This window comes from Ranitomeya variabilis, chromosome 4 (genome assembly GCF_051348905.1).
Source record: "Ranitomeya variabilis isolate aRanVar5 chromosome 4, aRanVar5.hap1, whole genome shotgun sequence".
Classification (NCBI taxonomy): domain Eukaryota; kingdom Metazoa; phylum Chordata; class Amphibia; order Anura; family Dendrobatidae; genus Ranitomeya; species Ranitomeya variabilis.
The window spans coordinates 473216148-473360326 of record NC_135235.1 but is presented as its reverse complement, the minus strand read 5'-3'; the positions used below and the strand labels follow the sequence as shown (position 1 = coordinate 473360326).

The 144179-nt window shown below is 42.9% G+C and overlaps 3 protein-coding genes across 6 annotated transcripts; 2 read left to right on the top strand and 1 right to left on the bottom strand.

The window, feature by feature from the left end:
- Positions 1-37488: 37488 nt before the first annotated feature.
- EVPL (envoplakin) lies at positions 37489-82594 on the top strand. The gene is made up of 21 exons (XM_077251799.1): positions 37489-37643; positions 49857-49956; positions 50360-50514; positions 52824-52947; positions 54553-54675; positions 55370-55408; positions 57763-57924; positions 60865-60972; positions 62177-62272; positions 64361-64633; positions 65195-65352; positions 65633-65730; positions 65889-66094; positions 66321-66499; positions 67114-67252; positions 68055-68248; positions 70550-70700; positions 74435-74518; positions 76191-76301; positions 76379-76471; positions 78980-82594. The coding sequence occupies exons 1-21, from the start codon at positions 37567-37569 to the stop codon at positions 82436-82438; spliced, it is 6129 nt and encodes a 2042-aa protein (XP_077107914.1). The 5' UTR covers positions 37489-37566; the 3' UTR covers positions 82439-82594.
- A 1232-nt stretch (positions 82595-83826) lies between these two features.
- On the bottom strand, positions 83827-122154 carry TEN1 (TEN1 subunit of CST complex). 3 transcript variants are annotated; one of them, XM_077251803.1, is made up of 4 exons: positions 122065-122154; positions 99439-99548; positions 90201-90358; positions 83827-84400 (listed from the first exon to the last, which is right to left on the bottom strand). In XM_077251803.1, exons 1-4 carry the CDS (start codon positions 122137-122139, stop codon positions 84270-84272), a joined length of 474 nt encoding a protein of 157 aa, XP_077107918.1. In that variant the 5' UTR covers positions 122140-122154; the 3' UTR covers positions 83827-84269. The 3 variants fall into 3 exon arrangements, with proteins under 3 accessions (XP_077107918.1, XP_077107919.1, XP_077107917.1); XM_077251804.1 differs by lacking the exon at positions 122065-122154 and adding an exon at positions 103527-103545; XM_077251802.1 differs by lacking the exon at positions 122065-122154 and adding an exon at positions 101924-102022.
- ACOX1 (acyl-CoA oxidase 1) lies at positions 111064-134144 on the top strand. 2 transcript variants are annotated; one of them, XM_077251800.1, is made up of 14 exons: positions 111064-111553; positions 112050-112209; positions 125969-126129; positions 126342-126449; positions 126805-126924; positions 127016-127131; positions 127216-127385; positions 127536-127698; positions 127805-127995; positions 128070-128249; positions 131499-131604; positions 131696-131839; positions 132949-133155; positions 133557-134144. In XM_077251800.1, exons 1-14 carry the CDS (start codon positions 111445-111447, stop codon positions 133605-133607), a joined length of 1986 nt encoding a protein of 661 aa, XP_077107915.1. In that variant the 5' UTR covers positions 111064-111444; the 3' UTR covers positions 133608-134144. The 2 variants fall into 2 exon arrangements, with proteins under 2 accessions (XP_077107915.1, XP_077107916.1); XM_077251801.1 differs by lacking the exon at positions 125969-126129 and adding an exon at positions 116812-116972 and having other exon boundaries at positions 111374-111553.
- Positions 134145-144179: the final 10035 nt, after the last annotated feature.

Below are 144179 nucleotides of genomic sequence, written 5' to 3'. Positions count from 1 at the left end.
GCGTAGGCTGAGTTGGTCCTTACCGCGATCCGTACCGAACGTTGTAGTCACGTGGGGCGGTCACCTGATACACTGCGTCACGCAGGTCCTAGACGCGCCGCTCATACCACTCGCACTGTGCGGCGCTGCCGGCCCTCAACGGAGTGTTCCCGCCCCTGGCTCAAGTTCGGTGCACGGAGTAGCTGCCACCGGCCGGGGCAGCTCTCCGGTACAGTACTCCACCAAGACTTCACCAACATTTCCCAGGAATCTTGATGATCCACATGAACGGATAAATGACGGGACTTTACTCTTAAGGTACTGACTCTTCACCCGGTGTGTGTGATCTAGCTGCAAGTGTGCAGCGTCTTAACTGTTCCTTTTTTATACAAAGTCTGTTATTTTAATATAGAATTTGGTATTACTATTGGATATTTTGGTGTGGATTCCTGCAGAAAACAGAAGGATAAAAAGCAGCAGAAAAGTCACAGCATTTACGCTTAGTCTGAATACAGAACGAGGCAAAAACATTCAAAAACACTTTGATGGTGTGTTATGTGGCCTATTAAGCCTCCCTTTGAGTTCAATTATAGATAATTGAGTAGTTTCATAGTAGAAAATGCCTGAAGAACGGTTAGGAAACTTATTTTAAACTCTTAGGGTATGTGCACACGTTGCGGATTTGTCTGCAGATCCGCATTGGATTGGACGCTGCGGATTCGCAGCAGTTTTCCATGCGTTGTACAGTACCATGTTAACCTATGGAAAACCAAATCCGCTGTGCACATGCGTCAGAAAATACCGCGTGGAAACGCTGCGGTTTATTTTCCGCAGCATGTCAATTCTTTGTGCGGATTCCGCAGCGTTTTACACCTGCTCCATAATTGGAATCCACAGGTGTAAAAATGCATGTGAAAACAGCACAAAAACCATGGTAAATCTGCGGTTTTCAGAATCTGCGTGGAAAAATATGCACATGTATCCGCAACGTGTGCACATAGTATATGTCCACGTTCAGGATTGCATCAGGATTTGGTCAGGATTTTTCATCAGTATTTGTAAGCCAAAACCAGGAGTGGGTGATAAATACAGAAGTGGTGCATATGTTTCTATTATACTTTTCCTCTAATTGTTCCACTCCTGGTTTTGGCTTACAAATACTGATGAAAAATCCTGACCAAATCCTGATGCAATCCTGAACGTGAACACATACCCTTAGGGTATGTTTCCACGTTCAGGAAACGCTGCGTTTTTGACGTTGCGTTTTTCTGCTGCGTCAAAAACGCAGCGTCCAGATGTTACAGCATAGTGGATGGGATTTTATGAAATCCAGACTCCACTATGCGTTTAAAAACGCATGCGTTTTTGCCGTGAAAACGCATGCGTTGTGCGTTTTTTCAAAACGCTGCATGTTGCTACTATGAGCAAAACACGCAGGTACACCACAGGTGACCTGCCAGTGACCTCAGGTGCAGTTTTGGTCAGGATTTTACTTGCATAAAATCCTGACCAAAGACTGATGCAATCCTGAACGTGGAGACTTACCCTAAGTGTTGTTAAAAAACCTGAAGCTAATTAACCATTATTAAAAAAATGAACATTGAAAGACCAAGTTGTTTCTCAATAGAAATTAATAGAAAGAGTCTTTCAAGCATTTTTTCAAGTGTCGTGTGCTGTTTAGTGGACCTGCTCCAAGAGACTCCCCAAAAAGATCCTTCTGTACATAACCTTAGTAACTGTCTATTCCCGTAGAGTGAACAATATGAGTGTTAAAAGAATGATAATTTCTCAAGCCTTTATGCCCCCACGAATCCTCTTCCAGTTGAAGGATGAAGGTGGCCATGCACTCGCTATGCCTTCCTGCTCCACTTTCTTAGGGCTCGTGCACACAACTGATTTACTCGTAAGAATGCTACATGTGGCTTTCACGACTAGCACTAGTACTTATGATATCCTGTGATGCTGTGCACAAGTCTGATTTTTTTTTTCCTCGTACCTAGTGGTCCACGGGAAAAGTCAGACATGTCCCATTTAGATCAAAATTGGAAATGCAAGTCTACGGATCCGTGTCATATGATAATATGATATCCGAGTGCAGTCTAATTTTTCATGGATTGACAGAATGGAGAGAGTGGAGAAAAACTGATTCTACTTTGACAAAACTCTGATCAAAGTGTGATCAGAATAATCGAACCCTACATCTTTTAAAGGTGTGAGTAGTCTAAGGCCCAAAATTCAGCAAATATTCTATCCAGAATTCTGGCATAAAACTATTTTTATGCCAGTTTCAGACATCTTCACCAATTTTTTGAAAAGCGGGCAGAAATGTATAAGGAGGGGCTGAATCTGATAATGGCATACATTACGATAGAAATATACTCTATTTACTGACTCTAGTAAGATTTCTTACAGTGGCACATGAAAATTCAGACAAAATCACGTGAAAATTTGGACAAATTCATTAAGCGGTGAACACCATTTAAGGCCAGTCTCACACATCCAGATAATTCCTTTACCGGAAAAATCGTCCAGATAATTCCTGTAGTGGAGTTTTCTGTGTCTGTGTGCTCACGTGGCACATCAGTGTGGCACACGTGCGGCAGCCGTGGGCCGCCCGTGTGCCGACTGAGGACCACATGGACCGTGCAGGAGACAGCGCTAGAGTTAAGCGCTGTCCCCTGCTTTTGGTGCTGAAGCCGGCATTCATTCCTTCTCCCCAGCAGCATTCGCTGGAGAGAAGGAATGAAAAATCAAGTTGTTTTTTTTGTGTTTAAAATAAAGTTCGTGGTCACCTCCCGCCTCCCACCCCCTGTGCGCCCGCCCGCTTGCATTAAAATACTCACCCAGCTCCCGCCGTGCCGGCTTCAGCATCAAAGGCAGGGGACAGCGCTTAACTGTAGCACTGTTTCTCCTGCGGCGGTATGTGCATATGGAGGAGAGTGCACACTGTTCTCCGTGTGCACCTATGTGGGACGTTTTGTGGACCGTGCTGCCGGAGACACGTGGACATGTCTCCGTGTTTTGCACATGGACACACAGTCCGCGAAAAATCACTGACATCTGTAGAGACACATTGATTTTAATGTGTCTACGTGTGTCAGTGTCTCCAGTATGTGAGGAAACTGTCACCACACGTACCGGAGCCACTGACGTGTGAAACAGGCCTAATGAATTTGGGGTTTTTACTCCAGCAAGCTCTTTATCAAGAGTGGCATACAAAACTAGACCTGATCAATCTGCACCAAAGTGTTTGGTCACACAGGTCATATAGGCAGCAGCTTGTCTGTCTTTATTACAAGAATAGCAGGGTAAGATTTTCCAAAATTTGAGTGGCCTGTATTCTGCAGCCTAAATTAGCAGCATTTTCTCAGTGAAATTCACACAATTTAGAAATGGCATATGTGAACATACTCTCAGACTGCAGCTCTCCCCCCACCCCTGAGCATACAAATATTATTTAGCTTTCACATCGTATGCTGGAAAGTAATGGTATACCACTGTGTGATGAAATTTCTCCTATTTGTTTTACATTTCTTCTTATTGCCAGGGAATAAGAACATTTTTCATTTTTATCCAGAATGTTAAAATTCCAGACAGACCTAGAAACATCTAAGGCTACGTTCACATTTGCGGTCGGCGCCGCAGCGTCGGGCGCCGCAGCGTCGCCGCATGCGTCAAGCGCCCCTATATTTAACATGGGGGCGCATGGACATGCGTCGCACTTACGTTTTGCGCCGCATGCGTCCCTGCGGCGCCCGCGTCCGGGCGCAGATGACGCAGCAATTTGCATTTTTGCTGCGTCCAAAATCAATGAAAAAAAGGACGCATGCGGCGCAAAACGCAGCGTTGTGCATGCGTTTTGCTGCGTTTTTGTTTGCGTTGTGCGTTGCGGCGCCGACGCTGCGGCACACAACGCAAATGTGAACGTAGCCTAATACATAATTAAAACACAAATAAGACCCCTCCATGTTGACAGTGCACTGAACGCAACTGCTTTTCTCTCACTTTACTGCATTCAGATTTATTTACGTCCCTCTGTAAATTAAAATACTATCAGGCAGACATAGGTAAAGGTATTTGAATATCTGAACATTGCTTTCACATGTGTCTGTCGAACACACCTTTCCGAAAAAAAAACACAGCCACCACTCTTCTAATGCTTTTCAAAAGATTTCGGAATGTGGCTGCAAGGACCCGCATCAATTCATCCAGAGCACTAGTGAGGTCAGGCACTTATGGTAGGTAGTAAGGCTGGGCACACAGTCAGCATTCCAGTTCATCAAGTATTTGATGAGATTGATGTGAGGGTGTTGTGCAAGTGGGTGAAGTTGGTCCACACCAGAGTTTGCAACTCTACTTCATTGTGTGCATACAGGGTTTAATCCTGTTGAATAAAACAGTAGTCTAGAATATTATTGTACACTTACTTGAGCATTAGGTTACATTATCATAGGCATTTTCTGCATTGGAAAAAACTCTGCAAAATCCAAAAACCTGCCATGCATTGCACAGGGTGAAATCTGCAGTAATATTAACTAATAACCTGTGATATATATATATATACACTGTGATATATATATACACTCACCGGCCACTTTATTAGGTACACCATGCTAGTAACGGGTTGGACCCCCTTTTGCCTTCAGAACTGCCTCAATTCTTCGTGGCATAGATTCAACAAGGTGCTGGAAGCATTCCTCAGAGATTTTGGTCCATATTGACATGATGGCATCACACAGTTGCCGCAGATTTGTCGGCTGCACATCCCAAAGATGCTCCATACAAGGCAGGATGGATCCATGCTTTCATGTTGTTTACGCCAAATTCTGACCCTACCATCCGAATGTTGCAGCAGAAATCGAGACTCATCAGACCAAGCAACGTTTTTCCAATCTTCTACTGTCCAATTTCGATGAGCTTGTACAAATTGTAGCCTCAGTTTCCTGTTCTTAGCTGAAAGGAGTGGTACCCGGTGTGGTCTTCTGCTGCTGTAGCCCATCTGCCTCAAAGTTCGACGCACTGTGCGTTCAGAGATGCTCTTAGGCCTACCTTGGTTGTAACGGGTGGCGATTTGAGTCACTGTTGCCTTTCTATCAGCTCGAACCAGTCTGCCCATTCTCCTCTGACCTCTGGCATCAACAAGGCATTTCCGCCCACAGAACTGCCGCTCACTGGATTTTTTTTCTTTTTCGGACCATTCTCAGTAAACCCTAGAGATGGTTGTGCGTGAAAATCCCAGTAGATCAGCAGTTTCTGAAATACTCAGACCAGCCCTTCTGGCACCAACAACCATGCCACGTTCAAAGGCACTCAAATCACCTTTCTTCCCCATACTGATGCTCGGTTTGAACTGCAGGAGATTGTCTTGACCATGTCTACATGCCTAAATGCACTGAGTTGCCGCCATGTGATTGGCTGATTAGAAATTAAGTGTTAACAAGAAGTTGGACAGGTGTACCTAATAAAGTGGCCAGTGAGTGTATATATATATATATATATATATATATATATATATATATATATATACAATACAGACCAAAAGTTTGGACACACCTTCTCATTTAAAGATTTTTCTGCATTTTCATGACTATGAAAATTGTACATTCACAATGAAGGCATCAAAACTATGAATTAACGCATGAGGAATTATATACTTAACAAAAAAGTGTGAATCAACTGAAAATATGTCTTATATTCTGGGTTCTTCAAAGTAGCCACCTTTTGCTTTGATGACTGCTTTGCACGCTCTTGGCATTCTCTTGATGAGCTTCAAGAGGTAGTCACAGGAAATGGTCTTCCAACAATCTTGAAGGAGTTCCCAGAGATGCTTAGCAATTGTTGGCCCTTTTGCCTTCACTCTGCGGTCCAGCTCACCCCAAACCATCTCGATTGGATTCAGGTCTGGTGACTGTGGAGGCCAGGTCATCTGGCGTAGCACCCCATCACTCTCCTTCTTGGTCAGATAGCCCTTACACAGCTTGGAGGTGTGTTTGGGGTCATTAACCTGTTGAAAAATAAATGATGGTCCAACTAAACGCAAACCGGATGGAATAGCATGCCGCTGCAAGATGCTGTGGTAGCCATGCTGGTTCAGTATTCCTTCAATTTTGAATAAATCCCCAACAGTGTCACTAGCAAAGCACCCCCACACCATCACACCTCCTCCTCCATGCTTCACGGTGGGAACCAGGCATGTAGAGTCCATCCATTCACCTTTTCTGCGTTGCACAAAGACACGGTGGTTGGAACCAAAGATCTCAAATTTGGACTCATCAGACCAAAGCGCAGATTTCCACTGGTCTAATGTCCATTCCTTGTGTTCTTTAGCCCAAACAAGTCTCCTCTGCTTGTTGCCTGTCCTTAGCAGTGGTTTCCTAGCAGCTATTTTACCATGAAGGCCAGCTGCACAAAGTCTTCTCTTAACAGTTGTTGTAGAGATGTGTCTGCTGCTAGAACTCTGTGTGGCATTGACCTGGTCTCTAATCTGAGCTGCTGTTAACCTACAATTTCTGAGGCTGGTAACTCGGATAGACAGCCTCAGAAGCAGAGGTGACTCTTGGTCTTCCTTTCCTGGGGCGGTCCTCATGTGAGCCAGTTTCTTTGTAGCGCTTGATGGTTTTTGCAACTGCACTTGGGGACACTTTCAAAGTTTTCCCAATTTTTCGGACTGACCTTCATTTCTTAAAGTAATGATGGCCACTCGTTTTTGTTTACTTAGCTGCTTTTTTCTTGCCATAATACAAAATCTAATAGTCTATTCAGTAGGACTATCAGCTGTGTATCCACCAGACTTCTGCTCAACACAACTGATCGCCCCAACCCCATCTATAAGGCAAGAAATCCCACTTATTAAACCTGACAGGGCACACCTGTGAAGTGAAAACCATTCCCGGTGACTACCTCTTGAAGCTCATCAAGAGAATGCCAAGAGTGTGCAAAGCAGTTATCAAAGCAAAAGGTGGCTACTTTGAAGAACCTAGAATATAAGACATATTTTCAGTTGTTTCACACTTTTTTGCTAAGTATATAATTCCACATGTGTTAATTCATAGTTTTGATGCCTTCAGTGTGAATTTACAGTTTTCATAGTCATAAACCTTTTTCTTTCCTTTCCGGGTCCTGCCGTGCACCCAAACAGTGGTCTTACTCCACACATGGGGTATTGACGTACTTAGGAGAAATTGCACAACAATTTTTGGGGTCCATTTTCTCCTGCTACCTTTGTTAAAATAAACAAATTTTGTGCTAAAAGATGATTTTTGTGGAAAAAATTAGATTTTTAATTTTCACTGCTCTACGTTATTGACTTATGTTTATGTTTATGCATCTGGGGGTTCAAGGGGCTAACCAAACATTCAGATATGTCCCTTGAGGGGTCTAGTTTCCAAAATGGGGTCAATTGTGTTGAGTTTCCACTGTTTAGGCACATCAGGGACTCTACAAATGCAACATGGCGTCGGCTCTCAATTCCAAACAATTTTACATTCAAAACCTCAAATTTTGCTCCTTCCCTTCCGAGCCCTGTTGTGCCCCTAAAGAGTGGTTCTTCTTCCATACATTGGGTATCGGTGTACTCAGGAGAAATTGCCCAACAAATATTGTGGTTCATTTTCTCCTGATACCCTTGACAAAATAAAAAAAAAGTGTCCGAAGTAAAATTTTTGTGAAAAAAAAGTTAAATGTTAATTTTTTCCTTCCACATTGCTTCAATTCTTGTGAAGCACCTGAAGGGTTAATAAGCTTCTTGAATGTGTTTTTGAACACCTTAAGGGGTGTAGGTTTTAGAATGGTGTCACTTTTGGGTATTTTCTATCATATAGACCCCCAAAGTCACTTCAAATGTGAGATGGTCCCTAAAAAAAATGGTTTTGCAAATTTTGCTGTAAAAATGAGAAATCGCTGGCCAACTTTTAACCCTTATAACTTTCTAACAAAAAAAGAATATGTTTCAAAAATTGTGCTGATGTAAAGTAGACATATGGGAAATATTATATATTAACTATTTTGTGTGACATAACACTCTGATTTAGGGGCATAAAAATTAAAAGTTTGAAAATGGTGAAATTTTAAAATTTTTTTTTCACAAATAAACATTAGAAATTTAGAAGAAATGTTATGACTATCATAAAGTACAATATGTCACGAAAAAACAACCTCAGAATCAGTGGGATCCGTTGAAGATTTATGTGAGTTATAACCACATAAATTGACAGTGGTCAGATTTCAAAATTAAGGCCTGGTCGTTAACCTACAAAGTGGAAAGTTTAACCGTGAGCACTAATAGAGAAGGGGTGCTAAGGACAGGTTCCCAAACCATGTAGATTAATAGTAAGAGACCTAAGCACTCAACTTTAGGTAAGATGCAGCAGGAAAAATTTATTGTAGTCTCTGAGACAAGCGGTGGATGCCACGTCAGAGAGCACTGCAGCTCCAGGAATCTTCCTATTTGCTCATAGCAGGTTTGCCTTCAACAACCACGCTGAACTAATTTTGATATATGATCGTGCAGCGATTATAATTCTCGTTACTGGCTATCATTTAATAACCTCCTGTAACTGATGACGGTCACAACTGACCGAAACGTTTCCTGTATTTACTACAATAAATTTTTCCTGCTGCATCTTACCTAAAGTTGAGTGCTAGGTCTCTTACTGTTAACCTACAAAGTGGCTTGGTCCTTAAGGGGTTAAAGGAGCTGCAGGAACCTATGAGAAGCACTGGTTGTGTACTGCATGTGCCAACAATATCCTATTCTTCAAATGTTTGGTTTGTGGAGCAGGGTGGCAAGTAAAACAAAGAAAACATCCAAGCCTGGCTGTATTTTGTCAAAACCTACGCTGACAAGCAAAAGGGCAACAATGTTTTGAACTATTGGCTTTGAGGCTGCATATCTCGTCATTCACTACTGCTTCGAACGAAAGACTACCATCATTTTATAGACAATAATCTTGTGTATCTCATAGATGAATTTGACCTGTAACTATTTAGTATATTATTAGTTTTGCAGATTCTTGTCATGTCACTGCATTGTTACTGTTTTGCTCCTGGTGGTGGAAAAATATTTGTTTCCTGTGTACTACAAAATACAGCTTGTTCTCACATACCCTAATTGCTCAGTGTGTTATTAGGTTGATTCCAAAGCGAAATGTCATTGGTTCAAAATGAGGAGCAGCCATGAAGAAGATTTCCCAAGAAAAGAGAAACAGCATCACCCAACTCTTCGAAAGTGGTCTCTCAGCCAAGAAAATGGCCAAACTGCATCATGTGAGTGCCATGACAGTTGGAAGAATATGAAATGAAGTCCGTCCACCCATTCAAAAGCCAAGAGGTGGATGACCAGGCAAAATATCAGAATCAACAAGTCGGCTCATTACAATGTCTATTAGTTCTGGCATGACAAACAAGTCAGTGGAGGTGGCTCGCATGCTTCATAGTGATATCACAAACGTTCATGCAAACACCATGCGATGCACATTACACAAGTCTTGAATGGTGGCTTGTAAAAAGGTGAAGAATCCTCAACTTCTAACTGTGAAGTTCGGTGGAGAAAGCCTTATGATATGGGGTTGTTTTTTGGTAGCTGAAACTGGGGCTTTAGTCAGGGTAGTAGGAATTATGAACAGTTCCACATACAAGTAAATTTTACAACAAAATATTCAGGACTTTGCCAACAAGCTAAAGATGAAGAGGAATTTCACCTCTCTGCATGTCAACGATCTTAACCATAACTTCAAATCAACAAAAGAATGGCTTCGCCATAATAAGATTAAAGTGTAGGAATGGCCTAGCCAAAGCTCAGACATGAATCCAAATGAAAATCTGTGGCTTGATCTGAAGGGTGCACAGTAAACAGGAGCAGGGCTGGTTTTAGACTAATTGGGGCCCTGGGAAAAAGGTTAATGTAGGGCCCTAAATGCTCACATATTGCACCATCACACAGAAACATATAGGTTGTATTTACATGCACTGAGTTCAGGCCTTTAAGCGAGCGTGATCGACAATAATAAAATCCTTCGACGCTTGTTTCCCAACCTCTTTATACTGGCTGAGGAAGAAAGATGGGCACAGAACGATCACTACTAGATCAATCTGTCTCCATACAGTATCATGTAATCAGCAGCATATCTGCAGTTTTCATCGGATGATGTGCTGCTGAGAACAATAATTTTTGTTACATCATAAACAATCCAATCACTCGATGAATAGGCTGCATTTTGCTCGTTTAGTATAATGCACCTCATAATCCTCCATTTTATATAATGTACAACTCATAGTGCTCCATACGATACAATGCACGTCCCATAGTCCTCTATAAAGTATAATGCACACCCATAGTCCTCCAAGCACGGTGGCTCAGTGGTTAGCACTGCAGCCTTGCAGCGCTGGAGTCCTGGGTTTAAATCCCTCCAAGGACAACATCTGCAAGGAGTTTGTATGTTCTCCCCGTGTTTGCGTGGGTTTCCTCCGGGTACTTCGGTTTCCTCCCACATTTCAAAGACATACTGATAGGGAATGTAGATTGTGAGCCCCATAGGGGACAGCGATGATAATGTGTGCAAACTGTAAAGCGCTGCGGAATATGTTAGCGCTATATAAAAGTAAAGATTATTATTATATAGTATAATACACTCTGCATAGTCCTCCATATAGTATAATGCACACTTCATAGTCCTCTATATAGTATAATACACTCCCAATAGTCCTCCATAGAGCATAATAGATTCCACATTATCCTCCATATAGTATAATGCACACCCCATAGCCCTCAATATAGTATAATGCATCTCATAGTCCTACATATTGTATAATACACCCCTCATTGTCATTGATATAGTATAATGCAGCATGCATACAGTAAATATAGTATAATGCACTCCCAATAGTCCTCCATATAGTATAATAGATTCCCCATTATCCTCCATATAGTGTAATGCACACCCCATAGCCCTCAATGTAGTATAATGCATCTCATAGTCCTCCATATTGTATAATACACCCCTCATAGTCATTGATAGTGTATAATTCAGCTCCATAGTCCTCCAGTACTATGACCAGTATTACGTACTCACTGATTTAAAAAAAAAATTCAATACTCACCTCTCCCCATTCCCTCGCTGCTTCGGTCTCTGCACAGCATGGCGCGTGATGAAGTGATATCATCACATCCGCTACATCTAATGCACAGGGAGAATGATGGGAGAGGGAGCATCACCTGACGCTATCTCCTCCATCATTGCTTTCAACTGTATCGGCAGTTATTATGTTGATACTCTAGAATGCACGATGTGAGGAGGCAGAGCTGGCACTGGCGACAGGGCTCCCTGACTCACGGTTCCCATAGTGGCAATGTGGTGTGCTGATATTAGCGGCTTGCCATTGGCTGGTGGAGTGGGAGCCCTAGGCAAATGCCTAGTTTGCTTGCTTCTAACGTCAGCCCTGCACAGCAGATTCCCTCACAATCTGATATATTTGAAGCTCTACTGCAAGGAAAAGTGAGCAAAGATTGCCCGTTATAGAGGTGACATGATAGACGCGTACTAAAAATTGCTACTCATAAATTCCAAGGGTACTTTAGAAACGTATTATCATGTTTCTTCAAGAACAAGACCTATCCCAAAAATAAAAAGTAGCATGATTTTACAAGATTTTTGGAGCATGCTTGAAATTTAAGCCCTACACCAAAACAAGCTTCAGTTACAGTCAGGACTAGTGTTTGGGGGAGGGGGGGGGGCAAACTGGTCAATATTCCAGGGCCCCATTATCTAAGGGTCCATCAATATTTCTATTTCAAGGTTAAAAATGGTAACATAGTAACATAGTTATTAAGGTTGAAGGAAGACATTAAGTCCATCTAGTTCAACCCATCGCCTAACCTAACATGCCCTAACATGTTGATCCAGAGGAAGGCAAAAAACAACATGTGGCAAACAGTAAGCTCCACATTGGGGAAAAAACTCCTTCCCGACTCCACATACGGCAATCAGATTAGTTCCCTGGATCAACGTCCTATCAAGGAATCTACTATATATACCCTGTAACATAATATTTTTCAAGAAAGGTATCCAGTCCTTCTTAAATTTTAGTAATGAATCACTCATTACAACATCATACAGCAGAGAGTTCCATAGTCTCACTGCTCTTACAGTAAAGAATCCGCGTCTGTGATTATGCTTAAACCTTCTTTCCTCCAGACGTAGAGGATGCCCCCTTGTCCCCGTCTCAGGTCTATGAGTAAAAAGGTAATTAGAAAGGTCTCTGTACTGTCCCCTCATATATTTATACATTAACATTAGATCACCCCTTAGCCTTCGTTTTTCCAAACTAAATAGCCCCAAGTGTAATAATCTCTAATTGTATTGCAGACCCCCCCAGTCCTCTGGTAACCTTGGTCGCTGTTCTCTGCACCCGCTCTAGTTCAGCTATGTCTTTCTTGTACACCAGAGACCAGAACTGTATACAGTATTCTAAGTGTGGTCGAACTAGTGACTTGTATAGAGGTAAAATTATGTTCTCCTCATGAGCATCTATGCCTCTTTTAATGCATCCCATTATTTTATTTGCCTTTGTAGCAGCTGCCTGACACTGGCCACTAAATGTGAGTTTGTCGTCCACCCATACACCCAGGTCTTTTTCATTGACGGTTTTGCCTAGTGTTTTCCAATTAAGCACATAATTATACATCTTATTTGCTCTACCCAAGTGCATGACCTTACATCACCAATAAAGCTTTTGTGTGGCACCATATCAAAAGCTTTTGAAAAGTCCATATACACTACGTCCACTGGGTTCCCTTGGTCCAGTCCGGAACTTACCTCTTCATAGAAACTGATCAGATTAGTCTGACAGGAACGGTCCCTAGTAAACCCGTGCTGATATTGGGTCATGAGGTTATTCCTCTTCAGATACTCCAGCATAGCATCTCTTAGAATACCCTCCAGGATTTTACCCACAGTAGAGGTTAAGCTTACTGGCCTATAATTTCCAAGTTCAGTTTTTGTCCCCTTTTTGAATATTGGCACCACATTTGCTATACGCCAGTCCTGTGGTACAGACCCTGTTATTATGTAATCTTTAAAAATAATGGTTTATCAATGACTGTACTTAGTTCCTACTCGGGGGTGTATCCCATCCGGGAGCAGGGATTTGTCAACTTTAGTGATTTTTAGCAGGTGACATTTAATGGGGAACTTTTGTTATCACTTATCATATTGTCTGCCATGGGATTTTCTTGCATAAATACTGTTGAAAAAAGTCATTTAGCATATCGGCTTTTTCCTCATCCTCCATTTCACCCAGACTATTTTTAAGGGGGCCAACACTATCATTTTTTTTAGTTTCTTACTATTTATCTAGTTAAAGAATAATTTGGGATTATTTTTACTCTCTCTGGCAATGAGTCTCTCTGTCTCAATCTTTGCTGCCTTGATTTGCTTTTTACAGAATTTATTTCATTTTCTGTATTTATTTAATGCCTCATCACTACCTACTTCCTTTAATTCTCTAAATGCTTTCTTTTTGTCCCTTATTGCGCCCCTTACAGCTCTATTTAGCCATATTGGTTTCCTCCTATTTCTAGTATGTTTATTCCCATACGGTATATACTGTGCACAGGTCCTGTCCAGGATGCTAATAAACGTCTCCCATTTTCTTTGTGTATTTTTATGTCTCAGGATATCGTCCCAGTTAATTGCACCAAGATCCTCTCATCCATTGGAAATTTGCCCTCCTGAAGTTTAGTGTCCTTGTCACCCCTCTACTACACATCTTATTAAAGGATACATGAAAACTTATTATTTTGTGATCACTATTCCCCAAGTGACCCCCACCCCCAGTGGCGTAACTACAAAATTATGGGCCCCGATGCAAACTTTCAAATGGGGCCCCCCCACCATGCCAAAATATATAGGTGACTTAGAAATGGCGACATGCACGAACAAACACGATCTGCGTTAGTATACATGCACCATTACAGAATTAGTTGTAGGCTGTGTTCACAAGAATGAAGTTCACTGTCTGTATACAGACCACAACCTCCAGCCTCGTGTAGGGTATCCCGATCCAAACTCACACCCTCATCCTGGACTTCCTCTTCACGTTCAGTTTGTCCGAAGATGGAGACAGCGACACCAGCGCTGATTGGTGCCGGGCATCACAACAGCACATCACAGCCCCAAGGGGGTCATAACAGCCACTGTGGGAATGGCACCAGCACAGGAGGTGAGTATAGGCTTTATTATTTTATTGGGGTGAACATTTAGTTTAAGACGAGGTTGTCCTAGTGGGAGACAATCCCTTTAAACATCCAGGCAAAGAAAAAACAGAAGTGCACTCACCGGTCTCTTGTGCGAAAGTCCTTTATTTAGAACATATGCGGGCACACTTGGGGAGAACGTGGACAAAAGACAAAGTCTTTTGTCCACGTTCTCCCCAAGTGTGCCTGCATATGTTCTAAATAAAGGACTTTCGCACAAGAGACCGGTGAGTGCACTTCTGTTTTTTCTTTGCCTGGATTTTTACACTCCACTTTTTATGTGCACCCAGTGTCTAAGGTCAGGCATACATGGCATAACAGCGGCAATCAGTTGTACTATTTATTTGTGGAGGCGGTGACACGTAGGCACATCGGTGCTGTGTATTTTTTCTATATCTCTACAATCCCTTTAAACAGTTGACTCTTTATTAGCCCATGTGGCAACATTTCAGTTTCATATCAGAGAAATGTCCTGTTATTGATCTGAAACCTTGCCACGTTGGGCCAATAAAGAGTCCGACACTTTTATCACAATCAGAGTGGTGTGTGTGTGTGTGTATATATGTGTGTGTGTGTGTATATATATATACAGACCCACACACACATTATATAAGTGAAACTGCGACTGAGGTATCTACGTTATATAGGTTATACCACTGTGTATAATATACTGCGACCGCTGTGTATAACCCATATAGGCCAGCTGCAGTGTGTATGTGTGTGTGTGTATATAACACACACACTGCGGCTGGCCTATATGGGCTATACACAGTGGTCGCAGTATATTACACACAGTGGTATAACCTATATAACGTACATACCGCAGTTGCAGTTTCACCTATACAATATATATAGACTGCTATACATGCATTATATAGGTGATACTGTGATTGCAGTGTATAGTCGCACTATATATACACAGCAGTATCACCTATATCACGTATATACACATTAGTCACAGTGTCACCTATATAATGTATATAGACTTCTGTATATACATTATATAGGTGATTATGTACAGCAGTGTCACCTATATATTGTACATACAGCAGTCTATACACAGTATACAGGTCAAACTGCAAATGCTTCATATACGTAAAAGCTTTCATGCTGGTACTCACCTGAGATGGGGGAGGATGAGGAGGGTCCACTGTCCAGCCAGCGTCGGAGGTGCTGAAGACTTGGAGCGGATGCCACCCGGGGATTGGTGAGGAGAGCGCTGTTCAGAGTAGGCTCAGGCGTCTGTGCGGCCTTGTCACACTTCTGCACAGGCCCTGGCACTGACCAGGGCGGCAGACGCACGCCCAAGCACGAACGAGGGCCGCGCTCACAAAGGGCACAGAAATCACAGGGGGCACATAGCTGGGGGGCACAGAGATCATATTGGTGCATACAGCGGGGGGGGCACAGATCCTATTGGGGTACACAGCGGGGGGCACAGATCATATTGGTGCATACAGCGGGGCACAGAGATCATATTGGAACACTCAGTGGGGGCACAGATCATATTGGTGCACACAGCGTGGGGGCAGAGATCATATTGGGGCACTCAGTGGGGGCACAGAGATCATATTGGTGCACACAGCGGGGGGCACAGATCATATTGGTGCACACAGCGGGGGGCACAGATCATATTGGTGCATACAGCGGGGCACAGAGATCATATTGGAACACTCAGTGGGGGCACAGATCATATTGGTGCACACAGCGTGGGGCAGAGATCATATTGGGGCACTCAGTGGGGGGCACAGAGATCATATTGGGGCACACAGCGGGGGGGCACAGAGATCATATTGGGCATACAGCAGGGCACAGAGATCATATTGGTGCATACAGCGGGGGGCACAGAGATCATATTGGTGCATACAGCGGGGGGCACAGAGATCATATTGGTGCACACAGCGGGGGGCACAGATCATATAGGGGCACACAGCGGGGGGCACAGAGATCAAATTGGGGCACACAGCGGGGCACAGAGATCATATTGGTGCATACAGCGGGGCACAGAGATCATATTGGTGAATACAGCGGGGGGCACAGAGATCATATTGGTGCATACAGCGGGGGGCACAGAGATCATATTGGTGCACACAGCGGGGGGCACAGGTCATATAGGGGCACACAGCGGGGGGCACAGAGATCAAATTGGGGCATACAGCGGGGCACAGAGATCATATTGGTGCACACAGCGGGGGCACAGATCATATAGGGGCACACAGCGGGTGGCACAGAGATCAAATTGGGGCACACAGCGGGGCACAGAGATCATATTGGTGCACACAGCGGGGGGCACAAGTCATATAGGGGCACACAGCGGGGGGCACAGAGATCAAATTGGGGCATACAGCGGGGCACAGAGAGCATATTGGGGCACACATCGGAGGAAAGAAATCATATTGGTGCATACAGCGGGCACAGAGATCATATTGGTGCATACAGCGGGCACAGAGATCATATTGGTGCATACAGCGGGGGGCACAGAGATCATATTGGTGCATACAGCGGGCACAGAGATCATATTGGTGCACACAGCGGGGGGCACAGAGATCATATTGGTGCACACAGCAGGGGGCACAGATCATATAGGGGCACACAGCGAGGGGCACAGAGATCAAATTGGGGCACACAGCGGGGCACAGAGATCATATTGGTGCATACAGCGGGGCACAGAGATCATATTGGTGCATACAGCGGGCACAGAGATCATATTGGTGCATACAGCGTGGGGCACAGAGATCATATTGGTGCACACAGCGGGGGCACAGATCATATTGGGGCACACAGCGGGGGGCACAGAGATCATATTGGGGCACACAGCAGGGTGCACAGATCATATTGGGGCACACAGCGGGGGGCACAGAGATCATATTGGGGCACACAGCGGGGGGCACAGATCATATTGGGGCACAGAGATCATATTGGGGCACACAGCGGGGGGGCACAGAGATCATATTGGGGCACTCAGCGTGGGGCACAGAGATCATATTGGGGCACACAGCGGGGGGGCATACAGCGGAGGGCACAGATCATATTGGGGCAAACAGCAGGGGGTGGCACAGAGCTGAGGGGCACAGATCACCTGCAGAGAGGCACAGAGCTGGCAGCACAGAGATCGCTCTGGAGTCTGGACTCTGTTGGGCAGAAGCTCCTATTCCCGGAGTCGGGACAGGACAGGAGAGCATTGGGCGGTAACTCTGCCCACCCGGTAACCCCACCCACCCCGATGACATCATTCCTGTGCTGCTGTGCAGGAGAGGCAGCGTTCTGTAGTGAACGCTGCTTACCCTGCACTCGGGGGTTAAAGGGTCGGCAGCCGGCACGATACGGCAGGCTGCCCCCGGAGAATTGCAGACCTGCCGGCCGGACGCATTTAAAGCCACCCACTGATTTAAGGGGCCGGCGGACAATTTTGTAGCTCAGTGCTTAGGGGCCCGCCCAGTCTTTGCTGGACTGGGTGGGCCCTAAGCACTCCGGGCCCAGTCGCAGCTGCGACCCCTGCGACCGTGGTAGTTCCGCCCCTGCCCACCCCTTATATTTGCTACGAGGTCTGGCCTGTTGGTTAATATTAGGTCTAGCAGTGCCCCCCTTCCTGTTGGGTCCTGAACCAGTTGTGAAAGGTAATTGTCTCTCATAGTTGTCAAAAACCGATTACCTTTGCTGGAACTGCAGGTTTCTGTTCCCCAATCTATTTCAGGGTAGTTGAAGTCCCCCATAATAATGACTTCTCCTTGAGTCGCTGCTTCATCTATTTGCGTTATGAGGATATTCTCTGCTGCTTGCATTATTTTTTGGGGACTTATAACAAACACCTATCAGTAATTTATTATTTTCTCCCCCTCCCCTTATCTCCACCCACAGGGACTCTACATTTTCATTAGATTCATCTATATTATAACGCCGGATGGGTTTTAAGGACGATTTTACATACAGACACACACCTCCCCCTTGCTTATCTGTACGGTCATTTCTGAACAGGCTATAGTCCTGTAAGTTAACAGCCCAGTCATGGCTCTCATCCAGCCATGTCTCAGATGTCATAATTATACTCCAACAAAATTAATTCTAATTCGTCCATTTTGTTGGCGAGGCTTCTGGCATTAGTATACATGCACTTTATGTATCTCTCTGTACCTCTATTTTTTCTTCAATTATTAATTGTTCTAACCCCACCCCCCATGCCACCGCCACCCCCAACTTCCTTATTTGTGCCCAGGTCTCTATCTACACTATCTTCCCCTCCTATAAAATGAATACCCTCCCCCCAATCCCTAGTTTAAACACTCCTCCAACCTTCTAGCCATTTTCTCCCCCAGCACAGCTGCACCTTCCCCATTGAGGTGCAGCCCGTCCCTAGCGTAGAACCTGTAGCCAACTGAGAAGTCGGCCCAGTTCTGCAGGAACCCAAACCCCTCCTTCCTACACCAATTCTTGAGCCACTTATTAACCTCCCTAATCTCCCATTGCCTCTCTGGCGTGGAACGTGGTACAGGCAGTCTTTTGGAAAATACCACGTTGGAGGTCCTTGCTTTCAGCTTGCAGCCTAATTCCCTGAAATCGTTTTTAAGGACCTTCCACCTACCTCTAACTTTGCTACCCCTGTACTGGCACACCCCTCATCTGCCAACTTAGCAAACCTATTGGGGTGTGCCAGATCAGGACTAGCCTCCCTGGCACTCTTCCCTCTACCCCACTTTCTAACTGTCACCCAGCTTGCTGCCTCACTGTCCTGCAGCTCCATCCTACCATCCCCCCAAAAATACCTAAGAACCTTTGGTAGCATCACAGTCATGTGACCAGGATGTCACCAAGACCTAAAGATGAGACCGGCTGGTATGTACTGTAGGAGAAGTGTGTGTATATTTACATCAGTGCTTGAGGAAGCAGGTGTGAAATGTGCGTTGGAGTGTGGGGCAGTGGCAGTGCCTCTCAACATGAATTTGGGTCAGTATGTTTCCCTGTATATCCGTGCTTAGAATTTACTTTATAACACCAGCATGTTTTTTATATACCTAATCCTTATGGTGTCTTCATATTTAGCTTATTTTTATTTACTCTACATGTGAGTGGTACTTATTACTTAGTAAGTAGGCACTGACATCTTAAAATCTCTATATGTATTATTGTTATTATTGGGTGTCCTCTCTATTTATCTATCATGCCTTTTGTTTAATTGTGTGCTTTGACCCCATATTACTCTAATCATTCCTAATAATCTAATTTAGCTTAGTGCTCATGGCGTGCACTGCCCCTGCCTCTTTTCCTGTTTTAAATTTGTTGTCTATGTTTTTTATATGGTTTTGTTTGTCTAATGGTGTTTTCAATAAAGTTTTTTAATCAATTAGTATTTTGGAGTATATTTTAATTATTACACTTCTCATTCAATGCAGTTTTTTTAGGTTTTATTGTATATTTACATGTGTATGCACCGTGTGTGTGATAACATGATTATATTTGACTAAATGTTGATTTTTTGATCACGCATATGGATTGTTTATGGAAAAAGCAAGACATCCCTTGAAATCAAGCTCTTACCAGTCTTGCGAAGCAAAAAATAATATAAGACAATGTCTTATTTTTGGAGAAACACGGTAGTTTAAGAGTTTGCCTATTTATGCAACCACTTGATTTTAGTTCTTTATTTTTCTGTTTGTAATCGAAAGATTTTAGTTTACTGTTCAGTATAATTATACAGATTATGGATAACATAAACCCCTTCACTATCTTTGACGTACTTGTTTGTCAAAAGTAGTGTCTCTGCCTTTGGTGCGGGTTCACACGCTGAGCCTGAATCTTTTCCCTCACTTGATAGCTGATTTAACCCCTTTCTGACATTAGACGTACTATCCTGTCGAGGTGGGGTGGGCCCGTATGACCACCGATAGGATAATACGTCATATGCGATCAGCCGCGCTCACGGGGGGAGCGCAGCCGAGTGTCAGCTGACTATCGCAGCTGACATCCGGCACTATGTGCCAGGAGCGGTCACGGACCGCCCCCGGCACATTAACCCCCGGCACACTGCGATCAAACATGATCGCAGTGTTCCGGGGGTATAGGGAAGCATTGCGCAGGGAGGGGGCTCCCTGCGTGCTTCCCTGAGACCCCCGGAGCAACGCAATGTGATCGCGTTGCTCCGAGGGTCTCTTATCTCCTCCTCCCTGCAGCAGGCCCAGATCCAAAATGGCCACGGCATCTGGGTCCTGCAGGAAGGTGGCTTCACAGCGCCTGCTCAGAGCAGGCGCCGGGAAGCCTGGAGCTGTGCACGTCAGATCGCCGATCTGACACAGTGCACAGCAAAGTGTCAGATCAGCGATCTTACACTATAACATGACACCCCCCTGGGGCAATGTTATAGTGTAAAAAAAAATATTCACATGTTTAGAAAAATTAAAAAAAATCCCCAAAAATATATGTAAAAAAAAAAATATTGTTCCTATAAATACATTTCTTTATCTAAATAAAAAAAAAACAATAAAAGTACACATATTTAGTATCGCCGCGTCTGTAACGACCCGACCTATAAAACTGTCCCACTAGTTAACCCCTTCAATGAACACCGTAAAAAAAAAAAAAACGAGGCAAAAAACAACGCTTTATTATCATACAGCCAAACAAAAAGTGGAATAACACGCGATCAAAAAGACGGATATAAATAACCATGGTACCGCTGAAAACATCATCTTGTCCCACAAAAAACGAGCCACCAAACAGTGTCATCAAAGAAAAAATAAAAAAGTTATAGTCCTCAGAATGAAGCGATGCAAAAATAATTATTTTTTCTATAAAATAGTTTTTATCATATAAAAACGCCAAAACATAAAAATAGATATAAATGAGGTATCGCTGTAATCGTACTGACCCGAAGAATAAAACTGCTTTATCCATTTTACCCGGAACGGTATAAACTCCTCCCCCAAAAGAAATTCATGAATAGCTGGTTTTTGGTCATTCTGCCTCACAAAAATCGGAATAAAAAGCGATCAAAATATGTCACGTGCCCGAAAATGTTACCAATAAAAACGTCAACTCGTCCTGCAAAAAACAAGACCTCACATGACTCTGTGGACTAAAATATGGAAAAATTATAACCCCAAAAATATTTTTTGCAATAAAAAGCGTCTTTCAGTGTGTGACGGCTGCCAATCATAAAAATCTGCTATAAAAAAAGCTATAAAAGTAAATCAAACCCCCCTTCATCACCCCCTTAGTTAGGGAAAAATAATAAAATTAAAAAACTGTATTTATTTCCATTTTTCCATTAGGGTTAGGGCTAGGGTTAGGGTTAGGGTTAGGGCTAATGTTAGGGCTAGGGTTAGGGCTAGGGTTAGGGTTAGGGCTAGGACTAGGGTTAGGGCTAGGGTTAGGGCTAGGGTTAGGGTTAGGGTTGGGGCTAGGGTTGGAGCTAAAGTTAGGGTTAGGGTTGGGGCTAAAGTTAGAGTAAGGTTTGGGGCTAAAGTTAGGGTTAGGGTTGGGGCTAAAGTTAGGATTAGGGTTGGGGCTAAAGTTAGGGTTAGGGTTCGGATTGCATTTACGGTTGGGATTAGAGTTAGGGGTGTGTCAGGGTTACATAGTTACATAGTTATTAAGGTTGAAGGAAGACTTTAAGTCCATCTAGTTCAACCCATAGCCTAACCTAAGATGCCCTAACATGTTGATCCAGAGGAAGGCAAAAAAAACCATGTGGCAAAGAGTAAGCTCCACATTGGGGAAAAAAATTCCTTCCCGACTCCACATACGGCAGTCAGACTAGTTCCCTGGATCAATGCCCTATCAAGGAATCTAGTGTATATACCCTGTAACATTATACTTTTCCAGAAAGGCATCCAGTCCCCTCTTAAATTTAAGTAATGAATCACTCATTACAACATCATACAGCAGAGAGTTCCATAGTCTCACTGCTCTTACAGTAAGGAATCCGCGTTTGTTATTATGCTTAAACCTTCTTTCCTCCAGACGTAGAGGATGCCCCCTTGTCCTTGTCTCAGGTCTATGATTAAAAAGATCATCAGAAAGGTCTTTGTACTGTCCCCTCATATATTTATACATTAAAATAAGATCACCCCTTAGTCTTCATTTTTCCAAACTAAACAGCCCCAAGTGTAATAACCTATCTTGGTATTGCAGACCCCCCAGTCCTCTAATAACCTTGGTAGCTCTTCTCTGCACCCGCTCTAGTTCAGCTATGTCTTTCTTATACACCGGAGACCAGAACTGTGCACAGTATTCTAAGTGTGGTCGAACTAGTGACTTGTATAGAGGTAAAATTATGTTCTCCTCATGAGCATCTATGCCTCTTTTAATTCATCCCATTATTATATTTGCCTTTGTAGCAGCTGCCTGACACTGGCCACTGAATATGAGTTTGTCATCCACCCATACACCCAGGTCTTTTTCATTGACGGTTTTGCCCAGAGTTTTAGAATTAAGCACATAGTTATATATCTTATTACTTCTACCCAAGTGCATGACCTTACATTTATCCCCATTAAAGCTCATTTGCCATTTATCAGCCCAAGCTTCTAGTTTACATAAATCATCCTGTAATGTAAAATTGTCCTCCCCTGTATTGATTACCCTGCAGAGTTTAGTGTCATCTGCAAATATTGAAATTCTACTCTGAATGCCTCCTACAAGGTCATTAATAAATGTTAAAAAGAAGAGGGCCCAATACTGACCCCTGTGGTACCCCACTGCTAACCGCGACCCAGTCCGAGTGTGCTCCTTTAATAACCACCCTTTGTTTCCTATCTCTGAGCCAGCTCTCAACCCACTTACACATATTTTCCCCTATCCCCATTATTCTCATTTTATGTATCAACCTTTTGTGTGGCACCGTATCAAAAGCTTTTGAAAAGGCCATATACACTACATCTACTGGGTTCCCTTGGTCCAGTCCGGAACTTACCTTTTCATAGAAGCTGATCAAATTAGTCTGACATGAACGGTCCCTAGTAAACCCGTGCTGATACTGGGTCATGAGGTTTTTCCTCTTCAGATACTCCAGTATAGCATCCCTTAGAATTCCCTCCAGGATTTTACCCACAGTAGAGGTTAAGCTTACTGGCCTATAATTTCCGAGTTCAGTTTTTGTCCCCTTTTTGAATATTAGCACCACATTTGCTATACGCCAGTCCTGTGGTACAGACCCTGTTATTATGTAATCTTTAAAAATAATGGTTTATCAATGACTGTACTTAGTTCCTACTCGGGGGGTGTATCCCATCCGGGAGCAGGGATTTGTCAACTTTAGTGATTTTTAGCAGGTGACATTTAATGGGGAACTTTTGTTATCACTGATCATATTGTCTGCCATGGGATTTTCTTGCATAAATACTGATGAAAAAAAGTCATTTAGCATATTGGCCTTTTCCTCATCCTCATCCACGATTTCCCCCAGACTATTTTTAAGGGGTCCAACACTTTCATTTTTTAGTTTCTTACTATTTATGTAGTTAAAGAATATTTTGGGATTATTTTTACTCTCTCTGGCAATGAGTCTCTCTGTCTCAATTTTTGCTGCCTTGATTTGCTTTTTACAGAATTTATTTAATTTTCTGTATTTATTTAATGCCTCATCACTACCTACTTCCTTTAATTCTCTAAATGCTTTCTTTTTGTCACTTATTGCGCCCCTTACAGCTCTATTTAGCCATATTGGTTTCCTCCTATTTCTAGTATGTTTATTCCCATACGGTATATACTGTGCACAGGTCCTATCCAGGATGCTAATAAACGTCTCCCATTTTCTTTGTGTATTTTTATGTCTCAGGATATCGTCCCAATTAATTGCACTAAGATCATATCTCATCCGTTGGAAACTTGCCCTCCTGAAGTTTGGTGTCCTTGTCACCTCTCTACTACACATCTTATTAAAGGATACACGAAAACGTATTATTTTGTGATCACTGTTCCCCAAGTGACCCCCAACCCTTATATTTGCTATGCGGTCTGACCTGTTGTTTAATATTAGGTCTAGCAGTGCCCCCCTTCTCGTTGAGTCCTGAACCAGTTGTGAAAGGTAATTGTCTCTCATAGTTGTCAAAAACCGATTACCTTTGCTGGAACTGCAGGTTTCTGTTCCCCAATCTATTTCAGGGTAGTTGAAGTCCCCCATAATAATGACTTCTCCTTGAGTCGCAGCTTCATCTATTTGCTTTACGAGGATATTCTCCATTGCTTCCATTATTTTTGGAGATTTATAACAAACCCCTATCAGTAATTTATTATTTTTTCCCCCTCCCCTTATCTCCACCCACAGGGACTCCACATTTTCATTAAATTCACCTATATTATCACGCAGTATGGGTTTTAAGGATGATTTTACATATAGACACACCCCTCCCCCTCGCTAATCCGTTCGGTCATTTCTGAACAGACTATAGCCCTGCAAGTTAACAGCCCAGTCATGGCTCTCATCCAGCCAGGGGCGTAACTACCGCGGTCGCAGCGGTCGCCAGTGCGACCGGGCCCGGCAGGTCAGGGGCCCGTGTTATGATCTGGTGACCTTGGAGCCGCATGAAACTTTCTCTGGAGTCGGTGGAACCTATACTGACCGCAAATCCTGAACTAACACCGCAACTAGAAGTAGCCGTGGGGTGTGCCTAACATACCCTAGACACCTCGACACAGCCGGAGGACTAAATACCCCTATAGATGGAAATAGGAATGCTACCTTGCCTCAGAGCAGACTCCCAAAGGATAGGCAGCCCCCCACGAATAATGACTGTGAGTAGGAGAAGAATAGACACACGCAGGTAGAAAACAGGATTTAGCAAAAGAGGCCACTCTAGCTAAATAGGAAAGGATAGGACAGATTACTAGGCGGTCAGTATTAAAACCCTTCCAAAAATATCCACAGCAGATAATACAAAAAGTTCCACAATCTAACTAAAGACATGGAATGTATATCTGCCACTCCACAGAATCCAACAAGACTGAGAAAATACTGACACAATCTAAGCTGGACAAGAAAACACAAAGAATAGCACTGAATTGTGAAGCACACAACATGTGTGCCACAGGAAAAAAAAACAGACACTTATCTTTGCTGATTTGGCAGAAAGGCAGGAGGAACCAGGCAGAGGTCCTACACCTCCCAACAACAATTGACAACTGGCAAGGACTAATGAATCCTGCATGCCTAAATACCCCAGTCAGAACTGCAATCAGCAGATACACCTGACCAGGACTGCAACTCAGGGGCAACTGCATTACCACCTACAACCACTGGAGGGAGCCCAAAAGCAGAATTCACAACAGTACCCCCCCTTGAGGAGGGGTCACCGAACCCTCACCAGAGCCCCCAGGCCGATCAGGACGAGCCAGATGAAAAGCATGAACCAAATCAGCAGCATGGACATCAGAAGCAAAAACCCAAGAATTATCCTCCTGGCCATAACCCTTCCATTTGACAAGGTACTGAAGCCTCCGCCTCGAAAAACGAGAATCCAAAATCTTCTCAACCACATACTCCAACTCCCCATCAACCAAAACAGGGGCCGGAGGATCAACAGAGGGAACAACGGGCACCACATATTTCTGCAATAAAGATCTATGGAAGACATTATGGATAGCAAAAGAGGCTGGAAGCGCCAATCGAAAAGACACCGGATTAATAATCTCAGAAATCCTATAAGGACCAATAAACCGAGGCTTAAACTTAGGGGAAGAGACCTTCATAGGAACATGACGGGAAGACAACCAAACCAAATCCCCAACCCGAAGCCGGGAACCAACTTACCGACGACGGTTAGCAAAACGTTGAGCCTCCTCCTGAGACAACACCAAATTGTCCACCACATGAGCCCAAATCTGCTGCAACCTGTCAACCACAGAATCCACACCAGGACAGTCAGAAGGCTCAACCTGCCCAGAAGAAAAACGAGGATGAAAACCAAAATTACAAAAAAAATGCGAAACCAAAGTAGCCGAACTAGCCCGATTATTAAGGGCAAACTCGGCCAATGGCAAAAAGGCCACCCAATCATCCTGATCGGCAGACACAAAGCATCTCAAATAAGTCTCCAAAGTCTGATTAGTTCGCTCGGTCTGGCCATTTGTCTGAGGATGAAATGCAGAAGAAAAAGACAAATCAATGCCCAGCCTAGCACAAAAGGCCCACCAAAACCTAGAAACAAAGAATAGCACTGAATTGTGAAGCACACAACATGTGTGCCACAGGAAAAAAAAACCAGACACTTATCTTTGCTGATTTGGCAGAAAGGCAGGAGGAACCAGGCAGAGGTCCTACACCTCCCAACAACAACTGACAACTGGCAAGGACTAATGAATCCTGCACGCCTAAATACTCCAGTCAGAACTGCAATCAGCAGATACACCTGACCAGGACTGCAACTCAGGGGCAACTGCATTACCACCTACAACCACCGGAGGGAGCCCAAAAGCAGAATTCACAACAGGCCCGGGCCTGGCAGGTCAGAGGCACCCCACACCATGTTGCAGTGCAGGAGATTCCTCCTGCACGGCAACAGTCCGAGGCGTATCTAGGGGGAGGGGGCAGCCGGGGCACATGAGAGACAGGAAGCAGCTCCAGTCATCATGGTGAGACTGTCAGCTTCTGCTCTGCAGCCCCGGGACAGAAGGTGAGAGCAGTGGGGAGGTGCGGGACAGAGCTGCTGTAGTCAGGAGAAGCTGAGGATCTGCGGAGCTGCAGCCGATTTACATCAGCCACCCCTGTACCAGAGAGGAGATTGTGAGTTGTGTATATGAGCTGGTGTGTGTGTGTGTGTGATATCTGTAGTATGTGTGTGTGTGATATCTGTAGTGTGTGTGTGATATCTGTAGTATGTGTGTGTGTGTGTGTGTGTGTGATATCTGTAGTGTGTGTGTGTGTGTGTGTGTGATATCTGTAGTGTGTGTGTGTGTGATATCTGTAGTATGTGTGTGTGTGTGATATCTGTAGTGTGTGTGTGTGTGTGTGATATCTGTAGTATGTGTGTGTGCGTGATATCTGTAGTGTGTGTGTGTGTGATATCTGTAGTATGTGTGTGTGTGTGTGTGATATCTGTAGTGTGTGTGTGTGTGTGTGTGATATCTGTAGTATGTGTGTGTGTGTGATATCTGTAGTATGTGTGTGTGTGATATCTGTAGTATGTGTGTGTGATATCTGTAGTATGTGTGTGTGTGTGTGTGATATCTGTAGTATGTGTGTGTGTGAGATATCTGTAGTGTGTGTGTGATATCTGTAGTATGTGTGTGTGTGATATCTGTAGTGTGTGTGTGTGATATCTGTAGTGTGTGTGTGTGATATCTGTAGTATGTGTGTGTGTGATATCTGTAGTGTGTGTGTGTGTGATATCTGTAGTATGTGTGTGTGTGATTTCGCAGTGTGTGTGTGTGATATCTGTAGTGTGTGTGTGTGTGATATCGTAGTGTGTGTGTGTGTGTGATATCTGTAGTGTGTGTGTGTGTGAGGCAGGGGCGTAATTACCACAGTCGCAGCGGTCGCCGCTGCAAGCGGCTCTGGCAGGTCATGGGCCCGTATGTCCCCTTGAGCCTGTCTCCCTTGTCCCCTTATGCTTGTGTCCCTTGTCCCCATGTGCCAGTCTCCCTTGCCCATTAGTCCCTGTGTGTCCCCATGTGCCTGTCTCCTTTGTCCCCTTGTGCTTGTGTCAGTCTCCCTTGCCCACTAGTCCCTGTGTGTCAGTCTCCCTTTCCCACTTGTCCCTGTGTCCCCTTGTGCTTGTATCCCTTGTCCACTAGTCCCCGTGTGCCCCTTGTGTCAGTCTCCCTTGCCCACTTGTTCCCGTGTGCCCCTTGTGCCAGGCTCCCTTGCCCACTAGTCCCCTTGTGTCAGTCTCCCTTGCCCACTAGTCCCCTTGTAACCTTCTCCCCTGCCTCCTATCCCCCATGTGTCCCCTTGTGCCTGTCTTCCTTGCTCCCTAGCCCCCCTATGTTACCCTTGTGCCTGTCTCCCCTAGGCCCCTTGTGCCCTCTCCCCTGCCCCCTCGTCACCATTTGCTCGTGTCCTTCTCACTGCCCCTGTATGGAGGGGCTGCATTATACTATGAGGGGGGCTGCGTTGTATTCTATGGGGGTTACATTGAGTTGTATGGCAGAGCTGCAGGGGGGGGCCCCATTTGGAAGTTCGCACCGGGGCCCATAACTTTGTAGTTACGCCACTGCATCCAGCCATGTTTCAGATATCCCCACCATGTCATAATTATGCTCCAACAACATTAATTCTAATTCGTCCATTTTGTTGGCGAGGCTTCTGGCATTAGTATACATGCACTTGATGTTCCTCTCTGTACCTCTATTCTTTCTTAAATTATTAACTCTTCTAACCCCACCCCCCATGCCACCGCCACCCCCAACTTCCTTATTTGTGCCCAGGTATCTATCTTTACTATTTTCCCCTCCTATAAATTGAATACCCTCCCCCCCATTCCCTAGTTTAAACACTCCTCCAACCTTCTAGCCATTTTCTCCCCCAGCACAGCTGCACCTTCCCCATTGAGGTGCAGCCCGTCCCTAGCGTAGAGCCTGTAGCCCACTGAGAAGTCGGCCCAGTTCTGCAGGAACCCTAACCCCTCCTTCCTACACCAATTCTTGAGCCACTTATTAACCTCCCTAATCTCCCGTTGCCTCTCTGGCGTGGCACGTGGTACAGGCAGTATTTCGGAAAATACCACGTTGGAGGTCCTTGCTTTCAGCTTGCAGCCTAATTCCCTGAAATCATCTTTAGGGACCTTCCACCTACCTCTAACTTTGTCATTTGTGCCAATGTGCACCATGACCGCTGGGTCCTCACCAGCCCCTCCCAGTAATCTGTCCACCCGATCAGCGATGTGTCGGACTAGAGCGCCAGGTAGGCAGCACACCGTCCGACGATCCCTGTCTTTGTGACAGATTGCCCTATCTGTTCCCCTAATAATTGAGTCCCCCACTACCAGCACCTGTCTGGGCTGCACTGCTCTCCTATTTCCCTCCTTACTGTAGCAGTCACTCCTCCGGCTTTCTGAGGGCATGCCTGGCTTCAGCAGTGCTACCCCTGTACTGGCACCCCCCTCATCTGCCAACTTAGCAAACTTATTGGGGTGTGCCAGATCAGGACTAGCCTCCCTGGCACTCTTCCCTCTACCCCGCTTTCTGAATGTCACCCAGCTAGCTACTTCACTGTCCTGCAGCTCCATCCTACCATCCCCCCCTCATCTATTCCATTGAGCGTCTGCTCAGTGAGCAGAGGACTCCTCTCCATATTGTCTATGGATCTCAGTGTTGCCAGCTGCACATTTAGATCCAGAATCTGGGCTTCCAAATGCTCAACGTGCTCACATCTCGCACAGCAGTATGCACCCTCGACCGGCTGATCAAGGACTGCATACATGTGGCAAGATGTGCACTGGATGGCATTAACAATAGTGGAGCACATTTCCTAATGGGGATTGCACCACACAGAAACGTTAAATAAAAATAAATAAAAAAGTAAAAATACAGACAGCAATTCAGTGATTCCTCCCTTGGAAACTCCCTGATTCCAAAGTCACTGAATCACAAGTCACACTTACCGACGTTCACACTTACGCTCAGGGCACACTCAGCTCGCTCACACTTGCTAAGCTGAAGATTTAAAGATTTTTTTTTTTCCCTTCAGCAACAATCCACCTTGCTGTTCAATGCTCTACCAAAAAGGACTTGAGTCCCAAACAGCTGCCCCTTATAACCCCTTAATTATGAGCCCCCACCCTAAGTTAACCCCTTGTGAATATAGCTACTCCCAATTCAGCAACTCACACCAATTCACACAGGTATTTGTTAAAGGCTTTCCAAATACCTCTTCACTGAATCACAAGTCACACTTACCGCCGTTCACACTTACGCTCAGGGCACACTCAGCTCGCTCACGCTCGCTAAGCTGAAGATTTAAAGATTTTTTTTTTTAATTATTTTTTCCCTACAGCAACAATCCACCTTGCTGTTCAATGCTCTACCAAAAAAAGGGTTAGGGGTGTGGTTAGGGTTACCGTTGGGATTAGGGTTAGGGGTGTGTTTGGATTAGGGTTTCAGGTAGAATTGGGGAGTTTCCACTGTTCAGGCACATCAGGGGCTCTCCAAACGCGACATGGCGTCCGATCTCAATTCCAGCTAATTCTGCGTAGAAAAAGTAAAACAGTGCTCCTTCCCTTCCAAGCTCTCCCGTGCGCCCAAACAGGGACTTTTGGGGTCCAAGTTCTCTTGTTATCCTTGGGAAAATAAAAATTTGGGGGGCTAAAATCATTTTTGTGGGAAAAAAAGATTTTTTATTTTCACGGCTCTGCGTTATAAACTGTAGTGAAACACTTGGGGGTTCAAAGTTCTCACAACACATCTAGATAAGTTCCTTGGGAGGTCTAGTTTCCAATATGGGGTCACTTGTGGGGGGTTTCTACTGTTTGGGTACATCAGGGGCTCTGCAAATGCAATGTGACACCTGCAGACCAATCCATCTAAGTCTGCATTCCAAATGGCGCTCCTTCCATTCCAAGCTCTGCCATGTGCCCAAACAGTGGTTCCCCCCACATATGGGGTATCAGCGTACTCAGGACAAATTGGACAACAACTATTGGGGTCCAATTTATCCTGTTACCCTTGTGAAAATACAAAACTGGGGGCTAAAAAATCATTTTTGTGAAGAAAAAAAAAATTATTTTCACGGCTCTGCGTTATAAAGTGTAGTGAAACACTTGGGTGTTCAAAGCTCTCAAAACACATCTAGATAAGTTCCTTAGGGGGTCTACTTTCCAAAATGGTGTCACTTGTGGGGGGGTTAATGCTTAGGCACATCAGGGGCTCTCCAAATGTGACATGGTGTCCCATCTGAATTCCAGTCAATTTTGCATTGAAAAGTCAAACGGTGCTCCTTCCCTTCCGAGCTCTGCCATGCACCCAAACAGTCGTTTACCCCCACATATGGGGTATCAGCGTACTCAGGACAAATTGCACAACAACTTTTGGGGTCCAATTTCTTCTCTTACCCTTGAGAAAATAAAAAATTGGGGGCGAAAAGATCATTTTTGTGAAAAAATATGATTTTTTATTTTTGTTTGTCTACTTTCCAAAATGGTGTCACTTGTGGGGGGGGTTTAATGCTTACGCACATCAGGGGCTCTCCAAACGCAACATGGCGTCCCATCTCAATTCCAGTCAATTTTGCATTGAAAAGTCAAATGGCGCTCCTTCGCTTCCGAGCTCTGCCATGCGTCCAAACAGTGGTTTACCCCCACATATGGGGTATCGGTGTACTCAGGACAAATTGTACAACAACTTTTCGGGTCCATGTTCTCCTGTTACCCTTGGTAAAATAAAACAAATTGGAGCTGAAGTAAATTTTTTGTGAAAAAAAGTTAAATGTTCATTTTTATTTAAACATTCCAAAAATTCCTGTGAAACACCTGAAGGGTTAATAAACTTCTTGAATGTGGTTTTGAGCATCTTGAGGGGTGCAGTTTTTAGAATGGTGTCACACTTGGTTATTTTCTATCATATAGACCCCTCAAAATGACTTCAAATGAGATGTGGTCCCTAAAAAAAAGTGGTGTTGTAAAAATTAGAAATTGCTGGTCAACTTTTAACCCTTATAACTCCCTAACAGAAAAAAAATTTGGTTCCAAAATTGTGCTGATGTAAAGTAGACATGTGGGAAATGTTACTTATTAAGTGTTTTGTGTGACATATCTCTGTGATTTAATTGCATAAAAATTCAAATTTGGAAAATTGCGAAATTTTCAAAATTTTCAGCAAATTTCCATTTTTTTCACAAATAAACGCAGGTAATATCAAAGAAATTTTACCACTGTCATGAAGTACAATATGTCATGAGAAAACAATGTCAGAATCACTGGGATCCGTTGAAGCGTTCCAGAGTTATAACCTCATAAAGGGACAGTGGTCAGAATTGTAAAAATTGGCCTGGTCATTAACGTGCAAACCACCCTTGGGGGTAAAGGGGTTAGTGGGATGTCATGACAGCTGAGGTTCTGAGGATGGTCCCTGTGTCTCTCATTACGAGCCTCTTGTGTACGCCGGCCCGTTGCTGCCGTTCATAGGAGATAGTGATTTTGGCTATACATAGCAGTGCTGATGCGATTTGACATTTGCAGCTTTAAGTCTTTTAAGGGGACTATTAAATTCACTATAAAGTTTAAAAAAAACGCAAAAGTTCCCATAAGCCCCATTAAAAAAGAAAACTATAAAAAATACACATATTTGGCCAGGCTGCATACACATGCATCCATCAAATTATAAAATAAATTAATCCGATCAGTAAACGAAAAAAAAAATCAAAATGCCAGAAGTACTTTTTTTTGCCTTCGCAACATTGCAATAAAATGCAATAACAGGGGATATAAACATTGTGTCTACACCAAAATGGTATCAATAAAAATGACAACTCAGGACGCAAAAATAAGCCCTCGCCTAGCCCCAGATCCTGAAAAATGAAAACTTAACGGGTCTCAAAAAATGGTGACAAAAGCAAAATTGTATTTTTTTTGTACAAATTTTCCCCAAAATGTTTCAGCACCTAAATAAAACCATCTAATAGATTGCAGTACAGATCAATACAGCAATAAGCAGTGAGACCCCTAAGAGAGCAAACATTGATAGTGACCAGAGTGGGGGTGACAACTAAGTTTAGACTGACGCTTCTTTGTCTGGTGCTGATGTACTTTACAATGCTAGATATGCCGCATGTCCTGTTAATTTCAACACTTGCCGTATGCCCCGTAGTGCTGTGTTATACACTGTACTGTACTAAGGGTCCCGCAGCCATTTCCCCTTGGGAACAATGCAGCACTTCCTCCCAGGTAATATATACGCTCCTGTGCTACTGGGTGTTCCTGGCTGTCACCTATTTTTAACCGGCCTCCTGTGCTGTGAAGTTCACCTCAGTCACCACACCCTTGTCCTGCCCCCTTCCAGTCTCTGTGTTCTGAAGAAATACCAATCATTTTTCCCAAATTCTGCCGTACCTGCATGTTTTCCTTTCTGGGCCCGGAGAGAGAAGGTGGAGGGAGAGGATTCCTCAGGCCAGTAATTCTACTCCACACCTAGAAACAGGTATAAAGAGTGAACTAAACTACAGAGTCCCTCCAAAACCACCGCCGCCATAGCTTTACTTATGTTACTGTGTGTGTCTTTAGAGCTGGAATTTCATATTTTAACTTAATGTAGATCTGGAAGGATAAGTCCCCATGGGCGAGACATATCCCCGGCAGATCAACTGCGGCAAAACTGAGGCTGGGGCTACATGGCGACTTTGGTAGTGACATAGGTCAGAAATCACTGTCTTCCCCATAGTATTCCACAATGCAGGTAATGGGGTCTCATTCCGACCCATAAGGTACCAAAACTGCGACAAGCAAGTCATAAAAAGGATGGAAACAGTTGGATTTTTTTCCCAACTTGCTTATCGCCCTCGCAGCACCTTGCAATGCAATTCACCTCCTCCATTGCGCTCTGGTCTACAGTAGCAGCAGCATGTAGGGATTTTTGGCGCGCAATCTGTGTCGCGGTGCAGCCTCTGCCTAAATGATGCAGATTTTGCTGTGGATTCTGTTGCAGATTTACTGCAGATTACACCCTTCATGATGCAAACGTGACATCCGTAGTAAGACATTGACATGCTAGAGATATCAAAACCACTGCGATGGTCAATATATTCTGTGGAATTGGATTGTCTCTGCAGCGCCAGAAAATGTTGCAAAATCTCAGGCACAATGCTGATTTTACACTGCACAATGCACTTTCTGTCTAGAAAATCTACACTGAAAATACATTGCATATATGATCGTGTGAACGTACCCAAAAGGTAGAATACTGGGTTCAAAATCCTATCAGAAATCTCAAAGTAGCCTTTGAATATCAAAAAGGAAGGTTTCAATTCACCAACAGCAAGGAGGAATTTAGAAAATGGCTAGGGAAAAAGTTTAAAGAAGCACTTCCATCAAAGTTTTTATCCTCTTAATATATTACAGTCATCATGCACTGTGTTCTTACAATTGCTCATTTTGCCTTTCTACTCAGCTAATTCTCTTTTCCATTAGGCCTATGACATCACATGATTAAAAACTGAGTCTCTGAATCCTTCTAAGTTCTATGTAGACGTTGCAGTGATGTAGAATTGTAGTTCTAATGATGACTCATGCAGAGAGAAGAGACCTCTTGTTTCTTCATAGAGCTTAGAAGGATCAGCTAGTCAGTTTTTAATCACGTGATGTCATAGACCTAATGGAAAAGAGAAGAATTTAATGGGTAGAAAGGCAAAATGAGCAATTGTGCTATATAATATGATGATTGCAATATATTAAGGGGATAACAACTTTGATAGGAGTGTTTCTTTCAAAAGAAGTTGCAAAAGTAAATTTGTAAACTGAAGATCATTTTCCCAAGGATAAAACACAGATCCCTGCAGCTGCATGTGTCAAATAATTTGGTTTGAACTAGAATATACACAATGAGATTTAATGGGTGAAATTACACATCTATCATATTTAGTCATGTGCACTGCCAGACTGAGTCATCTCCATTACCCGTCTTTCTTCAATGAACCTTGTACTATGATCTGGCAAAATGACGCTCGCTCTGGAGGGGTGCAGCTGATGGGAGAAGCAACAATACAGAATATTACACAATACATTGATGATGATGATTATTATTAGAAAAGTAAAATATACAGATCGGATTTTTTTTCTTCATTTCCAAAATCACAATCTAGATCTGAATTAGCATAGTTTATGACTGAAACTACCACTCCTGCCATTTCATCAGTATTACCTTCATCATAAATATTTCATCATAGAGGAGGGATATATTTTCCTCAATGAATAAGGCTAATAAGAATGCAGTATAAGAGCGGAGTTTCCATCTGCTCTCTTTGAAAGCAGTTCTCCACCCAAATACCGTGGTACAATTTACCGTGTTACTGTTCTTGGTTTACAATGTATTTCACTTGCTAGAGCAGCAGTTAGTGCTTCAGAGCTTATCTTTCTACAGTAACTACGGCTTTAATCATAGTCACATATATAATGACATGTAGAATAGTCAATGAACAAAATGCATGCTGATGTATACCATACTAACTAATGTCAAAAGGTCAGTCGTTCGGCATGCTGTTGAATGTAAGTGCCTAATACAGCGTAAGATCTGGTCCATGTTGGAATATACAACAGCTGCAGGCTTATGCTGCAGGGACTGTGTTGAGCAAACAGCCGATAGCTCTGTGCAAATTGCTACCGTTTGCTGATATACAGTGGGGCAAAAAAGTATTTAGTCAGTCAGCAATAGTGCAAGTTCCACCACTTAAAAAGATGAGAGGCGTCTGTAATTTACATCATAGGTAGACCTCAACTATGGGAGACAAACTGAGAAAAAAAAATCCAGAAAATCACATTGTCTGTTTTTTTATCATTTTATTTGCATATTATGGTGGAAAATAAGTATTTGGTCAGAAACAAAATTTCATCTCAATACTTTGTAATATATCCTTTGTTGGCAATGACAGAGGTCAAACGTTTTCTGTAAGTCTTCACAAGGTTGCCACACACTGTTGTTGGTATGTTGGCCCATTCCTCCATGCAGATCTCCTCTAGAGCAGTGATGTTTTTGGCTTTTCGCTTGGCAACACGGACTTTCAACTCCCTCCAAAGGTTTTCTATAGGGTTGAGATCTCATTCACACATTTATCTATGCTTCTATATAATAATAAAGTCGGTAGCTTGTTTACTGACTGATTAGATTGTCTGTACCTAGTGAATCAAGTGTTTTGTGCCAACTACTACTCACACAAGGGGTGGAATGCTCAGTCACGCCTCCGATGTGGCCCACCAGGAGATTCTCCTATTCTCCGATAGGCCAGTCCCAGCTTGAATAAGAAGGTTTCTATGACTTTTCAAGATTCAAAGTTGTTCCTGTACCTCCACACACTGCAGTGGTTTCTTAGTGCTATGGCTGCCCAGTGTCACTATTGTATGGGCATTATGGCAGGTAACATGTTTTGCACTCTGTTTAATGATCACGATAGTTAGGAAAATAAGTTTTTTACTATATTTTAAAGACACTGTGTATTTTATCAGCTGTACATAGCTACACCATATAACTAAAATTCAGGCTTGTTGGCTCATTATTGTGTAACTAATTATGTATTCATAATACTACCATTCTCATTTAATGTTACTAATGTGTTTAAACTAATATATCCAAGAATGTTTAAACGGTTTTCTACCTGAGACAGCCTTCTTGGAAACACAATGACTGTGGCCCCACTGAAGATGCCGCTCCTTTAGCCAGAATGAAGCAATGCATTAAAAAGAGCACCTCTCAAATGTAGAACTCCAATCTCGTGTGTATTAGTCAGGGGGCCCCTTTCTCATACTCGGCACACTTTCAGGGGCCCTTATAACGCTTCTCTTTTATACAAACTTAATAGTTATCTAAAAGTGGTTGTCCAGTAGAAGACATCGGTGCCATACTGCTATGATATGTCACCAATGTCCAAGCTTTGGGGTCCTGCCAATCACTAGAACACTGTGGCACCAGCGCAATCAAAGTGCCCGGACAACTTTTTCATTTGCTGTTGGCTTTTCAAAGTTTACGCTCAGTTGTAAGGCTGACCATTATAGTGTAGTCAATGGTTATACATGCAGCTGCAAGTAAAAAGCCAACTAGAGTCAATACTTACGATGTAGCAGGACAATTTCCCAGAACAACTGCTCCTTCAGTCTACTGATTGCTAAAGGTTAGACAAAGGCCAATCGGGCACAGAGGGCATATCCTAAAGTTATCTTTTGATGAGACAGTCTAATTCTTGGCTTTATAATCCTTGAGGAATCTTGGCTGTTAGTAATTTTTAGCTAAGCTGTCCAAAAAAAAAATGGTTGAGAAACCTGTTTAAGAAATCATCTCTGCCCACAGGTCAGCCATTTACCAAAATGCAAAAAAATCTAATGTGCAATAGGCAGCCAAAATCTAACACTTTTCTATTAGACCCTCATTAGAAACATAAGCATTTTTATTTTGCATTTTGACTTCTAAAACATACGTAATTCTCCTAATAAATATGTCATGAATAGTATTGACAATATGCTCTAAAAATGGGACACTCTCCCTGGGTGGGGACATCTTTCTGTCCTACACAACTGGTTTAGCAAGTTAGATGCACATTCTGCTCTCATTGCCCAGGCTAGAAGTTTTGGGAGGAGCTTGCTGTTTCTGTACTGTCCTGTCTCACATACCTCTTCTTCTCTGCTTGTCACTGTCAGGTTCTCAGGTGCAGCGAACACTCGGACAAAGGCTCCAGGACCGCCGGGAGGGACAGCAAAGGGGGCAACAGCAGCACCATGTTCAAGGGACAAAGCAAGTCACCTACCAAGTCACCCACCAAGTCACCAAGCAAGTCGCCTTCAAAGTACAGCAAGTGAGTCTGGGGTGCAGGGTGGTAATCCAAATTGTATAAGTAGTGATGGCGGAGAACTTTATTGCAATAGGCCTGTGACTGGTCCTCACGACCACTAATATTCTGCATTCTACTGCTGGTCTGGTATTGGCATCTGGTTCCCCATAGCCAATCAATTCAGGAATCCACATTTTATTTTATGTATTTATTCATATTATTATTTAATGTTTAGAATGAAGTTGACATTGCTTTTCATGACGATGTACATATGTATGTAGCAAAACTGAGTGTGTTATTTGGCCTAACTGATTGTGAGATAGTAAAGTGATGTCTGCGGTATCATGTAGGACCGAATATCTAATACATAATCCGTATCCGAATACACTGATGACAATGGCATATTCAGCTGCTACAATTTTTTTCATTCTTCTCACAATTCAGAAGGTGAAGATGTCAATTCATTATTGAAAAAAAAAATAAAAATAATGCAGAAGCGAATTACAAAAAGTGGCACTTATAGTCATTCTGATCATTAGAACACTACGAATCTTCTGAAAATGAATGTTCCCAAATAGTTTGGATCTTTTATTTACATGTCAGGATGGAAATGTGTACAGAGAAACAAGTCACAGCTTATGAATTGCCCGAAGCAAAGGGGTTAATTCCATTGGGCTGCTGTGATTCAGGACAGTATTGGGGTGTTGTCTGAATGGAATGGTAAAGGTGACACTGAAATTAGGCGGTGACAGGATGCTGTGAAGAACCAGAATAGCAGGTAGACAATGAATCAAAGCCAGTAACACCCACCCAGTCTCCCGTATCCAACCTGTTCGAGGAGCTTGGACCACATAGCCCTCTTATTATATATATTGTATCAGCGTATCACTGTTAATCATGGTATCTAAAACAATCTGGCGTGAGCCAAATCTCTCTTATATGCTAATATTATGCTACGCTGTATCTTGAGGCAAAATGTGAGCCAGCCTGTTTAGCTCAGCATTGTCTACAACGACTGCTATTGCCAATTTAGCTTTGAAAAGTACACAGTCTATAGGGGCCTTCAGCCTTTGGATGTAAGGAAGAATGCTTCTATTCACTGTCAGCAAACAGAGATCTTGGCAATGGTGGAGAATTTAAATATCATTGGTATTAAAGATTTTCAGAATATTTCATGCTACAACAAGCAAGCTCAATTCTAGGATCTGAGTCATTAATTATAACAATATACAATTTTATTTATACATAGAAAAAACATCTTTTTGTATTTGCAATAAACGCAATTTTAATAAAAGTTTTTTTGGCCATATGGGTACATACATTTTATGATCCACAAGGTGCAAAAAAGAGAACAGTGGCCGAAGGCTATGGTCAGGATCATATATTAAAATTAAAGCGGAAAACCAATCAAGTCGATTGTATGCATGATTTATCAAGTAACAACAAGATGGAATGACAAATATATGATCTTATTAAAAAGATTTTTGTAACTGGTACTTTGTATCTCATAATAAGCAAGCTCAATTCTAAGAAACCACTTTCAATAAAAAAGACAAAACTATGAGTAAGATCATCTTCAGCAATCTCAGGGCACGTTTCGTGGTAGATTTTGTAGATTCACCATCTAAATTTATCAAGAGCGGATGATTTCCGTGGTGTAACTCTTTTCACTGAAGCTTGATACCTTGAATTACCTACTCTGATCTGCAGTAATGGATCAGAAAAGGACATGCACTTAGGACATGCACTTAGGACAGACACTTAGGACAGGCACTTAGTTTACCAGAACGGACAGAAGGATACAGGCTTCACGCAGACCAATTAGGCATAACAACTGATACGCCGGATGACTGTGAGTGATCCCATAGTAATTCATGGGGTCATTTCCTTCTTTGGTTTCCCTCCAGAGTTTCTGGACCATGCCAGAGAAAAAAAAACATCAGACGTCCAGACGAATGGAAGAGAGGCCTAAAAGTAAGACTTGACATGATAGACATAAAGGTGCTTTCTTTGAAGCTAAGACATGAAGAGGGGTTGGTTCCAACTCCTGAGTGGCTCAGACAAAGCACACTAGAGTGTGTTCGAAACACGTTGCCTATTCCCTCGTGCAATATGGAATCTATTTTTAACGTACACCAAAAATTAATTATTTTTTAAAGGAGTTAGAACCAACCCCCTCTTCATTTCTTGGATTCATCATGTTTGGTCATAACGGAATTCCGTGAACCTACAACCCTTGAACCAAAATGGTGAGCTGTTTTTCCAAACCCTTTTTTGTACTAACTTTCTTTGAAAGGCATAGCTGCTATGTTCTGGACCCTGGTGCAACAGCTAAACCTTGGTCCGTCACCTAAATGCCAATGATGGCACGTAGCATTGTATCTAGTGATAGGAGATATAGCGTCTATAAACCTAGTATTCATTTGCATAGTGAGAAAGTGTTGCCTAATATGACTTCCTTATAGACCTGTACTATTAAATATGGACAAATGGAAAGGGAGGAAAAAAATGGTACCAATATTCAACCTCTGCTAGCGCAATGATGCTTCATGGAAAAGCTTTTCTCAACGAACCCATGGGATCCTGAGTGTTCACCAGTAAGAAAGTCTGTACAAATGTGTCAAAAAAATAGAAAAAAGGTGGCACTCATAATCCCTTTAAAAATCCTCTATTGTATAGCTTCTAAAAGATAGATGCAGGAGAATGATGTGGACACTTGTTGGTTTTGCGCCTCCTGCGCTTCAATGGCCGTTGTCCACCAAGTGTCCACATCATTCTCCTGGAAACATGTTTTAGAAGCTATACAGTAAAAGATTTTTAAATGGATGGTGAATGCCACATTTTTTCTATTTTTTAGATCTATCTATTAAATAACCACCTTATCTCACCGAGAGGCGGTCAGACATACATTGTCCTGTATCAGCTACTGCATAGAAAATAAATGGCCATTCAATACAGTATAACATTTTCTGGGTCCGCTAAAACACTAGCTGCTGATTCTTGGTGGTTCCAAAAAGTGATCAAGCTTAAAAAAGGGTGGTCCACTCCAAGACCACACCTTTATGCTCTTATCTAAAAGGTTAACCCTTTTGATGCTAGTTATGAGTAATATGTTTTTTTTTTGCTTTATACAACTACATTTTTTACATCTTTTACTTTAGCTTCCCCTGGAATGGGCATGCTGGGACTTTCAGTTCTGTAATACGTTGAGGGTCACTACCTGTCATAGACGTCCTTGAATAACGTAGGCTGCACCTTGAGATACCATGTAAACACACTTTATTCCACAATTAAAGTTTTTTTTATTAGGGTGTGTTTGTATGCTGCAGATTCCTGAGGAAGGTTGGGGCAATAAAGAGAATAATATAAGCTTTTTTTATGTAATCTTCTCGGGACATGGGAGATTTGGATTAATGCAGTCAAAAGTCAAATAAATATCACTTTAATTGCTTTGCATATTTTTTGCCTTTCGGAAGACATATCTAATATTTGCATCCTATTTGCATCACATTGCTCTATATTTTTCTTCTACAAGTTTTCTTCAAAAGCCCTTGAGCTAGAAACTGGCCAGGAATTCAGAATATTTTGTGCTCTCTTGGCTGTTGGACAAGGAGCATCACGTGGCTCTTCTTCTGATTCTCTCTTTGTAAAACTATCTCCTCCTAACATTAGTCGATAAGTGCCGCCTTCAGTCTTGACCTCTTGACTGGAATAAGTCAATTCCCTTTAGCTGGATTTGAAGGGCTACAATCAATTCAGGTGTGGCTGAACTAAGACATGAGGAATTATTGGTTCTTCAGCACAAAAAGAGCCCTATATGCCTGGGTGCGGAGGTATACTAAGGCACCATAGACTTCTATAGGGTTGTTGTCACAGGGTTACCGCAACAGAGCAAAGCCAGAAGCTCCTACTCCAGCGTCTGTTTGCTCCTACTCCAGCGCTGAGAAGAAGCACTTCTCCATCATATTAAATGTGTTTATTTCTTCTGGCAGAACGAGGTTAATCGGCCATGTTGGAAATCCCTGTTCTCAGTAGTGCTCGGTTAGCCACTCCCTTCCACTTTATAATCTGGGCTCTGCTGCTAATCCTTATCAGAGCTAGCTTTATTGCTGCATTGCTAACGGAGGGAAAGGAGTTGGTATGAGAAGGAGAGCCAGAGGAGTTATTAGTGAATGTTGTTTGGTTTGTACGCGTGGTAATTCCCTATCCTTCTCTATTTTGGCTTTTCTCTCTTCCTGCACACCCCGGTGCACTCCTCTGTTATATGTGAGTTGATAGTTTGTGTGTCTGGAATTTTCCATTAACCCTTGTCTGTGTTGCCCTGTTTGTTGGGTTGGTATACTGTGGTGCACAGAAGCGACCCCTCTTCCCTGGGTGGGGGAAGAGAACAGACTGAGGGCTAACTGAGAAGATAAGGCAAGGGCGGAGGCCCCAGCGTCTTCGTCATCTGAAGTATCCCGGGGAACAGGGTGCCCCCTAGTGTTAGGGTCAGGAAAGGAGCCCCTGGTCTCAGGTCAGCTATGTTGTGACAGTTGTGTATTAAATGTAATGGTACCACAGGACAATCTTAGGCAAAATACAATTTGAAATTGTATTTTGCATGAGACTCACTGGTGTGCTCTGCCATTGTTCATTTATTGTTTTATTTTACTTTGTAGGTGTATTTTTCTTATTATATGAGCATGTAGCATTTAGAACAGGGGTGCACAATCTGCGGTACTCAATGCCATTCTGTGCGGCCCCCAAACTACTGGTAACAGACGTGCTTGTCTGAGTGCAGCTACTAGCATGTAGTTTCCATTGCAGAGAAAAGAGGACTGATATACAGGTACCTATGTGTCCCCCATAAATATTAGGAAAATGGGGTTCCTTAACACCTGTTTGGCACCTTGAAATGTGTTAGAGGTGATAGTCTATATATGTGACTCTCTCCATTAGTTCATTTTACAATGGAGGGGGGCGAGCCACATGCACCCATTGTCTTCTCATCTCTCATGTGCTAACTGGGAGAAAAGGGCTCCCATATTCTTCTGGACTCCTACCTATTAGGTATTTACATATATACTTTTGCTATGCCAGAAATGTCTCAGCTGCTAATACTCCTTTAAGTTTTATTGCGGCCCTTAGAAGTTTTCAATAAGTCAGTTTATTTAAGTCTGTATTTCATTCTCATATATTATATCTTATATTATTATTTTGTAACTTTTGGGAGAATGGTTGCTTCAATTGAATAGAGAATGTGACAATATCCCTGTAATTCAAAGGATACAATCACTCCTAACAATTTATTTTTATTTTGCTTCTATGTGTCCATGAACTACTACATATCCTTTTCATTAATTTGGGTTTCCATTTTTAATTGGCTCCTTTAAAATTTGTGCACGTAGAAGTCCATTAGATTAAAAGAGTGTGACCAGTTATGGTGTTAATCTTTATGAGGTTTATTTCTTCATCGCCACTGTTAATATTATTGTATGCTATTTAACCCCATTACATGTCCTGTTATGGCACTTGGACATCACAGGGGAACCCACCGCTGACCAACATATTAGATTTGATGGCGGAGCTCTGGACAATCTCCTGCATATTGCAGCACCAGCATTGTACATAAAATCTTACAAAGTCGTAGATTGTCCTGAACTGCAGATTTAACCTTCTGCAATGCAAAAGTGCAAAAGGAGAACATCCCATATGCATAGACCCTTTCTCTGAATTGGCCCCCTGTACAGTAGTATGTCCCTGCCTCGAAATGTGTGGCTGCCTTCAGAGTCTTGCCAGAGGTTACAGCAGTATGTTGCATTACTTACATTTCTCAATGATTAATGGAAATGTTGGGTAGTTATCACCTTGAGGATGAAATTCACACTTTGCGAGTTTTGTTTTGGCTTGTAGGGCAGAACCAACTCTAATTATAACCCTAGTTGCAACCCAATACTAAAGGCAAAGGATTTGGGTTTCAGAACAATATATATAATAAATAATAATCTAGCAATGGACATGAAATACACTTGTCATCTGAAGTGCACACGGCGCTGTATAGTGAAGGCTAAGGTGTGGCTTTTAGGCTTGTCCCTTGAACCACAAAATATGTATGATCCAGTTTGACAGTAAGTCACCCAGCCTGTGATCACACCCTTTCGCACTGCTGGCCACAATAAACATGTAGCAGCCTCACGTTTCCCCCAGAGCTTGTTACCTTTCAGCATTCTTGCGTACACGATAGGTGGGAACTGTGGGATGGACTGGATTTTGCTTAGAGCCTTCTTACTCTCATTACACATTATGAATTTTATTGCTCTTCTCTCTAAGAACAAGTTACACTCTGGGGAGCCGCACTGCTCCTAGTTTTTCAGTTCCCTACTGTGTGTTCTGAAATACACCCAATGGCAATAACAAGTTAGAGGGGCTTTTCAAGCTCAAAAGAAACTGCAGCCATCAATCTGTGTGACTGCAGTTTGCTAAATCATGACAGTGTGCAATTTGCACACTGTCACAATCACTCTCTATTCTCATTGTTAGTAGGCAGTCATGTTACCACAGGTTTGAAATTTGCACACATAAAGTCACATTGCGACTAGATTCTCATCTGCTTCTCTCAATAGAATACTTACAGAAGCGGATGAGCCTTTAAGCTCAGACACCCCCCCCCCAAAAAACAAAAAAAAAAAAAACTTAAATGATTAAAAATTGTAGAGCACAAGTAGATTGAAGATCATTAGAGTAACATGCCAACTTTATTTGGGATTTCCAAAAAAGATTTGTCTATCATGACTTCTAATAATAAGCAATGAATCTCTGGTATGGTAAATTGTTTACGTATTTTCAGTTTTCAGTTGAGTGACCAAAATAATACGAGCTCTACAATCTGGTAATAAAGCCCTGGTCTTGTTTGTTAGATATGTCGCATAGATTACATATAGCAAGGATACATATCTTCATGTTATCATCTGAGACACAAGTGACACTCAGCTGTTCCTTCCAGGTTATTATATCATGTGAACAAATCAGCAATGATTCATAAAGTGCCGTATGTCACGGACTGTTATAAAATGTTGAGAAAAACGTACTGACGGAGGGAACCTTTCAAGTTGTGATGTTTCCTTTTTTTGCTGAAGTTTGTCTTCATTAGTGTTCTAGGAGGTATTGCTTCTCCTTATGGAGACAGACAAGATGGTGTGGACCAAGCAATGTTCCAGGGGAAATTATGCAAATCAGTTTTTATCCAAGAGGGAGAAAGCTACCTCACTAGTGCCAATATGCAAATAAACTCCCTTCCAAGAAAAATCTTGCTTCATACAGCCAATAGTGAATACCCTAGTGAATGCCACTAGAGACAGTTTTCTTCCTCTTGAAGAACTAATTTGCATAATTACACTAAAGAGACATGTTTTTATTTCCTTTTGAAAGAGAGCTAATCTGCAGAATGACACTAGAGAACCAGCTTTCTTCCTCTTGGAGATGAGCTAATTTTAATGATGCCACTAGAGGGCTAGCTTTCTTTCTCTTGGAGGAGAGTTAATTTGCATAATGGCATTTGAGAACCAGCTTTCTTCCTCTTGGAGGGAAGTTAGTTTGCATAATGGCACTAGAAAACCAACTTTCTTCCACTTGGAGATGAGCTAATTTCCATGATGGCACTAGAGGGCCAGCTTTCTTTCTCTTGGAGGAGAGCTATTATGCAGTGTGCATTATGGTCAAATAATTAAAGCAGGCCAACTGACCCCTAACATCTGCAGTTAGATCAAAGATTGAGTTGTTAGTTTTTAGCATTCCCAAATCTTTTGTTCCCTTCCCTGATGATGAGAGAGACCAGTGCCTTCTACCTCTACCTATGACACCCAGTGCCCATGTGCTCTTGGCCCATCTGACAATGCATGCTTAAAGTAGTGATAACTGAATGGTCATTTGGCCAATTGCTAACAGCCTACAGTGGATGGCCTGTTTAGAGGGTAACTAAAGTTTCGACCTAGGTTTTAAAATTTTAGGCCCTTTAATTACCTGCAGATCAGTGTGGGTCAAGGTCTTGAGACCCCAACAATCGCTCATAATAACTCTGAGAAGTGCGCAGCTCAATAGGCAGACAGCTCCTGCGTGAGCGAGTATGGATTCAATAGAAAGGCTTAGGCTGTGCACTCCTGAGAGCTTTCCAGTGATTACTGTGGGTATCAGGACCTAGACCCCTACTGATCTGCAGTAAGTTAAAGGGCCTGAAATATAAGAAATACGTGAAAAAGCTAGAATCTCTAAGCTGTACATGTTCAAATTCAATCTGACGATCACATTTAGGGACTTGACTGTGCTACAACCATGGTCAAATACTGCAGGATGTGTCTTTCTGTAGCGTTTAGCTCCATTTCCACCTACAAGTGGATATCCAGTACTTGAAAACAACGTGTTTTTAAAAAAATGAAGGAGAAAGATATTCCCATCGTCATTATTAGATGTATGATTAAAGTTCGAATAAAGATTACATAATTGATGGATTTGTCCAACAATCTAATGTGTATGAAAAGCTTAAAGGGGAAATATACTTTCAAGTAACTTTTCAGAATAGGCTGTCATTTATGTTTACACAAGAAATAACACAATTTACAGCCATTATGAGTCTTGTAACCTGCATTTCTGACCAGTTTTCCCCTCTGCAGGTTCTATCTCTAATGTACAATTGACTGTAGGTTGGTGGGTGGAGACTAGCTGAATGAAGTCTCACATATACAATACAAACACATAAATTGATCTCTGCGTTCTCTGTGCAGAAATTAAATAGCATTACTGAGCCATGTAGCTGTGAATCCAGAACTAGGATAAACTAGCTAGAGTCTGCAGAATCTGATTCTCACTCCTTCACCCTTCCCCCTCTCCATAGACTTCTTGAGTAATATAGATTTGAGTTGCTTTTATCAGAGTGAATGATGAATTCAGGAGGAAAGGGACAGAAGAATAAGTGGCTCATAAGTGGAGAAAGACCCATATTTCTCTGATAAGATAAATTACAAAAGTTTCTTATATTCGCTTGTACTATTGATTTATGCAAAGTTTTTTTTAAACAGTATTCTTAATTTAGTTTCAATAATTTTTATTTTCAATAACATATCAGTTGAACAACAGATTCCCTTACAAGGGAGTTCAGTAGGCTTCAAACTAAACAAAGAGAAAAAGCCGTACATACATTAACTCAGATTACAAAAATACAAATATGACGGGACAAGAACATGGGGGGACATAAAAGAGGGAAAAAGGGGAGGGAGATGAGATTTTGCACTTTACTTCGCGGTAAACTGCAGCATATTTACAAGACAAGATTATACTTTGTTCCGTTGTGCGAGTTCCGCCTTCCACCTCCCCGCACCCCACCCAACACAGGCTCAACCCCAGTGTCATCGGAATCACTCACAAGATAATGGAATCTCATATAGATAAAGTAAAGGTTTGTTCAAGATTCGAGTTCGTGTTAAGATCCATCCATGGTTTCCAAATTTGGTAGAAGGTCTCCCACAAATCTTCCCTAGTCGCATGTATACGTTCATATAAGAGGATTGAATTCATTTTATCTCTAACTGCTTGGACAGAGAGGAATGGCGTCCTCCAATTGGTAGCTATATGTAGCTTAGCGGCCATAAGCAACTGGCTTATCAGCCTGTGGAATTTGTTAGAGAATCCTGGGTACTTAGCTCCCAAGAGGAATGCGGTCGGGTCAGGCTGTATTGCCCCGCCATACATTTTTTCAATTATGAATCCTACTTCCCGCCACAAGGTCGAGACTATCGGACATTCCCACCAAATATGCTTCATATCTCCCACTGCGTCACATCCTCTAAAGCATTTATCTGAAATGTTGGGGTATATAGTGTGGAGTTTACTTGGGACTTGGTATGTTCTATGCATGACCTTAATGGATGTCTCTGCTAGGGAGGCTTGATGACTACCCCTGGAAACTGTGTCGCAGCATCGCCTCCAATTTTCCAAAGTTAATTGGATACCCAGATCTTCCTCCCACTGTTTCATGTAATGTAGTTTGTCAACTCCATGTGCCGCATTGAGAGAACTGTATAGCAGAGAAATGGTTCCCCTTCCCAGTGGGTCATTCATACACCTCTGTTCAAAGTTAGTCGCGCGAAAAGGGATTTTATGTTGTAGAAGCTGTTCCGCGAAATGGAAAACCTGATAGATACGAAAGGTTTCATTAGCGGGTGGATTGTGCTTATGTAGGAATTCTTGTCTAGATAGAATTATATTAAAGGGTGAGCAAAGGTGTTTTAGTGTGGTGATTCCATTAAGTTTCCACCAAGCAAAAGAACGTGGGTCAAGACCCGGTGGGAACATGGGGTTACAGAAGAGGGGGGTCAGAGGGGCGGACTTAGATTGGAGTTCAAATTTGAACCTTTCCTTCCTCCAAAGGATCAGGGAATGAGCTGTGAAAGGTGCTGTAATGTGTAGACCTTTTGGTAGTTTTTGTGTGGACCACATAAGGCCAGGCAAGGAAAATGGTAGCAGGAGGGACGATTCCAGGTCAACCCATCTCGGAGCATAAGTGGTAGCACAGGCATTAGTCAATTGTGCCAGCTGTGCCGACTTGTAATACAATGTAAAATTAGGCATGGAAAGCCCCCCCAACTTTCTGTGTATGAACATAGTTTTTTGACGGATTCTGGGTTTTTTTCCCTGCCAAATAAATTTTGATATCATAGAATGGACCTCATGTAAGGTCTCATGGGGCAACGGAATGGGGAGAGAGCGGAATAAGTACAGAAATCTAGGCAGAGAGACCATTTTAATTGCATGCAGTCTGCCCAACCAGGTCAACTTCATGGCAGACCATCTGGTTAAGTCAGCTCGGAGATTTTTTATTAACGGGAGGTAGTTCCACTTAAATAAGGTCGACTTATGAGAGGTAAGATTGACTCCGAGATAAGTTATATAGTGTTCATTTTTTACAAATTTGAACTGGGAGATAATATTTGTTTGCATGTCCTTAGTGGTGTTAAGAAATAGAGCTTCGGACTTGTCAACATTAATTTTGAGTCCTGATATAGACTCAAATCTTCATAGAACTGAAAATAAATTTGGGAGAGTGATAAGTGGATTGGACAAAGTCAGCAATAAGTCATCCGCAAATAAACTTGCCTTATATTGCGAGTCAAATCCTGCAGGCCCAAGTATGTTCGGGTTAAGCCTTATTGCCTCAGCTAGTGGTTCCATGGCCATGGCAAACAGGGCTGGAGAAAGTGGGCAGCCCTGTCTTGTCCCCCTTTGTATGTTGATAGGAGTAGGTCTAGTGGACGGGAGTTTCAGGTAGGCTGTAGGGCTGTCGTACAATAGTTGGAGGTATGTAATAAGGGTGCGAGGGATGCCAACAGTATTCTTAATTTAAAGGGAACCTGTCACCTGAATTTGGCGGGACCGGTTTTGGTGGGACCGCAATATTGGATTGAAGTTCATTCTTTGTCCTCCGGAGTACACGCCAGCGCAAGGCAATATTGCCTTGCGCTGGCGTGTACTCCGGAGGACAGAGAATGAACTTCAATCCAATATTGCGGCCAGCATGCAGCCAGCGGGTAAGGAAAGGGTGAATCAAACACCCGAAAACCCCGCCCATATGACCCAAAACCGGTCCCGCCAAATTCAGGTGACAGGTTCCCTTTAATTCTGAAAGTTATGATAAGAGCCAAGTACCACCCTCCATAGGTGAGGGTCCCAAAGCTGAAACTGCGCCGCTCATTGTATATAGCATGTGGTGATGCCATAAGTGTATAAAATGTCAATTAACCCAATATTGTTTTTCATTTAAATACTTTATGACTTGGCACTACACTTTTGAAGTTTCATGTTTAAAGGTAAAAACAAGTTATTACCTTTCCACAAGGTAGGTGATAACTAATTAATTGATAGATGGGATTGCGACCGCAATGATTCACAGAGTGGAGAATTTTTATCCCCATCACAAAATAGACCAGCAAGTTGGATGCTTGACTGACACTTCATTCATTCTCTTTGGGGCAGCTGGGAAAAAAAAGTCAAGAGTAGCTCTCAGCAGCCCCATGGAGTATGCATAGTGGTGGTTGACTGTGCGTAATGCTTCTTCATTCTAAAGTGGATAAAAGAGACTCATCATGCTGATCTGTGCAGGTTCCAGTGGTCGGATCCCCACAGATCAGCAAGTTATCACTTATTTGATGGATAGGTGATAACTTGTTTTCACTGGACAACCCCTTTAAATGTCATTTTTCTTTTCTCTAGAGCGACTGCCAATGAACTGGCTTTGTTGATCTCTCGCATGCAGAAAAATGCAGACCAAGTAGAAAGAAATATTTTGGAGACTCACCAGAAGCTAAAGCAGGTATGAACATGACTTCTAAAAATGCACCACGGTCATCAACTTGGGTAATAATTCTGTTTTAAAATCTGAAATTGTCAAATCTGAAATCAAATTTTGAGAAATGTCTACCAGAGTAGAACCTTGGCTGAAGGTAAAATTGTTAAAAAACCATAGAAAATGTTATAAAATAACATCATGAGTATCAATAATGTGCAACATATACCATAAACACCATTCTACAGTAAAAAGAGAACACATTAAAAAATTTACACACAATCTTACATTATAATTGGTGGAGAAAAAGTTATTGTATCTCATCTCACAGGTCACTAACTAACCTTAGGTTCCACCACACTACTGAAGTCATTCACTATAATGGGGTCATATTCTAAATCCACAAGATAATATTTATTTTTCTTCTTAGGATGCCAGTAATTACACTCTGAAGAAGTCATTTGTACATCAGCAAGAGAATGCAAAGAACCTAAAGGACTCTGAGCTCCTGCTTAAAGATCTTTTCCTTGATGTGGACAAAGCAAAGAAATATGGCCACCCACAAGCCGAGGAGATAGAGAAGGAGTAAGTAAGAAAAAAGGAGGCCATACGTAAAAGACCAGAGTTAATGGAAATAGCAGATTTCGACTATAACGATCACCTTCTGGCTGGATGGCTGAAATGAACGATCGTTCGTCTTGACTGGTGAATGTTCATTCAAAACCCCAGTCAAGACAGATTTTTCAATCTGATGATCATAGAATCATAGAATCATAGAATCATAGAGTTGGAAGGGACCTCCTGGGTCATCTGGTCCAACCCCCTGCTCAAAGCAGAATTTACTGAATCATCCCAGACAGATTTCTGTCCAGCCTCTGTTTGAAAACTTCCATTGAAGGAGAACTCACCACCTCTCGTGGCAGCCTGTTCCACTCATTGATCACCCTAACTGTCAAAAAGTTTTTTCTAGTATCTAATCTGTGTCTCCTCCCATTCAGTATCATCCCATTGCTTCTAGTCTTTCCTTCTGCAAATGAGAATAAAGATGACCCTTCTACAATGTGACAGCCCTTTAGATATTTGTAGACAGCTATTAAGTCTCCTCTCAGTCTTCTTTTCTGCTAAACATTCCCAAATCCTGCAACCGTTCCTCATAGGACATGGTTTGCAGACCGGTCACCATTCTGGTCGCTCTTCTCTGAACTTGCTCCAATTTGTTGATGTCTTTTTTAAAATGTGGTGCCCAAAACTGGACACCGTATTCCAGATGAGGTCTGACGAAAGAGGAGTAGAGGGCAATAATGACTTCACGTGATCTAGACTGTATGCTTCTGTTAATGCATCCCAGAATTGTATTTGCCCTTTTTGCTGCTGCATCACACTGTTGACTCATATTCAGTCTGTGATCTATTAGTATACCCAAGTCTTTTTCACATGTGCTGTTGCTTAGCCCTATTCCTCCCATTCTGTAAATGCTTTTTTAATTTTTATTGCCCAGATGTATTACTTTGCATTTTTCCTTGTTAAAAACCATTCTGTTAGCTGCTGCCCACTGCTCCAGTTTATTTATATCTTTTTGAATCCTCTCTCTCTCTTCTGTAGTATTAGCTATCCCTCCTAGCTTTGTGTCATCAGCAAATTTAATTAGTGTACCCTCAATTTCTTAATCTAAATCATTGATAAAGATGTTGAACAACACAGGGCCCAGGACAGAACCCTGTGGTACCCCACTTGAGACATTCTTCCAACTGGATGTGCAACCATTTACGACCACTGTTTGGGTCCGATCACTAAGCCAGTTATGAATCCACCTAACAGTTGCCTTGTCCATTCTATACTTAGTCATTTTTTTCAATAAGGATGGTGTGAGTTACTTTGTAAAATGCTTTGCTAAAGTTAAGATATACTATATCTACAGCATTTCCCTGATCCACCCAGTCAGTGATTCTGTCATAGAAGGAAATTAAGTTAGTTTGACATGACTTATTAGTTACAAAGCCATGCTGACTCTGGTTAATCACTTTAATCTTATCCAGGTACACATACATGTTGTTTAATAATTTGTTCAAAGATCTTTCCTGGTATGGAAGTCAGACTCACCGGCCTATAGTTCCCTGGGTCCATCCTCTTCCCCTTTTTGAAGATAGGAATGACATTTGCCCTTCTCCAGTCTTCTGCAACTTCTCCTGTTCTCCAAGAATTTACAAAGATTATGGAGAGTGGTTCAAAACTTCTTCTGCTATCTCCTTCAGTACTCTTGGGTGTAATTCATCTGGACCTGGAGACTTGAATTCATTTATGTTAGCTAAGTGTTTCCTCACTATCTTTCTGTTTATAGATATCCTGGATTCTTCTACTCCTTTAATAGAACAGTGAAGATCAGTTGATGCTACATTTCCTTTATGAGAGAAAACAGATGCAAAATAGGAATTTAAAAGTCCGGCCTTCTCAACATCCTTTCTTATCATTTCATCATTTTCATCCTGTAAAAATCCTATAGCATCTTTGACTTTTCTTTTACTTTTGACATATCCCCAAAATCATTTTTTACTGCTGTAAACTGATGTAGCTGATCTTCATAGATGACCTATAAATGATCGTCCTGTAATCCAGATCACAATGGACATATATGGCGGCATTGAACAGCACCATTCCATAATGTAATCTGGAGTTATGTGTGACGAATAATTGTTGAACAGACAATCGTTTTCTCGTTGGCCGATTTTCATTCAATGCATATGGCCTTCAAACCATAATAAAACCTTAATTGTTGAGGTCCAATTAGAAAATTGAAGTGAAAAATACTGTAAAATAGGCAGGATGGTAATTTACTAATATTTATAAGACAACTTCAGATACCATAGCTATCTTTTCTTCTTACACTTTGTCTCCAGCATCCGCCAGCTCCATGAGCGACTTACTGGTGAGTGTGCAGAATACAGAGAAGTGTACGAGAAATATAATATCTCGCCACCTGAGCCAAAAGTCAACTGGCCACAGATCCTAGCCATGAAAAAGGTATACTTGGAAATCCTTTTTATACATTTTTCTTTGTCCGGTCATTAGCTACAGGAAATACAGTGGAACATGAAATATAACAAACTATAAAATATAAGAAAGTGCAATAAACATGATCTTACTTAGAAAGTCCTGTCCTCAAGGACTTACATTATATGATAGAAAGGAGAAATGGAGTTGAGTGTGAAAGCTGCTACATTTGTGTAAAATTATGATTTTATTTTTATTTTTTTTAATCTGAGTTTTCAGTTTGCTTTTAAGGGTTTAAATGATAGAAAGGAAGCTGATATGTTAGGAAGCTTCAGAGAATAAGAAATACATCTTAGACACACTGGTCCACATTTATCAAAAATGGTGTAATCCTCAGCACCAAATCCTTAGGCTGCCGTCACACTATCAGTATTTGGTCAGTATTTTACATCAGTATGTGTAAGCCAAAACCAGGAGTGGAACAATCAGAGGAAAAGTATAACAGAAACATATGCACCACTTCTGCATTTATCACCCACTCCTGGTTTTGGCTTACAGATACTGATGTAAAATACTGACCAAATACTGCTAGTGTGACGGCAGCCTTAGTGTATTCACTTCAACTCTCAATCCACACTTATCAAATGTTGGACCGTTGTGATATATTTGCATAAGATTTCTCAATGTTAGATAAAAACCTGAGCCGATGTGACGTACGTCACAAGTGGCTTTTTTAATTGATACTCTTTCCTATGTTGCAAAAAAATGTGAGACCAATATGTCAAATGTCACGTGTTATGGTACAGTTTTGTTAAATTTGCAACTTTTCCTGCATATTAAAAAAAAGTCACTACGTAAGTGTATTTGTTGCACACCTTTTTTAAGAAAGCCATAACAGTTCTAGAATATGTGACTTATTTTTCTAAAATTTATGTAGAAATGCAGTTCTAGATATTTTGTACTTAACCACTCTATTTCTCATCATTTTTATGTTTTGGCATACCGTATATTCTAAAAAATGGTGTAATAGATGATATAATATACTGATAAATTTGGCATTTACATATCAATGAAATGACACAATTTGTGCAAACGTTTTTGCCCAAGCGCAATGATAAATATCTCCCAGTGTGAGAAATGGACAAAAGAAGAATATAGAAGGCCTCGAAGATTACGTGTGGGGCGGTATCAGGAGAGTTGGTCAGAGGTGTATGGAGGTGACATTGTCAATGTTAATATTAGGAACTGAATTGTACAGAAAATGGGTAGGCAGTGAGTGGCAGAGATTAATAAGTGTAGATGGAATGGGGGAGAAGGTCATGAATTAAGAAGGCAACAAAATAAGATGTGGCAATAATCTGCAGAACATACATGGGATATAATAAGGGAATGTAAGAAAATTTAGGTTGATTTGAGAATGAGAACAGAGTAGATTCAAGAAATATGAGCTGGCAGGAGGACATCATCAAATCGGTAGTTATCCTGAGGCAGCTGACTTGTGAGTCTGGGGAAAGTATGGACACGATTACTGTTTGTGTGAAGGAACCAGATATGGTGCCGTGTGGAGAAGGTGTGTAAGTTACACATAACCATGCTCTATTACTGCATTTTATATCTATTTGATTCCATTTCCAGAAAGCGATCGATAATGCTACGTATGGACCAAGCCTGGCAGATGTGGAACGTCAAATTGCTGAGCACAACCTTCTGCAGAGAGAGATTGATGAGTATGGGACAGACATCCGCAACCTCCCTCAGGTAGTTATTCCTCATTATTGCAAGTTAATACATTTTCCTTTAACAAGAACTAACACCCATACCTGGAATACTACAGAATATTAATTTAGCGTGAAGCTCATGGCAACAGAATTTCTTTATCAAGCTGATGCAGGTTTAGGCCTTGGGGTGTCATTAGTCCTGGAGGATGAATCTCCAATGATAGGACATTGATAGCTTATTTGGTAGATATGTCATCAATGCTATTGGTTGGAAAAAAACCTATTTTTACCAGAATATCATAGTAATTCAGCTGGTAGCCTGGATTTGCCATTTTTATATCAGGAGGAAACCATTAGCAAATTCTATGGTGCTCTCTGATCATTCTACTGGACAGAAGGAACATAGATCAAAGAAAAGCAAAAAGTGAATGACCAACTCTCCATACCAACTACATGTCCAGAGCACTTGCACGATCAGGGTCTTCTACGGCCTCTTAGTTTTGCAATGTAGTTTGCGTGAGTGACCCTGAGCTATAGCACTAATGATGCAGGAACTGTCTACATCAGAATTCTGAGATTGTGAGGGAAAACATAAAAATTGGAGCCTCACATTAAAATCGCTATTATATTCATGTGTCAGAAGAGCTGGTTATCGGTATATATTAAAATACGCAGAGGGACAACATTTTTTTTTTGCTTTCAACTGACGTGGATTTTATTTTTTGATCTTTCAGGATGAAACTGCTGTTAAGAACCAGTACCGTAGCCTGCAGGTAAGGTATCACTCTGCAAATGCAAAGTGATTTGTTCTTGTCATCTACAAAAGCAACATTTTAAAGGGATTTTTCAAGACTTAAATATCGACCATTTGTTAGGATAGTTCATCATTCTGTGCTGATTGATTATCAATTATACATTTAGAAGGATGGAGCCCATTTTTTCCTGACACAGAGTTCAAAATCCACAGTTAAGACACAGATTTAAGAGATGATATGCTGACTGTCTGTAGCTGCCACTAGAGGGAGCATGGAAGCTTATTGCATACTGTGCTATAACAGGGTAGCGAATGGAAACAGAGGCACAGGTGGTGAAGTGCACATTTGTTTATTGAACTTATTGTGGAACCACGGGACCACTACCCCGGGAGCTCCGAAGGGGGCATGACTAAGCAGGGCAGGCAAGTACTGCAGGTAGCGTAGAACGAGACAGGAGACAGGCAGCTCAAACGGGTAGCGGGTAACAGCTGGTTCGGAGAGAAGCAGGTAGTGCAGGCATAGCTCCAGAAGACAAAGGAAGCACAGAGAGTACACTGAGGAGACAAACCAGAATTAGCGAGTTTCAAGCTGAACATAACACACAAGAGCCAGGAACCTGAGAACTAGCAACAGGAAACACTTGTTGCTCAGGCAACTCCCTAAGGGCAGAGGTGCCTGAAATAGTACGAGACACTCAGCCATTGGCTGAGACCTATTTTTGAAAATGGCGCGCTGTCTCTTAGTGGCGTGCCAGGAGACCTGTGGGATGCACGCAGCGTCCAGGAAGCAGCAGCAGGAGTAGACAGCACGAGACGTGGAACGGAAGCCCCAGGAGACCGTCGTCCCCACCGGGTACAACGCTGAAGAGGCGGCCTCAAGGACACAGGTGTGGACTGGGAAGCAGGCTGGGGCAGTGGTGCTACAAACAGAATGCTCTATGCTCCCTCTAGTGGTGGCTGTTGGCAGTAAAAATGTCTTTCTAAATCGGGAAACGTTTCAGTGGATTTGGAGTATTGTCTCAGAAAAATAGAACCCCAGTATTATGAAGATACATTAAGAAATTAAAAAGTACATAATTTAGGACCTATTTCAATTAAAGAACCAAACAATATATTATAGATCCTGTCACCAAGTCAAAAGTGTCCAGTTTTTGCTCTTAGTTTATTTCTGCTGCTCCCCTAAGTTTTCCATTTTCTTTAAACCTGCTATTCTAGAGAAATAGGCCTCTTTATTTAGTGCTAATTGTTATGGTCTTTATCGAAGAGCATTGCTCACAGGGTAATAATGAATAGTACCCTAAAGACAAGCCCCCCGAGAATCCTGTGAGCAACACCCCCTTGGTAAAGACTAGGGTTGAGCTAAACGGATCGGACATTTTCAAAAATCACCAACTTTCAGCAAAGTCGGGTTTCATGAAACCCGACCCGATCCCACTGTGGGATCGGCCATGCGGTCGGCGATCTTCGCGCCAAAGTCGCGTTTTATATGACGCTTTCCCCGCCATTTTTTCAGCCAATGAAGGAGTGTGGGCAGCGTGATGACATAGGTTCCGGCTTGCTTTCTGCGGCGTCACAGGGGGGAGAGAGGAGGAGAAGGTTCCCCATTGACTTGCATTGGGTTTCGTGTTTCGGTCGATCCCCAACTTTGTGCGATAATCGGCCGATTTCACTCGACTCGACTTATGACAAAGTCGGGTTTCGCGAAACCCGACTCGATCCTAAAAAAGTAAAAGTCGCTCAACCCTAGTAAAGACTATAACAATTACTAGGGTTGAGCGAAACGGATCGGACATTTTCAAAAATCGCCAACTTTCAGCAAAGTCGGGTTTCATGAAACCCGACCCAATCCCACTGTGGGATCGGCCATGCGGACGGCAATCTTCGCGCCAAAGTCACATTTCATATGACGCTTTCCCCGCCATTTTTTCAGCCAATGAAGGAGTGTGGGCAGCGTGATGACATAGGTTCCGGCTTGCTTTCTGCGGCGTCACAGGGGGGAGAGAGGAGGAGGAGGAGGTGGTTCCCCATTGACTTGCATTGGGTTTCGTGTTTCTGTCGATCCCCAACTTTGCGCGATAATCGACCGATTTCACTCGACTCGACTTATGACAAAGTCGGGTTTCGCGAAACCCGACTTGATCCTAAAAAAGTAAAAGTCGCTCAACCCTAACAATTACCATGAAATAAAAAGACCCTTTTATCTGGAACCGTATGGCAGATTTAAAAAATAAAAAAAAACGGAACATTCAGTGGAGCAGCAGGAATAAAATAAGAACAAAACTGTCCAATTTTGACCTGGTGATAGGTGCCGGATTCCTGAGATTTTAGATTTCTGCATTGTAAAATAATCTGTAGCATTATTGCTGACTACAGGAAGAGTCAGCATGGCGGGGCCGGCACCTGGGCAGCTTGTACAACCACCTGCATGGATGCACAAAGGAGCTGCTCTACCTGAGTGATGAACAAAACAAGATCCTTAAACAGGACTGGAGTGATCAAATCTCTGATCTGCCTAGCACCCGCAGGCAATATGAGGTAAGCCCCTATCAATCAAAATGCGATATGTGGAATGTACGATAACTCATACAATGATTATCAATTCTGTTAAGGAGTTGTATATCAACAAATTCTTCAAAGTGGTTCAAGTGGTTCATAAATATGGCACAAAATTAAAAAAATGCTCTTCATTTTTCTTTTCCACTGTGTGTTTGTGACTTTTTTAGTGCAAAAAGTCGCAAATCCTTTACAAGTTGCACATTTGTCTAAAAATGTGTCAAATCAAAAACCGGCGCAATTATTTCTCCAGCAGCGATTAAAGTGAGATGCGCCAAAAAAATGCGACATTTGGTAAAAATCAGATTTCATGAAACTGTCAAAAGACATAAAAAATAGTGCAACTCTTATGCTTCTTTCACTCTTGCATCGGTACGGGTCCGTCGCTAAGCGTCGGCACGACGTACCGACGCACGTTGTGAAAATGTGGCACGACGTGGGCAGCGGATGCAGTTTTTCAACGCATCCGCTGCCCATTCTAAAGTCCGGGGAGGAGGGGGCGGCGTTCCGGCCGCACATGCACGGTAGGAAATGGCGGATCCGACGTACGAAAAAGCATTACATTGAACGTTCTTTCGTGCCAACGGTCTGCCAAAACATGACGGATCCAGTGCACGACGGACGCGACGTATGGCCATACGTCGCGATCCGTCGGCAATACAAGTCTATGGGAAAAAAACGCATCCTGCGGTCACATTTGCAGGATCTGTTTTTTTCCCAAAACGACGAATTGCGACGTACGTCACACGACGCAAGTGTGAAAGAAGCCTTAAAGAGAATAAACAAGAAATACTAAAGCCACTAAAAAGAGCAAATTTAGCCCTCACACACGAGACTAATGTTAGCCGCACCCGCCAATATGGATGGGTTCGGCTGACACTCTGGTGAGTATGGGGACTGAAAATCAGGGGAGATGTCAATTGAATATGTCTGTTTTCAGACTAACAGTGTCATTGTTCTCTTGGAGATAAGCCCCCCATCAGAAATGTCTGTCGATAGCTTTTTTGTTTGTGTAGAGAACAAATGGAAATCCCATATGGGAGAGACGGCCAAACTGTCAGCCGAGTATCGTTCGTCCAACAGCAGTCTAATGTCTGTGGGGGCCTTTACTGCAAAAAACATTAATGCTGAATCGGGTCCTTTTGTTACCCAATTTGTGTCTGCTTTAACATAACAGGAAACTAAAAATGGTTGACCACAAGAAAGAAACACTCTACAACTGCCCCAGTTCACTTAAAGGGGTTCCCACAATCACTTCCATGGCTCATGTTATTAAACTAACCTGAACAATACATTTTTCAATTCAAAGTAATTAAAATAAATAAGTCTGTGTGAACATTGTATATATATATATATATATATATATATATATATATAGTGGGGAAAAGTATTCACCCCTCACCTCCACCCCCGCCTTGGCTTTTTACCTATGTTGTTACATTACAACCTGTGTTTAAATATTTCTGTAATCCGATTTGTGTGTGATGTATCAGCACTAAATAGTCTAAGTTGGTGAAGTGAGAAAGACATATGTATAAATTACATTTATGGAATTAAATAACTAAAAAATTGGGATGTGCAAATGTATTCACCCCTTTTGTTATGAAGCCTCTAAAAATTTCTGGTGCAAGCAATTACCTTCATAAGTCACATGTTTAGAGACAGGAAGTCCACCTGTGTGCAATCTAAGTGTCACATGGTCTGTCAGTGTATACACACCTTTTCTGAAAGGCCACAGAGGCTGCAACACCATTAAGCAAGAGGCAACACTACCCAAACACCATGAAGACCAAGGAGATCTCCAAACAAGTCAGGGACAAAGTAGTTGAGAAGCACAAGTGAGGGTTGCTGTTCACCAGAGGAAACAATCTTACTGGAAGGAGCTAGAACACTTTTACCTTGAAGAATGGGCAAATATCCCAGTGGCAAATTCATGTGGAAAGCTCATATAGACTTATCCTAAGCGATTTTCAACTGTAATTAAAAAAAGAGGCTCTACAAAGTACTGACTTTAGTGGGGTGAATAGTTATGCACACTGAAGTTTTTAGTTATTTTGTTCTATTTGTTGTCTGCTTCACAATAAAAAGAAAACCAAATGTTCACAGTTGTAGGCATGTTCTTTACATGAACTGATGCAAGAAAAAAACCTGTGAAACTCCAGGTTGTGAGGTAGAAAAACACCAAAAATGCAGAGGGAGTAAATATATATATATATATATATATATATATATATATATATATATATACACTTTTTACCACCTTTAGCCATCCAAAATATCCCTATTGGTGCCTGTATTATTACTTCTTTCCCTCAGTTCTGTCCCTCAGTAATTCCATGTAGAAGGGTCGAGTGTGCATACCTTGTCAATGTTTTCTCTATATATATGTAGAAGGGTCGAGCATGCATACCTTGTCAATGTTTTCTCTATATATATGTAGAAGGGTCGAGCATGCATACCTTGTCAATGTTTTCTCTTTATATATGTAGAAGGGTCGAGCATGCATACCTTGTCAATGTTTTCTCTTTATATATGTAGAAGGGTCGAGCATGCATACCTTGTCAATGTTTTCTCTCTATATAGCGGTACTGTGCCTGCAATAATGCAGGAATCCTGAACATGCGCAGTAGCTCCATTGACATACAAGGTGTGTCTGTGCATTGAAGGGCTTAGCGGTGCGTAGTGCATCGGCTCTGAAGCTTGATGTACAGCTGCTCCTTCCCTCTGTGATTTCTCAGTTGTGTTAGCTCCAGTTGAGCAAACACAGTAAAGACAAACATTTTGGCAACTGCCAAGCAACATATGGTGAATACAGAGAAAGCAAAAGAAAATCCTAAAACTTAGGTTGTCACAGTAAATAAATTTGTGAAGCTCTTTTTTTCCACTAAGATTATAAGTGAAGTGCAATTATTATCATTGCAGCGTTTTAAGACAGAGGATTTGCTGCCTCAGGAAGAGACGGTGAATGGCCTGCTGGATGATGGCGACAGAATGGTAGAGCTCAAACATCCTGCTGCCAGCTGCATCCAGGTATGCCACCAAACAATCACTGCCCAAAATGTTACTGCTCAGAACAATGTTACAAGTCATAAGAAAATTTTTTGCTTTTTTTTTTGTAAATACTTTTTTAGATTTTAATGTACAGTATATTTTATGGAAAATTTCCACTGTCTGCTATATCATTACCTGAAAATGTGCATAAAGTTACATGGTTGAGGAGCATCTACATATACTGAAATTGTGAGATTTTCCATGGGAGAGAATCTATAGTGGAATGCAGTAGAAGCAAAGTAGGTGAAATTTGAACAAATTTCATCCATAAATTGTAGAAATTGACCTAGGTGTGGATTCTTAAAATCCCTAACATCAGTAACACATAATCACATACATGTATGCGATTGTGGGGGTTACCATGTGTGGAGAAGGGGTCAGGAGCTGAGCTTTATCCACATGTCGATGATGCTGGCATCTGTGTTTAACAGCAGAGCTCCCATCGCTGATGTTAAACAGAAAAAATGCCGCTGTCAATCTCTTACAGTATTTAAATAGGATCTATTACTTCCTCAATAAAAAAAAGTTAAATTCCTTATAAAAGTCCCCATGTTCCCCTGATTCTACTGTTCTTTTCCATTTTGAACTGTGCCACTCCATTGCAGAGATATTCACTTCTTTCTTCTGGAGTGCAGTATGTGAAATCTATGTTGCAGGACATCTGTGCATTTCTTCTCTTTGGGCATGTGCATTCAACCCACCCTCCCAGATACTACCAATCACAGCTCAGCAGTGTCTAAGACTGATAATTGCTAGATCAGCTGCTGACCTTTGATTGGCAGTATCTGGGAGGGAGGGGTGAAAGCAGACATGCCCAGTTGGTCTGCAAACAGAAATTTCACATGCTGAGCTCCAAAAGAAACAGATGTGAATATTTCTGCAATGGAGTGACACAGAACAAATTAGAAAAGAGTGTCAGAATCAAGGAAGCTCAGTAATTTTTAAAAGGTATTTAACTCCAGACTGACAGGTCGTTAATGGCAATTATTAACGAAACCGTCAATAAAGATTGTGACACCCCTCTGGTCGACTGAATCCAAATAATAAGATGAAGAGACTTTTTAGCAGGGTTTTTTGTTGCTAAAAAGTGCATTTTGGATTTTGAAAAATGCATTACCAGTTACTGATTTAACAATTTTGCATTTCATTGTGGAAAATCTGATCATAACTGTTTATATCTCAGGCCCATGATGAAGCCCTGAAAGGAGAGTGGCAGAACTTTCTGAACTTGTGCATCTGTCAGGAGAACCATCTAAAGAATGCAGAAGAATACAAGAAGGTAAGGAGTTTTGTATTAAAGTCTTAGTCTCAGCTTAGGCATAGTTTCACACATATGCATTGCATGGTCTGCTTTTACATAGGCATATATTTGGCTGCTGAGTTGGGGTCAGAAAGCCCGCTGCCAATCTGGAAATCACGGTCCATACACGGATTGTGAAACTCAGCCATTTCAAGCCTGCCTTACATATGTATATGTATTCCTTTTTATTTCTCATGTTTTGGATAACCAGTATAGTGTAGCTAGCAAAGTAACTTATGTATTAAAAAATGATTGCAAATAAACAAGAAAAGATAACAGATGTTATTATATGTTAATAGTGTCCATTTTTCCAATTCGTGGCTCCTTTAGAATAATATGGCAACCCACAGGCATAGCTACTATATAAATGCACCAGAACCAAAATAGAATTATTAGGAGAGTAATTTTTTTTACAGTAAAGTTCATTGAAAACTCGATGTTCCTGTATAAAAATCATGATTAAAGCAGAACCTCCTGGTGCGTTAGTGTAAAGCACAGCCTCCTGGTGCATTAGTGTAAAGCACAGCCTCCTGGTGCGTTAGTGTAAAGCACAGCCTCCTGGTGAGTTAGCATACAGCACAGGCTCCTAGTGCATTAGTGTAAAGCACAGCCTCTGGGTGCGTTAGTGCAAAGCAAAGCCTCCTGGTGCGCTAGTGTAAAGCACAGCCTCCTGAAGCATTAGTCTAAAGCACAGCCTCCTCGTGCATTAGTGTAAAGCACAGCCTCCTGGTGCGTTAGTGTAAAGCACAGCCTCCTCGTGCATTAGTGTAAAGCACAGCCTCCTGGTGCGTTAGTGTAAAGCACAGCCTCCTGAAGCATTAGTCTAAAGCACAGCCTCCTCGTGCATTAGTGTAAAGCACAGCCTCCTGGTGCGTTAGTGTAAAGCACAGCCTCCTGGTGCGTTAGTGTAAAGCACAGCCTCCTGGTGCATTAGTGTAAAGCACAGCCTCCTGGTGTGTTAGTGTAAAGCACAGCCTCTGGGTGTGATAGTGTACAGCTCAGCCTCCTGGTGCGTTAGTGTAAAGCACATCCTCCTGGTGCGTTAGTGTAAAGCACAGCATCCTGGTGCGTTAGTGTAAAGCACAGCCTCCTGGTGCGTCAGTGTAAAGCACAGCCTCCTGGTGCATCAGTGTAAAGCAAATCCTCCTGGTGCGTTAGTATAAAGCACAGCCTCCTGGAGCGTTAGTGTAAAGCACAGCCTCCTGGTGCGTTAGTGTAAAGCACAGCCTCCTGGTGCGGTGGTTCAAAGCACAGCCTCCTGGTGCTTTAGTGTAAAGCACAGCCTCCTGGTGTGTTAGTGTAAAGCACAGCCTCCTGGTGCGTTAGTGTAAAGCACAGCCTCCTGGTGCGTTAGTGTAAAGCACAGCCTCCTGGTGTGTTAGTGTAAAGCACAGCCTCCTGGTGTGATAGTGTACAGCTCAGCCTCCTGGTGCGTTAGTGTAAAGCACAGCCTCCTGGTGCGCTAGTGTAAAGCACAGCCTCCTGGTGCATTAGTGTAAAGCACAGCCTCCTGGTGCATTAGTATAAAGCACAGCCTCCTGGTGCATTAGTATAAAGCACAGCCTCATGGTGCGGTGGTTCAAATCATAGCCTCCTGGTGCATTAGTGTAAAGCACAGCCTCCTGGTGCGTTAGTGTAAAGCACAGCCTCCTGGTGCATTAGTGTAAAGCATAGACACCTGGTGCGTTAGTGTAAAGCACAGCCTCCTGGTGTGTTAGTGTACAGCACAGGCTCCTACTGCATTAGTGTAAAGCACAGCCTCCTGGTGCATTAGTATAAAGCACAGCCTCCTGGTGCGTTAGTGTAAAGCACAGTCTCCTGGAGCGTTAGTGTAAAGCACAGCCTCCTGGTGCGGTGGTTCAAAGTAGAATCTCCTGGTGCATTACTGTAACGCAAAACCTCCTGGCGCCTTAGCGTACAGAACTTCCTAGTACATTAGTATAAAGCAGGACCCCCTGGGGCATCAGTGTAAAGAAAATCCTGTTGGTACCTATGTAATAAATTATGTGGTGTCATTTAGTGCTATCCTAAACAAAGCTAACAATTGCCTCTATGCTCTTCGTAAAGTTCCATGATGATGCAGACTCTGTGGCTGAAACCCTGAATACTGTAAATAGAAACTTGGACACCAAATACTCCCAGCCCAACGCACAGGTGCCAGGGGCAGTATCTGATCTACTTCTACAGCTGGAGAAGGAGGATAAGCAGTTGGTCCAAGCCGAGAAGACCTTGTCTGAACTCAAGCAAAAAGCCCCGGAAATTATTCCTATCAAACAGAGGAGGATGAGACCAAAGCAGACTGTTAATTTGGATACCATCTGTGATTGGGATTCAGGAGATGTATGTTTCCCATGTAATTCTTGACATTTATGAAAAATGTACAGCATAAACATGAGTTAACAGTGTGCTAAGCCAGAGGCCTACAAACTTTTCTAATATTAAAGGGTATGTGCAGCAGGTCTTTCTTCTGCCCAAAAGGTGCAATCGGTGGACAGGTATTGTGCATGTGCCCTATTCTAATTAAGAGGGACCTTACACATTACCTGCTAAGCATTGGTTTGCTTCCTGGGCTGTCTTCAGCCTGGCTTGCAGCAGAGTCTCTCCATGTCCCATGTTAAATCAGGTGAAATTGAAAAGGCTTACATTACAAACTTAACAAGCTTACATGAGTTTTTCACCTACCGTTGCTAAATTTTTAAATACTGTAAACCAGAGTACGTGGTCTAGTATTTTATAATTTAATTAAAAAAGAATGTCATCCAATTCATTTTCTCAAACACTGACGCTCAACTATTATAGCTCACCACTCATACACATACAGTGAATAAAGGTAGAGAAGATGAAGTCAATTACTTTATTAATAATCTACAGAGTTATGTCTAATCAGCTCCTCTTCTTCAGGTCCAGCTAAACAAAGGGGATAGATACACACTGAAAGATAATAGCAAGAAAGAGAACTGGGTTGTACAGGGTTCTGGTGATGGAGGAACCAAGGATGCTCCCGCTGCCTGTTTTACGATCCCTCCCCCAGACCCAGAGTCTGCTGACAGGTTAAATAGGTGAGTAGTACATAAGAATTAGAGGTAACCGACCATCTTACAGGATATTACCGTAGATATGAAAACAAAGAGGATCTATATTGGACAGAATGGAAAATATGATTGGAGGGTGACCTCTTACATGGTTATGTCCCCAGTCATCAATATGGTGGTCCCTGTTCATGATAATTCAGATTTCTTTTGCTCAGTTGTTAGTTGGTTCATCAATTGTTTCTTTGATGCATTCCTACTGTCCATGACATACGTACGTTTTCTAATCCTGGTCCATATGTTTTATCAGGTTGGATACAGAATTAAATGATGTGAAGAGGAAAAAGGCAGCTATTCAAAATACTTTAAAATCGAGCAGCCGTGAGCCTCAAAAAGCCATTCAGCTGGGTAAGATGCTTATGCAAGTTAATTCATGTCCAGAATAAAAAGCTAAACCATCCCAGTATTTTTAGCCAGGGATATTGTTGATGTGACGTATCAAAAAGTTTGTGCTGCTTCCGATTTTTACATTAATGTGTTGTCATATTTTTACACCATCTGTACAGCTCCAGTGGGTGGTGCCCCTGTACCGCCAACTCGCACATCAAGTGTCTCCAGTGAGGACCCTCAAGGACCACAGATTCTTAATAAGTTGAATAAAATCTACGGAGACCTACAAGGCACCGAGCAGGAGGTACTGACAAGGTTGCGCACCCCTGTGAACAAAGCGTCACCAAACCAGGATTTAACCGGGAGGCTAAAAGAACAAGAGGTGAGTGCGGCCAATCTTGAGAACCGACAACAGGTTTCATGCATTTTATATCTTGTCTTTATCATATTTTTCACGTCTACTTTCTGTAACTATAAGTGTAGTGTCCAGAATGAGGGAAGAATATGTTGTAGCACAATCTGCATGCACATACTTCTGACATACAAACATCAAAAATGTATAAACCCGTCAGAACTGTCAAAATAACAGCATTTATGTATTGTCCCAGGGAACTGCAAGGCGCCTCCAAATGATTGCATCAGAGACGGATTCTGCAAAGAGAGAATGTGAAAACTTCCTGGCAAAGAAACCATCAGGACCAGCAGCCTCTCAGCTGCCTACAACACTGGCCAATGTGAACAACAAGTACAATGATGTCAAAGCCTTGTCATCACTCTATGGAGAAGAGTAAGTGTACTGACGTGTACATAGTTATATCAAATATGGCGTCAATATATTTCAAAGCACAGTACCATTTCGTATACCAGCTCCAGTGTCCAACTAGGCTCACGATCTACACTCAATAGGGTCAATGTCATCTAAGGTTTACTAATCTATGGACAGTATCAGACTGAGGTGGCAAGGGTTCACTAGTAACCTTGATTCTGGGGGGCCCACTGTTTAGCTACAGGCAAATATAACATTATTAAAATTAACATCTGCTTCTATGTATATTAATAAACTGGATAGTTTGTTAGATGAATGAAGAAATGCTTTTGTCTGTACATAGAATATCAAATTTATTGGGCCATCTCATGCTAATATTGAGGGGTAATTGGCTTACCTCTACACATGGGCCCTCCGGGAATTCACCTGTTCACCCGTGTGCCAGTCCGAGTCTGCCTATGCATATGCTTTTTTGTAGAGTGGGAGAAGTCGTGGAAAACCCACGCAAACAAGAGGCCTTTTGCCCCTTGTCAGATTGAAACCCAGGACCCCAGTGTGCAAAGCAGTAGTACAGTATGTACTAAAAATGTCACAGCTGCCATTACATTTTTATAGATGATATACTTCTCTTACAGAGCTAAAGCGTCACTGAACTTAGAAAATCAGATTAGCAAGACAGATGATATGATCAGAGGCTTTGAGAGTTTCTTGGCGCAGGATGGCGTTCTTCCTTCTACATCCAATGGTATCCAGGAACAAGCCAGTCAGATTCAGGTAAAACATCATTGTGTCTTGAGGTTCCTCACAATAAATAAAAGCCCACAGAGTTTGTTTGATAGGACAAATTAGACTTAATGTATGATTCATTTCACTATAAAGGGTTGAGCAGCTGTCGTAATTGTACATTGGTCATGGCTCATATCAACAGGAGTACAAGTCTGGTTTAGTAAAAACAATCAATTTGAGGCATCTTTTTTCAGACCTCTGTATTATGCCTCCCTCTGTTGTTCTCCTGGAAATGTACAAATACATTTATACCTGGGAGTTACCCTCTTCTTGTCAATAAGGTGTGTCTCTAAACACTGTCAATGTCTGCACTGATTGGATAGTGCCAGAATGTGTAGTGACCCGCCCCATTGGTAAAACAAATAGTAACACCCTGTTTTCAATGTATTCATATATTTCCAGGAGCGATAATAGAAGACAAAATGCTAAGGCCTAAGAAAAATAGCTTTAAAAATGAAAATATAAACTTAAATGTTCTTGAATAGTGCTGGATCTGTATCCAAAGCCACTCTTCTCAGGATGTAGTGGGATGGCAGAAGTTTCTTACTCACTTCATAGAGAAGATTGTGATGATGTCTGTATAAACTTAATAAGAATGATGCCCATTTACAGCCTTGTGTCCATATTTCTTACTCCCATAAATTCAACTCTGTGAAGGGAAATGTCATAGTCTACAATTCCATTTATTCATCTTACAAGACTTTTACCTTTGGATATGATTTAGAAAACAAGAGGACGCTTATTTAACTGACTTTAAATAGTTTTTTAATGAATATTTTGTCTTCTCCAGAAAATGAAGAGAGACCTTGTGGATAAACAGGACAATCTCCTGAAACTAAACCGGAGCTTAAAGGACACAGAATTGGCATGCAACTCCCTTCAGAGTAACACTAATGAGCACAGTCCTGATCTGCCACGCCAGCGCATCCAGGTCCAAAAACTTAATGACAGATACCATGCTGTTGCTGACCAGCTGGACCAAAGGTGAGACTGTGTGATGACAAAACAGAGGTGCGAAACTCTGCTATTGCTTCTATTAGATAGATTCTACGTGACCAGACTCATGATGATCTGGCTCCAAAATTAGGGAGATTTTGTAATTTTTGGACGCAAATATTTAAGAATGCCATTAAGTATGGTCCCATAGTACTGGGTTCATAACCAAAATGGTGTATGAAGGGTTCTGTTCTTTATGTAATCATATGATTTAAGCTATGCCATTAATACATGATCATTATCAATGTTCCTCCAACTGCTGAGATCTCCATGGATCATGAAACTCAGCATTGTGGTCCTTTCTTGCCCAAGCTGTGTGTCTAGTATAGGAGTTCAGCACTTTTAAAGGGAACCTGTCACCCCCAAAATCGACGGTGAGCTAAGCCCACCGACATCAGGGGCTTATCTACAGCATTCTGTAATGCTGTAGATAAGCCCCCGATGTAACCTAAAATATGAGAAAAAGAGGTTAATTATACTCACCTGGGCGGGCGGTCCGATCTGATGGACGTCACGGTCCGGGGACTCCCATCTTAATAGGATGACGTCCACTTCTGGTCTTCACGCTGTGGCTCTGGTGCAGGTATACTTTGTCTGCCCTGTTGAGGGCAGAACAAAGTACTGCAGTGCGCAGGCGCCGGGAAAGGTCAGAGAGGCCCGGCGCCTGCGCACTGCAGTACTTTGCTCTGCCCTCAACAGGGCAGACAAAGTACGCCTGCGCCAGAGCCGCAGCGTGAAGACCAGAGGAGAACGTCATCTGATGAAGATAGTGAGGCGCCGGACCGGACCGCGGCACCCATCGGACCAGCAGCAGGACCGCCCCTGGGTGAGTATAATATAACCTATTTTTCTCATCTTTTGGGATACATCGGGGGCTTATCTACAGCATTCCAGAATGCTGTAGATAAGCCCGATGCTGGTGGGCTTACCTCACCCTCGATTTTGGGGGTGACAGATTCCCCTTAAAGTAAATGTGTCATACTAAACATATGAATTACTATGGTCCAGTGTCTGGTACAACTCGAGATTCCCATAGTCTGGAATTGTGGCTACTCACCATGACTACTACAGAGAGGCTGTAATTGTGATAGTCATTGAAAGAAGTACTGGCATTACATGAAAAGCAAAGGTCTCATCTAAAACTTTTGAAGGAGTTAAAGATTACAAGTTAGTTAGCAAGTGGATATCTGACCTCCACTGATCACAAGAATGGGGGTCATATAACCCCTGCTTCAAAGACAGTGGTCAACCATGTGTACTGTCACTTTATTATTTAGCCCTCTGTCGAGGTAGCTGAGGACAGCGTTTGGCCATCTTTGGAAGTCCCACAGACTTTGACTTGTGCGGCAGTTGCATGCTCAACCACAGCTCCAATTAAAAAGAGTGATTTAGGACCCCCAGTCTCACGATAGGGACCGCCAGAACCAGCTAGTTAACAACTATCTTCTGGTTTGGTCATAATTGGCAATTTAGATACAATCAGTATGTGTAAGTTAACAATAAGTTTGAGACTGCTTTTAAAGTAATGTACACTTTTTTTTACTAATGAAAACCAGATCCTGATAAAAATGACATTTTTATAAGGCTTTTATTTTCTGATGTTAGATTCAGTTATTCTATTTTTCTGTACACTATTCTAAGTGCGTAGCCACGTGGACAGTAGGAAACAATATACTGCAGCCGTTCATTGACTTTGTGGCGCAAATGTGTTGTAGGCATGCTCCGTGACCTGTGCAGAGGTTATTGCGCAGGGAGGGGGATGGTGGTCTGTGACCTATTGTACTGTAAATAATATGATCCTGTGTAGAGATGGGTGAATCAATTTGCCCTGATCCTGCAGCCGCATTAGTATTCTATGGCCGCTGGATGGTAGCACTATGGGATCCTAGGATGTCTCATATATACTGAAATGCCAGGAAACTCTTCTGATTTGTAAACTCAATGTGACATGACACATGCATGACATGATGTCCGGACTACTAATAAGAACAGGCATAGAGGATGCTGGCAGGTAGGAAGCAGTTCACAGAGGTCAGCAGCCTCCCCCTAAAAAAATCTAAACTAAAGAAAGGGCAATTCTTTACATAAAAACCTCATTTAAATAGATTGTTTTCGGATTATTCTTTCCCGTTGCCAACTTCTTTAAGAAATGTCTCACTCTGTCAAAATTATTTCTTGAAGCCAATATTTTTCAAAGTTAATTCTGTTATCAAAGAGAACTATTCTATATTTGACCTTTTTTTAATGTTCAGTGACTAAAACGACAAAATTTAATGTTCTTTCCTTTAGAGAGAAAATGCTCAGGGATACCAATTTGCCATACCAGCAGTTTAAATCCTCCAGTGATGGCCTGGAATCCTGGCTGAATGGTCTTCCACGTAACCAGATTACACCATCAGATTCTCCCAGTCAAGTCAACTACAAACTCCAAAGCCAGAAGGTAAGGGAATCTGCATATGTAATAAATATGGAAGGCACAAGGATAAACTTCATACACAGTGAAAGTGTAAATACATTATACGGTATATATATTTACACACAGTATATACATTCACTTCATAGAATGGTAGAGCGGATTCTTCTATTCCTTTAATAGTACAGTGAAGATCAGCTGATCTTACATTTATTTTCTAAGAAAAAACAGATGCAAAATAGGAATTTAAAAGTTGGGTCTTGTTAACATCATTTTTTACCACTTCACCATTCTCATCCTGTAAACATTTTATACCATCTTTGACTTTTCCTTTACTTTTGACATATCCTCCAAATCCCTTTTTATTGTTTTTTTTTTAGTCTCTTGCAAGCCTTACTTTATTATCAGCTTTGAATAATCTGATTCGTGCCCTGCAGGTTCTGCAGACAGCATTATATTCTTCTTTAGATATGCCTCCCTCTTTCCATTTGAGAAACATTTCTTTCTTCATTTTTAGCATGTTTAAGTTCTGTATTCATCCATCCTGGTTTCCTTAAATGCTTCCTATTCTTCCTTTTTTCAGGGGTTTGATAACGATTATGCTTTGAAAATCTTTTTTCTGTCCTTAAGGACATCCAGCCATTGGATCCCTCCTATCCTCTAAGTCCCTTAAAGTCTGACTTTCTGAAATCTAACCTTGAAGTCTGAGTTTTCACAGTTCTTACTCCTCTAGTTATCCAAAATTCTATGATAGCACGATCGCTACCTCATAGGGTCCCAGCCACTCTTACCTCCTCATTTCCTCCCTGTTTATGAAGATTAGATCCAAGGTAGCAGATCCACTTGTTTTCTCCTCCACATTTTGGAAGATAAAGTTGGCAGCAAAAGAGGATAAGAATTTGCTGGACCTGTTAGTTTTGACTGAGAGAGATTCCAAAAGTCTGGATAGATGAAATCTCCCGTGATCACTATGTCATATTTTTTTTGAGGACCTGGCCATCTGATGCATAAAGAGATCATCCTTATCTTCAGCTTGCACAGGTGGCCTGTAGTAAAAGCCTACGATGGTGTCCTTTCCGTTGTTCTCTTCTTGTATTCTTATCCAGTTTCCACAGAACATACAACACCTCCTCCCCATTTATTAAGTCTGTTTCTTGCAAATAAGTTGTATTTTTCTAGAATTGTATTCCAATCATGTGTATCGTCCCACCAAGTTTCAGTAATGTCAATAACATCATATTTCATATTTCCCTGGCTATTAAGATCAGCCCACAGCTGTCTGTTTAGCCTTTGCTGGTTAGAACTTATAGGGGGACCCTATGTCATTTTTTTCTGCAGTCCCCCTGTAAACTAACCAGTAAAGGCTAAGCAAACAGCTGTGAGCTGATATTAATAGCCTGGCAACGTTTAGGGCTAATGAGCATTTTTTTTCAGATTATTAACCCCTTCACCCCCGGAGCTTTTTCCGTTTTTTTTTCGTTTTTCGCTCCCCTCCTTCCCAGAGCCATAACTTTTTTATTTTTCCGTCAATATGGCCATGTGAGGGCTTATTTTTTGCAGGACGAGATGTACTTTTGAACGATACCATTGGTTTTACCATACCGTGTAACAGAAAACAGGAAAAAAATTCCAAGTGCGATGAAATTGCAAAAAAAGTGCAATCTCACACTTGTTTGTTTTTTTTCCTAGGTTCACAAAATGCTAAAACTGACCTGCCATTATGATTTTCCAGGTCATTACGAGTTCATAGACACCAAACATGTCTAGGTTCTCTTTTATCTAAGTGGTAAAAAAAATTCCAAAGTTTGCTAAAAAAGAAAAAAATTTGCGCCATTTTCCGATACCCGTAGCGTCTCCAATTTTCGTGATCTGGGGTCGGTTGAGGGCTTATTTTTTGCGTGCCAAGCTGCCATTTTTAATACCATTTTGGTGCAGATATGTTCTTTTGATCGCCCGTTATTGCATTTTAATGCAATGTTGCGGCGACCAAAAAAACGTAATTTTGGCGTTTTGATTTTTTTTCTCGCTACGCCATTTAGCGATCAGGTTAATCCATTTTTTTTGACAGATCGCGCGATTATGAACGCGGCGATACCAAATATGTGTAGGTTTGATTTTTTTTTAATTGTTGTATTTTGATTGGGGCGAAAGGGAGGTGATTTGAACTTTTATATATTTTTTTAATATTTTTAAACACTTTTTTTAAAAAATTTTGGCATGCTTCAATAGCCTCCATAGGAGGCTAGAAGCATGCACTACACGATCGGCTCTGCTATATAGAGGTGAAGTACAGATCACCTCTACGTAGCAGAAATGCAGGGTTGCTTTGAACGCCGACCACAGGGTGGCGCTCAATGCAATTGGCCATCAACAACCATAGTGGTCTCAAGGAGACCTCTGGTTGTTATGGCAATGCACTGATGACCCCCGATCATGTGATGGGGGTCACCGGTGCGAGCACTTCTGGCCGCGCGGCCGGGAGCGCTAGTTAAATGCCGCTGTCAGCGTTTGACGGCGGCATTTAACTAGTTAATGGGCGCGAGCGGATCGCGATTCCGCTCGCGCTCATTGCACGCACATGTCAGCTGTACAAAACAGATGACATGTCGCGGCTTTGAGGTGGGCTCACCACCGGAGCCCACCTCAAAGCGGGGGTTCTGCCAGCTGATGTACTATTCCGTCAGCTGGCAGAAAGGGGTTAATATCAGCCCCCAGCGGTTGGCTTTCCCTCTGCTAGTTATGAAAATTACCCGGGAGCCCACGCCATTTTTATTTAAAAATAATTTTTTTTAAAAGTACAAAACCAGATCAGAAAAAAACACAAACAAAGCACTGATTATATAGCACACTGATATATTTCTATCTATCGTGTTCCACATCACTATCTCTATCTTTGAACATCTTTAATACATAGTACTCATTAATTTCTATGCTGCATTTCATTCCATATGTGTCACACCGACAGCACATACGTACACACGGATGGCACAAGGAGACGGATCACAGATCTCACCAGTACTGTTTTTTACCAGGACGTGTGGAGGCCTTAAATGAGTTATACGAAGTCTGTATGAAAAAAAAAAGTCTTTCTTCCAAACATAGGACAACTTTCCCTTGAACAAATTAAACAAACTAGAAATTAAGAGAATTAGATGCACAACAGTTAGAAATTGGTCAATGGCCTTCTAAAATGGACACCGTTAGGCCTCATGCACATATGGGGTATTTACTGAGTTTTGTGCTTCAGTATTTCTAAGCCAAAATCAGGAGTGGAACAGTCAGAGAAAAAGTATAATAGAAACATGTCACCATTTCTGCATTTTTTACTCAACGTGTGAACGTGGCCTTAATGTAACAAAGTAGGCAGGGTAGCGTCACTGTAGCAACATCCTTCTTCCTACATACTAGCCCTGAGTGACATGGGAGTCCAATAGACGTGAAAATGTCTATAACCAATCAGATGAGCTCTTTAGTAAAGAATAAGCTTTCAAATGTATCATTACCGATTTGAAGGTAGTCAATTATTTTCACTGGCAAAATACACGGACTGCATAATAGCCAACAAAGAAAGAACATCCAAATCAAAGGAAGGAATCATCCATAGTAAGGAACAAACAAGGGAGGAAAGTATAGGCAGAAAGGCTTCTCACATTTCTTTTCTATGGGTACCAAAGCAACTTCATGGATTTCTACTGTATAGTTTTAAACTGGCGGCAAAACATTACCCATATAATGTATTATATATTAATGTATCATTGCAGAGGCTGGTAGAGGAGATCCAGAGGAAGGAGCCAGAGAAGAATAATGTGGTGAAGCTTTCCAAAGACTTGTCAAATTCTCTTAATGTAAGTTTCTTCTTGCTTGTTGTGAAATTAACTGTACGACACTAACCTGTAAAGCGAAGGTACAGAATATTTTTTTGGCCCAAGGGTCACATTGTTATACTGAACCAATTTGGGGGCTGTACATTACCTTCTGTGACATTTGTGGCATATCAAAAGTATAAATTATAAAAGTGTGCTAGTTACAAATTCTACTTGCAGGACTCTTCCCTCCAAATCAGCACTAATGGTATGTTCACACAGCGTTTGTTGACAAAGATACAGAAATACTGTAGATTCTGCTCCCGAATCCACATAAAAACGTGTTACATTCTCTGAATAAGTTTACAACTGATTTGTAGTGGGAAAAGCTCCTTTACAGCACAGAATATGGTTTTTTTCACCCTATTTTGAACATTTTACAGTTAAACTAATATGAAGCTTATTCAAAGAGTATTTGCAGCATTGTTTATGTGGATTTGCAGTAAGATCTGCTTCTAAATCCTTGTAAAAACCTGTGTGAATGCACCCTAAAGAGATCATGCATGCACATGGCTCTCTTAAACACAATGCTAGTTATTGAGCATACTAAAAAAAAAAAAAGTCTGGAACACATTAGTAAGCAAAGACTGGGCACGCTGCATCACTTAGCGGGAATCTGGCAACAGGTTTTTGCTATGTAATCTGAAGACAGCAAATGGTAGGGGTTAAAACACTGATTTTAGCAATTCCTCGGTTGTGTGGTTTTGTTTACTTGTAATGATTGTTTTATCACCAGGAGCTTATCATTGCTGGGACACAGCAGCACTTGCCTGGTAGTGTGACTCCACCCCCTCCCGTAATAAGCAGCTGTCTATACACTATGTACATACAGAGCCTGGTGTGGGCGGCGTTAGCTTTCTCAGCTCTGCTTCATTGCTAAACCTAAAAACTCTGATCGTGTCAGAACGGCTGCACCCAGTAATCTAAGTGATACATCGTTGTATTTGAGGTCTCTTTGCCTACATCATGCTGCTCTCAGACGAGGTAGCAAAAACATGGTTACAGATTCCCTTTAAACTTATTGAGACTATGCATCTCAAAGCCTCATCTGCTTTTTCATAAAAAAATGAGGTGTAACCTGATGAAGAAATTAAATGTATGCTGTGCACATAACTTTTAGAACAATGGGAAAAAGGAACCTCCTGTGCTCTCACTTCTAGCAACTTCTTCATCTAAAAGCTAACGAAAATATAAACCACCAAAATCTAATATTTAATAGAGAATCCCAATATGAGAGTGATGTAAATTGCTTCTTCTTTCTGGGTCTTATGGCCTTTTGTCCTCTTAAATCAAATCAAATGGAACACTTGAATACCCTTTAGATCTCCACCTATTAGCTGAATGGAGGGCCATTACCGTTTATCCATGCACAGTACTGTACCATCAGGTGTGGATCAAGCCGGGCTGAACTGCAGCACCAAGTACGATGTACTCACCTCTAGACAAACAATAAGGGGCCCTTACATTTTAGTGATGTGTGGGGTTAACGGTGGACATAGTCTCATCTAACAAAAACATATCCCTAAAGGGCCATGAATTCTGAAAAAAAAAAACAAAACTGGAATTTTTTTTAAAAACCTACCACATGTGAGCAAATATACATGTACAGTATACATACAAGTGAAATGCCTACAGTCATGTACATTTCTTATAGGACTATGAGGCTCAGGCTGATCAATATCGTTCTACTCTGGATCCCTCCATTGCCTCTGCTCCTCGTAGAACATCCAAGGGTAGTTCCCTACAGGAGAACATTGAAAACAAGGTTGGTCTTTTTTTCCAAATTCACGTGAAGGAGGAATATATTGATATGCAAGCTCAGAATCTAATTTTTCATTCCAGGAAAAAGATTTGGTAAAACGGTACACAGAGGCAACAGTGGAGAGCAAGCAGCAACTGAATCAAATGGAATTTGCCAAGAGGGTTCTAGATAAGGTAATGTAAAAGTCACAGCTCTGGTTTTTATGATTTCCATTTCTTTTCTCCGTCCCTTTAGTGATGGAAGAGTAGAAATAGTATTTACATAGGGTTAACCATGCAACAGTAGGACTGCCCTGGCGGGGTCAGACTCTCGGCAGCACCTGAGAACGGCCTCCCCACGGTGTACAGAGCTGTGTGATATTCCGCTCTGTACTCTGGATACATCCTGCAGTTGTGTGATCAGTAGACAGGTGATTGAATATGGAAAGATTCAGAGATTCTGGAGAAAGCCATGTGTACAAAGGAAAAGACCGATGGTCAATATTGGATGCTTATGATCTCAGGCGCTTTGCATTTCATACAATGCCCCAACTTTTTGAAAAATAAAAGACACACAAATAATAATACTGTATGGAAGATGAGGTGTAAGTTTAAAACGGTGGTAGAGACTCACACCTGTGACAAGTCAAAACAACTATATTGGCATGGGGCCACTTTTGGTAGCTGTAAAAAGGTGATTAATGTACAGAAATAGCCAGTTGTGGAGCCAGTTTTAGGCTGGAGGAAATAAAACCCAGGGCAGTCGTGCTTCTAAATTCAATAAATGTTTATTAATGTTTTAAAAGAATGCGTATTGGGGAGTTACCGTTTTTTTTTAAACCCCTTCACTCCCGAGGCAATTTTCCATTTTTTTCCCTCTTTCTTCTTCCAACAGCCATAACTTTGTTTTTTCTTTTCTATCCATACATCCATATGAGGGCTTGTTTTTTGTGGGACCAATTGTATTTTTGAATGACACCATTCACTTTACCATATAGTGTACTGGAAAACGGGGAAAAAATTCCAAGTGCCGTGAAATTGCAAAAAATGTACAATTTCACAATTGTTTTTTTTTTTATTTTATTTACCATGTTGACTATATGGTAAAACGGGCCTGGTAATGTGATTCTTCAGGTTAGTACGAGTACTCGGATAACTAACATGTATAGTTGTTTTTTTTTATTTAAGCGGTGAAAAAATTCAGAAATTTGTAAAAAAAAAAAAAAAATGTTTAATTTGCTTACCATGTTGAATACCCTTAGGAGAAATCACCATCTCCTATGAATGCCGGCCACTAGCCGGCGTTCACATGAGAATCATAATGACAGACACTCGGGTGTCATGACAACCTACTGTATATACGCCAAGCAATCAAGTCACGTATGCACTGATTGGAGCACAGAATGACACATGCCCCTGTCGGCGTGTTAAATCCCACTGCCAGAGACTAACAGCGGGATTTATCACGATAACAGCCACAGGAAGGGCACATGATGGCTGCTTAAATCTAATTAAATATACGTCATATTTTAAGATTTGAAAAGCATTATTTTAAGTCATAGTAAAACTTATTGTGTGAACAAGCACAACTGTCCTGGGTTTTTTTCCTCCCGCCCAAGACTGGTTCCTTGTCTTAAGAGCTATAGAAAGCATGATTTGATCAAGACATTATATTGCTCGCTACCTATAAAACATAGATGCCACCATGCATCCCATCTGTCTGTAGCTGTCCACTTGTTATTACTTCAAGGGCAAAAAAACTGTTATATTTTACTATGGTACATTAGGCTATGTGCACACTTTGCGGGGTCCTCTGCGGGTTCTCCCGTAGCGGATTTGATAAATCTGCAGGTCAAAACCGATGCGGTTATCCCTGCAGATTTATCGCGGTTTGTTTTGCGGTTTCCGCTGCGGGTTTACTCCTATACTATTGATGCTGCATATGCAGCATCAATAGTAATGTTAAAAATAATAAAAAATGGTTATATACTCACCCTCACCGTCCCGATCTCCTTGGCGCTGCACGCGGCGGTCTGGTTCCAAAGATGCTGTGCGAGAAGGACCTTCGTGACGTCACGGTCATGTGACCGCGGCGTCATCACGGTCATGTGACCGCGACGTCACCGCAGGTCCTGCTCGCACACCAACCCTGATACCGGACGGCCGCGTGCAGTGCTGAGAGGTGAGTATATCACTATTTTTTATTTTTATTCTTTTTTTTTTTACACTAATATGGTTCCCAGGGCCTGGAGGAGAGTCTCCTCTCCTCCACCCCGGGTACCATCTGAACATTATCCGCTTACTTCCCGCATCGTGGGCACAGCCCCATGCGGGAAGTTAGCGGATCAATGCATTCCTATGGGTGCAGAATCGCAGCGATTCTGCACAAAGAAGTGACATGCTGCGGAATGTAAACCGCTGCGTTTCTGCGCGGTTTTTACCGCAGCATGTGCACAGCGGATTGCGGTTTCCATAGGGTTTACATGTAAACGCTATGGAAACTGCTGCGGACCCGCAGCATCAAAATCGCCGCGGATCCGCGGTAAAACTCGCAAAGTGTGAACATGGCCTAAAGAAATCCAATGTTAAAATTTGGATGCTAAACACAATTATGGTAGATATCTACAAAACTAATGTAGATTAATTTGTTTTCAATTTTTAGTTGCTGAATATATAATCTCTGATATATATTTGTTTCTTTAGTCAGATACCCAAGATGGAGTCCAATTGTCAATGCAGCACAACTTGCGCTCAGAGAACACATTGCGATCAGCAAGGGAATCAGAAACCTTGGCAAAGGATCTGGAGGAGGAGAAAAGGAAGGTAGCAGATGTACAGCAGACACTGGAGGAAAATAGAAAGAGGATACTTCTGCTGAAGACACAGAGACCTGTAGAAAGACTGGAAGAAAAGGAAATGGTGCAGTACTACAGAGAACCCCGGCTAGAGAGTGAACTTGCAACTCTAAAGAACCAAGCAAATAGTGCCTCCAGGGATAGGGAAAATACACAGTCTGAGATAGAGGTGGTTAGCAAGAAGCTGGTTACTCTAGAAAACCAGAGGAAGAACATCAAACCACAGTTATTGACAAAAGAAGTCACAGAGATAGAGAGAGATGCCAATCTAGAAGCTCAAGCCCAAACCCTTAGAAAAGAGATTAAACAACTAAAGGAAGAGAATAATTCAATCACACTAGAGTTAGAGCGCTTGAGAATGGAAGTAATGGTACTGGAACAGAAACAACCTAATGTGAAAGAAAAAGTGGTACTGAAAGAGGTAGTGAAAGTCGAGAGGGATCCTGAGATGTTAAAGGCTACCAAGGCACTACAATTGCAGATTGATGATGAGAGCTTCCGCAGAAAGTCTCTTCAAGAAAACATTGTGAAACTTAGAACCAAGACCGAAGAACTGGAGAGATTAATTGAGTCTGTAGAACCTAAAGTCATTGTGAAGGAAGTAAAGAAAGTAGAGCAAGATCCAGACACCCTAAAGGAAGCTGCTAGGCTTAAAACATTAATACAGGAAGAGCGTAACAAAAGTGTGACTCTGACCCGGGAGTTAAGCGAACTACAATCAAAATATGTAATAGTGGAAAAGCAAAAACCCAGGGTAGAAATAAAAGAACGGGTCAATGAAGTGTTTGTTGTCCAGCCAGAGACAGAAAAAGAAATTTCCAGGCTGAAAATTGCTTTGCAACAGGCCAATTCCAAAAAATCTTCCTTTGAAAAAGAACTCAATACAACACAAAGTGAAATGTTTGTGCTGAGTTCACAAAAGCCGGTGGTGGAGTATAAAGAAATTGTCCAAGAAATTGTTAAGTTAGAGAAAAGCCCAGAAGTGGTGAAAGAAATTGAAAGAGTGAAGTCACAAATTAGAGACCTGGAGTCAACAAACAACAGGTATCAAGAACAAAAATCCAAGTTAATCAAGGAGAGAGATGACTGGAAACAAGAACGGTCAAAGGTAGAAACAAAGGTTGTGAATAAAGAGATTGTCAAGTATGAAAATGACCCTGTACTGATAAGAGAGGCAGAGCAACTGCGCCAAGAAGTACGCAATGAATCTCAGAACAGAAGAGAAGTGGAAGATTTGGTTTATGACCTACAAAGCAAGTACATGTTGCTAGAAAGACGGAAACCAGAAGAGCGGGTGGTGGTTCAAGAGGTAGTTCATTTACAGAAGGATCCTAAGGTAGCAGAAGAACACTATAGATTAAACAGGACTCTAGACGAAGAGGTTGGCAACAGGCGCCGCCTGGAACGTGAGGTACAACAATTACGAACCCAGGTGGAAGAGAAAGAGAGACTCCTGAATTTCCAAGAAGAAAGAGACAAGAAACTGACTGCAGAAAAAGAGTTGAGGCAGATCACTCTCAGAATAAAGGAAATTGAAGAAAGCCCACCACCAGTACAGGAGAAGATAGTAATGGAAGAAGTAGTTAAAGTGGAGAAGGACCCCATATTAGAACAATCAGCTAATGCCCTCCGCAGTGATCTTGATACAGAAAGGACACAGATACTCAACATTGAAAGGGAATGCAAAAATCTGCAGGTCAAGGTTGATATCTTACAGAGGGAGAAGTCATTAGAAAAAACTATTTACAAAGAAGTTATTAGAGTGGAGAAGGATAAAGTGCTGGAGAATGAGTGGGCCAGATTACGAGACATGTGTAATAAGGAGCGTATTGCAAAGCAAGACATGGAAGATGAGTGCAGAAGACTGAAAGAAAAGATCGAAAGGGTAGATGCTACGAAAAACACATGGTCAAAGGAAGAAGCTGATCTTCAAAAGACCAGACTGCAAGCACAACAAGAAAAGTCATCCATAGAAAGAGAGTTACTGGAATTGAGGAGGCAACAGCAGCAAAAAAGTGTTTTCTTGAGCAAAGAATCAGAGTTGTTGACACAAAAAGCAGAAAATGACCGTCAAAAGAAGATGCAGATGGGACAGGAGCTTTCTCTTTTGGAATCCAAAATTCTAAAAGAAAAAGATTGCATTTATGAAAAGGAAAGGAACATCAGAGAGCTGGTGTCACGTGCAAACAGAGAGGAACGCAATCAAGAGACTCAAATGAGGGAGACCAATGTCTCCACAAAAATATCCATTCTGGATCCTGACAATGGGAAAGAAATGTCACCGTATGAAGCATACAAGAGAGGCATAATAGACCGCCATCAGTATATCCAGTTGCAAGAGTTGGAGTGTGACTGGGAAGAAATTTCTACAATGGGCTCCAGTGGTGAAATTTCAGTTCTCCTAGATAAAAAGAGTGGCAAACAATATTCTATTGAAGATGCTCTAAGAACCAGAAAAATCACAAAGGAGGAGCTGGAATTATATCGGGATGGAAAACTCCCAATTTCAGAATTTGCCTTGCTTGTGGCTGGAGAGAACAAGCCCCAATCAATGTCAATTGGATCAATCATTGGATCCAAATCCCCAGTCACCTCTCCCTCAAGCCAAACCCAAAGTCGCAGCTTTTTCACACAAAGTGCTCCAAAAGTTTTTCATGACGACAGTTTTCCCATTGCTGGTGTGTATGATACCAACACAGACAGCAAATGCACAGTTAGGAGCGCCATAACAAGAAAACTGTTAGATACCTCAACTGGTCAAAAGCTTCTGGAAGCACAAGCAGCCACTGGGGGTATAGTCGACATCATTAGCAAAGACAGGTATTCAGTTAATAAAGCAATAGATAGAGGAGTGATAGATAGCAGCAATACACAGAGCTTACTTAATGCCCAGAAAGCTTTTACAGGTGTTGAGGACCCAGTCACCAAGAAGCGCCTCTCAGTAGGAGAGGCTGTGCAGAAGGGTCTAATGTCCAAGGAAACAGCCATGCCATACCTGGTAGTTCAGCATCTTACAGGGGGCTTAATTGATCCCAAAAAGACAGGCAGAATTCCACTGTCAGAGGCAACAGAGCAGGGTCTGATAACAAAAGAACTGGCTGCTCAGGTCCAAGATGAATCGACGTATGAAAAGAACCTTGTAGATCCTTCTTCTAAAGAGAAGGTGAACTACAAGGAGGCCATAGCACGATGCCGGAGAGACCCAGTTAGTGGCTTGCTTCTACTTCAAGGTGCTTCAGAGAGCTATCAGCATGCTGTATACCGCCCTGTGAATGCTATACCTTCATTGACATCCTACAAGTACTAATGGTGATGGTTACCTGTCATATCTGTGTTTTTATTTCCTGCTAAGTAAGTGTACCCCGTTTAATAACGATATTGTTCCTCTGAGGGAGAAATTATGCCTGTGGTGTATATTCCATGTCTTGTGCTGCTCAATAAACTGGAACTTATCTTTATTAGATCTAAATTAGAGAGTCTGTTTTTTACCGTTACACTTCCAATGGCCAGTTACTGCTACAAATGTAATGCCAATCTATTTATTATAATTGGGTGCGCAACAAGGCTGAAGGTGAAAAAGATTAAAAAGAACCAAAGAGAAAAAAAAGTCCAACATTTTGATACACAAAACACAAGGTCGTTATTCTGATTGGAGAAATCTAATTAATAATAATCTCTATTTTTATATAGCGCTAACATATTCCGCAGCGCTTTACAGTTTGCACACATTATCGCTGTCCCCGATGGGGCTCACAATCTAAATAATTTGACCCATCTATTCTTAGTGTCGAGCTATGCATTCAGAAAACCTAGTGTATGGCACAGATATAGTAGTGTAAGTAAAGTCATCTATATAAAGGACAAATATCACAAACAATGATTAATTGTTAATTGATCTTAGGCCCAATATCTGTAATATAAAACACCCAACTTCTTGACTCAAGTTAAGAAGGAAACACTGCAGATCTGAGAAGTGCTGGTGCCAGAAAAAATATGCATAAAGGGAATCTGTCATCAGTTTTTTTTCCTATCTAATCTGAAAGCATAATTATGTCTGTGAGCCAGATTCCAGTGATATGTCACTTACCAGGCTATGTGCTGCAGTTTCTATAAAATCAGTGTTTTATCAGCAAAAGTTTATCACTACAGGACTAGTGGGTCGATTCGTCAAAACTTTTATGCCTAAAAACGGAGGTAAAAGCTTAGAAAATACATTTTTTTTGTGCAATGGGGAGTTGGCAAAAATGTTGTGACCTTTGGCGTTTTTCAGTCAGTTTGACTAAGGCTACGTTCACATTTGCGTTGTTGTGTGTTGCGTCGGTGACGCATCGGCGACGCAACGCACAACGCATGCAAAACGCATGCAAAACGCATTGTTTTGTGACGCATGCGTCCTTTTTTTGCTTGATTTTGGACGCACAAAAAATGCAACTTGCTGCGTCCTCTGCGCCCTGACGCGTGCGCCGCAGTGACGCATGCGTCACAAAACGCAAGTGCAACGCATGTCCATGCGCCCCCATGTTAAATATAGGGGCGCATGACGCATGCGTCGCCGCAGCGGCGCCCGACGCTGCGTCGCACAACGCTAATGTGAACGTAGCCTTAGCTCTACCAAAATGGGGATAACCGCAGCTTGGACCCGCCTGCCATCAAATTCAAGAAATATGCTGTCGCTTTTTAAGACAGAAATTCTGGTAAGGTTTCACTGAATTTTTATTACAAACTTAATGAACTGATACTGAATAATTACAAAAGGGAACACTTACATTTTCTTTGATGTTAACTGCCACATGTCACTTTGCCAACAAGTTTAATTACATAAGATGTTTCAAAGATTTACAGAAAGAAAAGACTCATCTAGTCATAGACTCATTAGTCTTTGTAATCTAGTAATTGGAAGCAATCCTATCCCTAAAGCCAAATAGCTGCTGAAATATGCGGCGCACCTTGTACAAGTAGATACAGAAACCTTCAGAAGCAAATGTGAGCTACGTAGGTCACTTCTTTCCAGACATTTTCTTTTTCTTTTGTGAAGAAGGATATTCAATATCAGCCACTATTAGATCATCGTCTACATACCGACGGGAAACATCAAAGGGTAAATGTCATATACAATAAGTCCATTTCCTAAATTGGGTTTAGGTGTTTGTTTGGGTTTCTGCTCGTTCATGAAAGTATCTTCTCTGTTCTTCTACTGCATTCTGCAAAAGGGAAAGGTCTACACCCTCAATGCAGGTCAGCAGGCGAGGACAAAGCACAGGATGCACTTCTGAAAAATAAAAGTGTCAGTACCAAAGTTAGTTCGGAAATTGGTTAAAAGCGATGGTCATACATTTTTTTTTAAATATCATAGTCTTTAACAATTTGTATTTTACACAAAAAAGGAGACGTATAAGAAACAAAAGATAACCCATCATCCCAACTCCATCTCCCCAGTCCAAAACCCAATGCAAACAGTCACACTACAAATTCTCACAGTGAGACAATAGATCTCAGACAGGTATTATGTGACTGCACAATATAATACAACATCACAGAATCCCAGAATAGATAGAAAGAATGCTCCGAAATCTCTTAGAAATAAGAAAAAGATCAAAAGGCTCGCAGGCGTACAGTGCATCAATAGCATAGCGATTATAAGTTTATAGCAACCATGAATTTACCTTCATATCTCCCATCAAAAGAACAAATAAGACCTTATAATTGGAACAACCTCTTGCATAATAGTTAAAACCCGGAGTATTTAACAATGCATTCCAAATTTTATCATATTGATGAGGTCTACCTCGCAATACAGTAAGGAGGCTGTAGGACACCTAGTGAATGGGAGACAAACCTGGAGTAAAGGCCCCGTCTCACATAGCGAGATCGCTAGCGAGATCGCTGCTGAGTCACAAGTTTTGTGACGCAACAGCGACCTCTGTAGTGATCTCGCTATGTGTGACACGTACCAGCGATCAGGCCCCTGCTGTGAGATCGCTGGTCGTGTCGGAATGGCCTGGACCTTTTTTTGGTCGTTGAGGTCCCGCTGACATCGCTGAATCGGTGTGTGTGACACCGATCCAGCGATGTCTTCACTGGTAACCAGGGTAAACATCGGGTTACTAAGCGCAGGGCCGCGCTTAGTAACCCGATGTTTACCCTGGTTACCAGCGTAAATGTAAAAAAAAACAAACAGTACATACTCACCATCTGATGTCCGTCAGGTCCCTTGCCGTCTGCTTCCTACTCTGACTGTCTGCCGGCCGTACAGTGAGAGCACAGCACAGCAGTGACGTCACCGCTGCGCTCTGCTCTCACTGTACGGCGGCACTGTCAGAGCGGGAAGCAGACGGCAGGGGACCTGACGGACATCAGATGGTGAGTATGTACAGTTTTTTTTTTTTTTACATTTACGCTGGTTACCAGGGTAAACATCGGGTTACTAAGCACGGCCCTGCGCTTAGTAACCCGATGTTTACCCTGGTTACCCGGGTGCTGCAGGGGGACTTCGGCATCGTTGAAGACAGTTTCAACGATGCCGAAGTCGTTCCCCTGATCGTTGGTCGCTGGAGAGAGCTGTCTGTGTGACAGCTCCCCAGCGACCACACAACGACTTACCAACGATCACGGCCAGGTCGTATCGCTGGTCGTGATCGTTGGTAAATTGCTATGTGAGACGGGGCCTTAATGGTTTAGTATATATAGGATTAAAAGGGGTTAATTGGCGATTGCAGGTTGATTATGAGCAGCTGAAAAGTTGTGAGAGAAGACAGCTCACCATATCTCCACCTCTGGGTGTGGTTCACTTTGTAAAATGAAACCTGTTTGTCTCACATGGCTGTGTGTATGGAGTTGTGCAGATCTCCTGGACTGAACGCCTTTGCTAAAGGTCTAAGAAGCTGGACTCTAAGCCAGGTGGGCTAAGCAGCACTATTGTATGGACTTGCAAACAACGAAACTGGGAAAAAAGAAAGAGCAATAGGGTCTTAACTGGTAGCAAACCGGTGGCAGGAAAGGGATACACTCGCCTTATATGGTTGCTACAAAGCAACATGTACCATATTTTTCGGACTATAAGACGCACTTTTCCCCAAAAAAATTTGGGAGGAAAATGAGGGGTGCGTCTTAAAGTGTGAACACAGGCTTACTGGGGGTTGCGGCAGAGGTGTGGCGATGTTGCAGCGGTGGGCGGTGCGGAGTGCACCTGAGCAGGGTCCCTTCTTCAGGATGCCGGCAGCAGAAATGTGACGGCCCGGTGTCCTCGGTGAGCAGAGTGCATCACCGATTTCACTGCGGCCATCTTCCTGAAGTAGTGGGCTGCCGGAGGCTTCGGAAAAATGGCTGCCGGAGGTCACGCGAGTGCAGATTGAAATCTCGGCGACACTCGGCTTCAGGAAAATGGCTGCCGAGATCTCAATCTGCACACGCGTGGCCTCCGGCGACCATTTTCCTGAAGCCTTCGGCAGCCCATGGCTTCAGGAAGATGGCCGCAGGGAAACCGGTGATGCACTCGGCTCTGCTCACCGTGGACGCCGCCACGGCGACACCAGGTTTCTGTCCTGAAGAGGTCCTGTGCGGCCTTGAAACACGTTGACCCTGTAAACCTGTTTTATGAATAAATTTTAACCATTGGAAACCATTGTGGATTCATCAGCAGCAGCACTGGAGCTACATCTCCCACTCGATTGTTTCGTATTGTATGGACTTGTTACTTTATGTTCCACTTTGTGCCAGCCAAAGGCTGAAGTTTTCCTGCAATGTGCTTTATTAGGACTGAAATAAACCAGTCGGACTTTAAATAGAAATGGACCCTGTGATATCTCAGATCGCTCCCAAGAGAGCAGCGTTGTTAGAATATGTAGACTTTACTCCATAAGAAAATTATTATTGACCACATTAATAAATTATCTGTGTGTTGGTCGAGTTTCTGATAGCTAATGTGTAGCAATCATTGTCCTGACAAGAGTCAGGCAATTGTCAGCTTTCCATATTATCCATTTGGAGATCATCTACATATCCTTAAATGTAGATCAGGGACTAGGAATTACCATTCAGTGGCATATTGAATTAAGTTCAAGACTATTGTTCAATATGTTTGTAGGCATGAACAACTCCATAACATGTGCGAAATGTTTGCCTCCTCTGGGACCCACCTCAGGCAGTTTGAATCTGCTCGTAATCCATCCTTAAAAGAGTTTATTCACATTTTTTTTTCTACTATGTGCCTAAAAACTAAGGCCAACTGCACACGTTCAGTATTTGGTCAGTATTTTACATCAGTATTTGTAAGCTAAAACCAGGAGTCGGTAAAAAATGCACAAGTGGTGCACATGTTTCTATTATACTTTTCCTCTGATTGGTCCATTCCCGGTTTTGGCATACAGATACAGAGGTAAAAAACTTACCAAATATTCAACTTGTGCACGTGGCCCAACAGGCAGGTAGTTGTTATCTACCTGTCTTTTCTATGTGGTGCCAGCTCAGAGCAGTCACTGACCACTCCTGCCGGCAATTCAGTTGCTCCATGTCAACGAAGTAGCTCTTCTTCCAGGCTGCTCTGTTGATAGGCGTAACTGCTGGCGTCATACTAATTGACAGCCAGCTTCCTGTAGTTAGGAAGCGGGGAGCCGAATGTCAATCAACATGATGGCGGCAGTCACACCCTGTCAACAGAGCACAGTGGAACAGAAGCCACTGCTCTGGCAATGTGATGTCAGCAGAAGCCGCTGTAACCGCTCTGTGTCGGCAGAGATCAGCTCCATGATCAACAGGCAGGTAGTTCTGTACATTGTAAAAAAAATAAAGTCCTGGATAACCCCTTTAAACATGACTAAAGGTGTACACTCTGTATACAACATAGAGTTGCAAAAGTTATTTAGTTTCACAAAGATATTTTAGGAATGTGTTCTAGAATTGAAAACCATATTTATTCTGTAAATCGGTCCTAAGTCTTTTGCACATTTGTCTTCGAATTTCAAAGGGTGTTTTGTAAGATTGAAATACATAAAAGATACAAATCCTTTGGTGCACCTCAACATCATATCCAACATACTATCTACTTGGACAAGTTGGAAATATTCATAGAGCATATTATGCTGTGAAAGGCATACCTTCTGTAATTGGTCGAATGTTTTAAAATACACTATCTTTTAATAAGTGTCAGATTTCAGCCCCTTATAAAAACAGGATACAAATATTTTTTAAAATTGGCTGTGCTGCTGGAAAGAGGTCTTTTCCTGTGATAATCTTAGGCTAGTTTCACATTTGCGGATGAGGGCTTTGCGGAGGACTGCGTAGTTCGTCCTCTGTTAAGCCCCCCCACTGCCGCTCCTCTTCCTTCAGCGCCGCCTACGTCTGCATGCGTCCTGCGTACTCTATCTGTAACATTGGGTACGCAGGCCATGCGGATGCCTCAGCATGCGTCGTTTTCACGCTGCGCCGACCGCAACAAAATGCAACATGTCCTGCGTACCCAATGTTAAAGATAGGGTACGCAGGACGCATGCCGACGTAGGTGGAGCTGAAGGAAGAGGCGTGGCAGTGGGCGGGGCTTAACAGAGGAACTATGTAGTCCTCCGCAAAGCCCTCGTCAGCAAATGTGAAATAGCCCTTAGGCTTCTTTCACACTTCAGTTGTTTGGCGTCAGTCTGCTCCGACATAGTGATGAATCGACGGATCCGTCACAATTGTTGAGAAAACGGTTCTCACGGATCCGTTTTTTTGACGGATCAGTTACTTGGGGGTTGTCTGGGAAAAGTATCTACTTTTTGGAGCATGCGCAATTGAAAAAGCGGATTGGGGCGACGGATCCGCCGAAATGACGGTCGCGACGTATCCGTCGCCCATAGGCAGCCATTCTATGGAATGGCGGACGTGACGGATCCGTCGCGAACCGCCATTTTGGCGCAGACAAAAAAACGTTATAATGTCCGTCAATGTCTAGACAACGTCTGCCAAATTTCGACGGATCCGTCGCATGGCAGATGGAACGGACGACCATCCGCCACAATCCGTCGCTAATGCATGTCTATGGGAAAATAGCGGATCTGCCCCCCCAAAAAATGGCGGATCCGCTATTTGAGGAAAATGGCGGTTTCAGACTGACGCCAAAAGACTGAAGTGTGAAAGAGGCCTTAGCAGGTTCTTTATTAACCATTACGCGTTTCAATGCCGTACTGGCATCTTTATCAAGTGAAAAAAAAACCTGTCTTCACACAACCACCCAAGGTGAGCAAACTTACTTTTTGCACTGTCTCCTAAATTAGGATTTCACCCTATTGTGTGCTTCTTCCTTCACAGTCACTGTTTCCTTAGATTTTAGACCCCGACTTCTTGCCAATATTCAAAAACTGATAATTATATAGATTACGGAACGTTCCAAATAGCTGTATATTTTGTAAGGGCTGTAATATTTCACAACTGCTTAACTTTATGCCATACTTTTTCCAATTAGTACAATTGTAGGAGAATTGTGTACAGAAGGAAATCTGCCTGCTTCCGAACTAGAAGGTAAAGAACCCTCTCACTACATATCCCAGAATGTCATCCACAGAGCTTGGAAAAGAGGTTTTCCCCCAACCCAACAAATGTTGGAACAGTGATGCCAAGTAGTAACCACGGATCTAGTAATGCTAATCACCGTCATCTTTGGATCTTTGTGTAGTGATTCCAAGTGGCTGTCCCATCCACCAAATAAATCTCCAAATAGAGCATTTATTTTATAGAATCTAATTTAAGGAAGCTAAATTGAGGAATAAGTATAATTTTAATCAAGTTCATCCCTCCCACTACGGAAAGGAATAGTTTAGACCACATTGTGATCTTTTGTTTAAACTTTTACTAACATGGGTCATTCATATTCCATCATGTCTGAAGACACAATACCCAAATGCTTGACTTGAGTTACTGCCTGCAGTGGGATATCTGCACACTGTCTAAGAGTAGGCAAAAAATTCAATGAGAGCAAGACCGACTTTGTCCCAGTTTATTGTTAAACCAGAGATTTCACCAAAACTAGAAAGAATTGTCATCGTACTCCTCAAAGACTCACGCACGTCCCCCCCAAAACCAAAGCAATTTAAACTCACCATTCATGGTGTCCAGCTCTCCCAGGGCTAAGTAGTATGATCCGAGTTGGGCAGAAAAGGGCTCTACAAATTGCGTGTTCAAGTGCAGTTTATGCTGAGCTGCAGAGTGATGAGCTGTGAGCACTGCCTCTGACCGGGCAGAGTCGTAGCTGCTGAGTCTGTGTGTAGAGAGACACAAAGGCCAAATAATCACCTACTTTAAAACAGTAATGATCCTGTAACTTTATTCAGACGCCACGCTAGCATTTTATATAGAGCTGTACTGCTGCAGTCTGTATGGGTTTTGTATTTTTCAGACTATAGTGTGCACAAGCCCCTGGGCAATGTTAAGAGATTGATGCCCATTGACTTCAATTGAATCTGTCAACCTTAACCTCTTCCCAATGCAGACAATTTTCCCCTTTTCATCCCCATCTTCTAAGGGCCATGACTTTGTTATTTGTCTGCCAACATTAACTTACGAGGGTTAATAGTTTGTGGGACAAGTTGTAGTTTTGAATTATTTTAACATACAATGTACTGGCAAACGTGAAAAAAAACTCCAAGTACAGTGAAATTCTATTTCACAGCATAATCGCAAGTGCACTGTGTTTATAATTATTATGTTTGATGTAATCCTGAATTCTAAAAAAAAAATCTATTTCACAATAGCGCCCGCCACTCCTGCGAAGTAGCAGTTATCGATGATCCGCTAGAGACAAAGAAATTTCCTCCTCTAAGATGGTGCCGCCGGCGCCTGCACAGTAGCAGCTATTGTTTTATTGTTGTTTATTGCCATTACGCAAGCGCCGCCATCTTGGAGCAGGACATTTTTTTGTTTTTTCTAAATATTTACGGGCTCAACGGATTCCAAGGGGTCTCAGAGTTCCTATTCGGCCCACTCTCTTCTGTGATATCCCTGAATTCTGTCTTAGATTTGAACAAATATTGAACAAATGCTCATTTGATCTTATGCTCCTCACAGTAGAACATCTCCAAAAAGCCATCAATTACACCAAAGAAAAGGTGGCCAACATCGAGACACAATTAACATCATCTAGCACCACCAAAGAACTCGTTTAACTTGAAAGATAAGATCAAGAGCAGTACGGACCAGCATAGACAAGATACAGAGAATAAGAAGAGACAGAAATTCCAAAGAGACACGGATGACTATGAGCAAAATCGTGTCTACCGTTGGAAAGATGGGACCAATGCTAGAAGGAACTATCCAAGACCATCCAACAGGTCCTCCACAGAGGCCTCGACATCAGGGTCTGAACAAGAAGGACGGGACCCCCATTCCATACGAGGCCGTTTTTTAGGACAACTACGTTGACCACAAAGAGGATGACCAGAAGAAGACAAAGAAGCATTATACTGCCTCTGTACAAATCCCTAGTTAGACCGCACATGGAGTACTGTGTCCAGTTTTGGGCACCGGTGCTCAGGAAGGATATAATGGAACTAGAGAGAGTACAAAGGAGGGCAACAAAATTAATAAAGGGGATGGGAGAACTACAATACCCAGATAGATTAGCGAAATTAGGATTATTTAGTCTAGAAAAAAGAAGACTGAGGGGCGATCTAATAACCATGTATAAGTATATAAGGGGACAATACAAATATCTCTCCGAGGATCTGTTTATACCAAGGAAGGTGACGGGCACAAGGGGGCATTCTTTGCGTCTGGAGGAGAGAAGGTTTTTCCACCAACATAGAAGAGGATTCTTTACTGTTAGGGCAGTGAGAATCTGGAATTGCTTGCCTGAGGAGGTGGTGATGGCGAACTCAGTCGAGGGGTTCAAGAGAGGCCTGGATGTCTTCCTGGAGCAGAACAATATTGTATCATACAGTTATTAGGTTCTGTAGAATGACGTAGATCTGGGGATTTATGATGGAATATAGGCTGAACTGGATGGACAAATGTCTTTTTTCGGCCTTACTAACTATGTTACTATGTTACAACAGAAGAGGAAACTTCAATCAGGCAAGAGTGAAAAGATCACAGGTATATGCCCGCTGGTAGTGAACATTTCCTATAGGACAACCTGCCAAACTACAGGCATAAAGCACTGCAAATAATAGCATCACCAGTCTTTTTGGTTGCTTCTCCTTCAAACAAGAATAGGACTGTTAAATTCATACAGGCCAACTGCATCCAATAATAACAGCAGACCTAATTCTTTCAAACAGTCGGTACACGGAGGAAGGTCATGGTATGACCAAAACATTTCTGGATTGTACTACTTCTGGATTGCATTAAAATATTATTGCATCTAAAAATCTTAAGTTGAGTGCCAAGTTTATTACATTCTATGCACTAGTGAGGGATCAATGACCTGTCAGCAGTCTGCATTATGAATACCTAATCAGAGCACCACATGAAGATCCCCCCCACCCACAGGTCACCCTGGAGCACGAGCATAACATTAACTCAAAACTGAAAATAAAGATTAAATAACAACCACAAAAAGGATTTCATCAACCAAGGTATCATTGTAATCAGTATAACGGTGCCAACCTGACACTGGGTGTAGGTTACTGTGCACATTCCTGCTGACAGGTTCCCTTTAAGACATTCACCTACATAGTATAGCGCAACCTGGAGTGCAAAAAGTATAGCAATGTGCACATGCAGCTAATGAGCCAAAACAGAGGCTCAGTTTCTCACCCCACAGACACTAATATACTAATATCCTGTTCACGGAAAATCGACCAATAGTGATAGCCATCGATTTCTGCCCTGCTTGTCAGGGAAATGAGCAGAGAATCTGCTGAGAAGTGAAAATTGTGTTCTCAGTAAAGGGAAACCACGCTGGTGATCAATGGGTCAGGTTCCTAAAATTCAGATGGACAGGGTCTACAATCAGGGTTGGTTTTTAACACTTGCAGATTATAAGCTCTTACAAGCTGGGTCATTATTTTGCTTTAAGCTTTAATTATTGTACTATCGGTGTTATTTATGACTGTTTTATATGAACTGTTGAATTGTAAAGCACTGCAGAATAGGTTGGCGCTATATAAATAAAGATTACTATTATTATTATTAACATTATATATTAACCCCTTCCCGACCTTTGACGCATACGCTGCGTCATGAAAGTCGGTGCCAATCCGACCTGTGACGCAGCGTATGCGTCATGGAAAGATCGCGCTCCTGCAGATCGGGTGAAAGGGTTAACTCCAATTTCACCCGATCTCCAGGAACAGGGGGAGTGGTGCTTCAGCCCAGGGGGGGTGGCTTCACCCCCTCGTGGCTACGATCGCTCTGATTGGCTGTTGAAAGTGAAACTGCCAATCAGAGCGATTTGTAATATTTCACCCAAAAAAACGGTGAAATATTACAATCCAGCCAAGGCCGATGCTGCAATATCATCGGCCATGGCTGGAAAACCTAATCTGCCCCCACCCCACCGATCGCCCCCCCAGTGCTCCGTTACGTGGTCCGCCCCCCTAAGTCGTCCTGTCCGCTCCTCCGTCCTCCTGTCCGCTCCCCCCGTGCTCCGGTGCCCCCTCCCTGTGCTCCGGTCCCCCCCCCCGTGATCCGATCACCCCCCTACATACTTACCGGGCCTCCCGGTGTCCGTCCGGCTTCTCCATGGGCGCCGCCATCTTCCAATATGGCGGGCGCATGCGCACTGCGCCCGCCGAATCTGCCAGCTGGCAGATTCGTTTCAGATGTATTTTGATCACTGCGATATAGCCTATCACAGTGATCAAAATAAAAAAAATAGTAAATGACCCCCCTTTATCACCCCCATAGGGACAATAATAAAAATAAATAAAATATATATATTTTTTTTTCTGCTAGGGTTAGGGTTAGAACTAGGGTTAGAATTAGGGTTAGAATTAGGGGTAGGGTTAGGGTTAGGGGTAGGGTTAGGGCATGTGCACACAGTGCGGATTTGGCTGCGAATCCGCAGCGGATTGCCGCGGATCCGCAGCGGATTGGCCGCGGATCCGCCGCGGATCGGCCGCGGATTGGCCGCTGCGAATTCGTAGCAGTTTTCCATCAGGTTTACAGTACCATGTACACCTATGGAAAACCAAATCCGCTGTGCCCATGGTGCGGAAAATACCGTGCGGAAACGCTGTGTATTTTCCGCAGCATGTCAATTTTGTGCGGATTCCGCAGCGTTTTACACCTGTTCCTCAATAGGAATCCGCAGGTGAAATCCGCACAAAAAACACTGGAAATCCGCTGTAAATCCGTAGGTAAAATGCAGTGCCTTTTACCTGCGGATTTTTCAAAAATGGTGCGGAAAAATCTCACACGAATCTGCAAAGTGGGCACATAGCCTTAGGGTTGGAATTAGAGTTAGGGTACCGTCTCACAGTGGCACTTTGATCGCTACGACGGTACGATCCGTGACGTTCCAGCGATATCCATACGATATAGCTGTGTCTGACACGCAGCAGCGATCAGGGACCCTGCTGAGAATCGTACGTCGTAGCAGATCGTTTGGAACTTTCTTTCGTCGCTGGATCTCCCGCTGTCATCGCTGGATCGTTGTGTGTGACAGCTATCCAGCGATGCGTTCACTTGTAACCAGGGTAAACATCGGGTTACTAAGCGCAGGGCCGCGCTTAGTAACCCGATGTTTACCGTGGTTACCAGCGTAAAAGTAAAAAAAAAACAAAAACGTACATACTCACATTTCGGTGTCCTTCAGGTCCCTTGCCGTCTGCTTCCCGCTCTGACTGTCTGCCGGCCGGAAAGTGAGAGCACAGCACAGCAGTGACGTCACCGCTGCGCTCTGCTCTCACTGTACGGCGGCACTCAGTCAGAGCGGGAAGCAGACGGCAAGGGACCTGAAGGACACCGAAATGTGAGTATGTACGTTTTTTTTTTTTTACTTTTACGCTGGTAACCACGGTAAACATCGGGTTACTAAGCGCGGCCCTGCGCTTAGTAACCCGATGTTTACCCTGGTTACCCGGGACCTTGGCATCGTTGGTCGCTGGAGAGCGGTCTGTGTGACAGCTCCCCAGCGACCACACAATGACTTTCCAACGATCACGGCCAGGTCGTATCGCTGGTCGTGATAGTTGGTAAATCGTTATGTGAGACGGTACCCTTAGGGTTGGAATTAGGGCTAGGGTTGGAAATAGGGTTAAGATTAGGCTTGTGGTTAGGGTTAAGGATAGGGTTAGGGTTGTGTTGGGGTTACAGTTGTGGGTAGGGTTGGGATTAGGGTTAGGATTAGGGTTGGATTTAGGGTTACGGGTGTGTTGGGGTTAGGGTTGTGGTTAGGGGTGTGTTGGGGTTAGGGTTGTGATTAGGGTTATGGCTACAGTTGGGATTAGGGTTAGGGGTGTGTTGGGGTTAGTGTTGAAGTTAGAATTGAGGGGTTTCCACTGTTTAGGCACATCAGGGGTCTCCAAACGCAACATGGCGCCACCATTGATTCCAGCCAATCTTGCGTTCAAAAAGTCAAATGGTGCGCCCTCCCTTCCAAGCCCCGACGTGCGCCCAAACAGTGGTTTACCCCCACATATGGGATACCAGCGTACTCAGGACAAACTGGGCAACAACTATTGGGGTCCAATTTCTCCTGTTACCCTTGCAAAAATAAAAAATTACATGCTAAAACATAATTTTGAGGAAAGAACAATTATTTTTTATTTTCACGGCTCTACGTTATAAACTTATGTGAAACACTTGGGGGTTGAAAGTGCTCACCACACATCTAGATAAGATCCTTTTGGGGTCTAGTTTCCAAAATGGGGTCACTTGTGGGGTGTTTCTACTGTTTAGGCACATCAGGGGCTCTGCAAATGCAACGTGACGCCCGCAGACCATTCCATCAAAGTCTGCATTTCAAATGTCACTACTTCCCTTCCGAGCCCTGACGTGCGCCCAAACAGTGGTTTACCCCCACATATGAGGTATTAGCGTACTCACAACAAACTGGGCAACAAATATTGGGGTCCAATTTCTCCTGTTACCCTTGTGAAAATAAAAAATTGCTTGCTAAAACATCTTTTTTGAGGAAAGAAAAATGATTTTTTATTTTCACGGCTCTGCGTTGTAAACTTCTGTGAAGCACTTGGGGGTTGAACGTGCTCACCACACATCTAGATAAGTTCCTTGGGGGGTCTAGTTTCCAAAATGGGGTCACTTGTGGGGGGTTTCTACTGTTTAGGCACATCAGGGGCTCTGCAAACGTAACATGATTCCCGCAGACCATTCCATCAAAGTCTGCATTCCAAATCGTCACTACTTCCCTTCCGAGCCCCGCCATGTGCCCAAACAGTGGTTTACCCCCACATATGGGGTATCAGCGTACTCAGGAGAAACTGGACAACAACTTTTGGGGTCCAATTTCTCCTGTTACCCTTGGGAAAATAAAAAATTGTGGGTTAAAAAATCATTTTTGAGGAAAGAAAAATATTTTTTTATTTTCATGGCTCTGCGTTATAAACTTCTGTGAAGCACTTGAGGGTTCAAAGTGCTCACCACACATCTAGATTAGTTCCTTGGGAGGTCTAGTTTCCAAAATGGGGTCACTTGTGCGGGAGCTCCAATGTTTAGGCACACAGGGGCTCTCCAAACGCGACATGGTGTCCGCTAATGATTGAAGCTAATTTTCCATTCAAAAAGCCAAATGGCGTGCCTTCCCTTCCAAGCCCTGCCGTGCGCCCAAACAGTGGTTTACCCCCACATATGGGGTATCATCGTACTCAGGACAAACTGGACAACAACATTTGGGGTCCAATTTCTCCTATTATCCTTGGGAAAATAAAAAACTCCGGGCTAAAAATCATTTTTGAGGAAAGAAAAATATTTTTTTATTTTCATGGCTCTGCGTTATAAACTTCTGTGAAGCACCTGGGGGTTTTAAGTGCTCACTATACATCTAGATTAGTTCCTTGGGGGGGTCTAGTTTCCAAAATGGGGTCACTTGTAGGGGAGCTCCAATGTTTAGGCACACAGGGGCTCTCCGAACGCAACATGGTGTCCACTAACGATTGGAGCTAATTTTCCATTCAAAAAGTCAAATGGCGCGCCTTCCCTTCCAAGCCTTGCCGTGCACCCAAACAGTGGTTTACCCCCACATATGAGGTATCGGCGTACTCAGGAGAAATTGCCCAACAAATTTTAGGATCCATTTTATCCTGTTGCCCATGTGAAAATGAAAAAATTGAGGCTAAAAGAAATTTTGTGTGAAAAAAAAGTACTTTTTCATTTTTACGGATCAATTTGTGAAGAACCTGAGGGTTTAAAGTGCTCACTATGCATCTAGATAAGTTCCTTGGGGGGTCTAGTATCCAAAATGGGGTCACTTGTGGGGGAGCTCCAATGTTTAGGCACACGGGGGCTCTCCAAACGCGACATGGTGTCCGCTAAAGATTGGAGCCAATTTATCATTCAAAAAGTAAAATGGCGCTCCTTCCCTTCCGAGCCCTGCCGTGCGCCCAAACAGTGGTTTACCCCCACATATGAGGTATCAGCGTACTCAGGACAAATTGGACAACAACATTCGTGGTCCAGTTTCTCCTTTTACCCTTGGGAAAATAAAAAAATTGTTGCGAAAAGATCATTTTTGTGACTAAAAAGTTAAATGTTAATTTTTCCCCTCCTTGTTGCTTCTGCTGCTGTGAAACACCTGAAGGGTTAATAAACTTCTTGAATGTGGTTTTGAGCACCTTGAGGGGTGCAGTTTTTAGAATGGTGTCACTTTTGGGTATTTTCAGCCATATAGAACCCTCAAACTGACTTCAAATGTGAGGTGGTCCCTAAAAAAAATGGTTTTGTAAATTTTGTTGTAAAAATGAGAAATCACTGGTCAAATTTTAACCCTTATAACTTCCTAGCAAAAAAAAAATTTGTTTCCAAAATTGTGCTGATGTAAAGTAGACATGTGGGAAATGTTATTTATTAACTATTTTGTGTCACATAACTCTCTGGTTTAACAGAATAAAAATTCAAAATGTGAAAATTGCAAAATTTTCAAAATTTTCGCCAAATTTCCGTTTTTTTCACAAATAAACTCAGAAATTATCGACCTAAATTTACCACTAACATGAAGCCCAATATGTCACGAAAAAACAATCTCAGAATCGCAAGGATCCGTTGAAGCGTTCCTGAGTTATTACCTCATAAAGGGACACTGGTCAGAATTGCAAAAAATGGCAAGGTCATTAAGGCCAAAATAGGCTGGGTCATGAAGGGGTTAAGGGTTACACATATTTTGGTTCCCCTCTGTTTTCTTGTGCTGCCTTTTGCTTTAGGCTGTGTATCCACGTTGCGTTTTTATGCGTTTCTGATGCGTTTTTTGCCGCAGCGGAAACGCATAAAAACGCTTAAAAAACGCATTCCCATGTAATCCTATGGGATTCCGCAGTTGCTGTGCCCATGCTGTGGATTTTCCCACTGTGGAATCGCATAGCGGTAAAATCTGCAGCATGTTCATTATTTCTGCGGAATCGCGGCGATTCCGCAGCCATAGGATTGCATTGAAAAGCTCACTTTACCCATATGGCTATGCCCACCATGCGTAAAGTGAGCGCTCATGTGCGGATGGTTCCCGGGTCTGGAGAAGAGGAGACTCTCCTTCAGGCCCTGGGATCCATATTTCTGTAAAAAAAAAAAGAATTAAAATAAAAAATAAGGATATACTTACCTTCTGATGGCCCCCAGAGTCCTCCCACCTCTCAGTGGTGCACGAGGCGGCTTCCGTTCCCAGGGATGCATTGCGCGAAGGACCTGGGATGACGTCGCTGTCATGCGACCGTGACATCACAAAGGTCCTTCGCGCAAAGCATCCCTGGGAACGGAACGTACCGGGAGCGCCGCTGAGGAGATCTGGGGCCGTCGGAAGGTGAGAATAATCATATTTTTTTAAATTATTTTTAACATTCTATCTTTTACTACTGATGCTGCATAGGCAGCATCAATAGTAAAAAGTTGGTCACACTTGTCAAGCACTATGCTTGACAAGTGTGACCAACTTGTCAATCACTTTTCCAAGCGATGCTTCAAATCACTTGGAAAACGCAAGCATTCTGCAAGCTAAAAACGCTTGCAAAACGCTTGTGTTTTGCGGGAAAACGCATGCGAATTCCGCATGCATTTTACACGCAGCAGGGAGTTGCGGAAATGCTGCAGACATTTCCACAACATTTCTGCGATGTTTGCACATAGCCTTACTGTATATAGTATTCTGCCTGCAGTCAGTAAGAAAGAACAAAAATCAATTTATCTAAACTGTGATAACAGAAGGTTTATAAAATAGAAGATAGCGCTTCCAACCTTCCGAACGTCCTCACGGTGGATCCAGCAGCCACGTCTCCTGAGCTGATCTCCCATACATAGTGATACAGCGCTGGAGCTGGGAGCATCCTCCTCGTGTACCTCTTATTCTACAAAGCAAGGCTCACATTACATAACGCAAATGAAAGGCTATCTGTTATATCAATAAACATTACTAGCAGTGTGCTTCTTATCCAACAGGGCTCATTTTTGCTGCTTTATAAGTTTTTATGCTAAATGTATTTAAAGGGAATCTGTCACCCCAAAAATCGTATATGAGCTAAGCCCACCGGCATCAGGGGCTTATCTACAGCATTCTAGAATGCTGTAGATAAGCCCCCGATGTATTCTGAAAGGTAAGAAAAACAGGTTATATTATACTCACCCAGGGGCGGTCCGGTCCGATGGGCGTCGCGGTCCGGTTCACCGCCTCCTATCTTCATACGATGATGTCCTCTTCTCCTGGCGCTGGGAAAGGTCATAGAGGCCCGGCACCTGCACACTGCAGTACTTTGCTCTGCCCTCAACAGGGCAAAGTACGCCTGCGCCGGAGCTGTGGCAAGAAGACAAGAAGAGGACGTCATCGTATGAAGATGGGAGGAGCCGGACCGCGACGCCCATCGAAACTGAAACGAACCGGGACCGCCCCTGGGTGAGTATAATATAACCTGTTTTTCTTACCTTTCAGGTAACATCGGAGGCTTATCTACAGCATCACAGAATACTGTAGATAAGCCCCTGATGCCGGTGGCCTTAGCTTATATATGATTTTTGGGGTGACAGATTCCCTTTAAGACTTTTTTTCAGTTTTCCATAATTAATTATTAATTACCAGAATTATTGTAAAAAAGACTAAGATTCACTGGTTCGCAATACTAACATGTCTTTGTATGTAAAGGTCAGCTGTGAGCAGTCATTATAAAGCTGACCATATGCATTAAATGGCCGCTGCTTCAGCCGAATGTTACCATCTCGGCTGGCTCTCCCATATGATCGCTCCTGTTTTCTCTATGAGAACGCCGCTGACATACATCTTTACCAGCAGCTTATCTCCAAGAGAACGATGAGATCAGCAGACTGAAATCACACATGCCTGATCAACATCTTCCCTGACCACGAGTTGGCCGGCGCTCCCATACACATTATAGGGTGGTCCGAAACCATCAATATCGCCGGGTTCAGCGTTAAAGCTGAAGACAAATAACACAAAATTACACCACAGGCAATATAGTGATAGGGGTAGCTCATCTGCTCCAACAGCACTTTTCAGATAGTATGCACACAACCCTCTTCAAATGTAACTAAGGGCTTGTTCACACATAGCATGTCTATTTTTTTCCATGAGGAAGAAACAAAGCATTTACGATAACAGCAAAACAAAAGATATTTTTAAAATCTCATCTATAAGGTGGATTCGTTTTTTTCTTTGCCTTTTTTGACCTGTGGTGCATTATTTTTTAAACACAGCATGGTAATTCTTTCGGTGTTTTTTTTTATATTACAGTTTTTCCACCACTGACATTAAAAAAAAAAAATAATAATCCACACACGCACACTTACTGCTGATCATACCATAAAAGAAAAACTGGCCATATTGTAAAAAATAGTGTAAAATTAATACGGTCACTTAGCACATACATACGCAATCACACATTCCCTCCCACTACACATGAGTGTATATACAGCACTCGCACTAGGTGCATAAATGTCTTCTACTATCTAAATGGGATTAAAGGGAACCTGTTTTACCCCCAAAATCGAGGGTGAGCTAAGCCCACCAGCATCAGGGGCTTATCTACAGCATTCTGGAATGCTGTAGATAAGCCCCCGATGTATTCTGAAAGATAAGAAAAAGAGGTTAGATTATACTCAGCCAGGGGCGGTCCCGGTCCGGTCCGATGGGTGTCGCGGTCCAGTCCAGCAACTCCCATCTTCATCAGATGACGTCCTCTTCTGGTCTTCACGCTGCGGTTCCGGCGCAGGCGTACTTTGTCTGCCCTGTTGAGGGCAGAGCAAAGTACTGCAGTGCGCAGGCGCCGGGCCTCTCTGACCTTTCCCGGTGCCTGCGCACTGCAGTACTTTGCTCTGCCCTCAACAGGGCAGACAAAGTACGCCTGCGCCGGAGCGTGAAGACCAGAAAAGGACATCATCCTATGAAGGTGCGAGGCCCCGGACCGAACTGTGACGCCCACCGGATCGGACCGCCCGCCCTGGTGAGTATAATCTAACCTCTTTTTCTCATCTTTCAGGATACATCGGGGGCTTATCTACAGCATTACAGAATGCTGTAGATAAGCCCCTGATGCCGTGGGCTTAGCTCATCTTCGATTTTGGGGGTGACAGGTTCCCTTTAAAGTCATCATGGTTAGAAGCCCAGGAGGTTTGGAAGAGTGTGCAGTTCTATGGGTGTTTTCACATGGCAACCAATAGTGTTTTTGCAGTCTTTTTCACAAAGACACACCGACAACTGACATACTGTACTTACAACTATATTGTTTGAATAAATTCTAAGTAGCAGCAGGATTCCCTTCACAGCTTTTGAAGCATACAGGCAGAAGACAGGATTCATGGAGTTCTTAAAGGGATTTTCCAACAAACAGTTTATTTAAATCAACAGATTTTGGCATTAGGCCGAAGTAACATTAAGGCCATGTTCACACTTTGCGTGTGACCTCTGCGGGTTCTCCCGCAGCGGAATTGATAAATCTGCAGGGCAAAACCGCTGCGGGTTATCCCTGCAGATTTATCGCGGTTTGTTCCGCGGTTTCCGCCTATACTATTGATGCTGCATATGCAGCAATATGCAGCATCAATAGTAATGTTAAAAATAATAAAAATTGGCTATACTCACCCTCTGACGTCCCGATCTCCTCGGCGCTGCACTCGGCGGTCTGGTTCCAAAGATGCTGTGCCGAGAAGGACCTTCGTGACGTCACGGTCATGTGACCGCGGCGTCATCATGGTCATGTGACCGCGACGTCACCGCAGGTCCTGCTCGGCACAGAAACTGAGACCGGACAGCCGCGGGCAGCGCTGAGAGGTGAGTATAGCATTATTTTTTATTTTATAATTCTTTTTTTTTTACACTAATATGGTTCCCAGCGCCTGGAGGAGAGTCTCCTCTCCTCCACCCCGGGTACCACCCGCACATTATCCGCTTACTTCCCGCAACGTGGGCACAGCCCCATGCGGGAAGTAAGCGGTTCAATGCATTTCTATGGGTGCAGAATCGCTGCAAATCTGCACAAAGAAGTGACATGCTGCGGGTTTTAAACCGCTGCGATTCTGCGCGGTTTTTCCCGCAGCATGTGCACTGCGGTTTGCGGTTTCCATAGGGTTTACATGTTAATGTAAACGCTATGGAAACTGCTGCGGACCCGCAGCATCAAAATCGCCGCGGATCCGCGTTAAAAACCGCTAAGTGTGAACATGGCCTTAATGTATGAAAAATCGGTCCGAGTCTCCCTGCCGAGAGTTGCAATTCTCTGTCATTTACACATCATTTTCAAAGGAAATATTCATCAAAACACACACACACACACACACACACATATATATATATATATATATATATACACATACACACACACACAAACAAAATCCCATATGTAAATAAATATGGGAGTAAAGAAGAGGTCCCAAAAGAGGTCATTAAGAATAAAATAATTAATTTTATTGAACAATATTTAAAGACTCATAATCAAAAAGCACATGATAAAAAAGCAGAAAATGCCATATAGGGAACGCCAAGCACAAAAAATCTTGATAAGGAGGGGTATCCTGTGATATATAGCACAGAGAGTAAAAATGGGTAGCTGTAAAGAGCAACTCAAGGTACTGTGACGTCCCTTAACACAGGTCACCACTATATATGTTGTTATACTATTTATTTACCACCTCACAATAATCAATGGGGCCTCAGTACAAGGTACAGTATATGTACATATAAAACAGTTGCTAGGCTTAAAGGGAACCTGTCACCCCGTTTTTTAAAGATGAGATAAAAATAGCGTAAAATAGGGGCAGAGCTGTGCTTTACATTAGAGTCTTTTTTGTGCCTTTATTACCCACCTATGCTGCCAAAATACCTTTGTAAAGTCGCCGTTTTGGGCTGTCACTCACGCTGGTCTGGTCAAATGGGCGTGGTGACATCGCTGTTTCTTCCCCCAGATCTTGCTTATCTGTCCGTTGGTGGTGTAGTGGTTTGCGCATATCCAACTGCCGAATCCACTGCGCAGGTGAAGAAAAAGAGCGCGATCTGCGCTATTCCCCTGGTGATCAGTGGGGGCGGCCATCTTCCTGAGGCCGCGCGTGCGCAGATGGAGTGCTCTGCTGCACGGGGCTTCAGGAAAATGGCCGCGGGATGCCGCGCGTGCGCAGATGGAGATCGCGGCGGCCATTTTCCTGAAGCCCCGTGCAGCAGAGCACTCCATCTGCGCACGCACGGCCTCAGGAAGATGGCTGCCCCCACCGACCATCAGGGGAATAGCGCAGATCACGCTCTTTTTCTTCACCTGCGCAGTGGATTCGGCAGTTGGACATGCGCAAACCCCTACGCCACCAACAAACAGATAAGCAAGATCTGGGGGAAGAAACAGCGATGTCACCACGCCCATTTGACCAGACCAGCGTGAGTGACAGCCCAAAACGGCGACTTTACAAAGGTATTTCGGCAGCATAGCTGGGGAATAAAGGCACAAAAAAGACACTAATGTAAAGCACAGCTCTGCCCCTATTTAACGCTATTTTTATCTCATCTTTAAAAAACGGGGTGACAGGTTCCCTTTAAATGTACTACAGGAAAATATCAATTGGTTTTGAAAAACCCTCTACTAAAAAAGACACCCCTGGCAAAAGCTGGCAGCGAAATGTAGAGATGCGACTTTTCTGGGGTGGCTGAGGGCTGATGTTTTTAGCTTGGGGGTGGGGCCAGTATCCATGGCCCCTTCCTAGGCTATTAACCCCTTAAGCCCCGAGGGTGGTTTGCACGTTAATGACCAGGCCAATTTTTACAATTCTGACCACTGTCCCTTTATGAGGTTATAACTCTGGAACGCTTCAACGGATCCCGATGATTCTGACATTGTTTTCTCGAGACATATTGTACTTCATGATAGTGGTAAAATTTCTTTGATATTACCTGCGTTTATTTGTGAAAAAAATGGAAATTTGGAGAAAATTTCGCCATTTTCCAACTTTGAATTTTTATGCCCTGAAATCACAGAGATATGTCACACAAAATACTTAATAAGTAACATTTCCCACATGTCTACTTTACATCAGCACAATTTTGGAAACAACATTTTAGGGAGTTATAAGGGTTAAAAGTTGACCAGCAATTTCTCATTTTTACAACACCATTTTTTTTTAGGGACCACATCATATTTGAAGTCATTTTGAGGGGTCTATATGATAGAAAATAACTAAGTGTGACACCATTCTAAAAACTGCACTCCTCAAGGTGCTCAAAACCACATGCAAGAAGTTTACTAACCCTTCTGGTGCTTCACAGGAATTTAAAAAAAATAAAATGAACATTTAATTTTTTTTTCACCAAAAATTTACTTCAGCTCCAATTTGTTTTATTTTACCAAGGGTAACAGGAGAAAATGGACCCCAAAAGTTGTTGTACAATTTGTCCTGAGTACCCCGATACTCTATATGTTGGAGTAAACCACTGTTTGGGCGCATGGCAGAGCTCGGAAGGGAAGGAGCGCCATTTGACTTTTCAATGCAAAATTGACAGGAACTGAGATGGCATGCCATGTTGCATTTGGAGAGCCCCTGATGTGCCTAAACATTGAAACCCCCCACAAGTGACACCATTTTGGAAAGTAGACCCCCTAGGGAACTTATCTAGATGTGTGGTGAGCACTTTGACCCACCAAGTGCTTCACAGAAGTTTATAATGTAGAGCCGTCAAAATAAAAAATAATATTTTTTCACAAAAATGAACGTTTCGCCCCCAATTTTTTTATTTTCCCAAGGGTACCAGAAGAAATTATACCCCAAAAGTTGTTGTGCAATTTGTCCTCAGAACACTGATATCCCATATGTGGGGGTAAACCACTGTTTGGGTGCATGGCAGAGCTCGGAAGGGAAGGAGCGCGGTTTGACTTTTCAATGCAAAATTGGCTGGAATTAAGATGGGACGCCATGTTGCATTTGGAGAGCCTTTGATGTGCCTAAACATTGAAACCCCCCACAAGTGACACCATTTTGGAAAGTAGACCCCCTAAGGAACTTATCTAGATGTGTTTTGAGAGCTTTGAACACCCAAGTGTTTCACTACACTTTATAACGCAGAGCCGTGAAAATAAAAAATCATTTATTTCCTACAAAAATGGTTTTTTAGCCCCCCCAAATTTTTATTTTCCCAAGGGTAACAAGAAATTGGACCCCAGAAGTTGTTGCCCAATTTGTCCTGAGTACGCTGATACCCCATATGTTGGGGTAAACCCCTGTTTGGGCGCACGGGAGAGCTCGGAAGGGAAGGAGCACTGTTTTACTTTTTCAACGCAGAATTGGCTGGAATCGAGATCGGACGCCATGTCTCGTTTGGAGAGCCCTGATGTGCCTAAACAGTGGAAACCCCCAATTCTAACTGAAATCCTAACCCAAACACACCCCTAACCCTAATCCTAACCATAACCCTAACCACACCCCTAACCCTAATCCCAACCGTAAATGTAATCCAAACCCTAACCCTAGCCCCAACCCTAACCCTAATGGGAAAATGGAAATAAATACATTTTTTAATTTTTTTTATTTTTCCCTAACTAAGGGGGTGATGAAGGGGGGTATGATTTACTTTTATAGCGGGTTTTTTTTAGTGGATTTTTATGACTGGCAGCCGTCACACACTAAAAGACGCTTTTTATTGCAAAAAATATTTTTTTGCGTTACCACATTTTGAGAGCTATAATTTTTACATATTTTGGTCCACAGAGTCATGTGAGGTCTTGTTTTTTGCGGGACGAGTTGACGTTTTTATTGGTATCATTTTTGGGCACGTGACATTTTTTGATCGCTTTTTATTCCGATTTTTGTGAGGCAGTATGACCAAAAACCAGCTATTCATTAATTTCTTTTGGGGGAGGCGCTTATACCATTCCGCGTTTGGTAAAATGGATAAAGCAGTTTTATTCTTCGGGTCAGTACGATTACAGCAATACCTCATTTATATCATTTCTTTATGTTTTGGCGCTTTTATACGATAAAAACTATTTTTACAGAAAAAATAATTATTTTTGCATCGCTTTATTCTGAGGACTATAACTTTTTTATTTTTTCGCTGATTAAGCTATATGGTGGCTCGTTTTTTGCAGGACAAGATGACGTTTTCAGCGGTACCATGGTTATTTATATCCGTCTTTTTGATCGCATGCTATTCCACTTTTTATTCGGTAGTATGATAATAAAGCGTTGTTTTTTGGCTCGTTTTTTTTTTTCTTTTTTACGGTGTTCACTGAAGGGGTTAACTAGTGGGACAGTTTTATAAGTTGGGTCGTTACGGACACGGCAATACTAAATGTGTGTACTTTTATTGTTTTTTTTTAATTTAGATAAAGAAATGTGTTTATGGGAACAATATATATTGGGGGGGCATCTATAATATAACGCTGGGAGCCACACTCTGTCCGAAGCCTTTATAGACTGCGCAAGCGCAGTCTGGACCCCACAGAGTGACGTTCCCAGGAGATCGCGGTATGCGTAAGCAATGAACGCACACCGCGATCTCCAACGGAGAAGCAGGGACGAGCCAGGAGGGTGAGTATGCAATATTTACCTGTCCCGGCGTTCCACCGATGCACGCTGCTCCATCCTCTGCCTGTGACGTTCAGTTCAGAGGGCGCGATGAACAGTCACAGCCAGAGGATGTGGAGGATGGAGCAGCGCGCATCGGTGGAACAGGTGAATATAGCAAGTGCCAGGGCCTGAGCTAGCGGCGACTCCGGCACCTGACCCCCACAGCGCGCCGGTGTCCCCGCCTGCTCAGGCCCCCAGCACTCGGCGCCCAGCACAGCCACGCACAGCCGCCCGCACTCACCACAGCCACGCACAGCCGCCCGCACTCAGCACTGCCACGCACAGCCGCCCGCACTCAGCACTGCCACGCACAGCCGCCCGCACTCAGCACCGCCACGCACAGCCGCCCGCACTCAGCACAGCCGCCCGCACTCAGCACAGCCGCCCGCACTCAGCACAGCCGCCCGCACTCAGCACAGCCGCCCGCACTCAGCACAGCCGCCCGCACTCAGCACAGCCGCCCGCACTCAGCACAGCCGCCCGCACTCAGCACAGCCGCCCGCACTCAGCACAGCCGCCCGCACTCAGCACAGCCACCCTCGGGCAGTAGAGCCGGAGAGAGAAAGATGGGAGCAGCATATGGCAGAATGGAAACAGGAACAGGCAGAATGGGTGCAGCACATTACAACAGAATGGGGGCGCAGGATGGGAGCAGCACATGACAGAATGGGGGCGCAGGATGGGAGCAGCACATGACAGAATGATTGCGCACGATGGGAGCAGCACATGACAGAATGGGGGCATACACAACAGGATGGGGGTGCAGGATGGGAGCACATGACAGGATGGGGCAGAGGATGGGAGCACATGACAGGATGGGAGCACATGACAGGATGGGAGCAGCGCATGACAGAATGGGGGCACAGGATGGGAGCAGCACATGACAGAATGGGGGCACACACATGACAAGATGGGGGTGTAGGATGGAGCAGCATATGACAGGATGGGGTCGCAGGATGGGAGCACATGACAGGATGGGGATGCAGGATGGAGCAGCACATGATAGGATGGGGGCGCAGGATGGAGCAGCACATGACAGGATGGGGCGCAGGATGGGAGCACATGACAGGATGGGAGCACATGACAGGATGAGAGCAGCGCATGACAGAACGGGGGCACAGGATGGGAGCAGCACATGACAGAATGGGGGCACACACATGACAGGATGGGGGTGTAGGATGGAGCAGCATATGACAGGATGGGGGCGCAGGATGGGAGCACATGACAGGATGGGGACGCAGGATGAAGCAGCACATGATAGGATGGGGGCGCAGGATGGAGCAGCACATGACAGGATGGGAGAGCAAGATGGGAGCAGCACATACCAGGATGGAGACCATATACCAATATAAATGCTCGCCACCCGGGCGTAGAACGGGTTCAATAGCTAGTCATGATATAAGGTCAGATAGCTGATTTTGCAGAGCACTGTGTAAGATCAGCGATCTAACATGCAGGGCTCCTGGCTTACCAGCGCCTGCTCTGAGCAGACACTTGGTAAGCCACCTCCCTGCAGGGCCCGGATGCAGCCTCGCTGCCATTTTGGATCCGGGGCCTGCAGGGAGAAGAAGGTAGGAGACTCAGGGAAGCACGCAGGGAGCCCCCTATACCGCCGGAACACTGCAATCATGTTTGATCGCAGTGTGCCGGGGGCAGTCCGTGACCTCTCCTGGCACAGTGCCGGATGTCAGCTGCGATAGTCAGCTGACACCCGGCCGCATTCCCCCCCGTGAGCGCAGCTGATCGAGCTGGACGTACTATCCCGTCACTGGGAATTAAGTCCCAGGTCACCTTGAAGGAATAGTACGTCCAATGGGATTAAGGGGTTAATATCAGCCCGCTACTGTCTGCATAGCCTTTGCTGGTCATCATTTATTTAGGGTTCAATATTTTAATAGCCAGTAAAGGCTAAGTATACAGTTGTGAGCTGATATTAATAGCCTGAGAAGCTCTATGGGTATTATCTCCTTTCCAGGCTATAAACATCGGCTCCAGCCGTTGGCTTTCCTTCCGCTGGTTACGAAAATTGAGTGGGAGCCAACGCCATTTTTTTCAGAAAAATATTTTTTTATTAATTAAATACATGTACAATAAGCTGCACACTGTCCTATTTGTCACATACAGTACATACATCTGTATATCTACCTATTCTATTTGTATTTACTCTATGTAATCCATCTCTTCTATCCTGTCAGCTCCTGCAATGATTTTACACTACACGGAACACCTATCTATCTAGGTATGTAATATATATATGTGTGTCACTGACATCTATATATCTATGCATTTCATGTGTATATATCAACTCTATCTATTCTACTTACTGTATGCGGCACATGAATTGCCGGCTTTTCAAAGGACAACAGTGCGTAAAAATAGGACAGCACTTGCATCGTCCGAGTGCTGTACGATTTTTTTCTCGCACCCATAGGCTTCCGTTAGCGAGTCTCAGATGATATATGGGTAACTGCAGCATGCTGTGATTTTACACGTACACATGTCGAATACGCCTGAGAAAATAAACGCCGATGTGAGATACAGCATAGAATAACACTGGTCTGAGTGCTATGTGATGTTTTCTCGCAGCGCACTCGCCTGTATTCTACGGTAGTGTGACGTCGGCCTAATAATAACTTCCACAATTGGATGTGGTTGAATAAAATGTTCCTGTGCTGATAATCCTATAAATGTGCCCCTGCTATGTACTGTGTAATGGCCGTGTCTGACCGTGCAGGGTCCTACGGGGTAACGTTTCTTCTTGTGGAGAGCAACATGTCAAGCCTGACATGCCAAGGTGAGGAGCTAACAAAGAAACCGCCCGAAAAACAAACATTTGACTTCTTTTAACCACTTGTAGTGTATGTGACCACGATCAGGGATAGTAGCGTTTTGGATGCAGCTCACCTGCGCTGCGTCCAAAACGCTGCGTTCTACGATACAAGCACAGTGGATGGGATTTATAGAAATCTCATGTCCACTGTGCTTCTATTTGACGTGGAGTAAACTCACCCGCTGTGTGGGTTTACGAGCCGCAGCATGTCAACCTGTGTTGCGCAAGAGAAATGTCCATAATAGAATGTAGTGGATGTGGTAAATCCGCATTGCTCAATGAACACATATGGATTTACCTGCATGACTGAACTCAAGAGTTTCAGACGCAGCGAAAATATTTCCTGATCGTGGGCACGTATCCTAAGGTTTCAGAACCCTGAAGAGGTTAAAAGAAGTGACATGAGATGGAACATGTGCACGGTGACGTCATTACAATGCTTACTAAAAATATGGCTACTGGGAGAAAAGAACTTGTTTCCTCCCAGGAGCCGCCTGCTTTCAGTCATGGAGTGTACACGGTGAGTGGCGTCCTTAGGAATGGCAGCCTGCTGTGCAGCATGGGCCGTCAGTCAGCGTGCAGGGGCTCCCAGTATAGTGAGCAATCACTGTAGCGGCTCCGTGCACAACCACATGACTGAAAGCCGGTAAGGCGCAAATTAACCCTATATCTGCAAGTGAACAGCATTTTGTGAGGCGACGGGCTCCTTTTAAACACCGACACTCAAGCTGCACAGTAAGAAAGAGGGGTCTACAATTATTTCACATTTACCATACTAGAAACTTAGCGGATGATTGTTATATTGTAACGATACATCGTATTCAACCCGCTATGGTTTCGGGGGGCTCATGCAGTGTATGGGGGGGGGGGGGGGGGGGGCATCGGCCTTGTACGATTTATAGTGGGGTCCTCTGCTTCATATAGTTTAAGGGTGGGTTCCTGACCGTATACAGCCTTTAAGGAGGTTTCCTGGCCCTGTATGGTTATTGGGTGAGGGGGGATTTTTGGCCTTGTACGGTTTATGGAGTTAGGGGGTGTTGGCTTTGTACGCTTGGGTTGGGGGCACAGTCCAGCATTATGCATGCTCTGCTTCTCTTCAGTTAGTGTCTGCTACTTACTGTAGGGCTCAGGCGTGTGCTCCCTGCCTCTCAGCATGTACAGAACAAGTGTTTGCAGACTGTGCACAGGTGACAACGTCCTGTCACAGCGCCATCCCCGCCGCGAGCGGTGCATTTCGGGAGTTGTAGTTTCCGCGCCTCTCCTCCTTGCCCGTTCTGGTCACGTGACGCGGGAGGCGGCGCAGCCTTGTCACATGTAATAGGGGGTAAAGGCCGGCCGTGAGCAGTAGCAGAAGTGACAGCCGAGCGATGAATCCCGACCTGAGCAGGGAGAGGGCCGCCGCCTCCTTCAACCCGGAGACCATCACATATGTGCTGGATGGGAGCCCGGAGAGGACCCGCAGGCGGAGAGAGATTGGTGGGGGCACACTGTGGGGCGGGATGGGGGCAGTCAGCGCTTGGCAGGGGCATCTCAGGGGCTGGATGAGCTGCCTCATTGCTTCTTAAAGGGGATCTCCTGTGCACATGTCCTGATATGTGAAGGTGGTGCTGACTTCCAGAAAGAAAAGCCTCTGCCCCTCTGGCACAGCGCAGAGATTTCTCACACTCCATTGATTGAATGCACCTTCGCATTTCCAGCAGATGAAGGCTCTGAGCCGTGCCAAAGGGTTTTGAGTCTTGTGTAGAGGATTTTCAGAAAATCGGGGGTGATCTGAGGATCGTAGTGAGATAACGTAATTCGATTTCTTGTTTGAAAAGCGTTGACATTTCCATGGCGTCCATTGGGTTCCTTTTAGAGCCACGGGCCAGACCAGATCGGGTGTGTGGCCCTTTATACACAGGGGGCAGATCAGTTATGTGCCGGTATAAGACTATGTCATCTTTGTGACCGTACTTTATATATTGACTTGTAGAAAACCTAGTGATCAGTGACCCGGAATTCCAGCATGAAGACCCCAACTTCTTGTCCCGCAGCGAACGCTATGAGCTGGCCATCAAGAAAAGTGCTCATATGGTCCAGAAGATGCGACAACATGGAATATCGGACCCGGAGGAAATCTTCTGGTTCAAGAGGTAAAAAACCTGCAGGCTGACGTTAAATAAGGATATCGCGCAGGTTATTATCACAGGATAGGTGAAAAGTGTTTGATCGCTGCCCCACAGCCCATGAGATGGGAGTGAAGGAGGTCCAGAATGCATGGTGCAGATCCATTCATAGCTGCGCTGTGCGTGGCTGACCGACGCTCCATTCACTCAGGGCTGTAGGACCCACGCTCCTGTGATCAGCGGGACCCTCAGTGATGTACCAACACCACAGCCGATCACTGACTGCAGGGGTTTCTTCTGTATGGACATGTCACCTCTGACCAATGATGCGCTGTTGTGGTCACTTGTCCAGTATATTGCATCATTGATGCTGCCAAGTAAATATAGGCTGATGGGAGACAATGGAAACATTGGTGCTGGGAATATGAAAAGCAATTTTACTGGGTTTTTCCATTAGGTTAAAATTCTCCTTTAATGGAAATCTCAGTAATCCTCCTAATTTTTCCTGAGCCGTGGATCATATAGAAGATAATATAATTCCCGATATACAGGTGACACATTCTACAGCATTGTATATGTGTGTTATCTGTTTGTATCGACCTTGTGCGTAGCGATAAATCGTGTAGTTTGGAGTTTGTACCGACTGTAGAATCTAATCTCTTCTGCAGATAAGGTCCCATAAACTGTACGTTCAGGTCACGTAGAGCCAGAATTGTACCTTACTCCAGGGTGCAGGATGAAACTCCTCTTTGTACATTGTACTGTGCTCCTGGCAGTCAGAGCTACAAATAATCCCGCACACGCTGCACATGTGATGTAGCTGGGATCTAAAGGCCCCATACACATTAGACTAAAGTTGGCTGAATCTGACGATATCGGCGGACAGTCTATGTATGCGGACCTCCCGACTCTCCCCCCATAGATTATTTCAGGGAGATGAGGATTATACGCTTGGAATTGAAGTTCTTTGACTTTTTTGTGCTTGAGATCAGCCACTGTCAAAGCTGTCAGGAAGCGGCTTTCTCTACTTGCCCCTTTAAAAAAAACATTTAATGGCTCTGCCGAGCGAACGTTCATGTGTACAATTGTATGAGGAAGTCGCGAGAGATATCTGATGGCCAAATGAGCGCCCGGTCGTCAGACACCATGAGTGACCACCTGACACATGGCTCTGTCGTCATCCTTTCTCCTGTTCTGTCCCTTCAACACTTTTCTTTTCTCAGGGTGTTGCTCGTTTACACGCATGGACTGAGTTTAATAATAATAATTTTAGAAATATTAGATGTTAATTGAGTTTTGTGACGCCTTTTAAAGTAAGGCCGGAGTCACACTAGAGCGAGATACGGCCGAGTCTCGCAGGTTAAAACCAAGCTCTGGCACCGGCACTCCGGAGCGGAGCGTGCGGCTCCATGTATTGCTGTGCGGCTGCACTCTCCGCTCCGGAGTGCCGGTGCCAGAGCTTGGTTTTAACCTGCGAGACTCGGCCGTATCTCGCTGTGTGTGATCCCGGCCTAAGGGTGAAAAACTCTAACCATCAGCCCCTCTATACACATGATCATAGAGGAGATTAATTGAAGATGCTGTTTCTCCATATAGCTGGTCTAGTAGTTACAGACCCAGCTGAACAGTCTACTTGTATAGCGCCATCATATTCCACAGCGCTCTACAGACATTATCATCACTGTCCCTATTGGGGCTCACAATCTAAATCCCTACCAGTATGTCTATGGAGTGTGGGAGGAAACCGGGTTAATCTGAGCAAATATAGGGAGAACATGCTTGAACATTTCAGGTCCCCAAAGTGCTTCAAACCACCAATATAGCATGTAGTATGGCAGGTCTACTCTGGGGGAAGAGGCACCCCTATGGACGATTAATGGCTCGTTAGTATGGGGAGCCGCAGAATAAAAGCTCATTTTAAGAACCTAGCAAGGCTTGTCTGCAACGTATAACCTTTATTAGAACAAAGTTATCATCATGTGGTATGGAAAGCTCAGGGGACCTGGCACGTGTCCTTTAATTACTGCCCTCTGGATAGGTGATCAATGGTTTCTTTTGAAATCCCTTTTAATGTAAGCATAATTTCTGTGGAATTGACAAGGTAAAATTCTTACCGAATTATAGTGATCATTAGGTTTGAGATTTTCCCATATTTCTCCTACATGTTGTAGACTTGCAGTACTGATATTCAGATCCATAGTTTGTTGGATTTTCATAGCGGATTTCACTCATTGCAATATAGCAAGGGCACAATTTGCTGTAATTCTCATGAAATGCATGCACAATTTGCAGACGATAAGCCACAGATTTGTGGCAGTCTGTGTGGACTTAACCTTACAATTCTGGAGAAGTGGGTGGCACTCCATTGCAAATCCCACCCAAAAACCTTGTGTCCTTATTGGCCCTTGTGAACGGGCAGCAACGTTCAGCCTGAAGTGAGCCTCTGCCATAATAATCAGAGTTTTGATTAGTCCGGTGTAACTCCTTTTAGAGAAAAATGTCTTATTAATGTAGACGTCCTGGCTGTAGAACGTGCTATCGTTATAATGAAGGTTTTTTGGTTTCTATCACTGTATTGTGCTGTCCATCTGCTGGTATGGCGAGAGCTGCCTCTTTGTTTCTCTTCCTCCTCTTCTCTGATGTCACGTAGGCTGACAGTGTGGGTTGTGTAGAATGGCTGTCACCTCTGTACACACTCCCCCGCAGTCACCTGTAGATACCTTGGACTTCACCTCTGCTCTAGTTTTGGCATGTCACCCTGTTCACTGCCATCTGCCTGACACTAAGTAAATAACTGCACTGACCAAAGTGCTGTCGCTAATGGTCCCTCCCAGCACCAAAGTGCAGATATGTAGAGGTTAATGTTACTTGGAGTAAAATGAAAGGAACGGACTCTGAAATATGGCTGGTGGCTACTTTACAATGGTGTTCTACTATAGTTATTCAGGGGCTAATGTTTCTCCTTGTGGAGAATGGCATGCCAATGTGAGGAGACTATAAAGCTTTATTCTTCTGAGAAATTAAATATGCAAATTGCCATGGTACTCTCCACAAGGAGGAACATTGCCTCATGCGCCTCTCACCCACCCAAACTAGATCTCACAATTTGCACTGATGAGGGGTAGCACCCAAAAAGTGTCTGCAAATTGAGATTCTGCTTTAGCTTTTATCCTAAGTCCTGTAACAAGGCTCGTTAGAGTTGACATTGACTGTTACGATTGCTACTTCCTATAGGTGGCACTAGAGTTCTAGTCCTCTTCCTGTCTGAAGAGGCAATTTGCATATTTCCCAGAGGAGCATTGTGGCTTTAAGCCTCCTCTTTCCGGCATGTCAGGCTTAACATGTCAGTCTCCAGAAGGACAAACATTGCTTCTTGGATCCTGGTCGGACACCTGTCGCCCAGCCAAACCAGATCTCAAACTTTGCACTGATGAGGGGCAGCACCCCGAAACAAAGTGTCTGCAAATTGAGTCTGACTTTGGCTTTTATCCTGTCATGTGACAAGGCTCGTTAAAGGGTCGACATCTTATAGGTAGCACTAGGGTTCAGTACTCTTCCTCTCTGAAGAGACAATAGGAGGAGGATAGAGAATATTTTAACTTTTTTTTTACCCCATGCTGCATCTGTGCTACCGTCCACCATCACTTTTTATTTCCGTGATTTGTACAAAAGTCTGCCTTCGTTTTTCTAAATGGAAGTACAGAAAACAGAGATGCAGATTTACTCGGATAATTGACATGCGTGTGTAAGTAGGGCTCTAGGCTGATGCAGGTGGTGTGGTACCAAAGAATGGGGGGGTGGCTGCTAAAAAGTGTGGGGATCTGGTTTGCTTGGTGTATGTGCAATAGGTGATGCTGCATGTGGAACGGCCTTTAAAAAAAATTAAAAAAAAAAAAATGCAGTTTAGACAAACTGATTCTTGAATGGATGCAGCATGATTGAGAAGTGTGAGGCGGGGCAGAGGAAAAGCATTATAAAAGCTACAACACATTTTCTTTAGAGTTGAATTCAGTTCTGGAATAAAAACAGGAATAACATTGTGGATGACTATCCAGTTCAAATCTTCTCGGAAAACTGGATGACAGCCCCTATGGGCATTATAATGGCTCTAATACTCATTTTGTAACCTTAAAGGGGTATTCCCATCGCCAAGATCCTATCCCAATGTGTAGTAGGAGTAATAATAAAAGTATTTGCAAAATATCTCCAATTAGAAATGTAGTATAGTTCTTTTGATTTGCTATGTCATTTACCCCATATGCAGGCATTGTAGTAGCTTAGATATCCATGGTTACGACCACTCATAGTTAGTAGTTTAGTGGGCGTAACCATGGCTACATAAGCTACTGCAATTCCCTGCACATGGGGAGAGCAACTTGGCAAATCAGAAGAACTATACTACATTTCGAAGTGGAGGTATTTGATAATATTATTATTCCAACTACATATTGGGATATGATCTTGGAGATTGGAATACCACTTTAACTACTGTTAATGCACTATTTAATGAAAATAAAAAAGCCGCACCCTATGACAGCTGCATCTTATACATCCATTTCTATTTTTATTATTATTTTCTATGTCCTCCACCAATCTGCTGATTTTCTGACTTTTGTCTCTCCCCTGTAGAACATGTGTAGGCTCTCGGACGGATCCCTTGGGCTTACATTTCAGCATGTTTAGCAACACGCTAGCGAGTCAGTGCAATGAATCACAGTGCAAGAAGTGGCTGCCCCTTGCCAAGAATCTACAAGCCATTGGCACCTATGCACAGACCGAACTAGGGCATGGTTAGTTTTGAACTGGGCAGAATGGCAAGTGGTACTGGCAGTGCCAGGAGAGACCTGCAGGCATAGCAGAGAGGGTGACACATAGCTGTAGTGACTAGGTTGCACTTAGCTAGTAAGACATTGGTGCTGTTTTGCAATCACTAGTTACAATCCCTACGATCGCTGCCCGTGGCCCACACTATGTTGACTATTAGGTTATGTGTCCACGTTCAGGATTGCATCAGGATTTGGTCAGGATTTTATGCAGGTAAAATCCTGACCAAATCTGCACCTGAGGTCACTGGCAGGTCACCTGCGTTGTTCTTGCGTTGTTTCAGCACTGTAAGGGCATGCTGCGTTCTGAAAAGACGCGCCGCATGTCCGTTTCCGCGGGTCTGCTGCATGCGTCTTTTAATGCATAGTGGAGACGGGATTTCATGAAATCCCCTCCACTATGCTGTAACATCTGGATGCTGCGGCTCTACACAGCATCAAACATGCAGCGTTTCCTGAACGTGGAAACATACCTTTAATGTAAAAAAAAAAACAAAAACATAAAAACATAGGCCTCATCAGCTGTCCAAAAGAAAAACCTATTTGTTGCCTACAGCAACCAATCAGAGCTCAGCTTTGATTTTTAAAATGGCTGTGGTAAAATGAAAGCTGCAATGTGATTGGTTATAATGGGTAATACAGACAGGTTCTTCCTCTACAGTCTTTAAAGTGAGGCCTCAACATTTCTTTCTAGTGTTCCAATGCACCTCCTAAGTTTAAAAAAAAAAAAAAAAGTGGTGTTTTCCCTATTTAGGTTATATGCAAAAAAAAAAAAAAAAGTTCCTGCGCTGAGATAATGTTAGAAATGAGCCCCTGCTGTGTAATGATTGTGTATGACCATGCAGAGCTGCTCTAGCTCATGGTCGTCTCATACCAGAGCTCCTGGTCAGGGAAAGAGGAGCATAAAGGTACCTTCACACTGAGCGACTTTACAACGATAACGATCCGTGACGTTGCAGCGTCCTGGATAGCGATATCGTTGTGTTTGACATGCAGCAGCGATCTGGATCCTGCTGTGATATCGCTGGTCGTTGCTATAAGTCCAGAACTTTATTTGGTCGTCAGATCGGCGTGTATCGTCGTGTTTGACAGCAAAAGCAACGATGCCAGCAATGTTTTACAATGGTAGCCAGGGTAAATATCGGGTTACTAAGCGCAGGGCCGCGCTTAGTAACCCGATATTTACCCTGGTTACCATTGTAAAAGTAAAAAAAACACTACATACTGACCCTCTGATGTCTGTCACGTCCCTCGGCGTCCGCGCTGCTGCTCAGAGCTTCCTGCACTGACTGTGTCAGTGCCGGCCGTAAAGCAAAGCACAGCAGTGACGTCACCGCTGTGCTTTAGGGCCGGCGCTTACACAGTGCAGGGAAGCGGACGCCGGGGGACCCGACAGACAACGGAATGTAAGTATGTAGTGTTTGGTTTTTTTACATTTACAGTGGTAACCAGGGTAAACATCGGGTTACTAAGAGCGGCCCTGCGCTTAGTAACCCGATGTTTACCCTGGTTACCCGGGGAATTCGGCATCGTTGGTCGCTGGAGAGCTGTCTGTGTGACAGCTCACCAGCGACCAAACAGCGACGCTGCAGCGATCGGCATCGTTGTCGATATCGCTGCAGCGTCGCTTAATGTGACGGTACCTTAAGTCACTTATGATACCTTCACCTCTGCAAACAAATCTATTTCAATACCATTATTACCTCACGATCCAGCAATCCTAAATGTCTCTTCAACACTTTTCATTCCCTCCTCAATCCAAGAGTGCAGGCCCTGACCACGGCCTCAGTGCTGACAATTTGGCCAATTATTTAGAATAAAAAATTGACCATATTGACAGGATTTTTTTTTTTCCAATCCCTTAAAGGGAACCTGTCACCCCCAAAATCGAAGGTGAGCTAAGCCCACCACCATCCAGAATGCTGTAGATAAGCCCCCAATGTATCCTGAAAGATAAGAAAAAGAGGTTAGATTATACTCACCCAGGGGCGGTCCCGCTGCGTTGGGTGTCGCGGTCCGGTCCGGGGCCTCCCATCTTCTTACGATAACGTCCTCTTCTTGTCTTCATGCTGCGGCTTCGGCGCATGCGTACTTTGTCTGCCCTGTTGAGGGCAGAGCAAAGTACTGCAGTGTGCAGGCGCCGAGAAAGGTCAGAGAGGCCCGGCACCTGCGCACTGCAGTACTTTGCTCTGCCCTCAACAGGGCATACAAAGTATGCATGCGACGGAGCCGCAGCGTGAAGACAAGAAGAGGACGTTATCGTAAGAAGATGGGAGGCCCCGGACTGGATCGCGACACCCATTGGACCGGACTGCAGCGGGAACGCCCCTGGGTGAGTATATTCTAACCTCTTTTTCTTATCTTTCAGGATACATTGGGGGCTTATCTACAGCATTCCAGAATGCTGTAGATAAGCCCTTGATGCTGGTGGGCTTAGCTCATAGCCGATTTTGGGGGTGACAGGTTCCCTTTTAACACCTTTCACGGTCCTTCCTCACCCTCTGCATCTAGCTCACTCTTTGAACCAGTCATGGAAGGAGAAGTGATCAGGTTCCTTGCATCTTCTCACCCTAGTACTTGCACCAGTGACCGTATTCCCTTATATCTCCTCCAGTCCGTTTTCCTGGCTGTCACCACTCGCCTAACTAAAAATGCCCAATCCCCTCTTCTAAGCTGCCCTAAAAACACATTTTTTAGACTGCCTTATTACCTCAACATACTTACGGTACCTTATCTAACTATCCCTGTTTTTACCCATGCAAAATTTTCTTCAATACCAGGACCCTCATATCACTTGTTCACACACCCTACACTTAATAGCCCTCTGTGTCTGTACATGTACTGGTTGGTGACCAATTCATGCAGCATTACATAAACACCTTATTTATTATCCAAGAAAGAAGAAAAAAGCAGCAACACTCCCTTTAGGGTATGTTTCCACGTTCAGGAAACGCGTTTTTGACGCTGCGTTTTTCCGCAGCGTCAAAAACGCAGCGTCCAGATGTTACAGCATAGTGGAGGGGATTTCATGAAATCACAACTCCACTATGCGTTAAAAAACGCATGCGTTTTTGCCGCAAAAACGCATGCGCGGTGCGTTTTTTCAAAACGCAGCATGTTGCTACAATGAGCAAAACACGCAGGTACACCGCAGGTGACCTGCCAGTGACCTCAGGTGCAGTTTTGGTCAGGATTTTACTTGCATAAAATCCTGACCAAAGCCTGAAGCAAGCCTGAACGTGGACACATACCCTTAAAGCTAGAGCTACAATCCGTGTGTCACACAACAAAGGCATTTGTGCAGCTTGTGTGTGACTTGCTGTTGCGTGACCATTTTGAAGCCCTGAATTTGCGCTAAACAAAGCAGCCATGTTGCAGGTCACATGCAACTTGCTTGGACTATGGCAAGTCTGTTACATGCTACAGAAAATTTTATTTCAAAATATTTCCAACTTTGCAATGCGACACCATTGGAAATCATTACATGTGATTTTGTAATGCGACACGACAATTTCAGTGTCTCGCAACACTTGTCACCATGTAGCATTAGCCTAAATGTGACTTTATTAAGGTGTAAAACCCTTTGAGCATTTATAGGTTCATTTAGAGAAGCCAGCAATTGAAAAGATGCATTCGATAGAACACTCGGTCGTCGAGTGATTGATTGTCATGCCAAAATTTAAGTAATTGTTATCGGCAACAGAAACAGAAGATGTGCTGCCAATAGCAATGATATATTCAGAGGCTGAAAAGGGCCATGGATATTGGCCCCTTCCCAAGTCTAATAAGACCAACCCTCAGCCGCCCTAGAAATGGCACATCCATTAAGTGCCTCAACTCTTCCCGATTGCTGTGATGAGTTGACAGTTGGGGTAATGGTTTTTGGGTTGATGTTAGCTGTCGAATGTCCGCTAACAACAAGCCCAGGGGTTACTAATGAAGGTGTCTGACCCCATAGTAAAAATAAACACACAAAAAAAATAAGAAGCACTCCTCAACAATTATCCTGTTTTACCCATTAATTACCATAAACAAATAATCCACAGGAGTCCACCACATTTCATAATATGGACGTCCCATGACAATCCCTGACTCTGCTACATCTGGAGGCTGTGATGAGCATAGACATGCGTAACGTTTAACGGTCACCTTGGCCGCCGGAACATACTGAGTGTAGCATGAGAACCATCGGCAGTGATGAGCGCAGTTCACAGCTGGTGGCTCACACTGAGCTTCCCCGGGAGAATCGCCTGCTGTGACTTGCGGTAACCTTAATGACTTCACTGCTGCTGGTTCTCACACTACTCTCAGTATGTTCCGGCGGCCGTGGTGAGTGGTAACGTCTGAGGGGTGGTCTTATTAGGCTGGGAAGGGGCCCAATATCCATGGTCCTTTCCTGACTATTAGGCTGCCATCATAGTAGCAGTGTTTGGTCAGTATTTTACATCAGTATTTGTAAGCCAAAACCAGGAGTGGGTGATAAATGCAGAAGTGGTGCATATGTTTCTATTATACTTTTCCTCTACAGTATTTGTTCCACTCCTGGTTTTGGCTTACAAATACTGATGCAAAATACTGACCAAATACTGCTAGTGTGACGGCAGCCTTAATATCAACCTACGGCTGTCTGCTTAACCTTTGCTAGTTATTAAAAATTGCGGGACCCAACACCCTTTTTTTTTTTTTTTAATTTTATTTTTAATTTACTTATCAAAGTACATGTACAGTAAACTATACACGCAAAGCATCAACTCTATCTAGTTTATTCTGACGTTTCAGGCTGTGAATTTACTGTACATGACTAATGAAATATAGAGTTTCCTTTGAGATGTGTGCGTAAACATCGGAATATATGATTTATATAATGCAGCGGTAGGACCATGCGCAGTGAAACGGCAATTACCCAAGCAAGTTCAAACAAAACGTTTCTTTATTGTGTTACTTCACACAGTCTTTTAGCAATACATAGTAAACGGCTTCTACATCCAGGCCAAAGGAAAATATACAGTACACAGCTTCTTCACATAGTCCATCAGAAATACACAGTAACCGACTTTACCTTTGCAGTCCCTTTGTCCAGTTTCCCTGGGGCGACCGCCCGCCGATACCAAGTCTCTACCCACAACGTGCACATCACGCTATCCTCCGGATTGCAGCCTGGCAACACAAGACAGCCTGGGATGCAGGGTGTTAGTTCCTTTTGCCCCTGTGTTGCTCTGCAGACAACTTCTGTCTGCTTCCAAACCAACACTGACACACCTCCCCCTCTACTACAGGGCTTTTAATCAGTCACTGCTTCATTATTCTAATTACAGCCACACCTGTGTCTGCAGTATGCCCTCATGGCCTCACTACGCCTCCATGCACATTCTGGTCGAGCACATACAGCGCGCCCTTGCTGTAACGGGTCGCTGCCTCACAAAAATAAAAAAATTATATATATATATAGCCGATGGGTAGTTGTATAATGAGCACGGTCGGCTCATCTAAATGGACCCCCAACTCTTTGCATACTATTGCAACAAGTATGGAGATCAGTTTAGGGGGAACACCGTTCATGTGGTAGTGCTCTAACTGGTTTATTGGCCTCTTAGTAACTAATATTCTGAAAGTGATTGAAAAATAAAAAGCAAAAAAATGTAGCCAACTGACTATTATTTAAAATAAAAAAAGCCCTCCCCAAAGTTCCATACCTGCTATACTCCTATTAAGTTCCTTCCCACTCATATAGTTGACATTTAAAGTGACCATGAAGACATTTTACTGTACAAGAGATGTGCAAATCATTTAGAAAATTTGCTTTGCTAGTGAACTTATTTCAAATGAAAGTCCTATTTTCCTTTGTAAAAATAAAAGATAAAAATTGCAGAAATATGGATTTGTAATTATTTCAGTGTTGCCTGTTTTATTAATAGAAAATAGCTGCCAGAATTATTTGCTGTCTCTTATTCACTGTCGTGAGCCATAGCCTGGATTCATGCAGGGATGTAGTGTGGTTGAATAGAAACTACAACTAACATGCTAAAAGTCCAGGCACAAAAACTGGAATGTGCTGCTATATCAAATACAAATTGTACTGTATAAGAGGAAGTAATATCGGAATTGATACATTATGTAAAATACTGTCCTAGTAGTACCCTGTGTGAACCCAGTCTTGCTCTGCGCTTCTTTGTCTTCCTCTGCCGTGCCATGATGTGAGTTTATTGGCATATCTGTATAATGATAATTTTCTTATTAATCACTGTTGCAATCAATCTAAATGAAGCAGACTCGCTAATATTTCAGCAGTGTGTTCATTCTCCTATTGCTTTTGTGCCTGGACAGCATTACCTTCATTTGGACAATTTTGCAAAACCTCATCCATATCCTAAACAATACATTGACTTGTGTCCTTTAAAATCAGGTATATAACAAACCATATAGGCTCAGAGGACCCAATGCTACAAAAACTAATACCGGAGGGGGGGAGGAGGATTAATGTAGTAATTTTGATCTGGCAAGGCAAAAAAATAAAAAATACTAAAATAAACAACCACCACCCTTTGATAGAGTTGCCAAATACAGATAAAGACCAATAAATAACTCATCCAAACTTCTAATAATGAAAAATAAACAACATCGGAACCATCACTAAATATCATTTTATTCATTACAATACACAAAAACATAAGAAGAAAAACTACAAAAACACCCCATAAAACCGGAAGGTAAAAAAGGTAGTGTGGTCAACGGTAAATCACGTAAGAACCAAAGACCTGGTCCTTCTGAAAAACTGTAAATATGCAAGATAAAAATCTTTATTCAATGGATGACCCCACAAGAAATAACCAATTATTAAATAGATATAAATATCAATGCATAACCACAAGAACCCCTCAATTTTATTAAAGTGCAGTAGTGTAAAAGTACTTACACCCACCAAGGACGCCATAGTAAACGCAATCCCTCAAACAAGAATTGAAAGACTCTTGTCTAGCTACCAAAAAGCGTTTACAAGCTGTGATACTTTCTAAAAGGGGGTGCTAGTAGGTACTAACCATGCATGGGGCCCATATTTTCAAATTTTATCACTTTAAAAATTACAAAAAGCAAAATGGGCCGATACAAAAGTCAAAATTGCTGTTATTGTACAGTTAAAAGATAAAATGATCTCTAGATGGCCTAAATTTAAAGATTATGCAGTTCCTTTGTATTTTAGTGTAGGTGCCCAAACTTTTACATCTCACTGTGAATATGTGAATCTTGCACTAACCAGAGCCAATTGCAGGAGCTTCCAAGTAATAGCCCAGATCATGATGGTGTAATTGTTAGATGGCTATTCCTGTTGTGGCTGATCTTAAATACCATTTTAGGTCCACCATATATGTGCTGTCTGGGTAAAATATCTTTAAACAGTTGGATCGCTCTAAACCCTCTATATACAGTTAAAAATGGTTACCTGTTCAATGCCATGCAGCATGATGGTTCTCGGCTCCTATTACTTGTAGCACTGTCATCGCGTACAACCATGAGACGGCAGAAGCCAGTCACTTAGCTCAGTGGCCTCAAAGTCCTCATATACATTAGACCAATGTCAACCGAACCCAACTAGATTGATGGTTTTAGCCGACAGTCTAATGTGTATGTGATGATAGAAAATCATCTGTGGAGATAAAGATCTGACATCTTTTTTTATTTGCAAGCGATAAGTTGCCACCAGAGATGTCTGGCAGTGGCTCTCTCATGGAGAACACGGAAGTGCTCCATTTCAAGCTAGCATCAACATAGCTAGTGATTGTCTACATGATCACATGCAATAAAAGTCAATGCTGTGGTGGATTGAACAAATATTTTTTAACTGGGTGTACTTTCCTTTTTACTTTTCCAGATGAGCATTTCATTGCTGAAATGATGTCACCAGGGGGGATTTACTGGATTTTGTATTTTTATATTAAATTTAAAGATTTGCAGTAAGCTCCTAGTTGCCTTCACACCTACTCAGATAATGTAGAGATTTGCAACTAAGAAAACAGAGTTTCCACTGTTATAAAATGAATGAAAAAATAATTTGGATAGATTTTTAGCTCGTAGAAACGCTCTGATGATAAAGATTGAATATTCACTTTTAAGCTGTGGCCCAAAACGTACCGGTACGTAAGGGTCAAGTTTGCTAGTTCCTTATGAGGGCAGTTGTGCTGACCCAGTAGCCTGCAACATGGAGAATCTACACACTGTGATGGTGGTCGAGTCTAATATCTGTTAACTCCATGAATGACCTGGTCACATCCATGTTAGGTTCACTTCTTGAAGACCGACAGGCAAATTTTACCTTTTGTAGATCCGTACTGCCTTGTATCTTATGATACATTTAGTGTTTTGTTCATTCATAGTACTTCATCTGTCTGGCCTGGTGAACCTTTACTAATACAGCTGGGATTTATTTTTCTATTGATCAAAGATTTCTTTATTGATCCTACTTAAAAGGGGGTTAACCAATTAATCATTTTATATTTTATTTTTTATGAACAGCTGCCGAAGTAATAACTTACACTTTTTTGTTTTCACCCCTCCAACAATCCACCGCTGTCCCTCCAGAGGTGCTCCTTGTGAAACAAAGACAGAGCGCCATGAGAGGGTTAGAGTTAGATCGAATAAAATATGTATACAATCTATTATTATAGTGGTAGCTGTTTTGTAAAACAAAAAAAATAAATTAATACATTGGATAACCCTTTACGTGGCCTGTGACATCTGTTTTTTGGGGTAAAATGATTGGGGTTGGCACACCAATTCAGTCTTCTGTTTTTCCACAGAAATCAATTCACTTACCATATTCTTCTCTCTCCCTCTCTCCTCTCTGTTCTTCCTTATGAAATCACTTCACCATTCGATTTCCAAATTTCTTCACACCCCTTTGTACCTTCTGTCTGATGATTACCCGATTTTTCCAAAACTTCCTTCTACCCCATCCCATTCCTCTGCAGCTTTGTACATCAGGGCCGTCCTGAGCCCCTTGACCTGCACTTAGGCATGTTCTTGCCCACTCTACTGAACCAGGCTACTCCCGAGCAGCAGGATCGCTTCTTCATGCCTGCCTGGAACCTGGAGATCATTGGAACATACGCCCAGACTGAAATGGGACATGGTAACCAACGCTTTTGCCACATTTGACCTAACATGGGTTTTATTGTAACAATATTCAGGTTTCCTACATACTTAAATGTAATGATGTAGTTTAGATGTTCTGCAGGTTTCTCTGGGAAGGTTAGCACTGCCATGCCATTTACATTATTTGGGAGGTACTGCGGGTTGTTTTATCTGGATTTTGTTTACTATCCTTTTTTTTATTCATTCCAGGAACCCACCTGAGAGGACTGGAGACAACAGCCACTTATGACCCATCTACGCAGGAGTTCATTCTGAACAGCCCTACTGTATCCTCCCTCAAATGGTGGCCTGGAGGGTGTAAGAGATTGTTGGGGTGGAGATTTGGGGTTTGCCTATCATATTTGAAGGTTTAAGGGAAGTTTTAAGGGATTCTCCAACACTTTAAAGAAAATAATTAAAATAGGCCACCAGTGTTTAATCGGTATATGTCCCACCTCCACGGCTTCTTGAATATCAGCACAATGAAATAGCTTTAATGTTTCTAAAAGAGTCCCTTTCCTTTCAGTGTGCTGATCTTCGGGAGTACTAAAGAGGAAACTCTTCAGTGATCAAACCTTGATGGCTTATCCTAAGTTTAGTCTTGGAGGACACCTTTTAAGAGTACTACCCATCAGTATTAGGGATATTAATAATTTATGTTTTTCATAAATAGTGGGTAAAACCTCCAACCATGCTGTAGTACTGGCACAGCTCTACACCCAAGGAGAATGCAAGGGTCTACATGCCTTTATTGTTCCTATTCGTCACATGAGAACCCATGAGCCTTTGCCAGGTGGGTTTTATTTAAAATACACTAAAAACCCATTAAATAAAAGTAATGGTCTTATGAGTTGTGTTCCTCTTGGCCATCCTATCACCACTAGGTGTGACTGTTGGAGATATCGGGCCCAAGTTTGGATTCCATGAAACAGACAATGGTTTCTTGAAATTCGACAAATTCCGCATACCGCGAGATAACATGCTGATGAAATATGCACAGGTAAGACATTGCACACACATAAGGAGAAGGAATATCTCAAATATCCCCTCCTTTTTATGTGCAGCCATTATACATCTTCCTCAGGTGGAACAAGATGGAAAATACGTGAAACCACTCAGTGATAAGCTGACCTATGGTACCATGGTATTTATCCGTTCCATGATTGTTGGGGACTCTGCTCAGAGCCTCTCCAGAGCTTGCACGATTGCTGTCCGCTACAGTGCTGTAAGACATCAGTCTGAGATCAGACCTGGGTGAGTATTCACTATCTACAACTTGCCATACCAGTATGAAGGTACAAACTGTACTTGTAGAGAACACGGGAGTTCCTTGGAGTTGGCTATTGGCCACCGTTATCTAGTGTATATCTACCATAATTGACTCCCTTTTTGTTTCTTCTGCAGGGAGCCTGAACCACAGATCCTAGACTTCCAGACCCAGCAATACAAGTTGTTCCCACTGTTAGCCACAGCTTATGCATTCCAATTTGTAGGCTCCTACATGAGCCAAACGTACCATAGAATAACAGGCGACATCCAGCAAGGGAACCTGAGTGAGCTTCCAGAGGTGAATTTAGCTGATGGAGTGATGGCTGGTGACCAAGTCTTACATTATATTCTGTACATGGTGTATATAGAATCGCCCGTGCATAACATGCCAAATCTTTTCACAGCTTCATGCCCTTTCGGCAGGATTGAAAGCTTTTACTACATGGGTGGCAAGCTATGGTATTGAGGAGTGCAGGATGGCATGTGGAGGGCATGGATACTCCTGCAGTAGTGGAATTCCTGACATTTACGTGACATTTACGCCTGCATGTACCTATGAGGGGGAGAATACAGTAATGATGCTGCAGACAGCCAGGTAAGCAAGGGGCTCACCAGAGGGTTAAATGCTACTGTGATCAAAAACTGCCATAGTTATACGTTCTTTCGCAGGTTCTTGTTTAAAAGTTATACTGCAGCTTTGTCTGGAGAACGCCTTGGAGGAATGGTCTCCTACCTCAATGATGTGTCCTCGCAGCGCGTGCAAGCTCAACCCCTGGCTGGGCGATCCTTGGTGAAGGACATCAATGATCTGGGGAGTCTAGTGGAAGCCTATAAACAACGGGCAGCTTGGTAGGTAAAAAGAGGCATGGTGAATGCATTTAATAACTAATCTGTAATGATAATTAAGTGGGCTACATCTCCCAGCATGCTTCTTGCTACATTCTCCTATAATAGGATATTATTTGAAAAGGTAATTTGAGATCTCCTAATGGAGAATTGTGAATAGAGATTTCCTCAGCGGTGTAGAGAATAGTTACGAAGAGCACCTCTCTTGGACCGGGCATTACACACTGTTAAATTTAATGGAACTATGTAATGCTTCATCTGCCCATCTAATCTTCAGATAGTAGAAACATTGCATCACTCACTGTTCAGCAAAACATATATTTTCCATATTCCAAATGTTTAAGAAAGCGAGAATACACTGTGAGCATGTGCACAACAGTCATAACGGGTACTTCGTCCCAGTCCTCAGTGAGTTCTACCCCCAAAATACACTTTTATGTGATCTACACCCCTCCTTTGAGTTATTAAAAGCAAGAAGCCAATACATCGATATAACAGCAACAATAAAGTGTAGATGCATCATGTCCTATTCAGATCCTCTTATAGAAACGTACTGGGATCACTGCGCTGGTTCATACATAAAGGACCTCGCACGTTGGTACAGATAATCCAGTGCACTAATCCAGTGGGTTATGTTTATAGCAGATGGACTTCTCGTCACTCCTTCAACCCCTGCAGGATGTTCTAGGATTGAGCCTGTTGAAAACGTTAAATTATTTTAGGACACCCAACAGCTGTTCTCAAGGAGCATGTATGTCCTTGTATTCATTTATGCAGAAGGAGAATCATCTTGCCAATGTAGTTGTATCCACAAGAACAGACCACCACAAAGACCACATGTGTTATGACCTGGTGGTTAAGGAGCAACATGGGACGAGCTCTGAGGAGATGGTATCTTTACTGACCGCAGTTCCTGAACCTAACACAACACTAGAAGTAGCCGTGGAATGTTCCTGTCACTCCCTAGACATCTCGTCACAGCCGGAGAACTGACTACCCCTAAAGATGGAAACAGGAAAGCTATCTTGCCTCAGAGAAAATTCCCAAAGGACAGACAGCCCCCCACAAATATGGACTGTGAGTGGAGAGGGAAATGACATACACAGAATGAAAACAGGATTAAGCAAAGGAGGCCACTTCTAACTAGATAGACAGAATAGAAAAGGATACTGTGCGGTCAGTATTAAAAACTAAAAAAAGCCATCACAGAGTTTACAAAAAATCTCCACACCTGACTAACGGTGTGGAGGGCAAATCTGCTTCCCCAGAGCTTCCAGCTTAACTGAATATTGAATACTGACAAGCTGGACTAGAGCAAACATAAAATGAGCTGAATGATTAAGTCCACAGCAAGAGGACAAAAAATGAACATGCAAGGACTTATCTTTGCTGAACAGGACCGACTATCAAGGAAATCCAAGGAGAGATCTGAATCCAACCAAGAAACATTGACAGCTGGCACTGGCTGAAAATCAGAGCCAGGCTAAATAGCAGAGCAGGAGACACGATCAGTGGAAGCAGCTGCTAAGCTAAATCCAAGGAGCAGCAGTTCCACTTAAAACCACCGGAGGGAGCCCAAGGGCAAAATTCACAAAAGTGCCATTTACAACCACCGGAGGGAGCCCAAGAACGGAATTCACAACACACATGATCCGTTCTACATAAAGTCACGGACACGAAGACACCACAGACCAATATTCATTATTTTCTGTTTATTCAGTAGTGGCTTGCATGACCGTCTACCGCATCTATGAATACCTAACAAGGCAAAATCCTCTCGCCATCTCTTTCTTATTGTAAAATGACCTTTCGCTGCTTATAAAATGACACAATGAGCTTTAGTCCTACAATTTCTGCAAGTACAGTATCCTATTCAATCATATGCCAATTTTTGTTGAAGACTGATCTGATTATCTATGGCGTAGGACTGAATTGGAGAGTACAAATCTCCTGACTTTGTCCTGTTCCCATTTTCTATTTTTCCTGAATGGCACCAATTTTGAAACGTTTTATGACTGGATAGGTATATTGGTGATAATAGTGCTGCCGATGCAGTGTCATTTGCATACTTTGTCATGTAAAACCAATGAGAGATCTGCTTCTTCTGGACTGATTTTTCCACTCTCAAGTCATGAGTGATATCTATATTCCGTGAAGACTTGTTTTCACATTACTGAGATGGGATATGACAATTGATGCTTTTAGGTTTCAGTGGGGGAGCTAGAGGCAGACATGGACACGTTCTCCTAAATTGAAAAATTACTCTGCAACTTACTTTTTTTTTTCTACTATAGCTTTGAAGTGTAACTGTGGTTTCTAGAGACCTTGCAGCAGAATATCTGTATCTGCCTCTAGCTCCTCACACTCAACTTCTCCATAGAATATTATGAGCAGCAGCTGTCATGTCCTATCTCGGTAATGGGAAAATCTAGCTTCACTGGATAGTAATTTCTTTACTCTTGAATTGAAATTAAAAGATCCATCCAACAGGGGCAAGAAACAGATTTCTCTCAAAATATAAATATACACAAACTTGCTTAGTGTTTTTTTGTTTTTTACATCTATTGCTTTATGAAATGAAGAGTAACCATCATATTTTAAGTGAAAGGGGAATATAATTGATCAATTAATTGAGCCTGATCACGTGACCGGAACACTCTTGTATACTGCAAGTGTGATAAAAATGGAACCGTGTGTAACGTGCCTGATTTACTAGGAGCAGCAAGCCTCTGAATAAATTGGGCAGGAAGACATAGCTACACCATCTGCTGGCATAGATTTGCACCACTTTCTATAACAAATTTGTTAGCGCATGTGTCAGCCCCTCACCTTCCACTAAGCTCCATTCCCTTTTTATTTTTTTAAGGTACCATGAGTAGTGGGAAAAAGTTTAAAAAGCTGCACTTTTTGGCACAGAAACAGTGTGCACCGCAATTAGCAACTTTTGTACTCCAATTTCGGGTATAATCGCAATAATGTCACCCAATGAGTCATTTTCACTGTTGCAATGTTCTTGCTTTTTAATGATTCTGCAGAGTTATTGAACATTTGCTGCCATATTCTCCTAGGTGTCCATGTGATCAGCCTATGGGTCATACTTGTTCTCATAGTTTCTGGGTTTGCATCTCACCAGCTAATGGGAAGCCGTGATATGTATTCTTAGCTGTTTGCAGTCAGTACAGTTCAGGTTATTTCTTTATCACACCTCGTATCTTTTATGACCGGTCATTCATTTCCATGTCTGTGTTCTAGGCTAGTCGTGGCTGCATGCAAAAACGTCCAGTCTGATCTGAAACGTGGCAAGCGTAAAGAAGATGCTTGGAACAAAAATTCTGTGGACCTGGTCCAGGCAACTGAAGTAAGACCAGAACGTCAATAGTTAAACCTCTTTATACCAGTTGTTGGCTTTCTTGCTACTATAATACTTTTATTTTTCTTTTAATTTCCAGGCGCATTGTCATTACGTGGTCGTGAAGCTTTTCGTGGACAAGTTGGCGGAGGTCTCGGATGTGGCTGCTCTTCGGATCTTGAGCACCCTCTGTCTCCTCTACACGCTGCATGGAATCAGCCGAAATACTGGAGACTTTCTGCAGGTACGTGGGCAAATGGGGCATGTTTGAAGATGTATTGGCGTACAACCAGCTGCATAGGGGCCATATGCGGCCTGCAGTTCTGTCCCCAGCCATTTGACTCCTCTATGTTCAGAACATCTTATAAATTATGGGGATAGCTGTGCTTTGGGAGTCGTAAAATCACCAAATCTTGCATTCGGACCAAAAAAAAAGTTTTGCACCTTTATTACTAGAGTAAAGGAAGAAAATTATTCCAGCATTAGTATTTTCTTAAAAACTTTAAGTTTATTAGGTAATTATAAAAAATATGAAGCAATTGGTTACAACCTCGCTGGAAAATATTAGCGTGGCAAACGCGTTTCAGACTTTAATCATTGCATGGTAAGAGTAACCATCTTAATTTTGTTTTTATCCCATAAATCAATAGTACATGTGAAAATAATTTGCTTTGTAATGTATCTTAATAGAGGAAGCCACTTCTTTCTCCTCCTAGACTTCTTTGATTCTCAAAATTCTCAATTCCCAGGTAAAATCTGTCTTAAGTGAATGCAGATTTTTGCCATTGCAGAGATAATAAATGACAGTTGGTGTTCATAAAAGCTCTACAGAACTTTCAGAAGAATGTCTGCATCTGGCTCCACACCATCTGCATAGAATTTTAAAAGCACCAACTGCCGTTTCCTATCTCCGTAATGTGAAAGCCTGTCTTTACTGAATAAAGATTTTACCCGTGAAATTATAGTGAAACATCAATCGAGGAGGATAAAGAAGCAGGTATCTCTCAGTAAGTTGTATTACAAAGTTGCTTATTTGCTCGTGTAGTATTGATTTTCTGAAATAAAAATGATGTTTTCGGGATAGGCACCCGAGAGTCCAGGTACACATGCCTGCAGTCTATTTTGTATAGAAGAGGATCATTATTCCTTGAGTGACCAGTGGTGCGGATCACTAGTTTGTTTGTGTGGACTTGTTTGATATTGGGTCAGCCTGGAAGAAAGACATCTATAATGTATGGTTATATTCACTTTTGTTGCCATTTTTTTTTTTATTTTTTTTTTTTAAATGTACATAGTCATTGCGCCGCGTAACAAAGGATTAATATTACAGTATTTTTTTTTTTCTCCTTGCAGGCTGGCCTCCTGGCACCTGTCCAGTTGGAGCAGGTACAGCAGCGGATTAAAGATTTGTTGGTAGTAATCCGTCCTAATGCAATAGCTTTGGTGGATGCATTTGACTACACAGACACCCACCTGGGCGGTGTACTTGGGAGATATGATGGAAATGTCTATGAAAACATGTTCGAATGGGCAAAGAAGTCACCCCTGAATAAGACACAGGTAAGGGACTTTTCCACAAATCTTTAAATCTATTACATAAGTCCTTGTTTGGAGGTTTGATGACTTTGGTATCCGTGGGTGGTAAATGAGCATGACTAGTTCCTCCACTGTGAAGGTGTTAAGGGTAATATCAGCAAAGTTTAGGGCAAAAAAGGACAAAAGTTTAATAGCAACTGCATTTTTTTTTTTCCCCCACAAATTGACAGCACAAGTAAAGATGAAAAACGTTGCAATACATCAGATTAGGCCGGGGTCACACTTGTGAGTGTGATGCGAGAAACTTGCACGAGTCTCTCGCATCAATACCCGGCAGTGGGCTATAGTAATCTGCACATAAGCAACATTACATGATCTCTTGTTTAGATGTATTAATACTAATGTTGCTGCTTTTTCTTTCCAAGGTTCATCCGTCCTTCCATAAATATCTGAAACCTCTTCAGTCCAAGCTGTGATTCATCTTCTAAAGAGCAAGGAAACAGGAGCAACACAATTCACTGTATAATTTTTTTAGCTTACTTTGCAAAGATCTTTCCCCCCCTTGATTTACCTTTAAAGTAATGTTAAGCAGGAGGAGTAAGTCTATGGGAACAGTAATTGTTTTCTGCTAGCGTCACTTTATATTTTTAACAGTCAACCTGTACTGAATGCCCTAATGACATACATTCCTTTTTTTTTTTTTTTTTTTGTCTAAATCGTATCTTGATTTTAAACAACCACCCCGTCCTTGTTATTCGAGGGTTCCATCTTCAGGATTATCTCTACCCAGTAGGCATAATTTATATTTTAAATATTTTTCTGCCTAAATGAACTAGAAAATGTCTTAGGATTTGTTGGATTGTCTAGACAAATGGTAACTACTATAATATTTTTCTATACTGTCCGACACAATCTACAGGGTCGAAAAGAGAAGATTGTCATGTCGCCATTTTGGAAGCTGGTGATCTACCATAAACTGTAATTTAATGCAATAATGTACGTAATAGTCTGGATTTCTTATGTGTCTGTGTCATTATTTCATTGAATAGGTGGCAGTGTGTCTGTCTGTGCATTATAAACATATTACAGAGATTGTCACTTCATAGACAAAAAAAAGCTGCACTAAACTGTGATGTTGTGTTGGGAATATCATAAGTCCCTGATGTTGAACCTACAATGTGCCATGGACATCATGAATCCGGGAGGCTATATCATAACAAGTTCACTGCCTCTTCACACACACTTGCAGATACTTGTCCGTCAAGCAGAGCCAGTTGAGTAGAAACCAGTGGACCCCACCCTTTTGACTCAACAGGGCACCAAGAAGATTAAATAAATTAGAGTATATTTTGGCTGAAGTGCAGCACCATTTAGGAAAAAAAAAACATACATATTTGTAATGATGGAGTCTGTCACCTACTGGCTCTCAGGAGCAGCACAAAAACAGTGGAGAGTGGAGGAGTTGAGTTCCCCAATGAGCAGTAAAGTGCTTCCCAAAATGGCTGCTGAAGAGATACTGATAAGGAAGAGGCATCCAGCAGCAAAGCGTTGAGGGGAGGAAGCATACCACATCTCTGCCACCTACGTAGTGTAGCAAGCAAGGTTTGAGATGGAATATTTCACAGCAGTGTTGAGGCCTAGCCATAAGAAAGGTAGTTGTGCCACCTGCTGATTAGGCGCCCCCTCGTGGTGTGAGAGGGAGAGGTCTGATCGCAATAGAAGACTGGTGATGGATCGCCTAAGAGGACCCCCCTCCAACTCGCAAACTGACCCCTGAAAATGCTGCATAAGGAAGGTGATAGATTATGTAAAAACAACTTCCCAAGAGCAATGCAGAAAAGGATCCAAGCTGCACGGACCAGGCTATGACAAGTGAGGAGACTGACACTGGTGGAAAAAAAAAAAGAGGGAAACCCTAAACTGACCCCGGGGAAAGGCAGAAAAAGGCCACCATTCCCTGGGAAAAGGGCATGAAAGAAGAGGAATGGCATATTCAACTGTCTTTGGCCAACTGCTGTGTCAACCAGGGGCAGATTTGTATTACTTTGGGGACGTCTGCACTCTGCTGCTATAGTGGCCATGGTGGGGGACAACTGATGGGTGCAATAGTGTTGCTCACAGGCCAATGCATTACTGTGGAGTGTTTGGTGTGATGTCCCTGAAATAATGAAAAGAAGGTGAGCGACATCCAAATCATCTAGCATAAAAGGGAAATTCTCTCACCCCACTTGAAAAAAGTTGCTGCATAACTGATAAAGGTTGGGTCTCCCTACGACAGACAGACACAAGTCTTGAACTCTGAGCTGCCTAGTATCTGAGACATGGGCGTAGACATATATTTTTTTCATCTAACGTGTCATCCTCCTTATGACAAGGCTTTACATTCAAGATTATATGTCCCCTACTGCTATCAACCTGCATTTTCAAAAAAAAAAAAAAAATTATTTAATTGAGGTAATTTTAGAAAATAAACTTTCTTCCACATATCATTGTAGGAGATGGAATAACAATCACTTTAGTTCTTTTTGGTTTTAAATCAGTGGCTTTTTGCCAAATGCTTCCATACCCTCTTGCACCCACTTATTTAGATTACAGCCATTCCTTTTATGTTGATTCACCCCAAAGCCTGATTTCACCTTCCTGACCAGGCCAATTTTTACAATTCTGAGCACTGTCACTTTATGAGGTAATAACTCTGGAACGATTCAATGGATCCCACTGATTCTGAGACTGTTTTCTCGTGACATATTGTACTTCATGACAGTGATAAAATGTATTTGATATGACTTACGTTTATTTGTGAAATAAATGGAAATTTGGTAAAATTTCACAATTTTAAAAATCTTACTTTTTATGCCCTTAAATCAGTCATATCACACAAAATAGTTAATAAATAACATTTCCCACATGTCTACTTTACATCAGCACAATTTTTGAAACTTTTTTTTATTTTGTCAGGACGTTATAAGGGTTAAAAGATGACCATCGATTTCTCATTTTTACAACAAAATTTGCAAAATCATTTTTTTAAGGGATCACCTCACATTTGAAGAGATTGTGAGGGGTCTATATGACAGAAAATACCAAAAAGTGACACCATTCTAAAAACTGCACCCCTCCAAGTACTCAAAACCACATTCAAGAAGTTTATGAACTCTTTAGTTGACGCAGCTGCATGATTTGCGGCTGTTAGACAACCTGAACACATGCAGGGATTGCCTGTTAGCGATTCCCCACATGTATTCAGGCTGTCTAGCAGCTGCAAATCATGCAGCTGTGTCAACACAAACATAATCTATGAGCACGCCCAAGATACTTGGAGAACACCCGAGCATGCTCAGAAAACTCGAGTAACGAGCACACTCGCTCATCACTAATTAGGGGACTCACTCCTGCAATCAAGAGGATGAAAGGCACCTTGGAAGCTACCACACCCCTGAGGGAAGAACTGAGGCCTCTTTCACACTTCCTTCTTTCAGCTCCCGTCACAATCCGTCCTTTTTTGAGAATGCAGGATCCTGCAAAAAAATTTGCAGGGTTCTGCATTTTCTCAAAGACTTGTATTAGTGACGGATTGTGACAGATGGCCATCCGTTTCATCCGTCTTTCACTGGATCCTGCATAAAAAAACGGTCCGTCGGGCAGACAAAACATTCAGAGGAACGTTTGTTCTGCACGTCGGAAAATTGGTCAGCGACGCATCCTGCGCTGCCCATTACTGGCTACAATAGTAGTTAACAAAAATACCAGATTCATTGTGGTGACTGATGTCAGTCACCCCACAATAGCATGTACTTCCATGCACTATAGGAATGCTAATCAAGAGAAACAATGGAAGCTTGTTTAAAAGATATAAATACAAACTTTATTGAAAAATAACACACTTAAAAACCAGGCACTTGTCAAGGTAATGATAGTGCAATATAAACAAAGTGACAAATGACATAAGACACCAGACTAGTAAGGGTTTAACCGCACAATAAATATTATATATTAGGGAAATACCCCGTATATCAAGAAAAAGTCATAAGCATTCTAATTGATCCTCAACACACCCATGCATAAATGTTCTCAGTGGTACACCGTTAGTCCCATATGTACGTTGTAGCAGGGCCCAGATCCATACTGGGTACCCACTATCAGATGTATGGGAATGAACAAGGACAGTAAGAAATGCCTCACCTAAGTGCGGATAAGCCTCTGCACGCACCCCGACGCGCGTTTCGCCGCCATTTTGGCCTTGCTTCTTCAAGGGGAAGTATGTAAGTAACTGCCTACAGGACCTTAAATAGTAACACAAACGAACCACCTGATCGATCATATGATGGCGCTATGTGAGTTTAGCGCATGCGCACGACGCCGTCCGGGTCCGCCCACCCCCGCCCGGACGTATCCCACCTCGGGACCGGCGAAAACAATGCTGTTCTCGCCCGCACCCGCTGCAGGACGTTGCCGGAAGTGGGGGGGCGGAGCCAAGACGGAGACGCGCGCACGCGCACCACAGCGCCGATCAGAACAAATCTGTATCCACCCATCAAACCACTGCAGCCAATGGAACAGTGTATAACTGGAAGAAATGGAGAAAGTCCTACCCATATAACAGTAATTACAATGTTACGGTAATGCGCTTCCATCTACAATAAATATACAGCATACAGGATAAGAAAAAACAAGGGAAAGAGGACCTCCCAAGTATATCTTTGGCAACACTGGTATTACGTCCCATGTCTTTAAAGCACACGATCTGCTCCAATGGTACAGGGTTGTCAGCTCTTTATTTAGAAAGATTCTATTTCTTGTAGCAGGGGGAAGAGGCATCGGATCCAGGTGGGGACAATAAAATCTAAACACAATATGATATGAAGACATGTTAAAAACAAACTTATATACAATTAAAACACAGGATCCAGGAGAATATTAGGAGAGGGGAAAAAGAGACAAAGCAAACAAAAAGTAGTCATAATAAATGAAGAATCGCACATAGCTTTTATAAATATGGACCAAAATTAAGCGATTCATTCAATCCAGCGGGTTTCATGGTCCCTAGTGTAACAATCCATTTTAATTCGCGTTGTGCTAGTAGTTTTTTCACATTTCCACCCCTAGTACCGACATGTACCACGTCAATGCCTCTAACTTTGAACTCTTTCGGATCACTATTATGTACTAATCGAAAATGACGTGGAATCGTCTTTAGGGTTGTTATATCTTCCACTGTTTTGGCTGCACCAATGTCTCTCACGTGTTCTCTAACACGAACCCTCAGCTCACGCGATGTAAGTCCCACATAGATAAGGGGACAACTACATGTTGCGTAGTAGATCACGTTTTTCGTGCTACAAGAGATATATTCTCTAATGTCAAATGTTTTTCGATCTACTGAGCTGAATGTGGATGTTTGAGAAACATTGGCGCATGCCAAACAATGGCCGCATTTGAAAAAACCTTTTCTAGGTTGTGTTACACCAAAGAAATTAGGACTTGGAGCCACATAATGGCTTTTAATAAGTAAATCGTTCAAGTTTTTAGAACGACGAGGAGTCATCAGTGGTCTATCAGTCAGAAAAGGTCTCAGGGAGGGCTCTGCACTAAGAACGGGCCAATATTTTGTCATGACATTCCGCATAGTGTCCCATTCATGGTTAAACACTGAGATAAAGCGTATCTTCTCATCATTTTTCTCCCGAGTTTTTTTATGGTATAATAGTGAGTCCCGAGACACCGACTTAGCTCGATTATACCCATTTTTGATACATCTTTTACTATATCCACGCTGTTCGAACCTTTTTCTCAAATCCGTGGCTTGGGCTTCAAATTTTTGATCTGTAGAGCAGATCCGCCTCATCCTTAGAAACTGTCCAACCGGGACGGCCCTAACTGTGGAATGGCTATGTGCAGTAGTAGCATGTATTAATGAATTGACTGATGTCTCCTTTCGGAAGACATCAGTCTGGATAGCAGAGGAAGAATCAACCTCTAAACTAATGTCTAAGAAGTCCATTTTGGTTACATGATACCGATATGTAAGTTTGATGTTATAATTGTTATTATTTAACATAGCCATGAACTCATCGAGCCGCCGCACCGTCCCCCGCCAAAAAAATAAAACATCATCAATGTAACGTAGCCAGCACAGCACATGGTCAGCGGCCCCCGCCCCCGAGTCGCCAAACACCAACCTCTCCCAAAAACCCAGGAAGAGGTTGGCGTACGCGGGGGCACAGGCCGCACCCATGGCTGCGCCGCGCTTCTGATGATAAAATTGATCTTTGAAAGTAAAAAAATTATGGGTGAGGACAAAGTGCAGCAGCTCCAAGATGAGCTCACACAGTGGGCCGCCCAGGTTGGACGTCTCCAAGAAGAAGCGGACCGCTCGGATCCCATCGTCGTGACCAATACATGTATATAACGTTTCAACGTCAGCGGTCACGAGGATGGTCTGTTCATCAACAAGGAGGCCGTCAACCCTTGCCAGGACATCCGTCGTGTCCTTTACATAAGAGGGTAATGTCTCTACAATGGGTTTCAAATAAAAATCGATGAATTTGCAAATGGGATCACACAAACCATCTATCCCTGACACGATCGGGCGTCCCGGAGGGTTGACGGCATCCTTGTGTATTTTAGGGAGCAAATACAAAGTCGGTGTCTTCGGGAACTGTACCGTTAGCCCATCAAGAACCTTTTTACCAATGGTCCCTAAATCAAACGCTTTCATAAGGATTTTTTGGAGTTGCACAGAGAAAGACACCACCGGATTGTACCCCAATTTTGTATATACTTGACTATCTCGCAATTGTCGGAACGCCTCGCGTTCATATTTAATTGTAGGCCAGACCACGATGTTCCCTCACGTATGGTGAGAAATACAGCAGCAAGCTACGAGTAAAAATCGGTCCGATATGGACAATGAAGGGCCCTCAATAAGTGGGAATTACAAAAAAATGAACACCAGACTAAATGCTAAAAAAGGATCAGATGGGAAACAGTCGGAGAACAAGTCTCAGGGAGGGTTGCAGGTAATCAATTTATCCAACCATGTGCTAACTGACATTCAATTAGAAGTACTGAGTAAAGGCCTATCTTTTTCCCCTACTAATGGTTTCAATTATTTCACAGCGTTGAAAGACCTTCATCTTTTTTCACGCAAGTTGATTCTAAAGAAACTGCATTGTAAAGGTACCAACGACTTGGAAGGTTGGAGTGCGACGGAGAGAGACACCATACGTATATTGGAGGAACTTCTCGATGAACAGACAGTAAATGATGAAGGTGGATTCCCCAAGTCCATCCTTTCCAGATCCACGAGGTTCCCTCCCTTGTCACTTTGTCCAGCCATTGAGGTATTTACCAAATTAGTATCTAATGAATTTAAAATGCTATCCTCACGCCGCCGTTTTGATAATTTAACTGGGATACAAAGAGAAGCAATACGGCAGCTACAAACACTGGATGATGTGGTATTTAAAGCAGCTGACAAGGGAGGGAACATCGTGGTCTGGCCTACAATTAAATATGAACGCGAGGCGTTCCGACAATTGCGAGATAGTCAAGTATATACAAAATTGGGGTACAATCCGGTGGTGTCTTTCTCTGTGCAACTCCAAAAAATCCTTATGAAAGCGTTTGATTTAGGGACCATTGGTAAAAAGGTTCTTGATGGGCTAACGGTACAGTTCCCGAAGACACCGACTTTGTATTTGCTCCCTAAAATACACAAGGATGCCGTCAACCCTCCGGGACGCCCGATCGTGTCAGGGATAGATGGTTTGTGTGATCCCATTTGCAAATTCATCGATTTTTATTTGAAACCCATTGTAGAGACATTACCCTCTTATGTAAAGGACACGACGGATGTCCTGGCAAGGGTTGACGGCCTCCTTGTTGATGAACAGACCATCCTCGTGACCGCTGACGTTGAAACGTTATATACATGTATTGGTCACGACGATGGGATCCGAGCGGTCCGCTTCTTCTTGGAGACGTCCAACCTGGGCGGCCCACTGTGTGAGCTCATCTTGGAGCTGCTGCACTTTGTCCTCACCCATAATTTTTTTACTTTCAAAGATCAATTTTATCATCAGAAGCGCGGCGCAGCCATGGGTGCGGCCTGTGCCCCCGCGTACGCCAACCTCTTCCTGGGTTTTTGGGAGAGGTTGGTGTTTGGCGACTCGGGGGCGGGGGCCGCTGACCATGTGCTGTGCTGGCTACGTTACATTGATGATGTTTTATTTTTTTGGCGGGGGACGGTGCGGCGGCTCGATGAGTTCATGGCTATGTTAAATAATAACAATTATAACATCAAACTTACATATCGGTATCATGTAACCAAAATGGACTTCTTAGACATTAGTTTAGAGGTTGATTCTTCCTCTGCTATCCAGACTGATGTCTTCCGAAAGGAGACATCAGTCAATTCATTAATACATGCTACTACTGCACATAGCCATTCCACAGTTAGGGCCGTCCCGGTTGGACAGTTTCTAAGGATGAGGAGGATCTGCTCTACAGATCAAAAATTTGAAGCCCAAGCCACGGATTTGAGAAAAAGGTTCGAACAGCGTGGATATAGTAAAAGATGTATCAAAAATGGGTATAATCGAGCTAAGTCGGTGTCTCGGGACTCACTATTATACCATAAAAAAACTCGGGAGAAAAATGATGAGAAGATACGCTTTATCTCAGTGTTTAACCATGAATGGGACACTATGCGGAATGTCATGACAAAATATTGGCCCGTTCTTAGTGCAGAGCCCTCCCTGAGACCTTTTCTGACTGATAGACCACTGATGACTCCTCGTCGTTCTAAAAACTTGAACGATTTACTTATTAAAAGCCATTATGTGGCTCCAAGTCCTAATTTCTTTGGTGTAACACAACCTAGAAAAGGTTTTTTCAAATGCGGCCATTGTTTGGCATGCGCCAATGTTTCTCAAACATCCACATTCAGCTCAGTAGATCAAAAAACATTTGACATTAGAGAATATATCTCTTGTAGCACGAAAAACGTGATCTACTACGCAACATGTAGTTGTCCCCTTATCTATGTGGGACTTACATCGCGTGAGCTGAGGGTTCGTGTTAGAGAACACGTGAGAGACATTGGTGCAGCCAAAACAGTGGAAGATATAACAACCCTAAAGACGATTCCACGTCATTTTCGATTAGTACATAATAGTGATCCGAAAGAGTTCAAAGTTAGAGGCATTGACGTGGTACATGTCGGTACTAGGGGTGGAAATGTGAAAAAACTACTAGCACAACGCGAATTAAAATGGATTGTTACACTAGGGACCATGAAACCCGCTGGATTGAATGAATCGCTTAATTTTGGTCCATATTTATAAAAGCTATGTGCGATTCTTCATTTATTATGACTACTTTTTGTTTGCTTTGTCTCTTTTTCCCCTCTCCTAATATTCTCCTGGATCCTGTGTTTTAATTGTATATAAGTTTGTTTTTAACATGTCTTCATATCATATTGTGTTTAGATTTTATTGTCCCCACCTGGATCCGATGCCTCTTCCCCCTGCTACAAGAAATAGAATCTTTCTAAATAAAGAGCTGACAACCCTGTACCATTGGAGCAGATCGTGTGCTTTAAAGACATGGGACGTAATACCAGTGTTGCCAAAGATATACTTGGGAGGTCCTCTTTCCCTTGTTTTTTCTTATCCTGTATGCTGTATATTTATTGTAGATGGAAGCGCATTACCGTAACATTGTAATTACTGTTATATGGGTAGGACTTTCTCCATTTCTTCCAGTTATACACTGTTCCATTGGCTGCAGTGGTTTGATGGGTGGATACAGATTTGTTCTGATCGGCGCTGTGGTGCGCGTGCGCGCGTCTCCGTCTTGGCTCCGCCCCCCCACTTCCGGCAACGTCCTGCAGCGGGTGCGGGCGAGAACAGCATTGTTTTCGCCGGTCCCGAGGTGGGATACATCCGGGCGGGGGTGGGCGGACCCGGACGGCGTCGTGCGCATGCGCTAAACTCACATAGCGCCATCATATGATCGATCAGGTGGTTCGTTTGTGTTACTATTTAAGGTCCTGTAGGCAGTTACTTAGATACTTCCCCTTGAAGAAGCAAGGCCAAAATGGCGGCGAAACGCGCGTCGGGGTGCGTGCAGAGGCTTATCCGCACTTAGGTGAGGCATTTCTTACTGTCCTTGTTCATTCCCATACATCTGATAGTGGGTACCCAGTATGGATCTGGGCCCTGCTACAACGTACATATGGGACTAACGGTGTACCACTGAGAACATTTATGCATGGGTGTGTTGAGGATCAATTAGAATGCTTATGACTTTTTCTTGATATACGGGGTATTTCCCTAATATATAATATATAATATTTATTGTGCGGTTAAACCCTTACTAGTCTGGTGTCTTATGTCATTTGTCACTTTGTTTATATTGCACTATCATTACCTTGACAAGTGCCTGGTTTTTAAGTGTGTTATTTTTCAATAAAGTTTGTATTTATATCTTTTAAACAAGCTTCCATTGTTTCTCTTGATTAGCATGGCTACAATAGTAGCCTATGGGTGCAGGATACGTCGCTGCCTGTGAAAAGCAGGAATCCAGCCACGGGTCTCGCCTTTTCAAAGAGAGCATGCGTGGAAGAATTTCCTGTCAGGGAAATTCTCTCTCGCTCGCTCTCTTTCTATGCAGCACAATAGTAACAAGATATAATGTTAAAAATAATTTAAAAAATTAAAAAATCGCAATATTCTCACCTACCGGCGTTCCCGCGCAGCTTCACCGATGCTCCCGGCAGCTAGCGTTACTTCCTAGTAATACATTGCGAAACCTAGTGAGAAATCACGGTCTCGCGAGACCGCGACTTCTCGCAATGTATTACTAGGAACACTAGCTGCCGGGAGCATCGCGAGAACTCCGGTAGGTGAGAATACTGCAATTTTTTTTTTTTTTTAACCTGGTTTGTGTTGTGTACGCATACACAACAGGTGCACATAGCCTCGACGGGTCCGTCAGAAAGACGGGCCCAGGGCACACGTTTTCCACAATCTGCACAGGATCCG

Excerpts from the sequence above, each read along its gene's own strand:
- ACOX1 (XM_077251800.1), top strand. The coding sequence starts at position 111,445 with ATGAATCCCGACCTGAGCAGGGAGAGGGCCGCCGCCTCCTTCAACCCG. Across the intron at positions 127,386-127,535 it reads CAGTCTGAGATCAGACCTGG|GGAGCCTGAACCACAGATCC; the intron begins GTGAGTATTCAC and ends TTTCTTCTGCAG. Across the intron at positions 131,840-132,948 it reads ATACTGGAGACTTTCTGCAG|GCTGGCCTCCTGGCACCTGT; the intron begins GTACGTGGGCAA and ends TTCTCCTTGCAG.
- TEN1 (XM_077251802.1), bottom strand. The coding sequence starts at position 102,007 with ATGAATCCTGTCTTCTGCCTGTATGCTTCAAAAGCTGTGAAGGGAATC. Across the intron at positions 90,359-99,438 it reads ACCGTGAGGACGTTCGGAAG|ACTCAGCAGCTACGACTCTG; the intron begins GTTGGAAGCGCT and ends CTCTACACACAG. Across the intron at positions 84,401-90,200 it reads AGAGCTGGACACCATGAATG|AAGTGCATCCTGTGCTTTGT; the intron begins GTGAGTTTAAAT and ends TTTATTTTTCAG.
- EVPL (XM_077251799.1), top strand. The coding sequence starts at position 37,567 with ATGTTCAAGGGACAAAGCAAGTCACCTACCAAGTCACCCACCAAGTCA. Across the intron at positions 64,634-65,194 it reads GTGATTGGGATTCAGGAGAT|GTCCAGCTAAACAAAGGGGA; the intron begins GTATGTTTCCCA and ends CCTCTTCTTCAG. Across the intron at positions 74,519-76,190 it reads ACTTGTCAAATTCTCTTAAT|GACTATGAGGCTCAGGCTGA; the intron begins GTAAGTTTCTTC and ends CATTTCTTATAG.